Source organism: Pongo pygmaeus, chromosome 7, assembly GCF_028885625.2.
Source record: "Pongo pygmaeus isolate AG05252 chromosome 7, NHGRI_mPonPyg2-v2.0_pri, whole genome shotgun sequence".
NCBI lineage: Eukaryota > Metazoa > Chordata > Mammalia > Primates > Hominidae > Pongo > Pongo pygmaeus.
In genome coordinates this window covers 21,768,530-21,909,390 of record NC_072380.2, presented here as the reverse complement: position 1 = coordinate 21,909,390, position 140,861 = coordinate 21,768,530, and the positions used below count along the sequence as shown (strand labels likewise).

Below are 140,861 nucleotides of genomic sequence, written 5' to 3'. Positions count from 1 at the left end.
TGGCTGCAACCTTTCTGAATAGTGATTGATTGAAGCAGCGTGGGTCTCATGGAAATAATTAGGGTAACATCATTTCAATTCAATTCAACAAGTATTAAATGGTGACTGTATTAGAGGCCGTAGACACCACAAAATTGTACCGACATCATCTATGTCTGTAAGGGGGTCAGGGTCCTTCCTTTATGTGATGGATACAATTATTTCCCAAAATCCACATATGATGATCATCTGACGTCGTTGTTTGAAGCTTTGTGAACCTCTCGTTTGAACTTTGCATGACAAAGTAGGTGTTTTCTATTCTCCTCCTAACCCTCCTGGGTGGCCTTTTTCCCTCCACTGTGTAATGCACTGTCCATCCTCCAGCCAAACCGAACCTCTCCCAGATCCCAGGCATGGCTGATTGCACATGGCTTATTGCACCTGGCTTCTCCCACTTGGGTTGGTTAGCATTACCTTGGGTTGCGAGTAGACGATACTGGAGTAAGTGGGCTTAAACATATAGGACTTTATATGTCTCACATGATAAGAAAGCAGGCAGTGGCCAAACATTGGCTGTTCAGGAATGCTGCCATAATTCCAAATTCCATCTCCCTTTCCACTCTACTGTCTTTAGCTTGTTGACTTTTTGTCCTCATGCTGAATACCTGATGGTCACGAGATGGCTATAGAGACTTTAGGCATCACATTTGCATTCAAGACAGGAGGAAAGGAAAGGACAGCAGCAAATCCATCTGCTCTTTAGCTCAGGAAAGCAAATGCTGTCACAGAATCCTCCCTGGTAGAACCCCTCTTATTACCTTAAAAAAAAAGAAATCTGGGGTCTTGCTGTGTTGGCTAGGCTGGTCTCAAACTCCTGGCCTCAAGTGATCTTCCTGCCTTGGCCTCCCCAAGTGCTGAGATGAGATCACAGGTGTGAGCCATTGCACCTGACCCCCCTCTTACTACCTTGATTGGCCAGGGCCAGTTGACATGCCCGCTGCCAGGTGCAAGAGAGGCTGGAAAACCAAGACTCTGGCAAATGGGCATAAAGATTTTACAATGGGCGCAGACCAGTCCTGGAGAGGTACCTGGGGCTGAGCACAGTGCACCCTAGGCAGAACTGGGTCAGCTGGGAAGAAAGGGACAATGAAGGTGATGGGCAGGCAAGCAGTCCCCATTGCATCTCTTCTTCCTCTTCTCAGAGGTAACTCCTACTTGGCCTTCAGGATTCAGCCCAGATTTGATCACTTCTAGGAAGTCTTTTTCTTTCTTTTTTTTTTTTTTGAGACGGAGTCTCACTCTGTCACCCAGGCTGGAGTGCAGTGGCGCAATCTCGGCTCACTGCAAGTTCTACCTCCTGGGTTCACACCGTTCTCCTGCCTCAGCCTCCCAAGTAGCTGGGACTACAGGTGCCCGCCACCACGCCCAGCTAATTTTGTGTATTTTTAGTAGAGATGGGGTTTCCCCATGTTAGCTAGGATGGTCTTGATCTCCTGACCTTGTGATCCGCCCATCTCGGCCTCCCAAAGTGCTGGGATTACAGGCATGAGTCACCGCGCCCGGCCGGGAAGTCTTTTTCGATCCTTGGGAGAATCAGCTGCTACCTCCCCTGTGCCTGGACACTTTGTTGCTTCCTCAATTGTAGCATTTTCTCCTTTGCTAATGTTTATTTGTATATCTGTCTCTTTCTTCTCCTGCCTGGTAAGTTCACCTGTGTGGAAGCTGGGGCTGTCAGTTTCCTGCTCATTTCCCTCAGACCTTACCCTTACTGAGAAGTTTGCTGTGGGAACTTCACCTGCCACTGTTTGCATCTCTTTGAAGGAGGGATTTTTCTGGAAGGTTACACCACTCCCCTGAGTGAGTGGAGCAGGCTGGAAGGGCTGGGGCACTGACATCCCTCAGGAGCAGCTTGAATCAATGCTGATGGGGAGCGGGTTGAGAGAGACTTCAGCTTCCTCAACCCTAAAGTGGGGATGATTTTGAGGTGCACTTTACACTATTTTCCAGAGCTTCTCCATGGGATTGAGCTTCAGACATCCACTGAGGTAACAGGCTTAATAAAATGCATCTCCTGGATCACTTTCCTTCGTCTTGCTGGTGTTCTCTGCACTTCCCAGGTTAACCAGGGACACTGTGATCCTCATGAGGCTCAGGATTGCTTCTGGCACCATCCAAACTGGGACAGTGTCTCAGTCACTTCTGTATTCCCAGATATTAGCATAGTGCTTGCTTTACAGCAGACCACCAGAAGTTCTGTGGAATGACTACCTGAGGAGCTGGGGAGGCAAGTTACATACATAGAGTTTTGAGGCAAAACACCTCGGGCAGTGTTACTGTAGAGACATTTGGCTGGGCCCAGGGGCTCACACCTGTTATCCCAGCACTTTGGGAGGCCGGGGAGGCAGGAAGATCACTTAAGCCTAGGAGTTTAAGACCAGCCTGGGCAACAAAGTGAGACCCCATCTCTACAAAAAGATAAAAAAATTAGCCAGGTGTGGTGGTGCATACCTGTGGTCCCAGCCACTTGGGAGGCTGAGATGTGAGGATCACTTGAGTCCAGGAGGTTGAGGCTGAAGTGAGCTGTGATCATGCCACTGCCTGTTGCCCAGGCTGTAGTGCAGTAGTGCAATCTTGGCTCACTGCAACCTCTGCCTCCTGGCCTCAAGCAATTCTCTTGCCTCAGCTTCCCAAGTAGCTGGGACTATAGGTGCCCGCCACTACACTTGTCTAAGTTTGTATTTTTAGTAGAGATGGGGTTTCGCCAAGTTGGCCAGACTTGGCCTGACCTCAGGTGATCCGCCCACCTTGGCCTCCCAAAGTGCTGGGATTACAGGTGTGAGCCACCATGCCCGGCCCTTTGTTTGTTTGTTTGTTTTTTTGAGACAGAGCAACACCCTGTCTCGAAAGAAAAGAGAGAGAGGGAGAGAGAAAGAGAGAGAGAGAGAGAAAGAGAGAAAGAGAGAGAAAGATGAGGAGGAGGGAGGGAGGGAAGACACGAAGTAGGGGAGGGAGGGAGGAAGGAAGGAAGGAGAGAAAGAAAGGGAGATGCTTACTGCTTCTCTGTATTTCCCTTCCTCTTTGCAGTTAGGTGGGGGCTATGAGGCCAGGTCTGGCCAGCAGCTGGGCATAAAAGGGACACAGGTCACCATGGGCAGCCCCTGACTCTCTCTTTCCCTGCTACAGTTATCCATGCATTGATCCAGCAGGTAGGGTGACATGGTGCAAGCAGCCTAGATTTCTGAGCTACTACCTAGGGGACAGCCACCCTGGAGTTGCCAGACCTAGAGTAGACTTGCATAAGTGAGATATCAACCATGTTAAGCTGTGGAAACTTTTTTTTTTTGAGATGGGGGTCTCCCTATGTTGCCCAGGCTGGGCTTGAACTCGAGATCCTCCCACCTCAGCCTTCTGAGTGGGTGGGACTACAGGAATGTGCCACCATGCACAGCTGTTTTTGATTTCTTTTTCTTTTTTTTTTGAGATGGAGTCTTGCTCTTTTGCCCAGGCTGGAGTGCAGTGGTGTGATCTTGGCTCACCACAAGCTCTGCCTCCCGGGTTCACGCCATTGTCCTGCCTCAGCCTCTCAAGTGGCTGGGACTATAGGTGCCCGCCACCATGCCTGGCTAATTTTTTTTTAAATATATATTTTTTATTATACTTTAAGTTCTAGGGTACATGTGCACAACGTGCAGGTTTGTTACATATGTATATATGTGCCATGTTGGTGTGCTGCACCCACTAACTCGTCATTTACATTAGGTATATCTCCTAATGCTATCCCTCCCCCATTCCCCCACCCCAAATTTTTTGTATTTTTAGTAAAGACGGGGTTTCACCATGTTGGCCAGGATGGTCTCGATATACCGACTTCGTGATCTGCCCACCTTGGCCTCCCAAAGTGCTGGGATTACAGGTGTGAGCCACCGCGCCTGGCTTTGATTTCTTTTGTTATCACAGAGTAATCTAGCCTAACTGGTGCTACCCATTCAATGACACTTATTTTTGAGCTCTAGGTGCCCGGGGGAGAGGTAATAGAGAAACCTAGTCCCTGTCCTCATATACTTTCCTCTCCCGTGTCAGAGTGGCTCCAGCCTGGCTGACCCCCTCACTCTCCTCTCTTCTCCCCGACTTCAGTCCTGGTGTCTTTGGAGAAGTTAGGCAGATTTTAGGTGCTTGGTACTATTTAGGATGGAAGGCATTAATATCCATAGTTTTTCAAGAGGTTTTGACTGCAAGAAGCAGTAAGGAACGTTTTTTACATCACATCAGTATGCAACACATACATATGTTCATATGCATGGTGTGATCTTTATCACAGACGATATCTTCTGAATTTTGTATTTTATTTTGTTAAAGAATGCTCATTGCAATGCACTGAATTGATGTCCATTACCTGCTAATGATACACCACCTGCAGTTCGAAAAGACCTCTGGGAGCTAGAAAATGGGGGTAAACACTGGCCTGGGGCTGATCTAGGAGGGCTTCCAGGAGGAAAAGATGCTTGACCAGCCTTGTGGAGGATGGGTAGGGGCTGGATTGGTAAAAGTAAGTCATTCTAGGACAGAAGATTCTAGGAGGAATGGTGGTGAGACTCTCTGTAGGGGAATAGATATCTGGGGAGTAATGGGAAACAGGGATGCAGGCAGAGATGGTGTTCAAAGTAGCTAGCACCTTGAACAGCATGGGCTCTGATCAATCAGAACATGCACCCACGGTGAACTCCCCCCACCCTGCCCCACTCGGGCAATGGTGCTAGTGTAAGACTGACCCTCAGGCTGGAACGGGGCTAGGCAAGGAGAGGGGTTAAAACCTGAACAGCAGTGGAGGAGGGCTGGGTATCAGAAGTCTTGTAAAATGGCAAAACAGCTTTGCAGTATGCTTTTTAAAAAAGAGCAGTCAATCCTCTTTTTGTGCCCTTCCAAACTCCTCAAGGTTGTGAACCTCTCATCCTTGGGTGAGGGTCCTGTCGGGCTGAAGCCTGGCAGAGATGCAGGACTCCACCAACAGCAGGGGTGGGTCACACGTAGGACCCACTGTGAGTGCCAGAGGACAGACACGCAGATCACCTGCCAAGTTACCTGTGCTCCATGTTGCTGGACTGGATGCTGAGAGAGGCATCAGGACCTGGCTGTAGGTCCAGGCCCACAAACGTCCTTTACCTTGAGTTTCAGTATCTAATAAAGGAAGTACAGCAACAGCTACTCCGTCGACCTCAGAATTACACAGTGAGCTTATGATGAGGAGCAGTGAGAAATTGCCTTGAAAGGGAAAAGTGTTTTACAAGTGGAAGCATCGCCTCGGGGTGGCATAGGGAGTACTTTCCTCGCAACTTTCCCGAGAAGGGAAATTTTGTTTAAATAACACAAATGTAATAATAGAACTGTCCAAGGTACATGATTTCAGCAATGAAATTTGTGGAACCTAACTCATGGTTCTCTTAGGTTTATAACAGTGTAAAAATAATACATTTTTCATCAAGATAGAAATAAAAACAACAATAAAAATCTAACATTTATTGTGTGCTGATTATATGCCAGGAACTATAATAGGTACTTTGCATCTCATTTAATTCTCAGAAACATCCTGTGCGGTGCATACTATTATTGTCCTCATTTTGCGAAGAAAAATGATGAGAAAGTTGGTATAACTCAACTGACAATGACACACTAGTTATTTCGTGTTGTGGCGAGAGCTAACGTTATGGTATCTAACATCTTCCTGCAAATGTTTGAGTCCTATGTCCACAAAGGCAAGCCGTTATAGGACTGGTCAGCCCTCTAGCCCGTTCCTGAGCTGTGTAGGACTGGGTCTTCCCCACAAAGCCACTTTCTTCCCCCTTGCCCCCCCGACCCCACTCCTTCTCTGATTTGTCTCTGCTAAAGCCTCTTATCTTTCCAGACCTTGGGTAGGAGTGAGGAGTATAGAGTTTGGGCTCTGGGAGCACAAGAATCCCATCATTTTCTGTGAGGTCTGATCAGTCCTCCTGTTAATTCAGGAGTGGGGTTGGAGTATGTGGGGGGTGGCGAATGGGGTAGACAGACATCTGGAAACTAAATTGGGAGTTTGGGTTTCTTCTTACTCCCACCAGCCTAGCCACAAAAACCCAAGGGAGACCTATGGGTTTTACTAGGTTCTCCTTGACCTTCTGTCAGTTTCAGGGTCCTTAGTTTTCATCTGCCTTTCTACATCCTTCCTGTTGAAGATCAACCTCCAGGCACTTGTACTCAGGGCTTTTTTCCTTCTTGGTACGATGTTTGTTAACTACTGGCCATATGTCGGCCTTGCTGTTGGTGAGTTGAATGTAATCCATGGAAGCCTGTAGCTGGGATATTCCAGCAGGTAGCTTTCAGGACTTCTACCTTTGGGACACCCTCACACATCCCCAAACCCACTCAGACTCGCCTCTCTCTGCCCCTGATGGATATTTATGAGAAAGAACGGGATAATGGACTTGAATTCCTTGCCTGCCACTTTCTATCTATGCGACCTTGGGCAAGTCACTCCATTACCTCAATCCTGAAATGGGGATAATGATACCCCGAAAAGTTGCTGTGAAAATTAGAAATAATTTATGTAAAGCGCTTAACACAACAGCTGGCTTCAACAAATGGCCCTAGGGTAGTGGAATAAACCCGGTGTCAGGAGAATCGAGTTCTCGTTCTGACTCTGAGACTATCTGGCTGAACTTTAGCATGATACTTCTCTCTTCGGAGCCTCTGTTTCTTCGTTTGTGGAATTAGCAGACAGGTCTGGATGGTAGTTGAGTCTCTTCCAGTTCGCATTATTGTCTCTGACCCAATCCCCAGCCCCCGCAGGGCCTGGATGAAATGTTTTCCTGCTGGGAACCAAGCCAGTAAGACTCAACTTGAAATCCCAAGCACTGGAGTTCGAAGGTGCCTGCTTTTCCCCCGGATCTGGTTGGCTGCCTTTTGTGATGGGGGAAGGTTGGGTCCTCGGCTGTTTCAGGCCTGGTATGGAGAGGAGCCAGGGGCAGAAAGGAAAGAGGGAGGAGGTCAGAGTGACCTTGAAGTTGAAGTCCCGTCATCAGCCCAGAAATGACAGGTAAAGGAGGAGTTCTGGCGTGTTGCTCTTCTCAACTTCAATTACTGTAATTCAGAGAAGACTTGCGTGTAAGCCTTAGAATTCCTCCATGGAAAACCATGTCTTTGCAGCGTCCGCAGACAAGGACGTTAGCAAACTGGCAGTCATCGCTTCATCAACTCCCCACGCAGGGAGGGCCGTCGCTGACAGATGGAGGTGTGTTGGCAGCCTGGGTCAGAGCCTGCCCGAGCCCCTCCCGCGTGCCTGGCTCCCCTTTCCCTGCGATCACACGGCTGCTTAGCCACAGTTACAATTACAGAGCTATGAAGATGTCTTTTACCCCTGGGTGGAGGGATGGGGCGGTGGAGAGAGAGGAAGGAGCAATTCTGAGAGAGGTGAAAAGAAGACAGGATGGGAAGAATCAGGGACGTTGGCTTTGGACATCTTTATGTTTGGCGGCACTTCCGTGTCAGTGGAGTGTAGTCTCTGGTGGGTGCCTTCTTGCGTGTGTGTGTGTGTGTGTGTGTGATTCTCATGGTGAGTGAGGGGGAAGGAACAGCTGGCTTCCACACTTAAGAAAGTGCATCAGGCCCAGAGAGCCTGGACCTTCCCTGATTTTGGAAATGATTATTCAGTAATTTCAATGTTGACTCTTGGCAAAATTCCAAAACTGATGACTGAAACTGATGATTTGTGAGTTCTTGGAAAAGAAAGGTGATTGCTGGAAGCCAGTGTGAGTTCACTTAGGACAAAGAGGATCACTCCAACTTTTTCCTCCTTGTGATCACTGTTTGATTAGAAAGTCAGTGTAACAGGGTACTTCTGCTCGGCAGGGGCGGTGGGGGGTGGCGGGTCAGAGGTGGCTCCTCTCCTCATCTTATCCATGTGCACATGGGACTTAAGTGTCACAGAGTGGCCTTGTGGGCTGTGCCTCTCTTATGTCTCTATTTTTATTCTGAACCTATACAGGAACAGAGGGGTCTCCACAGAGACTAGGGAATGGGACCCCTATCCTCACATGGCTGGAGAGAATGGCTGCAGCGAGGTGAGCAGGCAGGAAAGAACAGCATGTTCCCCAAGAGCATGCTCACCACAAGAGAAAGGGAAGCAGGACCGGGGCCAGGCCTCCAGGACCATCAGCAGGGGCAGCTGGCATGGATAGCTGGCTGCTGCCAGAACCCAGGGCCAGTGTAGAACTTTGGGTGGGCCTTGCGAAAAAGCTGCATCCATCTATCTATCTATCTATCTATCTATCTATCTATCTATCTATCTATCTATCTAATCTATCTATCTATCTATCTATCTATCTATCTATCTATCTATCTCTATCTATCCATCCTATGATCTATCTCTATTATCTGTCTGTCTACTATCTATCTATCCATTATCTATATCTATCTATTATCCATCTGTCTGTCATCTATCATCTATCTATCTATATTTAGACAGGGTCTCACTCTGTCGCCCAGGCTAGAGTGCAGTGACACAATCTTGGCTCACTGCAGCCTCTACTTCCTGGGCTCTCAAGCCACCCTCTTACCTGAACCTCCTGAGGAGCTAGGACTACAGGTGCAGGCCACCATGCCTGACTAATAAAAAAAAAATTTTTTTTTGTAGATGTGGGGCCTTGCTCTTTGCCCAGGCTGGTCTTGAACTCCTGGTCTTAAGCAATCCTTCTGCCTTGGCCTCCCAAAATGCTGGGATTACCAGCGTGAGCCACCGCACACAACCTAAAGCTGCATACTTCTGATAAAATGTGTAATACTTAGGTCCCAGACAGATGAAATGTCCTTCTCACCTCACAGAGTCATCATGGCCACCCCCAAAACAAGCAGACATCCATGGCTAGACCAGTCAGCAGAGTGAGTCTTTCTGAGTTTCTGCTTTCTTTGCAGGTAGCAGCCATATAGCCTTAAAAGGCCTGAATTTTAGACAAGTGTATAAAAAGCCTAGGTGTTCTTGGGAACTTTTGGGAATTAGACCCTTGGCTAAGTGGGTGGGGACTCAAGTGGGTTGGTCCGTCTGTGAACAAGCAGTGCAAAATCTTTCCTGGCAGCCTCGTGAATAAATGAAAAAAATAAAGTCTGGTTGGCACCTCACTTGGGTGGATTTAGAGCTGCTGAACAATGGTTTGTAAAAGGGTTGCTGGGATCCCAAATCTCACTCTTTCCCCTCTAGAAGGGGCACCTAGTATTGTACCAGAACACTCTGTTCTAAGCCCTGCTCAATTCGACGATTTTATCTATGACGTGGACGAAGATACAGACAGCAGGATGATTAAATTTCTAGATGACAGAAGGGATAATTGAAGTTCAGAGAGATAGCTGAGGATTTGAAAGCATCCTGAGAAGCTGAAAGGATGCCTGAAACGAACAAGATGAAATTTAACAGGACCAAATATTAAGCCCTATATTTAGGTAATAAAAGTGAATTATGTAGGTACAGTATGGGAGAAGCATGACTTGGGGGAATTTCGAATTAAAATCCTGCGGCCGGGGTGCTCTGAGCGCAGGCTGCCTGTTGGGGGCAGCAGAGAGCAGGGTGAGGGAGGGGCCCGCAGGAGGGGAGTGGAGCCAGCAGCTGAGGTCCCGGCAAGGGCAGCCATGGGTCTGGAGTTGGAACGGGACAATGCGCCAACAGGCCGGCAGAAGCTGGCAGATGAGGGCCGAGTTGCGGCACACAGGTGCCAGGTATGTGAGTTGTCTGCATCCAAGTGAGACTGGGTTCCCTTTGTCCTGGGCCATTTCTGTCCCAGGACTGCCTGCTCTGATCAGCTGGGATCTACCCCGTCTCCAAGGTGGTTTCGGATGGCCACACGCTTCAGTAGGGGCAGAGACTGGAAATGACAAAATGACAGAGAACACAGATGGGTGATAGCCAGGGGCTGGGGGGAGTGCAGGATGACGGGATCTATATGGAGAGGGAAGAGTTGCCAATCTTGATTTTCAGTGTTGGTGAAGTAATCAAAGGGCACAGAACTATAGACACACATTGTAACCAAGTCAGTTTCCTGATGTAGCATAGTTATGTAAATTGTAACTCAGGGAAAATGGGCAAGGGTCTGTGAGATTGCCCTGTACTATTTTTACAACTTCCTGTGAGTCCAGAAGTGTTGTTTTAAGTTAAAAGAAAACAAGAGCCAAGCCTTTCTCTGCAATGAGGGGGCTGGAGGTTGGGGGGTGGGGGGTGGGGGTGCGAGTGCAGATCTCCATTCACTTGCAGGGGAAGCTATCTGTTAGGACAGCCTGTGGGGAAGGTGGGGGGAGGACTTGTATGCAGGAGAAGGCCAGGGTCCCTGGCCTTTGAAAAGCCTGTGACAAAGGGCCCAGGACATTGGGAATGTAAAGCTCAAGCCAAGGCTGTTCCTCTGACCCGAGTGCCCCAGGTGGATGGAGGACCCAGGAGGCACCAGAGTCTTGGGTTCCTGCCTACGAGTTTGGTTACTTGTTGCCCGGGAGAAATGGTTGGGGATTTAATTCTAGGAAGGGCACTTGAAAGGCCCCTGATCCAGCCTGGGAAAACCCATCCCGAGTTCTCTAAGAGCTGGTAAAGTCACATGTTAGGATCTCCTGCTTGGGAACTTAGGAGGGGTTAGAGTCCCAGGGTAGACACTGCCTCTCAATCTCAGTACAGCTCTGGCCGATGCAAAGACCCGCTGTGAGGATGCCTCACCGGGAGGCCGATTCCTGCTTCTGTTCCAGGGGAGGCCCGAGGCAGAAAGTACAGAGGGATGCTGCTGGCTGGGCCTCCACAGGGGCCCTAAAGGCCTCTGAGGAGGTGGCTGCCCATGCCGGCTGTGTCCTGGCCCCTGTTCTCTGCAGGCTGCTCCCCTCCTTGCCTGGGGCCCAGGAGGCGCCAGCCACAGGCCTGCTTTTGAGATCAGTGTGATTTAAAAATCGGTTTTCTGGAGAGGACAAGAGTGTCAAACACTTCTGCGAGGCTGTCAAGAGGCAGCCCCTTCCCCTGATGGGAGGCCAGGTGGCTCTCCAGGTGCTTCTTCTCCTAGAGTTGCTGGGAAACGTGACTTCCCTTATACCCATAGGCTGGTGGCCCTGGGAAACGTGACTTCCCTTATACCCATAGGCTGGTGGCCTGGTTGCTGGGGGTTGCTTGGTTGCTGGGGGCTCCTCTGCAGCCCATCAAGTCTGGTTCCCAGGACAGGAGCCTCACTTATGCTTCAGTGCCCACCTCACTTCATTCCAGAGGCCTCCTTCCCAGAAGCCTGCACCAACTCCTTTTTTTCCCATAAAGTCCCTGAGAATTCAGGCTCTGTACCTGACATCTCTACTGTTACCATTGGCTCCACTGAGTGCCTGCAGCCCCCTCCCACGATGGCATATCCCAGGCCCTTGCTGCCATCACAGCCACTGAGAAGGGGTCTCTGAGTGACAGCTCCTTTGATGCCTCCATTACCCTCAGTGCCAGCCAGGACCTGCCATTTCTCTGCTTCCCTGTGGCCCAGTTCTTTTGTATTCTGAGCATGCCAAGGAGCTGGCACCAAGTGGTCATAGATTTTGATCTCTATTGGCAGCAAAAGCCCAGGAAGGACTCTGTCCATGAGGGGAGGACTTGACGCGATTGTGGGGCTACGGCTCCAGGTCAGTGAGGGGGGTGGGCAGAGGGAGGAGGCTGACCTCCCCCAAGCTGGAGGCGGTGCTAAGGAGGGAGTAGAGAAGGATTGCATGTTGTGGGTCACTTCCACTCCCACAGTCCACTGTTGTGGATGGTATCTGGGGGCAAGTTTGGGTTTGGGGCTCCTGTGTTCATCAGAGAAGAAAGCTGGAAGTGATGCGGTGGTGGCTTAGGTGTGGGAGGGGCTGGATCATCTGCCATGTGCTTTTGCATTTGGCTTTTTATGGAGCCTGTGAGGCTCACAAGTTCTCCTTGAGCTAAGCTGATGAGAGACCAAGGCTTGTTTATTCTGCAGCCTATTTCAGATCATGTGTTGGGAGATGATCTAGGAGGATAAAATATATGTTCCAGTTCTGCCCAGGACTGTAGGAGAAGCAGCATCTGGAGGCTTAAGGTACTGGATCCCATCAGCTGCTGCAAATTTATGTTGCTGGGGGAGGGTGTGGGTGATGTTGCATTTGCTGTTCCCCTATTTCCCTTCCTGGGCCGTGTTCTATAGCTAAAGACCTCTTCCACCCCTGGTGCCATTGGGCTTCCCAAGGAAGTTACCGCAACGCTGTTTTTCAAAGACCAAACAGAGGTTGCAAAATCAAGAGCCATTAGCGGCCAGACAGCAACACAAAAGTGTGGGCAACAAAGTGCGATGATGCAAGGGCCAGGTAGGGAACCGGGGGGTACAGGCCTCAACTAAAATCATTCAGATACAAATTGTTGGCCGGGCACGGTGGCTCACGCCTGTAATCCCAGCACTTTGGGAGGCCGAGGCGGGCGGATCGCGAGGTCAGGAGATTGAGACCATTCTGGCTAACACGGTGAAACCCCTTCTCTACTAAAAATACAAAAAAATTTAGCTGGGCGTGGTGGCAGGCGCCTGTAGTCCCAGCTACTCGGGAGGCTGAGGCAGGAGAATGGCGTGAACCTGGGAGGTGGAGCTTGCAGTGAGCTGAGATTGCGCCACTGCACGCCAGCCTGGGTGACTGAGGGAGACTCCATTTCCAAAAACGAAAACAAACACAGATACAAATTGTTCAAAAACTCTGTCAAAGGAGATACATCTGCAGCGGACATGCATTCCTTTCTCTCCTGCCCTTAGAAGGGCTCTCTCCTGGTCCAGTTCCTCAGGGTTCCTCCCACAGCAGCCAGCGACAAACAGGAAAAAGCATGGAGTGTGGGTCTAGGCCCAGCTTATTCACTTACTCCTTGCATGATGTTGGGCTGACACTTGGCCTCTCTCTGCCTTGCTTTACCCTTCTGCTAAATGGGCACACTACCCTTGTTATCCACTCTGAACCATGGCCCCAAGGAGGAAATGAGATAGTGTATTTTTAAAATTCATACCCTGCTTCATTCCACAATGCATTTGAGGCAGCTTCTAAAAATATCCGTGATAAAAAGAGATAGAAATAAATAATATGTGAAATCACTTTGCAATTGTACCGTAAACTCATTTTCCTTATTGTCACTCGTAGCAGTGCGGAAGTGATAATAGATATATTTCCAGACTCATTTTCAATTCAACCTTGGCTTCAGGGCCTTCACTGAAATGCAGCTCGGGTGTGGGAAGCTCAGACCCTGAAGCGGGCCATCCACGTGGCCCTAGGGCCCAAGGGCTTGTTTTGCTGGAGGGGATTTGGGTGGCTGGGTGGTGGTCAGTCCTGAGACTTCAGCTCCTCTGGATAGAGGCTCTTCTAGCAGCTCTGTTATTATTAATGCCAAACCTCCCTGAGCATACCCATTGTGCCTGGACCTGCGCTGGAGGCTCAGCTGCAGAGAAGAAAATGACCGAGTCCCGTCCTACAGGGGTTCATAAGGAGGATTAATGGAAGTGAAAGGCACATAGTAGGCTTACTCTGACTTGGGAAAGTTGACTAATTCCTTTTTATTTCAATTCCCTGTCCATAAGATGGACATCATAACACCTCTTCCTCCATCATAGCAATGCTGGAAGGATAAAATGAGACTGTGCTCTGATAAGAAAAATTGCTATGCAAATGCAAGAAATCACCATCTCTATTCAGTGCTGCTCTAAAGTGATTTCAAAAATAACAGAGCCATTAGGATTTGGGAGCCGACATGACAAGAGGGTTTGCCTTAAATACTCCACCACGGAGTTTTTCAGGGGTCTGTGCAGGACTAGGAACTCAGGCCACAAAGATGAGCCCTTCCCCCGGAGAAAATGGAATGTCTACCAATTTCGGAGGATGTGTTAAATATTTAATATGTGCCCAGCCCTGAATTTGGCATTGTGGAGTGAGAAGGTGTTATGAGCTGAACTAGTTCCCCTCAAAATTCATATGTGGAAGCCCTGACACACACTACCTCATATGAGTGTATTTGTAGGAAGGGTCTTTAAAGAGATGATTACATTAAAATGAGGTCATTAGGGTGGGCCCTAATCGAATCAGCATCTGCATAGTAATTTTTCTTATCAGAGCACAGTCTCATTTTATGCTTCTAGCATTGGCATGATGGAGAAAGAGGCATTACGATGTCCACGTTACAGGCAGGGAATTGAAATAGGAAGGAATTAGTCAACTTTCCCAAGTCAGTATGTGGCTTTCACTTCCAGTATCCTTTCTTGTAAGCCCCTGTAGGGTGGGACTTGGTCATTTTCTTCTATGTTTTCTCTGGAGTTCTTATAAGAAGAGGAATTTGGGCACATGAAGAGACACAAGGGGTGTGCATGCACAGAGGAAAGGCGATGTGAGGACACAGCAAGAAGGTGGCCATCTGCAAGCCAAGGAGACAGGCCTCAGAGAAGCCTTGATCTCAGAATTCCAGCCTCCAGAACTGTGAGAATGTATATAAATTTCTGCCATTTAAGCTACCCAGTTTACAGTACTTTGTCATGGAAGCTGTCTTGGTTTGTTTTCTGCTGCTATAACAGAATACCGCAGACTGGGTAATTTACAAAGAATAGAAGTTTATTTGGCTTATGGTTCTGGAGGCTGCAATCCAAGAGCATGGTGCTGGCATCTGGTGAGGGCCTTCATGCTGTGTCATCCCATGGAGGAAAGTGGAAGGCAAGAGAGGGTGAGAGTGAGCAAGACAGCAAGAGGTGACCGAACTTACTTATGTAACAAACCCACTCTCGCAATAATGAGCCCACTGTCTCAATAATGACATTAATCCATTCATGTGGGCTCTCAATGATCTCAGTGCTGAATACTGCTATAATGGCAATTACATTTCAATATGAGTTTTGGAGAGGACATTCAAACCATAGCAGCAGGCTGAGCAAAGCAATACAGATTTGTACAGAAAAGTATGAGTAATTTGCTCCTTTAATAAATACTTATAAGGGACTATGGGATTATGTTAGGTACAAGAGATACAAGGATGAATGAGAAAGATGTGGTTTCTGTTTTTAGGAAGCTTGAAGTGACCAATAGGGACATTGTAGCTGCCTTTGAGACAGGAAGATAGAACCAACGCCCTGAGAAAATATGATGACATATCATTATGTGTGGATACAAAAAGTTTACTTTGAGAACAGGTGCCCCTCTATTTACAGTGGAGTTATTTCCCAATAAATCCATTGTGAATTGAAAATATCATAAATCAAAAATACATTTAGGCCAGGAATGGTGGCTTGTACCTGTAATCCCAGTGCTTTGGGAGGCAGAGGTGGGAGCATCACTTGAACCCAGGAGTTCAAGAGCAGCCTAGGCAACACAGCAAGACCCCATCTCTACAAAAGTTAAAAAAAAATTTAGCTAGGTATGTTGGCTTATGCCTGTAGTTCCAGCTACTCAGGAGGCTGAGGCAGGAGGATCGCTTGAGTCCAGGGTCCTGGGCTGCGGTGAGCTATGATCGTGCCTCTGCCTTCCAGTCTGGGTGACAGAGCAAGACACTATCTCAAAAAAAATGCACTTAATATACCTAACCTACCAAAGATCATAGCTTAGTCTAGCCTACCTTAAATGTGTCGAGAACACTTATATTAGCCTACAATTGGGCAAAGTTATCTAACATAAAGCCTATTTTATAACAAAGTATTGAATATTTAATGTAATTTATTGAGTACTCTTCTGGAAGTGAAAAACAGAATGGTTGCATGCATATTGGAAGTAGTTTCTACTGAAAATGTATCTCTTTTGCACCATTGTAAAGTTGAAAAATCGAAAGTTGAACCCTCAGAAGTTTGAGACCCTCCGTAGTTCTGACTTCAAGTGGTGGAAATTCAGAGAAAATAAAAAGAAAAGAAAGCAGAAAGGGGAAGTTTTGTGGAGAGGGGACTTGAATAATTAGGGCAGATGAAGATGTGGGCTGCCTCCACCCTTTGCAGGGCAGTTATAGGACCAGCAAGAGGTGGTTTACCAGAGGCGCCCGTCCCTGGGGACTCAGCTTCAGGTGACTGACCAAGACAGGCTTCTCCCCAAGGGAACTGCCACCCTCTGGGGCCCAAAGCTTCTGCCCTGCAGCCGCTGGGGCTTGGCCGGCCCTTCTGTGGTTATTTGCTGTTGTTTCTCCAGGCAGATGGGAACTGCTGGCTGTTCATCAAGTTAGCAATTAACAAGTAATTCATTAGGCACCTAATTAACAAATTATTAACCTGGCAAGCCATGTCCAGCCACTGATTGAGGAGAGAAATGGCTATTAATAAGGTCTTGGAGTGGCAGCTGCAGTTCAGTGGTTAAGGCACTGGACAGGACCACAGGAGTTGTGGGCTCTGGAAGCTTGGGCCAAATTGCTTTATGTCTCCCAGCCCTAGTTTGACTGTTCATGTAATGGGGGTAACCAGACCCTATTAATGGGGGTAAATGAAATGTCAGAAACTGTAGGAATGCAGAGCATCAGATTGTATAAACTCCAAGGCCCCTTACTTCTGACTCTACCTCCCCAAGCCACTGTAACATATACTGGGGTCATCCCATAACCCCTGTAATTGGTAAGTACTTACTCGCTGCTTCAGCTCTTCCTGGAACTGTGCAGAGGGCTGTGTAGCATAGGGAAAATATGTGTAATATGTCCCCTGCTCTCATGGAGCTTACCATTTGGTTGGGGCTACCAGATATTCATGCCCAGCAAACTAACTAGAGTATAAAGCAATTTATGATAGGGCCAAGAGCTATAGAATTTCACAGAAGAAACAGAATTGTAAACTAGGATGAAGGGGAGGGGCTCACAGGAAGGTAGGAACTTAAAACATGACTTCATTGTGCTTTTTTTTTGATGAGAAAAATATTATGTGCTCATTCCCCCAGATCTCCAAATAGAGGAAATTGGAAAGAAAAAGATAAAGATAATCTGTAATTTCATCACCTGGAGACAACTGCTGTTGACATTGCCTTGTGCATCTAAGGAGGACTTTGACAGGTGAGGTGGTGGGAGGATATTCTAGATGGGAGGCATGCCTTGAGTGAAGGCTCTGGGTTTGGGGAGAATGTTTGGTGGACACTTTTGGGGATGGATGTGTGGACCAGGCATGCTCAAATAGTGGTCCTGATGCAGAATGGAATTGGAGGCTGGAGCAGGGGAGAAAGGGCTGGAAAGGGCAGTAGGGGCCATTCACCAATGAGGCCGGGGTGAAAGAAGGTCGGGAGAGCTTATGAGCCCAGAAGCCCCAGCCAGCAGGCCAGACACTCTGCTTTTCAATAACACTCATGACACAATGGAACTTATTGATGTCGCTGCCCCACTTAGCAGAAATCCTGCAAAAACCTCTGCAGGAAAAGCAGACAAATCTGAGGCTGTGCTTGAGCTGCCAAACAGAGCATGGGGACAGGGGAAGAGACAGGGTGGGCCCACCTCTGGTTGTTGTTAGGGGCTGCTTCAGGGGTGTCAGGAAGACTCCTCAGAGTAAGGCATCTGTCCTATTTTGTTCCCTTCCCAGGAGTTGTGACCTCCCTTCAGAACTTTGCATCATCCCTAGGGCATATCTAATGTACCAGTTTTTTTTTTTTTTTTTTTTTTTAGCAGAGAAGTTTATAGTTGACAAAACTCTTTTCTATAAGATAATTAAGTAGATAATAGATATTTCTATTATTCCTGTTTTGCAGATGAGGAAATTGAAGTTCAGAGAGGTGAAGGGACTTACCTAAGTTTATGTAGCTATTGACAGAACCAGGCTGAGAATCCAGATCTTGGAACTGCAAATTGTACGCATGTGTGTGTGTGTGTGTGTGTGTGTGTATGTGTGTGTATGTATGTATGTAAAATTAGTGACTCCATTACACTATAAGGAGTAGTATAGATTCGTGGTAAAGTGAATGGTTTTTGGAGACAGGGCACTGACTTCTGCATTCAATTTCCTGCTCTGATATGTTATGAATTGAAGAATATGAAGAACCTTTGACTTGTTCTTTATTATCTTCATATATCAAATGGGGCTATTAGTACTGTTTATCTTCCTGGGTTATTGTGAGGCTTAAATAATATAATACAGGTGATGTGGACTCAGCACACAGTAAGTGTTCACTTAATGTTAGCTATGGGCCATGCACAGTGGTTCACTTCTGTAATCCCAGTGCTTTGGGTCGCTGGGAGTTTGAGACTAGCCAGGACAATATGGCAAGACCCTGTCTCTAAAAAAATAAATAAAATAAATTAACCAGATGTGGTGGTTTGTGCCTGTATTCCCAGCTACTTGGGAGGCTGAAGTGGGAGGATCACTTGCACATAGGAGTTGGAGATTACAGTGAGCTATGATTGTGCCATTGCACTCCAGCGTGTGTGACAGAGTGAGATCCTGTCTCTTCAAAAGAAAAAGTTAGCTATGATCATTATTGTGTTAAGTCTGTGCTCATCTGAGTCATAGAAATAACTTGAGTCTTGTTGTTCCTCAGTTCTCTGCCATTGCCAGTCACTTTGTAGTTAGGAAGAATACATTTCCATTCCTGTACCCCAGGAATTGCTTGGCTCTCAGGGGACCAGACTCAGAGTTCCCTAAAGGACTCTCTGATTAGCCAGACACCCTAGTTCAGCAAAATACAGACAGTTCTTTGTTCTCTGTGGCAGAGGTCTTGATGCTCACCAGACATTCCATGTTTCCTCATATCTTCTAGTCCCACTGTTATTAGACAGGAGCATGTAATTGGTTCTGGCCAATGGGATGTGGGTGAAAGTGGCATGTATTCTGGCCAGCTCTCTGCCCTTCAATTGTCTCTCCTCTTGCCTCAATGACTGAAGAAGGCTTGTGTTCTAGGTGTAGCAGCTGCAGGATGATAATGCATGAGTCAGCCTGGATCCCTGAGTGACTGTGTGGAGCAGAGGCCCCTGCCAAAGTACATCGAACATGTTGCATGAGGAATAAGTAAACCTCTGTGGTGTTAACCCTCTGAGACTTTGCAGTGGTTTGTTGCTGCAGCAATAAACTTAGCTTAACCTAGCTTAAATAATTCAACCTATTTTTGTTGACCGAAGTCTGATATTTTACATGAATGCTTTACACTGTACAACTCCCTACAGCCTATTATAGAGTAGGTTCACACCCATCTTCCTTTTTCATATCTAGAACAATTATGTATATGGAAGTACCTCCTGGGAAGAGCTTAGCAAGTGTTATTTCCTTATGAAATGATTTCTCTAAAACCTCCATTTCTATGTATATGCATTATTCAGTCAGTCCTTCTCCCCACTATACCATAATTCTACCACCATAGCTTCCGAACATTATTGCACCTATTGATTTGTACATCTGCCTCCCCCTACTAGGCTGTACGCTTTTTTGATCCTGTCTTATTGAAGACAGAAGGCCAGGCATGGGGGCTCACACCTGTAATCCCAGCACTTTGAGAAGCCAAAGTGGGAGGATCGCTTGAGCCCAGGAGTTCTAGGCCATCCTGGGCAACATAGAGAAACCTCATCCCTATAAAAAATTAAAAAATTAGCCGGACATGGTGGTACACATCTGTAGTCCCAGCTACTTGGGAAGCTGAGGTGGGAGGATCACTTGAGCCTGGGAGGTCAAGGCTATAGTGACCCGTGATTTAGCCACTGCACTCCAGCCTGGACAACAGAGTGAGACCCTTTCTCAAAAGAAGAGGAAGAAGAAGAAGACAGAGGCAATGTGTCTATGTCAGTGCCTGGAACATAGTAGGTGCTTTAAGCCTGGTGGAATGAGTCACCAGTCATGTGAAATAGGCAGTGCAGGTGTTATTGTCCCTGTTTTACCAAGGTACAGCCAGATTTAGGGACTTTCCCAAAGCCAGGCAGCTAGAAAGTGGCAGAACCAGGGGTGAGCCCCATCTCCTGACTAAAGAGCCTCATGTGACAATCATCAGCTGTTCACTGAGCAGGTGGTTTTGAGCATCAGATGAGACGCGATGTGCGAGGGCACTTTGTACAGGGTGAGGAGTGAGAAGGGTGAGACATTCTGGTTCCTTTTACATTTCCAGTCTGCAAACTGCCAGTCAGGAGTTCCGTGTGGTGGTGTCAGAAACGGAAGGACCTGACTAGAGCAAGGCAGCATGCTGAAGAGCCAACGGGATGGAAGTTCCCTGGGGGAGGAGGCCTTGCCTGCCACACCCTCATCTGCAGGACAGAAAGGATGCCTTTCTCATTCTCCAGCACCCAAGTCCCATTCATGCTTCTGGGTCCTATCCAGGGGGCATGGTGGATGGAGCACTGGGCGTGGACAGTTTGGCAAGGGCTGCGGGCAGCACCTTGTGAAGGGATGCCGCCTTCCTCAGGGCTGATGAGATGTGGAGGCCCTTCTGTAGCAGGGATTTGTTTTAATGAGTTGTCAGATTCCAGCAGGGGCTGACGGTTTTTCTTGGCAGGATAAGTCTCTAAAAACCCACTTCCTTTACCCACTCTGCCTGGAGCACAGTAGGTGTCTAATGCCTTGTTCTATCGAACCAAGGGGAAGCAGGAAAGAAGGCTTTCACTCGATCTCAAAAGGTCCAGGCCTGTGAAAGGGGTGGGTGGGGTGGGTAGGGTGAGGAACCTGCTGGACTCCCTTCCTGCTCTCCCTCTGGCTGCATGAATTTCCTGGGCCCATAACGGTGTCTGTCTCAGGCCACTTGCTAACAGCAGCAGGGCTGTGTTGACTGCTGAGCAGATGACATTGCGTATGACTGGCTATTGGTTGCTCCTGTGCAGCCCATTTCAATGCTCCCAGAAGGCTCATTAGCAAGCACAACATTAGCCCTGCCCTCCTGCCTCCCAGTCCTGCAGCCACTGTGTTGGGAGGCCTGAGGGGTGACTCTCATTGAGAAATGAGACCATGAGTCCCATTCATATTCCTGGGTCTGATCCAAGGGGTGTGATCGATGGAGCATCAGGTGTGGACAGTTTGGCGAGGGCTGTGGGCAGCACCTTGGGATGTCCCCCTTCCTCAGGGCTGATGGGATGTGGAGGCCCTTCTGTAGCAGGGATTTGTTTTAATGAGTTGTCAGATTCCAGCAGGGGCTGATTGTTTTCCTTGGCACGATAGGTCTCCTCCACAAATCTCCTTCCCTGTTCTCCTTAGGGAAGTGGGATGGTATCTGTCTTCTGAAAAGTCTTGTGGTTGCCCTCACTGGACTTTTTTTTTTTTTTTTTTTTTTCTTGACACCAGGTCTTACTCTGTGACCCAGGCTGGAGTGCAGGGGTGCAATCATAGCTCACTGCAGCCTGGAATTTTTGGGCTCAAGCCATCCTCTTGCTTCAGCCTCCCAAGTAGCTGGGACTACAGATGTACAACACTACGCCTGGCTAATTATTTTTTATTTATGTAGAGATGGGGTCTCACTGTGTTGCCTGGGCTGGCCTCCATCTCCTGGGCTCAAGCCATCCTCCTGCCTTGGCCTCCCAAAATACTGGGATTACAGGTGTGAGCCACCATGCCTGGCCCCTTGTTGAACTCTTATAGTATGGCTGGGCATAACACAAGTCATCCATGGTGTGAAGGATAGAGGGCTTCTCAGTCACCTCACAGAAGCCTAGATCCTACAAGTGGAGGGGACTCAGAATTCATGGAACTAGGACTTGCAGATGGGTTAGATAAACTTGTGTGCCACTCCAAGTGACTGGTTGTGGTGCCTAGAGCATTGCATCCAGAAGCCTTACAATATCTGCCACGATTAGGAGAGGGAGTGGCGTGTGAATGCTGCAGATTCACCTTCTCGGATCTCATTCGAATCCCTTTTTCATGGTGTGGGAGTTCTAAAGTTAGAGATCTATTATTTTGCATTAGGGCCTTGTCTTTCTGTTAACATTTCTTTAAAATGCATATGCCTCAGAGAGGAGTAACAAGAAGGTATTGAAGAATTCAGTGATTGATTGAGATTGATTGCAAAAAAGGGCCATTATCAGTTTTGCTGGTTCTGGAAAAGAGTTTACTGCACCAGTAACTCTTAAAATAAATAGATGATCGCTTCCCTTAGGATCCGTTTTCAAGACTGTCTTCCAAGGTGGCAGCTGGCTGAAAGGAAATGGGAGAGCAGACTTGTTTGGTGGAAGGTGAGGTTGGAAGCTGGAGGTGTCCCCTAGCCAAAGTGCATCCTGCAATGGGAACACCAGGGGGCCAGAGGTACGGAGGCTCTGACTACCTGTGGGAGGGTACGAGGCCAGGTCTACCTTTTCCTCTATTTAGAAGCCACCAGCTCTTGATCTCCCACCCTGAGAGCCTTGCTTGGTTTGTCTGCACAGGACACAGGCTTCTTGTTGGGGGAGCCCTGTATTTCCAGGACTGTTGCCAGCTCTTTATGGGCCATGCCTTCATCGCCCACTTCAGGGGGATTGGCCTGAGGACTGCAACCCCTTTGTTTCTTCAGACTAACAAGTGACTTGGTTCACTAGGCTGGAGGGTGGTGGGCAGGGGTCACACTGCTAACAGGTGAGAATGAGGCAGTTTATTGTGTGGACTGGGAATTCTAATGAGTCTGGCTCCCATGAATGCACTGAGTCTTTATAGAATTAGACTTTAAAGCCAAGAGCATAAGTCAATCTAGCTTGAATTAAAAGAACTTAAATGGTTAAAAAATCCTCTGGTCAGGGCTGGGTGCAGTTGCTCACGCCTGTAATCCCAGCACTTTGGTAGGCCGACGGAGATCGAGACCATCCTGGCTAACATGTGAATCCCTATCTCTACTAAAAACACAAAAAATTTAGCTGGGCGTGGTGGTGGGCACCTGTAGTCCCAGCTACTCAGGAGGCTGAGACAGGAGAATGGTGTGAACCCAGGAGGCGGAGCTTGCAGTGAGCCGTGATCACGCCACTGCACTCCAGCCTGGGTGACAGAGCAAGACTCCGTCTCAAAAAAAAAAAAAAAAAAAAAAATCCTGTGGTCAGATATATCAATTTTCCCTAAAGAGAACGGACGGGGAGGAAACAGAAGCATTCATTATGTGGGTCAGTTAGACCCTAGTGAGTCCCAAACAAGTAGATAAGTGGTTTGAACCAGGCTAGTGATCCTGGGCCTCAGCCCCTGTGCTAAGGTTATATTGGGTTAGAGGCATCATTTGCCCATTCATTCATTCTACACTCACTGGGCAGTTATCATGGGCCAGCCCCTAAGGCTATGGTGATGAAAAGGATGTAGGTCGTGTTCGAACAGAGCTTTGAGTTGAGTGAAGAGTACAGATAAGAATGGGAGATTTCAACAGAGTGCAAGAAGAGCTAAGAGAAGCATACACAGCAGGACCTGGAGGCCTCAGTATTCTCACTTGTGAAAAGGGAAGTTCCTTTTTACAAAGGAGCACCAAGTCACTGGAGTAGCAAAAGCTGTCCCAAGTAGTGCAGTGGGCAGGGGGTACTCATCCTGAAACAGATAGCGAAGGGTGGTCCCCAGAACTCACCATGGGATGTGGGCTGCCTGGAAAAGTCATCAGGTTCTTACGTCTGCAGGGCATTGCTTACATTTCAAAGCGTAGTCATATTCAGTGTCTCATTTGATCATCCTTGTCCCTTGTGACAAGGGCAGGGTAGAGAACTGTTATCCTAGAGGAACTAAGGTCACATGGTCAGCTGGTGGCGAGCTGGTGGCTGAATCCAAGTGTACCTTGCTGGCTCATTCCATGAGGTGAACTGGATGGAAGATGAATTTTGGGAGTTAGGTTGGAGCAGAGATGAGAAGAGCATCGAGATTCAACAGTACACACATCCCTCCCTCCCTCTCTCCCTCCCTCTCTTGCTTCCTTTTTCTTTCTTTCCACTAGGAAATCCTTCCTGAGGGCTGACCATGGGCACTGCACTACCCCAGAGTGTGCTGAACTCTTTTCTGGGCTGGCAGCAAGTCTGGGGTCAAAGCTAGAGCTAAAACCCTTGTCCAAGCCTCTTTCCATAGTGCTGGGTGGGATGTTCTCCCAGGAGTCAGGTAGGAAGAATATGAAAGGCTGGGCCCATCCCAGGGCAGGAGAAGACTGCAGAATCCTGGGCTTCATTGCTTGGGGGAGTGCAGAGTGCCTAGCCCAGCCTGCCTCTCCCCTCCTGGGGAGAAGGGACTCACCCATTTTGTAGTGGGGAGGCAGCAGGTGCCTGTACCCCTGGGAATGTCCCATCCTGGAGCCCACTGTGTGGACTGGATGTGATGCTGACTATGGTGACTTTTGCTGGGGAGTAGGAGGGGGAATTGTAGCTGCTTGCTGTGGCACGGAGCAGCCTGCTGCCGTTGAAAGCAAACAGCATCCACAATAGCCAGCACTTCAGGGGCAGACATCTGCTTTCTGCCCAAAGGCCACTGTAGTCTGAGGGACTTCCAGGATCCTCCCCATTACTGGATCCTTGTGGACATGGGAGTTATGGAAAGGCAAATTCCATATTGGCATAAGGAAAAACCACTCACCAGCCTGGGCAACATGGTGAAACCCCATCTCTACAAAAGATACAAAAATTAGTTGGGCATGGAGGTGCACACCTGCAGTAGACAAAGATGGAGATCCCATAGCCCATGGAGACCACTGTAAAGTGAGAGGCACAGGTGGCAAAGGCTTTATGTTGACTTTGGCCTGAGGGTATCTTCAGAATGGTGGAGATGATGTAAACATAGGTGACCACTGTGAGTGAGAGGGAGCTGATGAGTAGGACCAGGGAGCTGAGAAAGTCCAACAGCTCAATGGCATGAATGTCAACACAGGCCAGGTGTGCACCTCCACGCTCAACTAATTTTTGTATCTTTTGTAGAGATGGGAGGCTGAGGTGGGAGGATCACCTGAGCCTGGGGAGGTTGAAGCTGCAGTGAGCTATGATGGCACCATTGCAATCCAGCCTGGGTGACAAAGTGAGACCATGTCAAAAAAAAAAAAAAAAAAAAAAGCAAATAAAGGAAAAAAAAAAGAAAGAAAGGCCACTCAATTGTCCAAGTTAACTGTGACTGTAGAATGCGGCCCCTGAGTCAAAGAAGATCCTGTCACTGGAGATGTTTATAAGAAATTGTCTTTGTCCTTAAAATTAAAAAGTATTTTACTTTATTTTACCGAAGCATTTAAGCAAAAGCTAACTCATAAATAGGGAATTTGGGGTTAGTTAGGACACCTTGGTCCAGTCCTAGATCAGCAACTTCCTGACTGTGTGATCGCTGTCACGTAGTGGGACAGATCACTTGATGCCTGGACTATACGTCTTCCCGTGTGAGAGACACTGATTTCAGAGAGCTCTTGGGAGGCCCAAGGGAGGCAAACTTGCAGAAAAAAGCACCGAAGGCTGTTGAGGGCTGTGCACTTGCTGGTAGTTCATTATTGTTGTCATGGAGGGCTCCTTCCAACCTACAGCAGGTGATGACTAAAATTCTACCATTAGCAATTCATTCTTTGAGGTTAAACATTGCTCTGCCACCCAGGGTTTCCTATTCTGGAAAGAGAGATAGGATACCAGGAAAGCAGGAGTGCATGGGGACAGTGGGGGGAAGGAGAGAAAGTTCTAGATGATGGGAAAAGAAGTTTCCAGAATGAAAGGTCAAGGTGAGAGGGTAGGCATACAGGTAAATGTGCTCATCTGGCCAAACTCTGGGTTGGGCCCAGGGAAGGCATGTGTCCTCAGAGAGAGAGACGCTAGTCTCTGTTTTCTGGCCACAGCCCCTTGGGAGGTGCCCTCTGGGTCCTGCAGTCAGACCTGGGCCTTTTGAGTGACAGTCCAGCTCAGACCTAGCCCTTGGCTAAATAGATACTGCCTGTGGAGCTGTTGGGACTGAGAGCTCTCTGCGGGGGGCATCAGGCAGCAGGAGCCGGCTCCCCAAGGCTTGGCAGGAGGAGTCATTGTCCCTCTTCCTTGATTCTGCCTTGACCTTGGGTAACCTGGCAGATGGCCAGTGTCTTAAGAGATGAGGTGGGTGTGTGCGCCCAGAAGAGAAGCTGTGAGGTTTCTCCAGGCAGCTTTCATCTGAAAACACAGCACCAACTTCAGGACAAGGCTGGGGTGTAGCTAGTATGGTGCCAACTACAGAGGGAGTGCAGTGTCTCTGGGGCAGCAGGGGCAGACCAGACACCCAGCTAGAATATTTTAGGCTTAGGATAGCTCAACAGAAGGGTGGTTTACTAGCTCAGCTCCTGCTGCCATCGGGCAGCTGTGAAGGGGGAAGGCGAGGAATGAGGTTTCACAGTTTTCTCGAGAAGTCTGGGATTTCTGGTGAAACAGGAATTCAGAGAAACAGCCCTTCCTAGGTCTGTCTTGGATGACACAAAGACGATGCCAGATGACTTGAGTGCTTTTTCCCTGCCCTCCATGAGCCCCTGTTGTGGGACAAAGCAGCAGAGAAGCCCAGGCCTGTAGTAGGTGGATGCCTGATTTCTGGTCTGTGAGAGAGGCCAGGTTGGAATTGGAAAGCCCACTGGATGAGTCCTTAGCTCTGCCACTTGCTGGCTATGTTGTAACCTTGGCCATGTCATGAGTGGTCTTCAAGAGTGAGTTTGTTCCCTGAGGCCAGGTGTGATGGCTCATGCCTGTACTCCCAGCACTTTGGGAGGCCGAGGTGGGTGGATCACCTGAGGTTGAGAGTTCGAGACCAGCCTAGCCAACATGGTGAAACCCAGTCTCTACTAAAAATACAAAAATTAGCCAGGAAAGGGGGCACACACCTGTAATTCCACCTACTCGGGATGCTGAGGCATGAGAATCACTTGAACCTGGGAGGTGGAGCTTGCAGTGAATTGAGATCATGCCACAGCACTCCAGCCTAGGTGACAGACTGAGACTCCATCTCAAATAAAAAAAAAATAAATAAATAAAAGGAAAAAGAAAAAAGAAAACAAAAAGACAGTGTGTTTGAGTTTGTTGTCTGAGAAGGGAAATTAATTCTCTCACGCCTTCCTCCCAGGGATGTTGTAAGTACTTCGAGATCATGGATGCGGAAGATGCTTTGTACAGCCGGGAAGTACAATAGTCACATAAGGTGGTCTTGATGGCTTCCTGTCAGAGCAACTTCCCATCTGCTTCCACCGTCTACCCACTCTGTCCAACCCCCATGGGAGCTGCAGCAGCTGCAGGTTCCTCCCTCTCTAATGGGCTACCCTGGGGCTTGCAGGACTCCCTGGGATGGGTGGGGCTGCACAGAGGTCTGCGAGGCCCTGGGGAGAGGCTGGGTAAAACCAGAGCTCCACCTCCTGCCAGTGCCTACCTCTAAAGAGAATGATGAAGCACTGAGAACATTGACCGAAATCAATTAGAGAAATCAATGGCCCTGAGTGCAGTGTGCATTTCTTCCCTCCTAGCCCAGTCCCACCCAGCCTGCCCCAGCATCCCTGTTCATTCTTTGGGATCAGATGGTTTATTTAAATTCCTACGGGTCTCCATTGCCAGACTAGTGTGCTCCTTCCAGGCTGGGACTCTGGAATCTGGAGTGTGGAGGGAATGTTGGCGAGGGGTCAACCTGCCAGTAGGAGGGAGGTAGGGGCTGGAAAAGCCAATGCATGACCCAGGCCCAAGGCACTTAGCTGGGCACCAAGCTGGGCACCTGACAGAATCCTTTCTAGGCTCTAGACTTGAGCTCCAAAGCTTACACCAGACAAGGTCCACAGTAAATATTTTATTTATTTATTTTTTAAATAAAAAATAAAGTGGTTAGCTGGGTATGGTGGCTCACGCCTGTAATCCCAGCACTTTGGGAGTCCAAGGCAGGTGGATCACCTGAGGTCAAGAGTTTGAGACCAGCCTGGCCAACATGGTGAAACCTTGTCTCTACTAAAAATACAAAAATTAGCTGGGTGTGGTGGTGGGCGCCTGTAATCTCAGCTACTTGGGAGGCTGAAGTAGGCGAATCACTTGAACCTGGGAGGCGGAGATTGTGGTAAGCTGAGATCGCACCACTGCACTCTAGCACTGCAGCCTGGGCGACAGAATGAGACTCCGTTTCAAAAACAAAACAAGTCACTCTCAGGATAAGCTTAATTTTTTTAGAATAAAAAATAAAACAAGGTCTACAGTAAAGATTTTAAAAGTAATTTCAGGCTGGGCACAGTGGCTCAGGCCTGTAATCCCAGCACTTTGGAAGGCTGAGGCAGGAGGATCGCTTGAGGCTAGGAGTTCAAGACCAGCCTGGGTAACATATGGAGACCTCATCTCTGCCAAGTAAATACATAAGCCAGGTGCAGGCCTATAGTCTCAGCAACTAGTGAGGCTGAGGGGCGAGGATGACTTGAGCCTAGGAAGTCAAGGCCACAGTGAGCTATGATTGCACCACTGAACTCCAACCTGGGTGACAGAGCGAGACCGTCTCAAAAAAAAAAAGTAACTTTGATTCTCATGATTTTTTCACACTGTTTGTGGATAGGGAAGGGAGGAAGAGGGTATCTCAGGTGTTGTGAAGGGGAATATGAACCTGTGTGGGCCTGGAGAGCCGCCACTTTTCTTGTTGATACAAGGCACAGAATTGACCAGTTGGGGGTGCTGGATCCTGACTGCCCGAGTTTGAATCCAGATTCTGCCACTTAAAATATGACCTTGGGGAGTTGAATCACTTCTCTTGCCTCTCCTCTCTCACTTGAAAATGAGGCTATTAATAGTACCTAATAATAGCCATCGAGTTATTATAGGAATTTGAAGGAGTATTAACTTGTATCTAGCCATAAAGTTGGCTACTTTAATTATTATTTTTCCAAGGACAAAGGCTGAGCCGCTAGGCTGGTCACTTTGTCTTGGCCTGGCGACTCTCCCTGTGCTCCAGCATCATGCCAATTCATCCTTACACTGCCTCTGACAACCCTCTCCCTCTGTCCACGCCCACTGCCACTCCCTGTTGGGCCCTCATTACCTCTGCCTGGGACTGTTATAATCGCCTCCTAATTGGTCCCTGGTCTCCATCCCTCACACAGTCATCAGATCAATCTTCCTAAAACATTATTCTCATCATGTCACTTGCCTGCTCAAAAACCTTCAGTGGCTCCTGGTGCATGAATCTGAAGACTGCAAGGCTTGGTTCTTCTCCACTTGAGCACCCCAATTGGACCCTCTAATTCTTCCCCAACCTGTGCACTTGGCTCCTCCCACTCACTGGATTGTTCCTTTCCTGAGAACTTTCTCTTTTTTTTTGAGGCAGGGTCTCGCTCTGTTGCCCAGGCTGCAGTGCAGTGGTGCGATCTCGACTCACTGCACCCTCTCCCTCCCAGGTTCAAGTGATTCTCCTGCCTCAGGCTCTCGAGTAGCTGGGACTACAGGTGTGCGCCACCGCACCTGGATACGTTTTTTGGATTTTTTGCAGAAATGGGGTTTCACCATGTTGGTCAGGCTGGTCTAGAACTCCCGACCTCAGGTGATCTGCCCGCCTCTGCCTCCCAGAGTGCTGGGATTACAGGCATGAGCCACCACACCCAGCCTCCTGAGAACTTTCTAACCACTGTGCTCTTGCGTCTGCTGTTTGCTTGCCTGGAGTGTCCTCCTCTGTGCTCAGCCAAATTCTACCCATCCTTCCAGCTCCAGCTTGAATCCTACCCCTAGCAAGTCATCTCTGATTGCACTCCTGAAATCCAGTGGTACCAACTCTTCCTTTCTCCCACTGTGCCTTTGTTTTTTTCAGTATCTTCTCATAGCTACACGCCTGACTCTATAAATGCTTTCAGGGGAGGGGCAGTCTTGCTGTATTCCCCACAGCCTTTGGCACTGCTGGGGCCAGAGAAGTCGTTCAATAAGTCTGTGCTGATGGATTGATTGTGGGGTGCCCTGGATCAGGCTCTGTCCCATGGCAGAAGACACTTCCACCTTGCCAGTTCTGTGGCTCCTGACAGTATTAGCTGGATGTGAGACACCTTCTTTTCACTCCTGGTCAATTTTTATCTCTGGGGTCAGGGAACCCTCAGCCTTCTTCCCTTCACAAAGGAATGAGACTGTGGTCAGTGAGCAGTATGGCCCAGGCCTAGGTGCGCATGTGTGGGTGTGTTGGGGTGGGGCTGCAACGCTCTCCCCTCCACTGGTCCTTCTTCCCTCTCCTGCTGTCCAGAGAACCCACTCCATAAGCAGAGAGGACTGGAGAGATAAGAGAAAGGGAAGGCATGGAAGGTTTCGGTGTTGCCTTTCCCTCCCCATACAGATTCGGACTCTAGGATCTGTGATGGGGAGGGGCTGTGGGCAGGAGGCTCAGCTGCTGGTGAACTCAGGAGCACTGGAATGAGCCAGGAAGGCTGTGAAAGGACTCAGGCACTACGGAATGTGTGGAAGTGTGTTGGTGAGCCTAGGGCTTGCCTCCTACCTGCTAGAGACTTTGCCTTTTCGTGTGACTACCTCTTACGACATCTGCTTAATAGTCTCTGTTGCCCTTGAACCCCCGTAGCTTTTTGTTTCTGCTTCTCATTTGCCCCTTAGGTTTTATTGCCTTGTCATAGGTCCCTAATTCTTCTTCTAGAACCCAGAGCAAAGCAGTAAACAACTTTATATGGGCCAGGCATTGTACTAGCTGCTTTGTGTAGTATCTCATGTAATTCCCTCAACGTTGGTTTATTATCTTTTTTAATCCCCATTTTATAGATGAGATGACTGAGGTTCAGAAGTCCTCTTATCTATAAGGTGTTATAGTACATGTTCAACTGTGTTTCCTCTGTAGATCCCGGCACAGTGGGGTGGGGGTGGGGGGGTCTTCCTCATGGCAGATGCTCAGGAAATAAGGGATGATGCCATTTCTAACAGCAGTTTGGGTTGAGTGTTAAGGTGGGCAGAGGGTGGGGTGTCATGGGATATGTTTGTATAGGCAGTAGGTAAGAGAGGGTCTAAGGTCAGAGCGCCCTGCAGTCACACGAGCTGAATGCTGGTGGTGACTGATTGGTGTTCTCTACTGTCCTTGGGATGGCTGGGTGGTCTTGGGTCCCAGAAGGGCCATTTACCTCCTGCTACCGGAATCCTCTTTCCTACTCCCGTGGGAGCTCAGTGAGAACCATCCCCAGGGCTTCATTGCTGCTTTCTCAGCCCCATTTTCTGGATAGGTGGGAGGGGAGAACTACATATATGATTCAGAGAGTTTCCCTCATTATGCTCAAATGAAGTTAAAAGAAAGTGAAATTCTTTTTTTGTGGGGAAGGGGAAAGGGATATGCTGAGCAGAAATTCTGGAGTTTGGAGCAGGGTCCTTGGAAGAGGGAAGGCCTGCGTGAGATTCCGAAATGGGTGGTGGTGGGGAGTATTTGACAACCAGAAGACCCTGGAAGTTGGGGAGCTGAGATGGGGGAGAACATTCATTTAGGCCAGGCTCCCAGCCTCGGGCCTCCAGACCAAGACTGTCTGGCAGAGTAATTCCTGTCAAGTTTTATCTTTTAACCTACACTTATCCGAAGCCGGTTCCTTATGCTCCCCAATTTTTGGAAAAAAGCCAAGAGACCTTGTCAGATGCGAAGTCACTTCCTAGAACAGGAGAAGCTTGGAGGAATGACAGGGAGGGCAGGCCTGAAGAAGGCTTTCCCCAACTCCAATCCCTAAGCCCTCTGTCCCAGACTCTGTCACCACCCAGCTAGCGCCTAGGTTCGAAGCAGGCACAACTGGATGGCTGTGGGAGAAGATGGAGGGAGGAAGGTCGATGCCCCAGGACGGACCACAGGAAAGAGGCCTTCACAGGAGACTTGCTCTCTATGCTTCCAAGGCCGGGAGCAGCCGCCTTCCCGCCTAAATCCGCAAGATGGAAGTTGCTCCCTCTAGCTTTCCCAATAGCTAAGGCTGCTGGTTTTGTGAGTGACCCCTCCCTTCTCGTCCAAATCGATTTCTAGCATTTACTGGATTTCAGAGTCTTGTTATTTAAGAGCGTCTTAAACGGTACTACCAAATTCATGTTACGTGCAGCCCAGATTGTTTTGGGCAGCACGAAAAGTTTCTGAGGCGCTGAGTGTACCCCACCCCAGGACACCGTGTGTGCGCGCCGAGCTGAGTGCGAGGAACGTGGCGCGAGGGCCGGGGGATGCCGGGCAGCTCCCCGGCATCCCAGGTGCCCGGCTGCGTGGGTGTGAGCCCTCGCGCGACCGCGAGCCCGCGCCTCTCCCGCTCTCGCCGGAACGTGACCGCAGCTGCACCTCTCCTCCAGCCCTTTCCCAGCCAGACGCCTCCTTTTTGGTTAGTCTGGGCGTTTATTGTAAATTCTGTGACTAAAACACGCCGGTGAGCCCGGCCCACCGACAGATGGATCAATCGCCCCCTTCCCGGCTAGGAGAGGAGGAACTCCCCCACCCCGGAGCCTCGGGAGCCGGGAGCTGCCTCGGGACGAGCTCCTCGGAGCCCAACCGGCTGCGGAGCCCCGGCTCGGGTCGGTCTAGGGGCGCTCCTGCCGGGGTGGGGTGCGAGCCCCTGCCCGATCCCTCTGGGGCGGTTCAGGCAGGTTTGCCGGCCTCCGAGGAGGTGGTCAGGGCGCCCTGGCCCAGCAGGCTTCTTCCCGAGCCGGGGGAGGGGAGACGGACTGGGGAAGGGGCGTCTAGAAAGGGGTGGAGGCCGGGGCGGGCGGGAGGCGAGCGCGCCGCGGGCGTGAGGGCAAAGTTCCCGAGGTCCGCGCGGAGAGCACACGTGTATGTGCGCGCGGGGCTAGGCCGGGGCCGGCAGGCTGCTTTGGGGTCGGGGGCGCGCGGGGCCGGCGCCGGAGGGGATAATTCCTTTCCCTGGCACCATCGGGGAGACGCTCTGTCGGCCTGGGCTCCTGGGCGCAGGGACGCCTCAGCCCACGGAGGGTGGAGCCCCCCCTCAGACCCGGGCCACCGGCTGGGGTTTTTCTATCGCCGTGCCCCCCGCGCCCCCGGATGGCTCGGGAGCCACGGACTCCGCGCCCTCCAGTCTCAGCTCAGCTCCCCAGGCTTCCCAGACCCGGCGGCGCAGGGGGCGGGGGCAGGGGCAGTGGGGGTTGGAGGGCGCAGCCCGTCCCCAGGGTGAGGGGCGCTGCGGGGGAAGGAGGAGGAGGGTGCCCACGCTTGAGTGGGTTCGAGCCCGAGCCGTAGCCAGGGCAGCCAGTCAGTTTCCGGCCAAGGCAGCAAGTCAGTCCCAGGAAGGGCGGGAGATTGAGCCGAGGGAGCCGGCGGCTGGGCTCTCCTCTCGGCCCGCGATCCCCGGCGCCGCCGCCGCCGCCGCCGCCGCCGCCGCCGCCGCCGCCACCGTCACCGCTACCGCCTTGTCGCCGCTGCTGCTGCAGAGCATCGTAGCTCCGCCGCGCTCCCGCGCCCCGCGCCGCCAGCCGCCTGGGAGCCCGAGCGCCGAGCCCGGGGCGGAGGAGAGGGGCGCTGCCGCGAGAGCCGCGGCGAGGGAGCCGCGAAGGGAGAAGGGGGCGGGCGGAGGGAGGAGCAGGGAGAGTGGGAGAAGGGAGAGGGAGAGAGGAGAGCGAGGGAGAGCTGGAGAGAGCGAGAGCAAAGAGCGAGCGAGGGAGAGGAGAGAGAGAGAGGAGAGAGAAAGACACACGCACGCAGAGACACACGGTCACTGGAATTCCATTAGAAAAAAGTGAGCCGAGCAAGGGTTAGCGGGAGAAGATTTTTTTTGAATCTTGTCTTCGTCTTGGTGCGAAAGAAGCGACTCCAGTCTCTCGTCCTCGAAGCTCCGACTGGATTGTTCCTGGGCGCTGACACCCGTCTGTGGATTTCTTTTCTATTTGCATTTTATTCCGACCCCCTCCCTCGCCGCTTCCTTCCAGCCCTTCACTCGCAAATCGCCTCTCTCCCCACCTCCCCAGGCCCCTCCTGGGAAGCGCAGGGGAATTGGACCCGCGGGGACTCACGCCTTCCCGGACGATTGGAGGGGAGGGCTGACCCCAGGACTGGGCTGTTGGCTTAGAAAGCCGATACACAGATACGCGTATATTTGATTGTAGCGGGCAAGGGGGGCGTCGAGAGGCAGCCCACCGCCCGCCTCTCACCCCACCCCCTCCAGCCAGAGGCGAGAATCGCAGGACTCGGGAGCTTCATCGGGTGGACTAGCTGGGATCTCCGCATTGGATTTGGGGCTGATTACCACTGCTTGGCTATTATTATTGTTGTTATTATTATTATTTTTTTTTACCCAAGGGAGAAAGGCAAAAAAACGGTGGGATTTATTTAACATGATCTTGGCAAACGTCTTCTGCCTCTTCTTCTTTCTAGGTGAGTACCTGCGGGCGGCGAGCTTGGGGCGGGGCGGGGGGGAGGCGAGAAGCCGGGGAGGCGGGGGGCGAGCGGAGCGCCGGTGGGGGGCTGGCGGGAGGCCGGCAGGGAGAGCACGCCGCGGAGCTAGCCGGGCCCGGCGCTGGCGAACCGAGCGGGGCCGGGCGGCAGGGACGTGGACGAGGGACCGGAGCCGCAGCTGGCTGGCGACACTGGGGGATCGGGAGGGAGACTCAACATCCGAACCAGCCCCGCAGACACTGTGCACGCACACACACACTCGCGCTCGCTCACACGCCAGTATAGCGCGTCTCCCCCGAAATAATGGGTTCGAATTGCGGCAACTTAAGGAAAAAAAATATCCAACTCTTGATCTGCAAGAAGGGAGGGAGAGAGGCGCTCCTAGGCGGGGAGAGAACAGTCCTGCCGGGTCCTCCTTTCCTGGTCTGCTCCCCGAGTCGGTCGTGGTGGAGGGCGCGGGTTTCTCCGGCGGCTCCTGCTTGAACATCGCGCGGGGAGCGCTGGCAGTCACTCCTACCTGCCAGCTGCGCCTGGCAAACGCAGCCCGCGTCCCCCCGCCCTGAGCCCCTAATCGGCGGCTCCACTCCCCGGAACACTTTTCGAGTTTCTCCCCACCGAGCCCCGAGCCAGATGGGTGGGCGGGAGCGGAGGGTTGTGAGCAGCCGTTCCCGGCCTTCCCTCCTCCACCTCTGGGGGCCGCGGACCCCCGTGGCTGGTGGGAAGAGGCCGGAGGGAGGCCAAAGTTTGCTTCCTCCGTTGAAGAGGGTGGGAGGCGAGGGAGGAAAAACGGGTCTGAACAAAGACCACTGCTCCTTCTGTAAGCCCCCCCCCACCCCCCCACCTCCAGGACAGGGAGGAGAGGCTGCCTGGTGCCCCTGAGCCCCACGCAGTTTCTTTTCCACACAGAATTCCCAGCTCCTCGCTCCCTTTTAAGCTAGGTGAAATCGCAGCTGCTTGGGAAATGGCAATCTCCGGAGGGAGGTGAGGAAAGGCGGTTGTTTGCAAAGCTGTGCACCACCGGGAGTCCCAGGCAGGGCTGCTGCCAGGGAGTAGATGCTCCCATAGAGGGAGCCGGGTAACTACTGTGTGTGTGTGTGTGTGTGTGTGTGTTTGTAAGGAGCACACGTCTGCTTCAGTGAGGGTGCAGTTCTACCACCTGGGCTTGCTGTGTAGCCAGTGTTGAGCCAGGCTGCCCAGCAGGGTCATGATCACACCCTCTCCCTCCTGCAGCAGGGGATCCGGGAAGGCCCCGAGTGGGGAGGTAGGAGCTGATTACAGGAGGATGTGCGTGGCCTAAGAAGTGCCCACCAGACTAGGATAGGGGACCGGAGTCATTGGGTGTCCACACAGGCTCTGGACTCTCTGCCTGTCCCCTCTGCTTCCCGCCAGGTGCAAGTCCCCAAGGGGGCAAGGCCTTGCTCTAGGGTGTGGCCTCAGAGGTCCTACCTCCCTCAGCCAGAGGCAGCTTCTCTCTGGGGTGGGAGGGGCTCATCGAGGAAGCTGGAAGGTGCTCTGGGCCAGCTGTGATCCCGAAGCCCTTCCTGGCAACCCTGGCAAGTGAACTCTTGTTCTGAAGGGGCTACTATAAAATCTGACCTTTTTCTCCCACCGCTGGCTTGAAAACCCAGCCTTCTGGGTCCAAGCATGATCAGGGTCAAGGTGAAAAAAAATTGTATTTCAGGCAAAACAGCCAGATTGCCTACTGCTGAGCTGTACACCCCAGCATGGGCAGGACTCCCAGGTGTGGGCACCATCTGTGGTCGGGGGCTGGAGAAGAGCAGTGTGGGCCCCTGGTCATTGCAGGCAGGCTTTCTCCAGCTGGGCAGGCTAAGGAGTCCACCTTTCTCCTCCTCAGAAGTGGCTGGGGTTCCTGCTGGTGGTGGGTGTGTATGTGTGTGCATGGGAGATGATCAGAAAGGCCCAACCCAATGTCTGCAACCCTGGAGGCTGAGTGTTGAGAGGCGGGGGTGAGAGCAGAAGAACAGCAGGCTCAGCATCCCCTTGGGCCACAGCCCTTCAGTTTCCTTCCCTCGAGAAGTCCCCTTCTAAAGCTGGGCTGAGTGGAGTGACCACAGATATTGAAAGGCTTTGGGTTAGGCCAGTGGAAAGGAAAGGAAGGGATGGGTTGGTGTTTAGGAAACTTCAGCCCTGGGGCCCTTTTCCTGGCAGGAAGCTGGTTGAAAATCCCACCGGGTGGGTGGGTAGAGGGTCGGGGGAGGTTTTTCTGGGGCTTGAGACTTGGTGGGCAATTTCAGCTGGGGGCAGAGGCCTTTGGTGTGCCCCTACTGAGATTCTGAGTGAGGTCTGGGCTGGATAACCCATGGTGGAGAGAGAGGCCTTTCTTGCCCAGTATCTTGATCTCCAGTGCTGACCCAGGGAGAGAAGGAGATGGGGAAGGTGACTCGGGTGGGGGTGTTGGGCTGGCCAGAGGGGGCTGCTTCCAACTGGCTTTCTAGCACACATTCTAGCTCTTGTGGGATGTTGGATGCAGTAGGGCAATTGTAGCTCTGTGTCGCTTCTCCACCCCCGTCTACCCCTGTGTCTCTAGCAGCTACTCCCTGTGTCTTGATGGATCAAAGTTTTCCCCTAATTTAGGATTTGGAAACATCACCAGGACACCCCCTGCCCTTCACTCTCTTAGGATTCTTAGCTAAAGGCTGCAGGCTGCAGGGATTCCTTTCTCTGGCTGGGCTTGATTGGTTCTGGGGGTCATGGAATGAACTAGAAGAGTCAAGGATGGCTTGGTGAATGGATGCCCTGGCCCTTCACAGAGTGTGTCCCTTGCCTGGTCACACGTGCCAGGTGGCAGGATGGGGGAAGCCCTCACTTCTGGCACAGGAGCCTCCCTAAGATTGTGTAAGGATCATCCTGTGGGGCTCTAGGCCCAACTGTAGGACAAGCAAAAAAAGCGTCCTTATGCCCTGAATCCCCTGGGCTAATCTCCTGACCTTTGAGCATGCGGTGAATTCTGTGCCTACAGAAGGCTAAGGAAGCCAGGAAGTTCCATTTCCAGGCCTCCATGACAGTGCAGCCTTCAGTTCAGTCAAGGTGGGAGGGCATTAGCCTATGGGGAGGAGGGGTGTTAAGTCAGTGGAGGGCCCAGGGCTATACTCTTCCAGAGGCTCCCACAGGCTGGCTGGGGGCCGCAGGTACAGGCGGGGCCGTGTCAGCTCAGCTGCTCTTGAGGGGCCCAGCTGTACCCGGGTCCTGCTCAGGGAGGTAGGAATCTGCTGAAGCCGGGAAAGAAAGATGCTGCCTCAGCTTGTGTGGAGGACAGCTCTCCAGCCGGTGCCGGGCCTCAAACTCCGCGCTGATTTCTTCTCTGGTCTTGTCTCAGCCTGGCCACATCCATCAGCCTTCTTTTCTGGGGCAGAGGTCTGGTCAGTGGGAGAAGGGCACATCTTTTGCTCTGGGCTCCGAAGAAGCCTTCTGTACCCCAGGCCCACCCCTGCTATTCTTCTCTGTTTTCTCCTGGGGGTGGGTTTCCTGCCTGGTCCCACCAGGAGTGGATGGATTCCTGCTCTCTGCGGGCTCTCGGAAGCGAAGGCCCGCTGTGCAGCGTGCTGCCTCTAGGTGTCGCTGTCTCCCTGCGGTAGTGCCCCCCTGAGCAGGGCCTCCCGGGGGATGGCCTGAGAGTGGCTGTTCTGGGTAGGGATGGGGAATTCTGCGGTATTGAGGAGGGGACTTCTGGCCTAGGATTTTATTATGTTCTGGGGCGAGATGGATTCGAGGAAGCCTCCCAAATTACTCTTTCGGTCCAGGAAAGGGCAGTCATGGCTCTGGGCCATGGTGCGGGCTTTTCCTGGGGGCAGGATCTCGAGTTAGGGGCTTATCAGAGGACAGGGGGACTGGGAAGACGATGTCTGTGTCTGGAGGAAACCATTTTAGGAGCTTGGCTTTGAAAGGATCAGGCGAGCCTGTCCCTGCCGTTCACCTACCTCTCTTTTTCCCTGTCCCCTCCCTCCTGAGGCACTGTGGGTGTGGACATGGGGGCCAGGATGGGAAGGTGGCCTGATGGGGGATTGCACATTGGTGGAGGAGCAAGGTTCCATTTGCAAGGCTGGGGTCCGAGGAGGGGAGCTTTTCCCTTTTGCAATTATTTGGCTTTTGGAAGGAAGAACAAAATAAGAGATAGAGGGGAAGGGAGTTTCAGAGGAGGGTGGAGAGGAAAGAAAGAGAGGAGCTGAGAGAGAAAAAACAAGGCTATTCAAAGACAAGAGGTAAAAAGTGATGAAGAAACAGACCTCTTGGGAGGCCATCAGCAAGAGAAGCGTAAGATATAGGCAGGCGCAAGCAGAGCTAGAGTGGGGAGGAGAGAACAGGGGGCGTGGGGGGCATGGATGCTCCCCAGGCTTTCCAAAAGCATTTTCTACTGGAGGGCGCCGGGGTGGAACTTCTCTCGCGGAAGGTGAGGGTTCAGGTCTCCGTCTGGTGTGAAGTTGGACTAGAAGGTGTGGAGGGGTGAGGCGGGAAAGGGGTAGCTCCTCCTTCCTGGGCTGGCCTGGACGGTAGAGTTAGGCTCATCTCTCCCTGTCTTGTCTTAAAGTCAGAATGAGAATCAGAGTGAGTACCCTGGGAATCGGAGGGGGCGTTTCCACCCCTATGTGTGACCTTGAGTTGTCATCACCCTTCTTTGGGCCTCAGTTTCCCTAGGGTAGAATGTGGGGTTGGTCTCTATGGTGTCTATAAGGTCCTAACAGGCAATGACAACGAAATGACTTTGCACTGCATCCAAGGTTTAGTGCAGCGCCATGGATGGGCCTCTGGCTGGAGCTGGGGCTTATAGGGGGCCTGGGTGGTATGAAAGTGAGATCTTCCCCACTCCCTGCACCCCCCAGCAAGCCGTGCAGCCCCCAGCAAGCCGTGTAGCCCCCAGCTCTCTGCTGAGGCTGTGACATTCTCCTCTGGGCTCCTGACGTCTTAGACCGTGGTCTTGAGCCGGGACCTTCCTGGTTTTATTGTGCTGTGCTCCTAGGCCCAGGGCCGCTGCTGAGGAGGAATGGAGTGCAAACGGAGAAAACTTGCTTCTACATCCAGGGGAGGATGACGCCTGAGTTCTCCCTCGGGTGTGAGGAGGGCTGTCCCACAGAGTCGCCTTGGTGTGCTTTGGCGAAGTGGCTGTGACGTTCCCAGCAGGGCCCAAGCCCCCAGGCCTGCATCTTGGGTGGGAGATTGTGGCGGCCATCATTCATGCTTGTCTTCCCTCCCTACCACCCAGACGAGACCCTCCGCTCTTTGGCCAGCCCTTCCTCCCTGCAGGGCCCCGAGCTCCACGGCTGGCGCCCCCCAGTGGACTGTGTCCGGGCCAATGAGCTGTGTGCCGCCGAATCCAACTGCAGCTCCCGCTACCGCACTCTGCGGCAGTGCCTGGCAGGCCGCGACCGCAACACCATGCTGGCCAACAAGGAGTGCCAGGCGGCCCTGGAGGTCTTGCAGGAGAGCCCGCTCTACGACTGCCGCTGCAAGCGGGGCATGAAGAAGGAGCTGCAGTGTCTGCAGATCTACTGGAGCATCCACCTGGGGCTGACCGAGGGTAAGCCTGGGCGGGGCTTGCCCAAGGGGAGGGGGTGTGGTGCAGGCGGAGAGGAAGTGTGGCGGGCCAGGGGTTCAGGAGGGAGGACTAGGTGATGGGGCAAACTGGCCAGCTCTCTATGTCTACCTGCTAGGGGAACCTAGAACCCAGAGAAGTCGCCGCCCCACCTAGGAGGGTGGCATTGTTGGAAAAGGCCAGGAGAGACAAAGAGGAGGCAGAAGCGACAGCTGGAGGAGGAGAGAGGGAGGTGGTGGGAGGAGGAGAACACGGGCTGGAGGAAGGGGGGTGAGTCGGGTGGGGGAGGTGAGCAGGGGTTGGGTAGGAGCAAGACCATGTGATTCAAGCAAGGACGGTGTGAAGTGGTTCCAAGAGAAGGTGAGGCAAGAGTGACCAGGCAGATGGAGAAGTGAGAACTAGGAGAGAGAAGGGGCAGGCTGGGTGCAGGCTGAGAAACCAGCCACTTCCGCTGCCACGGCTGCTGCCCTGCCGCGGCTGCTGCCCTGCCCCAGGGCTTATCCCAGAGCTGGCTGCCCCTACTCTGTCCTTCTGGCTCCTGCCTCCCTGCTTCCAGGACACCAGCCCTTCATGTGGCTTCTGGATCACATGGCTAACCTGTCACCTTCTACAGGGCTTGGGGCAGTGTGCAGGCAGCAGGCCCCACATCCCTTGGCAAACCTGCGTCGAGTCACAAAGTGGAACCTATTAAGTCCCTCCGCCAAGAACACACCCTTACATCCCCTCCCCCCTCCAGACCTGGGTGTGGAGGATTTGCATCTGTTTAGGAGGTGGGCCACTGTAACCAGACGTTCATTTATTAATTGAACGCATGTTTATTGAGAGCGTACCGTCTGCTACACTCTAGGTGTTGCAGGAACAGTTGAGGGCAAGCTGGTGCAGCCTCTGCCCTCCTGGAGTGGCGTCTGGGTGGGGTGCAGATAAATAAGGGGGCTTCTGTCATTTGATGGCGTAAGTGCTGTGAGAGGGAAGACAAGGGGTGCGATGGTAGCAGCTTGGAGGGGGCGTCCACGTCCTTACTGTAAAATCTAAAGCGTCTTCCTGGAAGAGGCAGGCTCCAAGCTGGGGCTGAAGAGTGAGTCAGAGTCACGAAATGGAACATAGGTGAAGGGAGGCAGGAAGAGTGTGGGAGGTGGAGGGAACAGCATGGAAAGGCCCATTGTGAGAATGGAACCTGTTTACAGAGCTGCGAGTGGCTTAGAATGGTGGTGGGTGGCAGGTGGTGGGTGGTGGGTGGCAGGTGGTGTGTGGTGGGTGGTGGTGGAAGTGGGGAGGAGAATTAGGGGCACAGGGAGGGACCCCTGAAGTGTTTTAAGGGCGATGATCAGATCTGTGCTTCAGCAAGATGCTTCTGTGGTTCCAGTGGAGAGAGTAGATTAGAGGACTGTCCAGAAGCTGCTGCTGTGATACAGGCCAGGAACAGTTGTGGCAGAACCAGGACAGTGGCAAGGAAGGAAAAATGGGTCTAAGAGCTATTTATTTGTGTATTTATTATTTTTATTGGGGTCTCACTATGTTGCCCAGGCTGGTCCCAAACTCCTGGGCTCAAGCCGTCTGCCCGCCTCGGCCTCCCTAAGTGTTGGGATTACGGGTGTGAGCTACCACACCCAGCTAATTTTTAAATATTTTTTTGTAGAGATGGGGTCTCATTATGTTGCACAGGCCTATCTCAAACTCCTAGGCTCAAGCGGTACTCCCACCTTGGTTTCCCAAAGTTCTGAGCTTACAGGTATGAGCCACTGCCCCCGGCCCTCTGAGAGCTATTTAGAAGAGAGAATCCACAGGTCTTGGTGACTGATGGGAGAGGAGAAGATGAGGGGAGGGAGGAGTCAAGAAGGGCACCCAGTTTCCTGTCTTAGGCAGCTGGGCAGATGATGGTGGCCTCAGAAGAATCAGGCCAGTCTTTGAGTGGAGAGGGGAGGGCAGGGAGATGGGGAATCTGTTTTGGGGCCCATGGCTCTCATTGACCACACCCTGCAGATGTGCAGGTCTAGAGTTGAGGGAGGAAGTGGGTCTGAGCGAGACTGAGGAATGGACATGAGCCTGCGGGTGGAAACCAGGGCCAAGAGAGTATGCATGACAACAGTGAGAGGAGGGCGGCAACAGACCCTGGAGACCACGGCATTTAAGGATGTGGGGAAGGGAGCCTGCAGGTGGGAAGAGCAGCAGGAAAACAAGGTGGGGCTCATCCCAGAAGAGAGGACCCTCAGCAGGGTCAGATGCCTTAGGGTAAGCTAAGGCTGAGGCTCTTAGCTTCTTAGGCACCTGCTGTGTGACTCAGAGGGGGACACACTGGAGTAGCCATGCTCCCCGTGCTGGCCATCGTATGGGGCAGGAGACCTTTCCCCGGGCCCTCCTGCTGGAGGGAGGAGCTGGTTAGGGAGTGGACAGGAACAGGGGGATTGGGAATGATGAATGCAGATGACTCTTTCCAGAATTTTGGTGTAAAGAGGAGAGAACAAAGGATGCTTTAAAAAAAGAAAAAAGATGGGAGAGGATCAAGCAGTTTAAAATCTAAGGTCGGACAGTAGTGATGGTGATGTCGCCATGAAGAAGACAGAAGAGTCTTCTGTGGAATGGTGCCTTTGGGAAGGGGAGGGGCTGGGTCCAGGGCACAAAGTGGGCTAGGGGATGAGCCTTAGAACAGGGGAGCAATGCTCCCTTCAGGTGCTGAGAGGGAGGGAGGAAGTGGCTGCAGGTGTGAAGCCAGATAGAGAGGGATCCCTGACCAGTCAGAGGTGGCTCGAATATGTTCTAAATATGGGAATAAGAAATGCATATAATTACTACCATCATTAACAGCAAAGTATTCCTCATGAATCACGCGGTGCCTTCTCCCTAGCAACCTGGATTCCTAGAACTAGCATGAGCAAAGGGAGGAATACTGTCCTGAGGGTACTGCACTCTATTCTTCAGGAGATAAGGTGCTGTCTTCACCCAGAGCCGGACTCTGTAGCGTACAAATAATTAAAGCGCTCGATGCCTGAGCTGAGTAGTTTTGTTTCTTGTCTTCTTTCTGGCAGCCTTCGGTTTCCATCCAAGGGAGACTGGGCAGCAGGTTTGGGTGGGCTGCAGAGTGGACGGGGAGAGAACAGGACAGAACTGTCGGACAGAACTGTCAGCCAGAACAGCAGGGTGGGCACTTGGGCCTTTTAGCACCAACAGCCCTTCCCATGTCACTGGCTCCCTCTGTATCACTGCATCAGGCCATGGGAGGACTGTGCTGATGGGATCCCAGGGAAATGAGCATGATGCTGTGTGCGTTTAGCTGCACGCTGCTGTGTGGTTTTCAAGGCCCCTTGACCGGGAGTGCCTGACTGCAGATGGCTTCTCTGGTTCCAAATCTTGTTTTTTGAGACAGGGTCTCACTCTGTTGCCTAGGCTAGAGTGCAGTGGCATGATCACAGCTCACTGCAGCCTCTACCTCCTGGGCTCAAATGATTCTCCCACCTCAGCCTCCTGTGTAGCTGGACCACTGGAGCCTGCTACTATGACTGGCTATTTTTTTTTTAAAGTAGAGATGAGGTCTTACTATGTTGCTTAGGCTGATCTTGAACTCTGGAGCTCAAGCAATCCTTGTGTCTCGGCCTACCAAAGTGCTGGGATGATAGGCATGGGCCGCTGTGCCTGGCCTTGAGTCTTTTTATTTATTTATTTTTTAAAGAGACAGAGTCTTGCTCTGTTACGCAGGCTAGAGTGCAGTGGCAAGATCATAGCTCACTGCAGTCTCAAGTTTCTGGGTTCAAGTGACCCTTCTGCCTCAGCCTCCCGAGAAGCTAGGACTACAGGCACGTGCCACCATGCTTGGCTAATTTATTTTTTATGGAGGTGGGATCTTGCTATATTGCCCAGGCTATCCTCAAACTTCTGGCCTCAAGCAATCTCTTCCCACTATGGCCTCCAAAAGTGTTGGAATTATAGGCATAAGCCACTGTGTCCTGCCTGGTTCTAAGTCTTGAGATGGTTTATTCATTCATTTATTCAACAACCATCTGTTAAGCACCTACTGTGTGCCTCAGAAGGTAACAGCATTGTAGGAACCATGTTGCCTGTGTTGGCCAGCAGACAGGTCGGGAGACCTTTCCTCTGGGCCCTGCCTAGAAAATACACCCTTACTTTTTTCCTTCCATAGAAGACTGCATCTTTTCTCCGTAGGGGAATTCCACCTTCTCCTGGGTCTTGGGAGCCCAGAGGTAGTTTCTGCCCAGGGCTGACCAGGGGAAGCCAGGAGGCCTCCGGGTAGTGTTCTTTTGAGTGGCGGGGTCTACCTGAGAGGTAAGCATCCATGGCCTGTGGAGCAGTCTCCCTGAGGGAGGCTGCGAGTCCTTCCTCCCTGTTCCTTGATAACATTTAATAACCTGACGCAGGCCTGGGGCTGCGGAGAGGGCAAGAATCACTGAGAGGCGCGATGTGTGTAGGTTTGGATTTTCCTTCTGATTCTCAGCCTCTCCTTGGCTCCTGCTGGTGGGTGTGATTCACCATGGGGCTCTGCTCCGCCTTCCTGGGACTTAGGTCTCAGTATGCAGTTGAGGCGCACAGCAGGTGCAGAGAGCCCATGGCGGCAGTGGGGAGGATGGAGAGTGGACTGGGGTAGGAATGTGACTGCAAGATGTGGCTGCTGAGCTCCTAGAGTCTGAACTGCAGAGGATCTGGCAATCATTCGGGCTCACTCCTACCATCTGGCAGGGAAACTGAGGCATAGATGGGTGAGATGGCCTCCCAGGGCACACAGCAAGCTCATGGCAGGACCCAGAGTGGGTCCCAGGGCCCCGACTCCTTATCCAGGTCTCTTTTCGCTGCCTTGGGGGAGATCCCACGGCCTGGGCCCCATTTTCCTCCACTGCCATTACCACCACCAGTATTTACACAGGGGGCTGCCACTGTTGGCTGCATGGGGGCTTTGAGACCAGGTTTCTTGCCTTCCGCAAAGGTGACAGTGAAATTCAGGGTTCTTTGGTCCAAAAGTGAAGAACAAAGGCTTCTTCCGTTCTCAGAATGTGACATTCTGGCTCTGGTTTTAGTGGCTCACGCCTCGGGATTTGTCACTGGTGAATTCTGTGGCAGAAACAGGCTATACAAGTTGACTTAAAGAGGCTGGGCCCCTCCAAATCAGTTCCTGAAGAGGCTCTTCCCACCCCGCCACCCCCACCCCATTAATCAGACTGGCCTAGCTATACCTAGGCCCATGGCTGCGCTAGATGCAGTAGGGAAGGACAGGTCCCCCCACCACCCCGGGGGACCAACTAGTGGACAGAAGACTGATCTTGGGAAAAGGGGAACAACAGTACTTATTTAGGAATGATTTGGTTCCGATAACACTCTGCATTTTGGTAGACAGTATTCACAGCAGTGAAGCACTTGGGCTTTGCCTGAGTGTGAACCCTGGCTCTGTCGCTTGTTAGCTGTGTGACCTTGGTCGAGCTACTTAATGTCTCTGTGCTCCTTGTTCCTCCTTATCAGTCAAACAGGGAGAAAAACAGTGCCTATTTCATAGAGTAGTTAAGAGGATGAAATGAACTATATCTAAAGCACTTTCAGTGCTGGCAACTGGAAAACGCAGTCTAACATTATTTTTATTGTAAAAGTGATTTCCTAAGTTCCTATATTGTTTGGCCTCAATAAATAGCAATGGCTGGTAACCCCACCTCAAGGAGTTTCTCAAGAGAGTCTAAAGTGCCAGTGGGTGGGGTGGAGGACATTGAGATCATCCAGGCTGGTCAGGGGCTCAAAGGCCCCAAGGAGAAGGTGGGATCAAATACGGGACCATAAACGATGCGTCTTGGCTGGGTGCGGTGGCTCACGCCTGTAATCCCAGCACTTTAGGAGGCTGAGGTGCACGGATCGCTTGAGGTCAGGAGTTTGAGACCAGCCTGGCCAATATGGTGAAACCCCATTCTACTAAAAATACAAAAAGTAGCTGGGCATGGTGGCACGCACCTGTAATCCCAGCTACTTGGGAGGCTGAGGTGGGAGGATCGCTTGAACTCAGGAGACAGAGTTTGCAGCAGTGAGCCAAGATCGTGCCACTGTACTCCAGCCTGGGTGAGAGTGAGACTCTGTCTCAAAAAAAAAAAAAAAAAAAAAAAGAGTCTCGTTTGGATGAGGCTGTTGGCAAATTCCAGCTGGGCACCTGCTGTGTGTTCTGGGTGTTGCGGGGCATGAGGGTTGCTCTTAGGAGGTGACATGAAAGGTGGAGGCTGTTCCTCATGCAGGGAATGTGCTTCCTCCTTGTCCTCTGGGGCTGTCCCCTCCTTGCTTAGTGAGCCTGCAGGGGGCTAGTTGAGTCTCCAATTCCAGCCTCTGGGTGACCACATGCAGTGGGGTTGCAAAGCCCCTCTTCCAGGTGCATGATACCTTGCTGCAGGTAGCCCTGAAGAGGCTGTCCCACATGTGCTCCCTCTTAGGCAGAGGGTGCCTGCCTGGGCACCGGGCCCTGCCTGGATGGGAGATGAGTCTGTGAGGCTGTGCCCTGCTTTTCACTACACACACACACACACACACGCACACGCAGGATGAGTGATCAGCCATCAATTTCCCCTCACCGATAATGTCTCAAGAGGCTACTTCCTTTCCCGGTGAGGCCTCAGCAGAGGAGGGTGGGATTCCTGACACTGGTGGGGTCTTCAAGGGAGCCCTGGGCCATCCATCTCCTGTTACTCACTTGCTTTTCCATTCCTGAGCCCCTGAGGCACCCAAAGCCTCGAGGAAAGGTCCAAGGAGCCTCCCCACCAAGCTGGTGGGGAGAACAGGAGGGCCCTGCGGGAGAGGGGCCACGCAGATGGAAGCTGGGGATCAGCCCACCCACTGAGCAGACCTTTAGCCCCTCCAGCAAGATTCTCCTGGCAACACAATGGGAGGCAAAGAGGAAATTCTGTCCTCCTCAGTGACCTGAGCGGAGCTGGCGTGGTGTGATGGGAAAGGATGCTGGTGGGAGGGCCAGGACAGCAGAGTCTAGCTCTGGCCCTTCCAGGAGTAGCTGCGTGATTTCAGGCAGGTTTCTTCACCTCTCTGGGCCACCTCAGAGCCCTCTCTTGTGAAATGGGGAATGATTGTGGAGAGCATTCTGGCTTCAAATCCTGCGATTGATACCTGGCCTTACGTGGGCCAGCATTGCTCCACTTCCCCCAGACGCACCTGCAAGTCCTTCCAAGGGGGCTGGCCATGCAGGGTGGTCACGAGAGAGAAGCGTCAGGCAGTTCTGAGCTGCTGTCAGGGAGCTTCTCCTCTAGTTGGGGAGACAGACCTGCCCAGATGAAATGCTAAACATTTCATTGCTAATGTGCTCTGGTCCTGCACTCTTCACTTTGGGAAGGGCTGCCCTGTCTCTTATCCCTTGGGTGGCACGAGCTTTCCCCTGGTAGAGAGCTTTCCTCCGGCAGATTTGCTCAGTGCTGGCAGCGCTCTGGCCCGGAGGAGCCTGCGTCTGATGCCTGTTCTGTCTTCCAGGTGAGGAGTTTTACGAAGCCTCCCCCTATGAGCCGGTGACCTCCCGCCTCTCGGACATCTTCAGGCTTGCTTCAATCTTCTCAGGTAAGTGAGCTCGCACTGGGACTTGGCCCATTCTCCTCATCCCTGTGGCATGGCAGATGGAGCTCTGGGCTTGGACAGGCGTCCTGGCATCCGATGATGGCCCTGCTGCCCATCAGCTCGTCCGTTAACGGTTCTGAGCCTTAGTTCCTCTTCTGTAAAGAACACGACGCCCACCTCCCTGGGTGCTTGTATGGAGCAAGGCGTTGGTGGAAATTGCCTGGCCAGGTGGCTGTCATGGAGTACGGCTTGAATCTGGAACCTGGTGTCACCCTTCTATCTTACCCTTGTTCCCTCTTTCCAGTTCTCTGGCTCTCCTGCTTTGGAGCTTTTCCACTTGGTCATGTTGCTTAACCTGTCTGGGCCTCAGTTTCCTCAGCTGTGATAAGAGAGTACCGTACCAACCTCATTGGATTGCCGTGAGGTCTAAGTGGGTCAGTGGGTGGTAAAATGCGCAGCACGCCGTATCAGTCAGCATCAGGTGTGGCTTGGTGTTACTGGTCCTGTGACGACCTGTTCTGCCCTGGGTTTTCCCTCTCTCTTGAGGGCTCTGCTTCTTGAAGCACATGAAGGGAGGTGTCTGCAGGAGCTACTCTGGTCAGGCCACCCCCTGTGCCATCCTTCCTGGGGAGTGATACCATCTGCATTGGGTTCTAGCTTTGTCTGCCAGGCTCCACATGTAGGGGCCAGGTGAGCTCCGGGGGGTCTTTCTTCTTGGCTTTGTTTTCTCTGGCATCTAGGAGATGCTGGGCCCAGGGCAGCCCACCCTACCTGGGCACTGGGGAGGGGGTTCCGGTCTTGGGAGTGCTCTGTGGGGGTGGGGGGTGAGCTCCTCTAGGGGATTGCTGGAGATTGATGCTCCAGGGGTGGCCAGAGTGGGGCTTGTTCTCAGGGATTTTTGAGCACAGGAAATCTGGTTTACATTCAGTTTTGTGGCAGTCTTTGAAATCTTCTGGAGTTTCTATGGCTCTAAAGCAGGGTTTTCAACAGCAGCGCTGTTGACATTTTGGCCTGGTTAATTCTTTCTTGTGGGAGGAGCCGTCCTGTGAGTCTGAGGATGTTCAGCAACGTCCCCGGCCCCACTGGATGCCAGCCGCGCTCTTGCAAACTGTGACAACAAAGATGTCCCCAGACAGGGCTAGATGTCCCCTGGGGGGCACAGTCACTGCCAGTTGAGAAGCACTGCTGTAAACTGTGAACTGAAAGCATTTCCAGTGAGATCCTAAGCCTTTTCACATAAAGAACTCTCTAGGGCCATGCTTCTGAACCATTCTTTTTTTTTTCATTATTGTTTTCCAAGGAGAAAAAATAATTCTTCCTAACTAGATAAATTAAATACCAAGGAATAACATTTTGTCTTGAAGGTCTGAGTTTTGGAGGACCATTAACCATTGTAAGATCTCCTTTTTCTTTTTCTTTTTGTCCACCCAAGAACCAGCTTTTGCTCCTTTGAGGTGACGCCCTTCCCTCCCGTGGAGAAAGCACGCTCTAGGAGATTGAAACAGGGATGATACACGTGTCCCTAGTGGGAGAAATCTTGGATGCCCAGGAAGGGAGGCATTGGACAGGGATTGGCCGTCTGGGGATGGCCTTGGGTGCCGGCAGTGGTTGGGGTGGTGGTGAATGGAGTGGAGACCTCAAAGTCAGCTGTGTTGAGCACCTTGCCCTGGGCTGTCGGCATCATAACCCCCAGTGGGGTCATAACAGAGGCTCTGGGCTCAGAGCAGCTCCCATGCTGGCGCTGCCTGTGGGCACCATGGCAGCTCTATGGTAAGTCTTGGCCAAGGGCTGGACTGGATGGGGCTGCCTGAGAGTCCTTCCCGCACAGGCATTCTGATTCTTACATTTCCTGATGAGTTTTGCATAGAAATCCACTTTGGACCATTCCTTCTGAGACAGTGCTCTGGGGCTCAGAAGCAGGTTGAGGATGCCATTGGCCTGTGGATGCTATGGTGGGCACACCCTGGTGGCCCCCAGATGCACCCACATTCTACTCTGTGTGAAGCTTAGGTACTGGCAGATTACTACTGCATGCACAGGTGACACTGGGCTGCCCTCCAGTAATAAATAGCTTTGACTTGCTCCTGGATGTTGAAGCGCAGGGATCCTCGCCTTAGCCCAAGCCCCTGCTGCTCCCTGGACTCACGCTTAAGTATCTTCCTAGCAGAAAATCTTTACATAATGGACTTGACACTCTGTGGGACAGGATGTTGACAAGACAAATGAGGAAATTACTAGGTCTGCGGCTCACCGAATCAGCCCCCTTTTACCTGCTGCCCAGAGATAACTGGGCGCCACGCAACTCTGGGTTTCTGTGCTCCAGGGACCACTCCCTGCCATGAGGGCTGGGCTTTGGGGACTGTGCTGGTCCCTCCTCATTGCCTCTGTTGACTCTGCTCCACCCAGAGAAGCCTTAGGGTTAGGTAAGTAGGCAGCTCTGGCTGGGGAGACTTGGGCACATAGTTGAGAAGGGAGGCCCCGGCCCTGCTACCAAGAAACCAAGCTGGGGCTGGGCACAGTGGCTCACGCCTGCCTGGAATTTCAGCACTTTTGGAGGCCAAGGTGGGAGGATTGCTTGAGCCCAAGAGTTCGAAGCTGCAGTGAGCCATGATGACACCACTGCACTCCAGCCTGATCGATAAGAGTGAGACCCTGTCTCAAAACAACCTCCCAAAACAAAGAAAAGAAACCAAGCTGGCCATGGTGAGGAGCTCAGCAGAAAGAAGGCGAGAACGGGAGCTGGGAGGTGGTTCCAGTGCAGTCCCCACCACAGATCACCTGTAGGATTTCGGGCAGGCTCATTTCATGTGCCAGATCTTGTGTCTGAATGAGGACATGAGCTTGGAGCAGTGCTTCCCAACCTTGGTCCCATCAAGGCACACAGAAAATGGTGATGCGGCAGGGTGAGCAGACCAGCTTAGTGCTCAGGCCATCACGAGCCTCTTGCTTGTCAAAATCCAGGCACACGTATCCCCCACCTGTGTGTGGCACGCTGGCTGCAAAGTCTTGTGAATAGCCCAAGAACCTGCACTAGAGCTTTGGCATTAAAAGGCTGCCACCCCGTAGGACTGCATGAAATCCTGTGGGAAGCCCCTCCCCACCCCCACTCATATTGCCTGCATGCTGCCCCCTCCACTTCTCTGTGGGGAAAGACTGTGGGTAGGGAGGGAGACATGGAATCTTGGTGGCCGCTTCTGGGCTGTACTACCTCCAGGTGGGACACCAGGGAGGATGCTCCTGTGTTTTTGGGACTCAGTTGCTACTATCTGTTTACCAGCTCCTGTCTGAGAATTCAGGGCCCTGTTATAGGGGCCTCCTGGAACATGTATTCTTCTTCATCGCTTTCTGTTGGGGTTCTTGGAACGTCGTACTGGGATTCTGTTGCAAAGAAGCTGCCAGGATTCCTGCAACACCCTCCAATGTCCAGAAGCCTTGGGGAAGGGCAGCTTCTTCCCTCCTCTCTGCCCGGTGCTGCCTGACAAGCCCTGGGCTCAGCAGTGGGTCAGCGAGTCCTGAGTCCAGGGCGAAGGAGGGAGCAGCGTGGCTATGTCCTGAGTCACAGTGACAGTGATGTTGGATGTGTCCACATGTCCTTCCCTCCCCTTCTATGTGGGAAGAGATTTCATGGAGAAGAAGTGAGTTTTGTCCTGTTGCTAGCAATTCAAACTGCCCTTGAAAGTGTGAGACAGTATTTAGGGAGGTGCCTGGAAGAGCGAGGACCTTGAGCCAGACAGTCCTGAGTTCGAATCCTGACTCGGCCTTTTAGGGGTGTATGATCTTGGGGCTCACTGTGGCTTTTTTGAGCTGTGGTGCCTACGTGTGTAAGATGGACATGTGATGCCCTAAGAGGGTTCAGTAGGAATGGATGTTGGCACAGTGCCCACGGCGCATCAGGGACTGAGCCAGCCTTGGGGCAGTGGGTCATCCTCTGTCTGCCTGGGGTGCTCAGTGGAGGCAGGAGGCTGTTTAGGTGGATGCAGGGGTTGAGGAGCTGAAGTGGAGCATCCTCCTCATCCCCAGGCTCCATGACCCTGTGAATGCTGAATCCCAGCTGGTTTCACCTGGGGAGGCAGGAGAGGGTGAAACCAAGGTGGAGAAGAGAGATTGAGGAGGGAGGGAGGACCTGGAAGGGTGGTGTGGAGCCAGCAGGGGTGTGGACCTGTGGAACTAGAGAGAAGTGGGTGGACATCAAAGTGGTGATGAAGAGGACTGGGCGGGTTGGGCAGAGGCATCGTTACCGCCACTGGGGCCATGCCTAAAGGACAGGGAGAAGTGGTGGGCAGATGGCCTTGGCTGTCATCAGGCGCTGTGTCTGCATTCTGGGTGAGGGGCAGGGGCTCTGGGGTCTGGCCATGCCGTGCAAGTGTGGCTAGAGGCTTGGGCATGGGGCATCCTTTCTGAAGCTGGAAGGGAACCTAGGGATCATGGAGGCCCACCCCTTCACCTGACGGAAGGGGAAACTGAGGCCCAGAGGGAAGGCACACATGTTGATGGGATTCCAATCCCCATCCCACCTCTGAAGCGCTTCTCCTCTAAGCCCGAGTCCTATCCTCTTGCCCAACCTGGCGCCAATGGCAACACCTACCTCTGAGGATTTTTGTTAGGACTAAATGAGATAGCGCAGGTGAGTGCTTGGCCTGAGCCTGGCGTGCTGCACTAAGCTAGGTTAGCTTTTAAAACATTCCTATGGACTGAGTTCTCCAAGGTTCGATGGCAGGTTGTGGCTGGGCCAGCCTAGAAGCCGCCATTCTAGAAACTGTGTGTGCCTTTGCTGATGCGAAGCCACCTTTCACGCTGGAATAGTGCTTGGTGGTGACTGGAGTAGAGGTGATCAGGTGACTTCCAGAGAGCAGTGGGTCCCTGAGGCTCAGAGGGAGTCTTGGGTGGGGACGGCCATCATGTGCTGTGCTGTGACAGGGACAGATAGAGGCTGGTGAGCGGCCTTGGCTCAGTGGCCTTTGTGGACTGAAGGTAGAAGAGATGGCAGTGTCTACCATGGTTGGCCAGCATGCATCTGGGGTGGGCCATCTTGCTTGGTTGGAGCCTGGAGAGGGCCAGTGATGTTCTTGTTGGATGCTCCTGTGGTCCTTCTTGGAGGGTGGGCTCAGGAGAGGAGGGAACTAGCACTCAAACGCTACCCCTTGCCAAGAAGCGTTGCATACAGCTTCTGAGAGGTGACCGCCACTGGCCCCTGGTGCCACAGCACTTTGTCCTTCATCATGGTGCTCACTGCCACGTGTTGGGGGCATGTGTGCGATTGTACATGTTGGTCTGTGTGTCCTGTGTGGCCATCACCCTCTGCGTCCTCTGCGTGTGTGACACTGTGCTTTGTATCTAATATATGGCCCCCGAGGATCCTGGCATCATGGCTGGAATGTGGACTTTGAGGCCGGCTAGTCCTCGTTTTGAATCCTGGCCTTACCCTACTGTGAGAGCTCAGGGTCACTGGACCCCCTGAACCTCATGCTTCTTATCTGTAAGGTGGAGCAGTCCAGCTGCCCTGCAAGCACTGGCATGCAGCGTGCCAGGGCACAGGAGCACCCTAGGTGCTGGTGAAGGGTATCACCGTTTGCTGACTGGAGGGAGCTGATGGCTTTGCAGGAGGTGCTAAGCAATTGCGAGGTGTCACATGTGTGTGACATCTTAGGAGTGTCTGGGGCATTGAGAAGGGGCGGATCCTGGCAGCGGTGTGCAGGAATTGATCATGGAAGGGGCAGGGCAGGGGCGGGGCTGGGGCAGGGCTGGGGCCAGACCTCGGAGGAATACGTTTTGTTCAGTAAATATTGAGTGCTCCGTGTGTTCCGGAGACGGTCAACCACTGCTGTAAGAGAATCAGACCTGTGTCCTCACTGTGTGGTGCAACAGGCAGATACTCACTTAGGCACTCCCTAAGTGGCTTGTTTTCAGTAGCAGTGTAGACCAAGTGCTGCCCCAAGAGTTCAGGGGAGGCAGCAACCAGCAATGCCTGGGGAAATGGAGGAAGTGAGATGTGGGAATGATGTTCCTGGCGGCATCATGGCTGGGAGGCCTGGCTAAGCCTGGGGTGATAAAGGAACTCCAAGTCTTTTGAGCCTGGGGGCTCAGAGGATGGTGAACAGGGATCATTGTGGCAGACAGGACAGTGGCCTCTCTGGGGTGCTCCAGCCCAGGACTTCTCTGTGACAGAGCTCAGGATGACTGCCTGATTAGGGGTCTCGGGTCCCTAGGGAGGAGCTGGTCTGCCCTTGGTGTGGGGAGACACTTATCCCTGGGCTCAAAAGTCAGTCCCCAGGAAGACACCCCTGTGGCCTTGGTGGGGGCTGGGGGAGGATTGGGCCCGGCTTTGCTCGGCCGGGTGTCTAGGGAAGCCCCTTGCCTTCCCTGGGTCGGCTCCCTCTGTGCACCCCAGGCCTGGGGGCAGGAGACCCAGCCTTTGTGCAGGCACCCCCTCCTCTCCTTGGGCTGCTGAGCAAAAGAATAGACAGTGAGGCTTTAATGTTTCAGCAGGTCATGCTGGTGCCTCTCAGAGACCCCCTTCCGAGGCCGCCCTGTGATGAGGTGGGGGCACAGGGGGCTGAGGGCAGGGAAGAACCGGAAGAACAGCGGCAGCTCTCCCTGCCCCCTTCGTGGTGGCTTGGGCGATAAACTGCTTATCCTCAGGTTGTCTCCCTGAGCCGAATGCAGAAGCGTGTTATTTAAATTTCAAAATCACATTCTTCTTCTAACAGCTGTCAGAGACTCTGAGTGTCAACGAAAATTGGGCTTTAGCTGCAGCTTTGTCACCTCCGACACCTCCCCTTTCAGGGAGAATTCATCTGATGGCCAAGGAGCGGGTGTGGGGTGCAAGAGAGCGGGGGCTGTGGAGACAGGGAGAGGTGGACTGTCAGGAGGTGGAGATAGGTGACCGAGTGACTCTCACGGTGCTTGGGGCCGCCAGGAGGAAGGCAGCTTCCCTTTCCGCGGGTGCCAGAGCTGGAGGGATCGACATTTTCCCTCTTCTGTTTTCATCTGCTCTCTCTCTGTCAACACCAGTGACCTCAGGCTCTTGTCAGTCGGTAGAAGGATTTGCTGGCACTAAGGTGTGAGCAGGGTGTTGGAGACTTCATCTGTGGTTGCCTTTGTGTCCAAGGAAGAAATTGCTATGAAAAAGACCAGGAGGGAACAAAATTTAGTGCCCCCTCCCACAACCAAAGCCTCCTTCATGGTGGTATTTCAGGTGCTGTGGTTGAAGTGAGATTTTTTTGGATGAAGGTATTTTCTGGTACCCTCCAAATAACATCTTTCAGGGAGCCACCTGCCTGCTTCTCCTTCCGTGTGTGAGGCAGGCTCTGCCAGTGGCTGGGGTGCGGGATGGCTCTTGGCCAGACGCCCCTGCTCTGTGCTGCTCTTGAGATGGTGCTGGTGGGGCTCCGCGCTCCCTGAGCACGCCCTGGCTTCGCCATCAACTGCAATCACTCCGGCTCAGAAAACAGGATGTGAGCGCCTGCACTGGGCATTCCCCTCCCACCCATGCCTGCACGCTCCTGTAACCCCCGTGCATGGTGAGGAACAGCGGGAGAGGGGTCATTGTGTGATGGGAACACGTGTGTGTGTCTGGTGTGTGGAGAGTGTAAGTATGCATGGCATGTGCATGGTGGGGTGTGTGTGTGAGAGAGAGGTGGGGCGTGTGTGTGGAGGCGGTAGATATGTATAGGCAGTGGTGTGTGTGTATGTGGTGGTGGTGTGTGTATGTGATGTGTGTGAGGTGGTGTGTGTGTGTGTGGGCATGGTGGATATGTGTAGGCGGTGATGTGTGGGTGTTTGTGGTGGTGTGTGTATATGTGATGCGTGTGTGTGATGGTGTGAGGTGGTGTGTGTGAATGTGATGTATGTGGTGGTGTGTGTGGGGTGTGTGTCAGATAGTGTATGGGGTGCCTGTGATGTGTGTGTGGTGGTTTTGTGCATGGCAATGTGTGTGTAATGTATGTGCTGGTGTATGTAGGTTGTGTGTGGTATATAGTATGTGTATGAGGTAATGTATGTGTGTCAGTGGTGGAGTGTGTGTAGGTGTTGTGTGTGTGTGGATGTGGGGTGATGTATGTGTGCTGGTGTGTGTGATGTGTATGTGGGACAGGGTGTACATAGGTATGATGTGCATGAGGTGTGTGTGGAGTGTGTGGGTGGGCGGTTTGTGTGTGTAGGGGTGTGTGTGAAGTAATATGGGGTGGTGTGTGTGTATGGTGGTGTGTGTAGGTGAGTGTAATGTAGTGTATGGGGTGTTGTGTGTGTAGTGTGTATGTGTGAAGTGTATGTGTAGGTGTGTATGAGGTAGTGTATGGGGTGTTGTGTGTGGGTGTGTGTGGGGTGGTGTATGTGTGGGGTAATGTGTTGTGTAGGTGTTTATGAGGTAGTGTATGGGGTGTTGTGTGTGGTGTGTGTATGTAGGTTTGTGTGGGGTGGTATATGTGTAGGATGGTGTGTGTGCATAGGTGTGTATAGGTGTGTATGGGCTCTTGTGTATGTGGTGTGTATGTGTAGTGTGTGTGTAGGTGTGTGTGGGGTGGTTGTGTGTGGGGGTGTGTGTGAGGTAGTTTGTAGAGTGTTGTGTGTGGTGTGTGTATGGCGTGTACATAGGTGTGTGTGGGGTGGTTGTGTAGGTTGTGTGTATGTAGGTGTGTGTGTATGTAGGTGTGGGGGGGTGGTGTATGTGTTGGGTGATGTGTGTGTAGGTGTGTGGTGTGTGTAGGGGTGTGTATAGGTGTGTATAGGGTAATGTATGAGGTGTTAATGTGTGGTGTGTGGGGTGGTGTATTTGTGGGGTGTTGTGTGTGTGTTTTGTGTGTAGGTGTGTATAGGGTAATGTATAGGGTGTTGTGTGTGTAGGGGGTGTGTGTAGGTGTGTTTATGGTAGTGTATGGGCTGTTTGTATGGTATGTATGTGTAATATGTGTGTGTAGGTGTGTGGGGGGTGGTGTGTGTGAGGTAGCATATGGGGTGTTGTGTGTGTGTTTGTGGTATTGTCTGTATGGTATGTAGGTGTGTGGGGTAGTTTATGTGTGAGGTGGGGTGTTTACAAGTGTGTGTGGTGTGTGTAGGTGTGTATGGGGTAGTGTATGGGGTGTGTATGGCATGTGTAGGTGTGTATGGGGTGCGGGTGTATGTGGGGTAGTTTATGGGATGTGTGTGGTGTTGTATGGTGTGTATGTAGGTGTGTGTAGGGTGATGTATATGTGGAGTGTGTGTGTAGGTGTGTGGTGTGGTACGTGTGGTGTGTGTGTGAGGTAGTGTATGGGGTGTTGTGTGTGGTGTGTGTAGGTGTGTGAGGTAGTGTATGGGGTGTTGTGTGTGGTATGTGTAGGTGTGTGTGAGGTAGTGTATGGGGTGTTGTGTGGTGTGTTTATGTAGGTGTATGTGTGTAGGTGTGTTTGGGGTAGTGTATGGGGTATGGTGTGTGTGGTATATGTGGTGTGTGTGTGTAGGAGTGTATGGGGTAGTGTATGGGGTGTTGTGTGTGTATTGTGTGTGTAGGTGTGTATGGGGTAGTGTATGGGGTATGGTGTATGTATAGGTGTGTGTGTACGTGTGTATGGGGTAGTGTATGGTGTATTTGTGTGTAGGTGTGTATGGGATAGTGTATATAGTGTGTGTGTAGTGTGTGGTGTGTGTAGGAGTGTATGGGGTAGTGTATGGGGTGTTGTGTGTGTGGTGTGTGTGTAGGTGTGTATGGGGTAGCATATGGGGTGTGGTGTGTGTATAGGTGTGTGTGTACGTGTGTACGGGATAGTGTATGGTGTGTTGTGTGTGTGTAGGTGTGTATGGGGTAGTGTATATCGTGTGTGCGGTGTGTGTGTAGGAGTGTATGGGGTAGTGTATGGTGTGTTTTGTGTGTGGTGTGTGGTGTGTATGGGGTAGTGTGTGGGGTGTTGTGTGTGTGGTGTGTTTGTAGGTGTGTATGGGGTAGCATATGGAGTGTGGTGTGTGTAGTATGTGTATAGATGTGTGTACGTGTGTATGAGGTAGTGTATGGTGTGTTGTGTGTGTAGGTGTGTATGGGGTTGTGTATATAGTGTATGTGTGGTGTGTGTGGTGTGTGTGTAGGTGTGTATGGGGTAGGGTATGGGGTGTGGTGTGTGATGTGTGTGTATACGTGTGTGGGGTAGTGTATGGTGTGTTGTGTGCATGGTATGTGTGTACATGTGTATGGGGTAGTATATGGTGTGTGTGGGGTGTGTGTACATGTGTATGGGGTAGTGTATATAGTGTGTGTGGTGTGTGTAGGGGTGTGTGTGTGTACGTGTGTATGGGGTAGTATATGGTGTGTGGGGTGTGTGTACATGTGTATGGGGTAGTGTATATAGTGTGTGTGGTGTGTGTAGGTGTGTGTGTGTACGTGTGTATGGGGTAGTATATGGTGTGTGGGGTGTGTGTACATGTGTATGGGGTAGTGTATATAGTGTGTGTGTTGGTGTGTGTGTAGGTGTGTATGGGGTAATGTATGGGTTGTTGTGTGTGTGGTGTGGTGTGTGTTTGCGTGTCAGTGTGTGTGTGTGGGAGTGGCTGTGGGTCTTTGGCAGTGGCCTTCTGTCTGAAGGGATAGGGAAGGAGGGACAGGCAGGGAGGGGCCAGAGCGGCTCAGAACAGTCTCAGCTCCGACCATCAGGGGAATGACCCCCCAGGCCCCTGTTCATCCTCTTAGGGTAGCCATGGAAAGAGGGGCTCAAGGGTGAACAGGGAGGGGCATTAGAAAAAGGGAGGCCGTCTTTGCCTGATCAGTAACAGGAATGTGTAGACTGCACTTGGTTCGTGTGTTTGGGGCGTCCTGCGTCTGGAGGCTTCCGCGCTAACTCGGGGAGCTTAGGCTCAGAAAGAAGGTGTGTGAATTTATCCCCAGATATTCACTGAGCACCCCCTGCGGGCCTTGCCTTGTTCGAGGTGCTGAGGATACATCAGTGAACAACACGGGCGGGTGCTGCTCGTATGGAGTTTATGTTCTTCTATTAGCTGGAGACAGAGAAAAATAGAAAACAAGCCAACAAACAAATTAACAAGACATGTGAGATAGTGATGAACGCCAAGCTGAGAATTAAAACAGGATGATGGGACAGAGGTGACTGGGAACGCCAGAATCTGACTCACAGGAAGGATCCAGCCATGGGAAGATCAGGGAAATGGCAGAGGGAACAGCTAACGAAAGGCCTGGGTGGGGTCCCGCATGTGGAGGGTGGGACCCAGGGAAGCACATGTGGCTGGAACCTTTTATTTTAAGACTGATGAGAAACCATTGGAGGCATTGAGGCAGTTGACTAGCACAGTATGATCTGCAGTTGACTAGCACAGTATGATCTATGTGTTTGAAAAGATGACTCTTGCACTGTGGAGGATGGATCATGGGGCTGGGCACAGAGCAGAGTGGAGCCAGGGAGATTAGTTAGGAGGTTGCTGCAGACAGTCATAGGTGAGATGGAGAGGATGCATGGACTCGGAATATATTTTGGAGGTGGAGTTGAAAGGAAGTGAGATGAATTTATGGATAACTTTATATTTTGGACTTGAACAACAGTGAAGCTGCTTGTGCCATTTACTAGGATGGAGAAGATGAGAGGAGGAACAGATTGGGAAGTTCAGTGGGCAGAAATTGAGAGTTCTGTATTGGCCATTTTAGGGTGGAGATGCCGATTAGATCTCCCCCTGGAAGTGCCAAGGACGCAGTTAGATGTAGGCCTGGAGTTCTGGGGAGAGGTCAGGGTTGATACGTGGATTGAGAGTGATTAGCATATAGATAGTGTTTAAAGCCACGGAACCATGAGGTCATGGAGGGAGGGTGTATAGTCAGGAGAGAGCGAGGCTGGGTCTTACCGAGTAGGAAGAGCTAGCAAAGGCAGCTGAGCTAGGGCCAGAGAGGGAGGGAGAAATCAGTCAGCTGTGTCAGGGAAGCCAAGACAAGTAGAAGTGTCAAGAAAGGGGAAGTGGGCCAGGTGTAGTGGCTCACACCTATCATCCCAGCACTTTGGAAGGCTGAGGCAGGTGGATCTCTTGAGTCCAGGAGTTCGAGACTAGCCTGAGCAACATAGCAAAACCCCACCTCTACAAAATACACAAAAACTGGCAGGCATGGTGGCACATGCGGGTGGTCCTGGCTACCCGGGAGGCTGAGGTGGGAGGATTGCTTGAGCCCGTGAGGTCAAGGTGGCAGTGAGCTGTGATCATGCCACTGCACTCCAGTGTGGGTGACAGAGTAAGACTATGTCTCAAAAAAAAAAATAAAAAGAAAGAAAAAGAAAGAAAGAGGAAGTGGTTAGCCTGGTCAGATGCAGCCCAGAAGTCAAGCCAGTGAAGTTTAGAGAAGTGACTTTCTGATTCAGTGACATGGAGGTCACCCATGATCTTGCCAGAATATCCTTCTTGGAGGGTGAGGCGGGAATGTTGATGTGGGGAGGATGGAGGAGAAAATGCGAAGGGAGAAGGTAAAATCAGCAACCAGAAATCTACTCTTTCAAGCTTTGCTAGGAAGGGGAGGAGTGAAATAGGGGGCTGGGTGGTGGTCAAAGGAAGGCTTTGCTTTTGGTTTTGTTCTGTCTTGAGAAAGGCAGTGATGGTGGCACATTTGTACCTGTTGGGAAAGATCCCGAGAGAGGGTGGAATTGAAGGATGTAAGCAGGAAGGGGCGATTTCAGGAGTGATGTCTTCAATAAGTGAGGAGGGATGGGGTCCGTGTGGCGTGCACCAGCACGCATGGCAGGGCAGCCTTTGGCGAGGCTGGAGCTGGGTCCTTCTAACAGAGAGAAAGCAGAGCTGGGTGTCCAGGTGAGACAGATTGGTCACTGGTGGGTGACAAGGCGAGGGCATTTCTGTCCAAATCTATTTTCTTATCAAATAATAAGTTAAGGTGCTATGGTCTCAATATTTGGTCCTGCTGCCCAACGAATTTATAGGTTGAAATCCTAAGCCTCACTTGCCCCTTCTGACAAGTGAGGACACAGCCAGAAGATGGCTGTCTGTGAACAAGCAAGTGAATCCTCACCAGACACCAAATCCACCAGCACCTCCCTCGATCTTGGACTTTTCAGCCTTGAGAACCATGAGAAATAAATTTCTGTGATTTATTTATAAGCCACTCAGTCTATGGTATTTGTTATAGCAGCCCGAACAGACCAAGACACAAGGTAATCAGCTTAAGCAGGGGAAGGTGAGAAATGGCTGCTTTAAGGCATTTGGAGCTTGAGATTGGGACTTCAAAGTGAGACCAGTCAGCCTGTGTGTGTGTGTGTGTGTGTGTGTGTGTGTGTGTGCGTGTTACCTAGTGACCTTTGGCTGCTCAGGAGCCAGCATGGAGTGGGGGTGGTTGGGTTTCACTGGGGTTATTGGTTTGTGACTATGATGGAGGAAGAGAGGAGGAGAGGGGCTGAGGAGCTCAGGGTGTTGCATGCAGGCTGGGAAGTGTAGGCTGGGTAAGGAGGAACTGAGGACAGGGTAGGGGATGGATGAGGGAGAGCAAGTGGGCCAGTCAGTGGGTCAGGGTCTGGGAGAGGTTGAGTGTTTGCTGCAGTGGGAATTCCAGAGAGGGAGCTGGAAGGTGAGGAGAGGGTGGCCTGAGGTTGGGATGTGTGATGTCTGCCTTTCAGCAGGGATTTGGATGTTGATGAAGGTTAAGGTCAAGGATATGACTGTGGCAATGGGGAGCTAAGGGTAGGAGGAGATCACTGGAGGCAGATAGAGTGTTGTGCAGACAGACTGTCCCTGTTGAGTGGAAGCCTCTAGGAATGGTGCCCGGGAAGGGGTGAACCGGAGATGGTGAGCCAGGTGTGAGGTCATTCCTGAGAGAGAGGAATGGCAGGGTTGGTGAGTGACAGCCTCCAGAGGAGTAGGGGCAGCTGATGACATGAACTTCCCAGGAGGACAGATGGGGCAGAAATGATGAGGAGGAGAAAGGAGGCCCCCAGCCATCCATGAGCTACCCAATGGCCACTTCTTTCAAAATTAGGATGCGAAATAACAAAGTCACTGATTTTACAAAATGCATTGATTTACCCAAACTAAGTCTTTGAATTATTTTTCATGGTTTTAGAAATTCACATTTAATTGTTTTCATGGATTTGAAGATTTCTGCAAATGGTCTTCATAGCTGTATTTTAAGATACATTCAGTTTTTGGGAAGCTAAGGGTCATGAGTTGATGTGGACTTCTTATGGTGGGAAAAGTATATGTCACAATCAGTAAACAAAAGTTTAGCTTATGATGGGTGCTTCAAATCCTATATCCATTCTCTACACCATCAAATAAAAAATGCTGAGGAAAGATTTAGGTTAATCACATCAATATGAAATGCCTCAAATTTGGTTTTTAATGGTTACAAATACAAAATTAAACCCAACTCATCATTGTGGGAATTGGTATGAGAATGGTAAAAACCCCAGATATTTAAAAAAACCCCAAATACCAAAACTATATTTAAACGAAATAGGTCACTCAAAGGCAGTTGAAAAAAATTCCTTTGAATGTGAAAGAATAGAACTTAAATTTTTAATTGTCAGAACCACAAAATTAAGACTAACCTGAAATTTGAGGACTTGGAGAAAGAATTTTAAGTGTGGTTAAAATTTGACAAAATATAAAATACAATTTGAAAGGTTCCAAATTGATTTTATTTCAAATTGATGTTCAGTGTATTTGCCATTCGTCAAATTGATTTTTGGCGGGTTAGCCTGCTTCTAAAAATGCAGCTTCACCTGGAGAGTGCTGGGTGTTCCCGGTGTCATGGTAGGGCTGGGAATGAGGGGAAAATTCAGAAAGAAAGTTGAGATTATAAAGAAGCTTGGACTAAGACTTCCAGGACTGATTTGAGGAGGGTGAGCACCCTGACCTACAGAGCAGTAGGGAACAAGGGTTCAGGTCCCATTGGATCCTTGGGCTTTGATTGACAACTGAGAGGACTGGGAGGCAAGACTCTTGGATTGGTCTTGCCAGCTCCTGGGGATGGGGACACTGATGTATTGCTTCCAGCTAGATGGTACGGTGCTCCTGGGCCCCACTCCTGGTGGTGAGGGGGCCCAGAAGGGAGGAAGATGCCCCGAGATCTTGCTTGGGATGGAGCAGAGGAAGTCTTGAAGATCTTTTGCTTATAGAAGGGAAGACTGGGGACCGTTTTATCTTTTGCTGCATAGTATATAGAGGCTGGAGCACAAGGGACTGGCTTCTTTTCCTAGCAGGGCAGTGTAATGTGAAGGTAGCCAGAGAGGTGAGATGGGAGGGAGGACCTTTCCAGCCAGGAGACACTTTTTTTTATTTTTTTAGACAGAGTCTCGCTCTGTCACACAGGCTGGAGTACCGTGGTAAGAGCTCTCAGCTCACTGCAACTTCCACCTCCCTGGTTCAAGCAGTTCTCGTGCCTCAGCCTCCTGAGTAGCTGGGATTACAGGTGCACACCATCACGCCCAGCTAATTTCCATATCTTTAGTAGAGACGGGGTTTCACCATGTTGGCCAGGCTGGTCTCGAACTCCTGGCCTCAAGCGATCCACCCACCTGGGCCTCCCAAAGTGCTGGGATTACAGGTGTGAGCCACTGCGCCCAGCCAGGTGACACCTTTTTAAACAATCATTTATTGCCTGTGCACTATGGGTTGGAAACTGCAAGGGGTATTTTCATCCACATTGTCCCTTTTTCTCTTAGTGTAGTCCTCTGTGTAGGCAGGTAGGTGTTCTATCCCAGTTTTGCAGGTGAGGAAAGTGAGGCTCAAAGAGGTTACATAACCTGTGCACACTTGCTCTGATAGTGGCCCAGCCAGGTCTTCCATCTTCCCCACAAGCCACTGCTGGACCAGGGTCTCTTGCTTTTTCTGGGACTCCACACCCAAAGGGGAAAGTTTCTATTTGTTTACTTGTGATCTCTCACCTGACCTGGAATGTGAGCCCCAAGATGGCAGGTGACTTGGTGGTTTTATTCATCAATCCAGCCTTTCTTTACACACAGTGGGTTGTCAGTAAGTGTTTGTTGCAAAAAATAAATGAATCTTGAGGGCAGGCTGGGGTTGGATGCCCCATGAGGAGATCCAACATGAAGTGTGGAGGTGATGCACATCCAGCATGAGGTGTGGAGATGACAGTCATCCAGCATGAGGTGTGGAGGTGATGGTCGTGGTGGCTTTAACCCTACAGGGAGGGCTGGGATTAGGGGCAACTCCCTGGAGTCTCTGCTCCTGGACCCTCCCTTTCTCTGCCTGCCCTTCCTGTCTTCCTTCCAGCCCCGCTGAGAGTTTATTTATTCTACATCTCATTGTGAGTTGCTCCTCCGCTCACCCTTATGCCCCTAATTATTTGGGGGTGTCAGTTGACCATCCTCCTTTTTGAAACTCCTGCCTTCCATGAAATCAGCATCTCTTGATTTTTCCACCAGTTCAAGGTCCTCTCCTTTCTGGCCTCCACTGAACATAAGGCAACCCAGAGCTCTGGCCTGACTTATTTCCTCTTCTTTGTTTTCATCCCCAACCTAGGGAGCCTCACTGAGTTATGTGGCTTTCCACGGCCTCCAGTGTCAACCATGCCAAGTTTTGTGTCTTTAGCCCAGACCTCTTTCTTGAACTCCAGGCTTGTGGACCTGTCTGCCTATTCAACATCCCCGCTTCGACATGTAATAGATATCTCAAACTTAAGTCAAAAACAGAATAGTCCATTTCATTCTGCCTCTCTTCTTTCCTTCCAAGTCTTTCCTTTTGTGTGAAATGATATCTCCATCTACTTGGTGCTCAGGCCAAAAACCCAAGAGGTTTTCTTGATTTCTCTCTCTCCTCCCACTCAAAATATAAGCAATCCTTGGCTTTATCTCTAAATTGTATGCAGAATGGGTTCACATTTTGCCCTCTCTGCAGTCACCACCCGACCCCAGCCTCCACTAGCTTCCTGCTACTGCAACAGCCTGTGACTGGTCTCCTTTTCTGCTTCCCACCCTCAGATATACCCTCAGTTCCATGTGTCAGTGAATGAGGTCATGTGCCTTCCTCCTTAATGCTCTCCAGCGCTTTGCATTTTAGAATAAAATCTGAAGTTCTTACCTGCCCCGCAAGGTCTCTCCTAACTGTTCCTCTGACTTCTACTTCCTCTAACTTCTGCCTCCTCCAGGAAGCTCTGGCAGCCTTACCCTTCCTTTTGACTAGGAACGTGCCAAGCTCATAGCTGTCTCAGGACCTTTGTGCTTGCTCCTCCTTTGCTTGGAATTCTCTTACCTTGTTTTTGTTTTTGTGTGTGTGGTCCATTCCTGCCCATTTTAGTCATTCTACCTCAACTTGATGTCACCTCCTCGGAAAGGCCCTCCCTTATTTGCTGGTCATTCTTTTTTTTTTTTTTGAGACTCAGTCTTGCTCTGTTGCCCAGGATGGAGTGCAGTGGCGCTATCTTGACTCACAGCAACCTCTGCCTCCCAGCTTCAAGCGATTCTCCTGCCTCAGCCTCCTGAGTAGCTGGGATTACAGGCACATGCCACCACACTTGGCTCATTTTTGTGTTTTTAGTAGAGATGGGGTTTCACTCTGTTGGCCAGGCTGGTCTTGAACTCCTGGCCTCCACTGATCCACCTACCTCAGACCCCCCAAAGTACTGGGGTTACAAGCGTGAAGCACTGCACCCAGCTGGTCATTCTCTTTTAAATTCCCTTATTTTCCTTTCTTTAAATTTCCTTCCTTCCTTCCTTCCTTCTTTCCTTCCTTTCTTCCTTCCTTCTTTCCTTCTTTCCCTCTCTCCCTCTCTCCCTCCCTCTTTTCCTCTCTCCCTCTCTCTCTTTCTTTCTTTCTTTTTTGAGCCAGATCCTCACTCTGTCGCCCAGGTTGGAGTGCAATGGTGCGATCTTGCCTCTCTGCAACCTCTGCCTCCTGGGTTCAAGCCATTCTCCTGCCTCAGCCTCCCTAGTAGCTGGGATTACAGGTGCACACCACCACTCCCAACTCATTTTTGTGTTTTTAGTAGAGACGGGTTTTGCCATGTTGGCCAGGCTGTAACTCCTGGCCTCCAGTGATCTGCCTGCCTCAGCCTCCCAAAGCGTTGGGGCTACAGGTGTGAGAAACTGCGGCCGACCTTGTTTATGTATTTATGTGTTTACTATCAGTCTTTCTCTTACTAGAGTGAAAGATGCAGGAGAGGGAAGATTCTTTCTTTCCTGCACACAGCTGGATTTTAGGGCCTGGCATGTAGTTGGTGTATGAAAATATTTGTTGACCGGCTACTAATGCAGGGACTCCGGTTCTGCTCCTGGAGGGGTGGGTATGGTTGGGTGTCTTTGTGTGTGTGTATGTGTGTGCATCTCGGTTTGCACACATGCTGTTGAGTTTGCACAGTACCAGACTGGGCTCCTTTTAGCCTGCCACGGTGGACCTGTGGCTCTGGCTCAAAGGAATGAGGTGAGACAGCAGGGCTTTCCCTGGCCCTCCATCCCTGAGAGTCTTGCACTGGTGCATTGGGTGGGTAAGTGGGAGAGGCACAAAATGTAAGGGATTAGGCAGTTCAAAACCCATCATTATTCAGGCAAAGAAATGAGACTGAGAAAGGCACAAAGATTTACCTGGGGTCTTCTTCAGCTTGGAGAAGCAGAGACAGAATTAGGACCCATGTTCTTTAACCCCTATTTAAGTAGTAGAGCTCCACATCTTGGTCCAGGGACCGAGGGTGGGCTCAGGGACAGACACTGCAGCTGCAAATGGGATGAGGGGCAGTTTCCTGGGAGGCAGGAAGGGTGGTTAAAACGCCTGGGTCCCCATTGGTTGGGAAGCTTTACAGGATGGGAAGCCTCTCCTTTCTGCCCACAGGCACATTTGCGATTGGAAAGTCTACCTTAAAGATCCTCTCTGTTGGGAGGTGGCAGAGGGGGATGAAACAGTTGGGGGGCGTGCTTAGGTGACAATAGCTGGCCACAGACCACCGTCTGTGAAGGGTGGGCTTGCTAAATTGTGTGCTGGGTGAGGTGTGTGTGTGTGTATGTGTGTTTGGGGAGTGGGCCAAGGGCAGCCCTGCTCCTCCCCTAAGCTTTGGTTCTCAGTCTTTGGAAGGTGGCCTCAGAATCACAGGGAGCTTGTGAAATCCAGATGCCCGGGTGCCAGCCACAGAGCTCCTGACTCGGTGGGGCCTGTGAGTCACAAATGCACCAGAGGTCAAGTGCCTTTTCCTTAAACCAGTGACTTCCCCCTCTGAGTGCATTGCATACCACTGCTAGAATGGGAGATGGGGCCGACGAATACGTATTTTTATCTTTATTGCATTCTAATGTGTTAGAAAAATTCAGAACCAATATAGGTGTTATCATTTAGGATAAATCTAGATAGGTATTGAAAAACGTAAAAGGTGAGTCAATAAGGAGTTAAACAGATTCATTATTTAAGAATTAAGAGATTTAGGTCCAGTGCGGTGGCTCATGCCTGTAATCCCAGCACTTTGGGAGGCCAAAGCGGGCGGATCACCTGAGGCCAGGAGTTTGAGACCATCTGGCCAACGTGGCAAAACCCCGTCTCTACTAAAAAAAATACAAAAAATAATTAGCCGGGTATGGTGGCAGGCGCCTGTAATCCCAGCTACTCTGAGGAGGCTGAGGCAGGAGAATCGCCTGAACCTGGGAGGCAGAGGCTGCAGTGAGCCGAGATCATGCCACTGCACTCCAGCGTGCGACAGAGCGAAACTCCATCTAAAAAAAAAAAAGGCATTAAGGAATTTAAAGAAAAAATCAATTAAACATTAGTAGAGGTGGTACTGTTAATATGACCAAAACGAGATAGGGAAATGAAATTTGGTAAACCCAGCTCAATATAAAAACCAAATGAATATTTAAAGAATGTGAGTTTAAAGAGCACTCATATGCCTGCCTGCTGGGGGTGGGGGCTTCCAGTGTCTGGAACCATAGCTTAGTGGTGCAGATGGGCTCTTGGCTCAGGGCAGCACTCCAGGAATTAACAGGAGAGGTTGGGCTGGGTGTGGCTGGGGCAGGGCAGTTGGGGAGGCTGAGCTGCAGCCTCTGGTTGTGCATTCCCCAGCTGCCCTGCCCCTCTGCTGCTGGCTGTGCTCCGCAGCTGGCTGCACTCCCCGGGCCTGGCCCTCATCCAGGGAGGAGGAGGGGAGGAGATGAAGAAGCCAGAGTGTCCCCTAGGGCCAGGAGCTGGGCGGTGGGAGGATGACTTAACTGAGGTTTTGGAGAAGGCCAAGTGTTAAATCCCGCCTCCCTCTCTCTTGGGCAGCTGTTTACCATTTACTCCTTGGCCATCAAGGCTGCTCTCAGCCGGCCTGGGAGACCCACCAGGGCTGGCGCTGGAGCACGTGTTGAGTTCAGGCTCTCCAGAGCCAGCCCAGGACTGGGATCAATTTCTAGCTCCCGAATCTCTCTCAGGTCTTGTTTGGTCTCAGCTCTCAGTGCAGGGGATTGGGGCAGGGAGATGGAGGGGGCTGGGTTTCGTGAATCCCCATTTCCTGCCCTTTGTACATTTTAGCTCAGGGGCTGTAGCCCCAGTGCCAGGCAAGGACTGTGAGGGGTCTTGGTAGGTGAGGTTTGTATTTAGAATCCCCCACCTCCTTCTTCCCAATGGGGACTCACCTTCCTGAAAGGAGGGACAGGAGCCTTAGGGTAGATGGCAGGGCAGTGGCTGTCTCAGAAGGAGTGTGTGTCCAGTTTTTCTGCTGCAGATGGCAGTGGCTGGCCCTGTGCCCAGCCCTGACCCCACCATCTCCCTCATAATGAAAACGCAGTGCAGGCTGCCTCCTTGGCGAGGTGCTTGGCAGAGCCTCAGAGCCCAGGCCCGCTCCTGGGGTCCTTTCTCCCATCATCCAGCCCACTCGAACCTGGCTCCTGCCGGGAGGATCACGGGGCATCTTCCTGGTAACCAGGTAGGAGCTGCATTTCTTGATTTTTTTTGTTTCCTAGGAAATTTACCAAGTTTTGGCCCAGGAGTTTACATGTTCTGCCCCCTAGCAAAAGCTTTCACTATTCAAGCTCCAAATGGAAGCCACGGAGGCTATAATTACACCAGCACTAGCTCAGGAACCTGCTGAGAGGAGTGGGAACGGAGCACCTGGGGAACCTGGGGGCAGCCGCAGCCCTAAATTAGCTGCTGTTCCGCTTGCAGTTGCTAACCTCCTCTCTGGGGTCCCTCCTGTTGTCTCTGCTTCACCTTGGCGCCCGGCTGCTCCACTCCTCCAGCCAGCAGCCAGCCAGCCTCTGACAGGCGCGTCCTACGACTGGCCTGGGAGAGAACCTGTCCCTTAGAGGTACAACATAATAGCCCTTGTGTCGACAGGCATCCTGGGGTCCTTCTGTCCTGGGCAGAATGGTTTGGTAGCAGCTCAAGGAATTGCCTGAGAGGTCACATGACCCAGCGTGGCTGAAGGCCCTTGTCTTGGTGGTCCTTGCCTTGGTTTCCATGTTCAGTCGTATTGAATTGCTTGCAGTTCCTCCCAGCGATTGCCCCCGCTCCCCTCTGTGCCTGGGATCCTTTTTCTGCTGTCTTCACTTCCTCTGAGTTCTCCTGTAGGTTTCAGCAGTGATGTCACTGCTTCCAGGACCCCTCCCCCAGCGCCTGCCAAGGTCTGGACGGATGCTTTTCTCTCTGCACCTGACTTCCCTGACACAGAACTCACATTGGCATGGGCTGCTCCTCCGTCTCTAGCTGTGTCTCTGGCAGGGTTACAGCCTCAGTTTCTGGGGAAGTGTCTGGCACGTAGTAGGTCCTCATTAAAGATATATTAATGGATTGATTGGGAAAACAAACCTTGATTCTCTTTCTGCCTTAATTTCCCCCAGCCTCCATTTTTTTAGTAAAAGCCTTATTTTTTTTAAGAGTGGTTTTAGGTTCATAGCAAAATTGAGAGGAACAGAGAGTTCCCATCTACCCCATACTCCTCCCCAGGCACAGCCTCTTCAACTATCAGCATCCCTCTACAGAGGGATGCATTTGTTACAATTCTTGAACCTACATTGACACATCATTATGAGGCAAAGCCTAGAGTTTACATTAGAGTTCACTCCTGGTGTTGTACGTTATGTGGGTTTGGACAAACGTCTAATGGCATGCATCCTCCATTACAGTATCATACAGAGTGGTTTCATTGCCCTAAAAATGCTTCATGCTCTGCCTCTTCCTCCCACACTCCCCACTGACTCCTGGCAGCCACTGATCTCACTGTCTCTGTTTTCCCTTTTTCAGAGTGTCATACCTTTACAATCATAGGGTGTGATACATGTCTCCTTTCATGTAGGTTTCTTCCATGTCCTTTCATGATTTGATAGCTCATCTCCTTTTATCACAGAATAAGATTCTTTTGTCTGGATGTACCCTCCCCTCTTTTATTTTTATAACAAGAAGAGAGGGCACTTTTCTCTTTCTGCCTTTAAAGGGCTATTGTTGGCCAGGCACAGTGACTCATGCCTGTAATCCCAGCACTTTGGGAGGCCGAGGCGGGCGGATCACCTGAGGTCGTGAGTTTGAGACCAGCCTGGCCAACATGGTGAAACCCCGTCTTTTCTAAAAATACAAAAATTAGCCGGGCATAGTGGCAGGTCCGTGTAATCCAAGCTACTCAGGAGGCTGAGGCAGGAGAATCTCTTGAACCTAGGAGGCAGAGGTTGCAGTGAGCCGTGATCGCGCCATTGCACTCCAGCCTGGGCGACAAGAGCAAAACTCCGACTCAAAAAAAAAGAAAAGAAAAGAAAAGAAAAAAAGACCATTGTTGGCCAGACAAAGTGTTGGGGTGAATGGCTTAGTCTTCGTTGATCATCCCCCAAGTTTCAGGTCTGGGCTGGGCCCCACATGGTCCTGTGTTGATCACTGTTGCCTACTCTATACCATTTTGCTTGCTTGATAATATTAGTCAACATTTTTTGAGCACTTACTGTAAAATAGACACTGGCCTAAATACATTTATTCCATCACCCCTTAAATACCTATTGCATAGCACCCGCCTGTCAAACACAGGGTACTAGGGACACAGCACTGAGCACAGCCCTGCCTTCCTGGAGCTTGTATTTGAGGCAAACAAATGAGTAAGTAAGTACATACCATGACAGATAGTGATGAGTGCTGTGGGAAAAATAGGTCGGAGTAGGGGGTACATGGAATGTGCATGGGGTGTTGTTACTATCTGTGGGGTGGTCAGGAAGGACTCACATATTAGGTAACATTTGAACAGAGTCTTGAAGTAGATGAGGAGAGTGGTTGTATGGCTGTGGTGGGGAGGGAGAGACTTCTAGGCCGAGGGGACAGTAAATGCAAAGGCCCTGTGGCCACGCCATGATGGGTGTGTTCCAGGAAGATCCAGGAGGCTGGGGTGGCTGGAATGGAGTGAAATGAGCCTGGAGAAAGGAATAGGAGGTGAGGCCATATACAGCCTTGCTGGCTGATGGAAATATAATATGCATCACATATATAATTCTACATTTGCTTGTAATCACAAAAAAGAAACAGGTGAAGTTATTTTTATTACTACATTTGTTTAACATCATAGATCAAAAATACCCCTTCGATGTGTAATCAAAGTAAAAATTTATGAGATACTTTACATTATTTTTTTCTTTTCTTTCTTTCTTTTTTTCTTTTTTTTTGAGACAGAGTCTCCCTTTGTTGCCCACTCTGGAGTGTAGTGGTGTGATCTTGGCTTACTGCAACCTCTGCCTCCCGGGTTCAAGCGATTCAAGTGATTCTCCTGCCTTAGTCTCCCGTGTAGCTGGGTGTAGTCCATCACATGTCACCACGCCGAGCTAATTTTTGTATTTTTAGTAGAGACGGGGTTTTGCCATGTCGGCCAGGCTGGCCTCGAACTCCTGACCTCAGATGATCTGCCTGCCTCGGCCTCCCAAAGTGCTGGGATTATAGGCGTGAACCACCGTGCCCAGCCTACATTATTTTTTTCTTATTACATTTTCAAAATCTGGTGTGTGTTTCAAGGCCTTGTGTGAACATGTGAAATGCCCTAGCCATATTTCAGGTTCAGCAGCTGTGTGTGGTGAGCGGACAGCATTTCAGAAAGCACAAATTGTTCTGTCACAGCAAATCAGACAGCACACATATAGAGGTGTGTAGGCCATGCTGAAGTCCCCGAATGAGCTGGGGAATCCAAGGGGGGCTTTGGAGCCTAGGAGTGATGGCTCTGCTGTAGGTTCTAGAAGGTTCTTTCCAGCTGCTGTGATGAGAGAAGATTGTCATGGGGTGGGGTATGGGGGCACAGGGCAAAGCAGGAGGCTGGGAGAAGGAGGCTCTTAACAGGCACAGTGTCGGTGGCTCAAATCCAGGTGGCAGCAGTGGCAGTGGTGAGAAGTGTCTGGATTCTGGCTGTATTTTGAAGGTGGAGCTGCCAGGGTTTGGCGGTGTGTGAATGAGAGTCAAGGAAGCGCCGGGAGTTTTGGCATGGGCTACTGGAAGGATGCAGTTGTTTCCAGCAGGATGAGGAAGACTGTCAGAGGTGGAGGGAAGCCCCAGGTTTTGGGGGGAAATACGGGGTTGGGTTTGGATGTGTTTAAGTGTGAGATTTGGGTATTAGGCTTGCAGCTAGAGGTGCTGAGTTGGCAGGTAGACAGATACGTCTGGGGCTCAGGGCAGAGGTCTCGTCCGGGGGTATAAATCTGGGGGTTGGAAGCACAGTGATGGTGTTTCAGGCCATGAGATGAGTCCCAGGGAGCAGGTGCATGTAGAGAAGAGGAGGCTGAGCCCTGGGTGTGGAAGATGGGACCAACAAAGCAGGCTGAGCAGGAGACTGTGGGGAGGTGGCAGGGAGCCCGGCAGAGAGTGGAAGGAGGCAGAAGGGAGGAATTGGCTGTGTCCAGTGCTGCTGATGGGCTGAGGGAGATGAGGCCTGTGGATTCCTGAGCATCCATCAGACAGGTGGGGCCAAACACCAGGCTGAAGCAGGTCCAAGAGAGAATGGGAGGAGAGCAAGGGACAGCTGGTGTAGACAACTCGATTGAGGGATTTTGCTTTCAAGGGGAGCAGAAAAATGGAGTGGTAGCTTAAGAGGGGTGTGTGGTCACGAGGAGGTCTTTTTTTAATTGAAGATGGGTGATGTAATAGCTGATGGGAATGGTCTAGAAGACAGCAAAATCATGGTGTAGGGGAGAGAGAAAAAAATGAGCTGTCTCATTCATGCTTACAAAGGCCCTATGTGGTAGATACCAATTTGCAGACAAGGAAACTGAGGCAAAGGTTCAGCCATTTGTCCCAGGTTGCAGAGCCAGTAAGTATCAGGGCCAGGAGTTGAACGCCGATGGCTAAGCTCTAGAATGCCCAGCCTTGGCCATTGTGCTGTTCTCCTCTTGGTTTTCTGGCTGGAGTTGTGAGCTCTTCCAGAGTGGGCCCTCCTCTTGCACTTTTATATCTAACACGGCACCCTGCAGAGGGCTCTGCAGAGGTAGGACCTGATCAATCTTTAATGGGCAAGTGATTAGAACACCAGGAACTGTGTGCTGGAAGTGCTCAGTCAGTCACCTGGCCCACGTGAGAGGGACGTGTGGCCTCAGCCTACCTCACCCCGAGTCCTTCCCACCACCTTGCGGGGCCTTGTGTGGAGATAGTGGTGCACAGGAAATACTGGAAAGCATTTGTAGGGTGGATGAAGAATGGATGAAGAGCTTAGACCGACGGTTCTTGCTGGCATAACTGCACTACTGGGTGTGACTTGGGTTCCTGTGCTGGGCAACCTTGGGCAGGCCCCTTGCCCATACAGTGCTTCAGTTTCCTTATCTGTAAAACAACAACGTTGGGTGAGGTGATCTCCCATCTGGCTCTCACCAGAATTCCTCAGGAGGGCATGTGTGTGCTGTCTGCACCCAGGCTGCTGACAATCCCATCATGAGCGTTGTCTGACCCCAAATGCCAGTGTCCTGCTGGTGGGTGCATGGGGGCCCCCTCGTTGTATGACGCTGAGCCAGTCACTTTATTTCCCATATTTGTAAACAGGGCCATACACACCTAGTTGCTTGCCTTTTAGGCTTGTGATGAATTTTAAGTCCACTATTGTCCTAGATTGCCATGGTACAGCTCACCCTGCACCAGGCGCTTCCTAAGCACTCCCTCAACCTGTATATTAACTCCTTTACTCCTCACCACAGCTTTAGGAGGTAGGTCCTGTAAAGTGATCCCCATTTCATAAAGGGGGAAACTGAGACACAGAGCGGGCACATGGAGGCATATTGAGTACTGGGAGACATCTCCCAGCGAGGGGGCAGCTGCGTCCTCCTCATGCTTGTGTGGCCTTTGACCTGCTCTCTTATTCCTCCTCCAGGGACAGGGGCAGACCCGGTGGTCAGCGCCAAGAGCAACCATTGCCTGGATGCTGCCAAGGCCTGCAACCTGAATGACAACTGCAAGAAGCTGCGCTCCTCCTACATCTCCATCTGCAACCGTGAGATCTCGCCCACCGAGCGCTGCAACCGCCGCAAGTGCCACAAGGCCCTGCGCCAGTTCTTCGACCGGGTGCCCAGCGAGTACACCTACCGCATGCTCTTCTGCTCCTGCCAAGACCAGGCGTGCGCCGAACGCCGCCGGCAAACCATCCTGCCCAGCTGCTCCTACGAGGACAAGGAGAAGCCCAACTGCCTGGACCTGCGTGGCGTGTGCCGGACTGACCACCTGTGCCGGTGAGTGCCGCGGCAGCCCTGGGGGTGCTGGCAGGAGGGTGCTCGCATTACCAGGCTGTGTTTTCCTTTCTCTGCATTCCTTGGGGTGCATCGAATTATGACCCTGAGTCCAGCAGAAAGGGTGTCAAAAAGGGTAAAACTGACTTGGACATGTGCAAAATGAATTTTCCATTTCATTCATCCATTCCTCATCCATCTACTTCTTTAGTCATTCATTTGTTCATTCATTCACTCAGAACAGGTTTATCTTTTGCTTACTCTGTGCTCAGCTGGGGAAACCAAAATGAACAACCCAAGGAACTTATAATTTAAAACCATAGCCTCCTTGAGTCTTGGAATAAGAGACCTTTGGGTGCAGTGGCTCATGCCTGTAATCCCAGTGACTCAGGAGGCTGAGGCAGGAAGATCTCTTGAGGCCAGGAGTTTGAGACCATCCTGGGCAACATAGCAAAACTCAGTCTCTACCTATATGTGTGTGTGTGTGTGTGTGTCTGTGTGTGTGTATACACAGACACACACACACATATATACACACGTATATATACTTACATATATTATATAGAGCTAAATTTCAGCTCAGTATAACCATGCATTCCCCCAAAACTAACTTCCTAATAATGAGGCTACACTTGTTAAGCACTTACTGTGTTCCAGGCTCTGTGCTAAGCTTTGGACATACGTTATGTCATCTAACGCTCACAATAACTCTGTGACATGGGTATTTTTACTCCTATTTTATAGGTGAAGGGACAGGTCAGGAAAATTTTGTAAACTTGCTCAAGGTTACATAGCTAATGAGTGGTAAAGTCAGGATGCAAAACTAGGACTGTCCGACTCCAGGACCCATTCCTCACCCTGACACTGGACTGGATCAGACCTGAATACAGAGTGAGCTGGCTTTATATACGTATAAAAGGGACTTTAGACAATTTAGTCCCACTTCTAAAGAAAGTTTCTGCCTAATATCCCAACGTAGGTCACGTGGCTATCAGGAAAGGTGCTCTCATAAAACGAAGAGCCAGCTCACTCTGTATTGAGATATGATCCAGTCTCAATGATCATATGAGTGAGGAATGGGTCGGGGTGAGGAATGGGTACTAGAGTCGGACAGTCGTAGTTTTGAATCATGTCTTTACCAGTCATCAGCTGTGTAACCTTGAGCAAGTTTACAAAATTTTCCTGACCTTCTGTCCCTTCACCTATAAAATAGGAGTAAAAATACCCACATCACAGGGTTATTGTGAGCGTTAGATGACATAACGTATGTCCAAAGCTTAGCACAGAGCCTGGAACATAGTAAGTGCTTAACAAGTGTAGCCTCATTATTAGGAAGGTAGTTTTTTTTGGGGGGGTTGGTGGTGGTGCATGTGTACTAAGTTGAAATTTGGCTCTATATAATTCTCATGTTTGTCCTTTTTGTTTGCTAAGTATTTATTGAGACTCTGTTGTGTGCAGTTCTTGGTCCTAAGGCGTGAGGATACAGGGGAAACAGACAAAGGGAGTGGTGATCCCAATTCAGTGGGATGAGGCTGTGGGCTCCCAGAGGAGAGAGCACAGGAGAGGGGCATCTGCCACATCCTGCGTGTCCAGGGGAGGAGGAAGCCTTGAGCTGAGCCTTGGGAAACCAGGAGGAGAAAGCCAGGGAAGAAGCCTGTTGGAAAAGCATGGCACAGGCTGGAAGTGGGAGAGGGCCTGGGTTCTGGGGAGCTGCAGGTGTTGGGCACATGTAGAGTGGGCCATGATGGGAGGCTGCTTGAGAAATGGGGATTGTAATGGGTGCAGGTGTTTATAGATTGCCTGTTGTGTTCTGGACACTGTTCTAGAGGCTTTCTGTCTCATTTAATCCTTGCAACAAAACTGAGGTAGGTGCTATTATCTTTACCTGTCAATGAGGAAACATCTGGCAAGTTACAGAGGAAGTAACTTGCTGAAGGTCACACAACCATACATTTCAGAGTCGGATTCCAGCTAAACTGCTTCTTTCCAGTGTTATTGAGTGCTCCAGACTAAGATAGTGAGTGTGGGTATGGAGAAAACTGGATTATTTCAGAGGAGATTGGGAAGTGGCCTTGATGGGACCAGGTGACTGGCTGAAAGACACCTGGAGATAGAACCCTGGTGGCAAGAACTATTTCTGTTTTGTTTACTCCACACCCTGTCCTGCATGTAGAGCCTGGAACATGATGAGCATTCCATAAGGTTACTTGAATGGATAAATGAATGATGTTTGCCATGTTTCCTAGTTGAGTAATTCTGGGGAGATGGAGCCATTCAGTGGGGGAGGTATTGGACATGCAGCATTTGAGGGGCCTGGGGGACGATTGCCACCTTCATGGCAACACGTAGGGGGCACTTGGACTTGTGGGTCTCGACCTCAGTAATGAGGCTGGAAAGAAGAGATGGGTTTGGAAGTTATTGAGTACTTTGCTGGTGATTAAAGCCACAGCAGTAAATGAGATGGCCTAGGAGGGGTTGCTAGAGCTCAGGAGGGAGTCTGGGCTGGAGATGCCCGAAGATTTAGGCATCCTCAGTGTTTAAGTGATAAGGCTTGGAGCGAATGGTGGAGGCAGAAATCTACTGGAAACACCAGTGCTTAAGGGAGGGGCAAAGGAAGTAGGATGTGAGACTGGAAGGGAAGGGGGTTTCAGAGGGAGGAGGTGACTGAGCTGTGGTGTCTCACAGAGTGTGTATACGTGTGTGTGCATGTGTGCATGTGTATGTATGCCTGTGTGCATGTGCATGTTTGTGTGCATGCATGTGTGTGTGTGTGTGTGTGTGTGTGTGTGTGTGTGTGGTGGAAGATGGACCGCAGTGGGCCCGGCCTGGCAGGGAGGCAGAAGTAGAGGCAGTGGGCACAAACCACCTTCTTCAGAAGGAACCAGGGCCAGGGCCAGGGACCGCAGAGAGATGGGAGATGGGGAGGGAGAGCTGGGGCCCTGTGCACACTGAAGGGGAAGCGCTACTTTGTTTGGTTTGCAGAACAAGCTCTCCTGGGGTTCGGAGAGAGGCCAGATCCCAAAGCTAGCTGCAGGGCTTAGGGAAAGCTCTGTGAAGAAGGTGGGTTTTTCTCTTTTGCTTACTTAAAAAAATATATCTTATTGCCTACGCAAACCGATTGAGGCGATAGAAGATGAAACTATGCATACCACAATGAGGAGGGCCAGCCTTAGAGAGGAGGAGGAAGCAGATATGGCCACGCTGCCATTTGCCATAGTGACTGAACTTGAGCTCTGAGCTTCCTGGTTGCTGGGATAAAGGGGAGGCTTGATGGGCCACATAACCCCCCAAACAGGATAGATGGGAGTGTGATTTGAGACACATTTGCTTCTTCTTCTGAATGCTAAAATGACCTTGGGGGCTGCATCCTACACAGCTGCGTGGAATGATGGAGCAGACGGGAACTGGGCCTTGAAGGAACTGGAAAAGACCAGCATGAATCCAAGCCCAGGACCCAAGCATAGGAGTGGGCCAGGTGTACTCAAAAGCTGGAGGACTGCAGGGGGCCTGGCAATGGGGCCTGGAATCAAGCCGCTCAGGTGTCTGAACTAGGCATCTCAGGCAGAGGAGTGGCTGGGACACTGCACCCATTTTATTAGTATTGCTTTAAGGAAGGATGGATAATTCGACAGCTCCTACCAGGTCTGCAGCCCTGAGATGGGGGAATTTGGAGCAGGGTAACTTGTGGCTTGGAGAATGTCTGTGTCAGTTTAAAGAACTAGAAGCATTTTTTCTTTTCTTTTTTTTGCTTTTCTGGAGGTGGGGGAAGCTAGGAAACAGGAGAATCAAGTGATACACTTCACACAGTGGAACGAGAAAGGGCGTTTAAACAGGGCTAAGTATTGGGAGGGTCAGGACTGAGGAATCCCGGGAGCTGAGGGCTGACAGTTTCTGAGGTGTGCTGAGCCAAGCAGATGAGCTTCTTGCACTGGGAAATAAATTTAAACAATGGCGACTCCAGGGCCCACAGACAGTGCTATGCTGGATTATTGAATTAGGTACACAGCTCACTTTAGGAGGCCTGGGATCCTGAGTAGGAAATTCTGATTGCTCCAGGATGTGGCTGGGTGAGCTCCTGATCTTGAAGCAGGGCGTTCTTCCAGTCCGTCTTTCCGTATCTCCCACCAACACACCCATCTGCATGCAAATTTCAATGTGGTCCCGAAGAGGCAGGGAAGGAATGAGGGCGGAACCTGCATTAGGAAGAGTCTGGCAGGAGCATGGAGAAGTGTCCTTTAGGGAACCTTGCGCATGATGGAGAGTTGAGGTTTGGGGTGGGGTGCATTGAGACATGCAACCGGAGCAACAAACTGAGACACACAGACACTGCAGGTGGTGGATGGAGGTTGCTGTGGTGGTGCCCCAGAGTCAGGGGACCTACCTTTACTCTTCACCTGCCTGGGGCCTCCTGCATGGTCCTCGGTGGGCTGTTTTACTCCTCATGCCCTGGGGAGGGTCTTCATCTATCAAATGAGGGTGCTGAACCAAGTCATCTGTAGGGACCCTGAGGTCTTACAAGTCTATGGTTCTGATTCTATTGAAGCAGTTTTCCTGTCTGCCTTCTCCCTCTGCTCCTGCCCTCTCCACTGGAGGTTATTTTACTGGAGAGATGAGCTCTTGGTATAAGGGGAAATGACTCAGCCAGCCTCATCAGGGTAGATGGTGTGGGAGCAGGTATTTGAAGGGCCCTTCTCACCAGGCTCTTCCCTGGGCTGGGCCTGGAAGGAGAGGAGTGGCTTCTTTCTACACTCTTGCAGGCCTGACTTGCTGACCCAAGTGTCGCTGTCCCCAGAATCCATAAAAGTGCTCAGTTGTCCTATGATGCCCGTTGTTAGCATCAGAGGTGACAGGTGGCTCAAGAGGGGCACCTGGAGAGCAGGAAGCCAGGTCATGGCTCTCAACTGTGCCTGGGAAGGGGTGCACTTCTTCCTTTCCCTGGTTTGACTTCCTCCAGGTTTCTGACCGCAGGTGGAAATCTTCATTCTGAAAATGGGAGAGCCCAATGCCAGGGTGTTTGCAGCAGGAACTGCAGAACCCCCAACCTGCCTTTGTTGGTACTTTAATGAATGAAGCTGGCCTTGATGGGTGTCCTGGGAAAGCCTCTCTGGGCTTGCGACTCTGGAAGTAAGGCTCCAGCCCTTGGCATCTCCTAGGAACATGCCCATGCTGCAGTGCTATGGCACCCAGCCCTGATGCAGCCAGGCCTGCTTGGCCCCTGTGGTCCCTCCTCCTGCTGAGGGAGTTGGCCTAGAGATGCCCAGGCCTCCTGCGGGGGGAATCTTGGTGGAGGATTCTTGGGGGAAGCTCTTCCAGGGCCGACCTCACCTGGCACTACATGAAAGTAAGCGCATCGATTCGCCGTGCGGCACACTGCGTGGCAGGCCTCGTCCATCACCCGTGTGAGATTTAGCAGGCTCTGCATGCTGTCTTATTAAATGTCACCAACGATAAAGTGTTAGAGGTTTCCTTTGATCTAGGGTTTAAAGATGCCTTGGTTAAACAAGGATATCTGCTTGCTGGGCCTCGGGGTTTTGGGAAGCACTTCGGAATCCTCCCATCATCCTTTGAACTCAGAGCAGTTTGGGGTCAGTGGCTGAGGATGGAGCCTCTGGGAGTGGAAGCTTTGGGCTCTACCGACAGTTCCACCTGGCTTTGAAGTTGCATCTCAGGAACCTTGGCTCATGTCTTTGGCCTTTGGTTCATATCCCACGAGCCTTAGGGCTGTGGACTTAAGCTAAGTGAGCATCTAGGGATAGATCAGGAGAGACGTTTCCTTTAAAATACTTCTGATAAGGAGCCTGGAAAGCCTGGAGAACTTCTTGGAATGCATCCATGGCATTTGGCTGGATTCACTCCAACCCCCACAGTGGGCCAAGATCTACATTTTAAAAACACAGTCTTTCAGTTTTTACCCTCTCAGCTTACAGCCATTGCAAAGATGGTCTCAGAGTGTGTGTGTGTGTGTGTGTGTGTGTGTGTGTGTGTGTGTGTGTGTGTGTGTGTGTGTGTGTGTGTGTGTGTGTGTGTGTGTGTGTGTGTGTGTGTGTGTGTGTGTGTGGTTGGGGTGTCGTGGGAGGATGATTCTGTTGTTCTCTAAACTGTGTCCCTACCAGGCCTCATTTGGAAGCGGTCCTCTGAAATGCCCTGTTCCTCTTAGTCTGCCAAGAGAACATAAATAACTCCTTGCTGGCTCCGTGCCATCTCCTGGGCTGTAATTTAACCTCTGGGTGCTGAGGATGTGTATAAATAGTTTCCAGCCTGGAGCTACCCTGGCAACCTGGGCCCTTTCCTGCAGTGGACACTGCCCTCATCAGAGAGGCTTGTTGGGAAGCAGAGGAAGCTGGGCTCACCTCCCTCAAGGCTGTCCTCAGGGGTTGGGAAGGAGTCTCTTCCACACACTCTCCTTCTTGCCCAGCATGGGGGGTGTTCAGTATCTTCAGGCAGTGTGGATGGACAGGTTTGGGTTTGATTCTTGGCTCCTTGGGACTGTCCCTCAGCTTAATGGCTTTCCATAGGATCTGTTGGCTGATGTTTTTAGCAGACCATGTCTAAATGGCAGCAAATGATTACTTGCACGGGGTAGGTGGGCTGTGGTGCTTCCAAGCCTTCATTCCCTTTAAAGTAGAGGTCCTTGAATATCTTGAAATTATACAGAAAGTTTTGTGTGTATTTTCTAGAAAGAAATTTGTTGCATTCATTAGATTCTCTAAGGGTTCCTTGATCTCCCAAAGCATAAGAACCTCTTCCTTCTCTAGATGACCAACTTGGATTGGCTCCCTAGAGAAGGATTTTGAGTCTGGCTCCTGGCTCAGTAGCAAAGAGGGCTGTGATTGATTAGTGATGCCTGCAACAGGCATAGGAGGGGCAGCATGGATGTTCCACGGAACCCAGCCAGTCCTCCCTGGGGCCAGCAGATTACCTATAGCAGGAGGAGTGGGGGTCCTGCGACTATTTCTTTATTAATTTCATTACTCTTTATTGGTCATCCACTTTGGGCTAGGCATTGTGTTCGATTGGGAGAGTTAATGAAGTAGGTAGAGCTCCTTGTCCTTGTGGTACTTAGAGCCTAAGGAGGGGGCTCTGTGTCAATCGTGTCTGTGGTGGGAGAGGAGCCCCACTACCATTGTAGCTACAATTGTGTAGATGATAGCTTTTCACTCAGGTTCTCTTGAAATCCCAATTCTACTAGGTCTTCCCTGGGTAACCCTGCTGGCATTGCAGAGCAGCCCTTACTTAGGGGAGATGAGTCATAGAAAAGTAAAATCTTGCCCAGGGGCCCACCAGGCCTTGAGCAGTGCCCAGAGTCCAACAGCCACATCCAGCCCCAGAGCAAAGCTGTGCAGAGGAGTGTGGGGGGGAAAAGGCCACCCACTTCCTGAAGAACCTAACTGCAAGGAGCCGAGACTCTAAGATCTAGCTTCCCCTTGGGGATCCCATGTGGCTGCTGTTGCTGGTCTCAGTAGGGGCTCTGCTCACTCTTTAACTCTGGGCCAAGGGTCCCCGAGTGACCCTTCCTGGAATTTCCTGCGACATGTTGAGACAAGGCTGGAATGCTGGATATTACTTTGCTAAAGGCTCTGGGGAAATAAACACAGAGAGAAGCTCCAAACCAGAGCTCTAGTTTACAAGATAGGATTCATGCTTCGCCCTGCTGTGGCTGCTACTGCTTGGCAGCGCTGCACAGAGCCTTGACCTTACCTTTACAGGCTTCTCTCAAGGCATTTGGGCTCCAGAGGCTCACACCCCAGGTGGATGAGATGCGGATCCTGTTTGGCTAAGGCTCCCACTTGTGGAGTTGTGCTTGAGGACCTAGGCATCTCTGAGTGGTTGGGGAGGAGTGACCCATTCGTGACAGGTCACTTACGCAGGGAGAATCCGAATGCAAGCCAGCATAGTTTGTTCATACCAGAGGCCTCACCTACAATTGGGCGTGTGTTTGTTCACACAGGGGCAGACATACTTTCAGCCACCCTGGTCTTGTATTGTTCACACTGGCTCCTTGAGTGTTTCTGCTTTCACTCACTGGCATGGACTATCTCCTTGCCTAGTATCTTAGTCAGTACAGGCTGCTGTAACGGAATATCATAGATTGGGTTGCTTCAACAGCAAACATTTACTTCTCATAGTTCCAGAGGCTGGAGATCTGAGATCCTGGCTGGGTTCTTGATGGCACCTTGATCTATAAAGGCCCCGTGGTGAGGGCCTTTTTCCTGGTTGTGTCCTCGTATGGTCTTTGTTGATGTGTGCATGCAGAGGCAGAGGAGAGAAAGAGAGAGATCAATCTGTTGTCTGTTCCTCTTCTTATAAGGCCACTAATCCCATCATGAGGGCCCCACCCCCATGACCTCATCTAACCCTAATCACCTCCCAAAGGCCCCATCTCCAAATACCATCATGCTGGAGATTAGGGGTTTAACATATGAATTTTGGGGAGACACAAACACTACATTTATAACATCTAGACTTCCCCTCCATCAAGCCTGGTTGGCTCCCATCCTATATTTTCCCCTGGCCCCTGCTTTTCCAGACATTCTCTAGAACTTGTCTGTATCCTTCCTGTGACATCACGTGGCTTTTCTTTAATATTTTTCTTCCCAATCAGGCCTCTGTTTTTTAATATTCTAATTTTATATTACTACCTCATTGGCGTCTTTCTTTTTTTGTTTGTTTGTTTTTGAGATAGAGTCTTGCTCTGTCACCCAGGCTGGAGTGCAGTGGCATGATCTTGGCTCACTGTAACTTCCACCTCCCGGGTTCAAGCGATTCTCCTGCCTCAGCCTCCTGAGTAGCTGGGACTACAGGTACGCACCACCACACCTGGCTAATTTTTATATTTTTAGGAGAGATGGGCTTTCACCATGTTGGCCATGCTGGTCTCAAACTCCTGACCTTGTGATCTGCCCGCCTCAGCCTCCCAGAGTGCTGGGATTACAGGTGTGAGCCATTGGGCTTGGCCAGCTTATTTCTTTAACAGCTATTTGTTGTGTGCCCATTCTGTGCCAGGCACCATGCTAGACACTGGCTACCCCCTGCAGAACACAGTATCAGTGGTCTCTGCTCCCTTGGAGCTGACAGTCTGATGGAGGAGGCAGATGGTGAGCAAGCCCACAGACAAGCATCTAGATAATGTTGCTGAAATGAGCAGGATGCGGAAATAGAGAATAACAGGGGCAGAGAGGGGGAATCTGCTTGGCCAGGAAACGTTTATCTGCAAGATGACATTTAAACTGAGACCTGAGGAATGGGGAGCCTGGTGTCAGACCTAGGGAGAAGGAGCGTCACATGCAGAGGGCATAGCATGTGCAGAAGTTTGCAGGAGGGAAAGAGGGGAAAGGTGTGGCTGGGGCAGCGGGGCTCGGAGAGAGAGGCACAGGTTGAGGTTGGGAGGCAGGCAGGGGCCAGATCACTCGGGGCCTCGCAGGCCACAGCAAGGAGTTTGGACTTCTGAGTACAGTTGGAAAGGAGCTTCTGAAGCCAAGCAGTGCATTGTGAAAAATTGTGATAAGAAAGTTTACTCTGGCTGCTGTGTGGAGAATTAAGGGAGGAGGTGAGAACAATTGCAGAGAGGCCAGGGAGGAGGTTATTTTAGAATCAGTGGATCAGAGATGATGGCCACTCGGCCCAGGGTGGTGGCCAGGTGGAGAGAGATAAGTGGATAAATTGGAGATATTTCGCAGGTAGGAATGATATACCTGGTCTGTGGCCTGAGGGTGTTGGAGGAGCTTGAGGATGACTCACAGGCTTCTGGCTTGAGCAGCTTGGTGGTGATCACGGTGCCACTTTCTGAGATGCCGAAGGCCTAGGGGGAGATAAATCAGGCATTCCATTTGGGCATGTTAATTTCGAGATGCCTTTGAGACATTCATATCTGGCGCTTGACTGGGGTTGTAAATTCTGGGGGTCATTAGCATATTTATGGCATTTAAAGCTAGAGGAATGGGTAGGATTCTCCTAGGGAGAGTCTGGGTGGAGAGGAGGCACTGGGAACCTGCCTGGCACCCTGTCAGTGCCCAGTAGTGCTGGGTGCTGTTATTATGGTGTTGTAGGAGTCAAAAGAACATGTTCTGAAAAAGAGGGAATGGATAGCTGTACCGTGTGCTGTAGAGAGGTCTGGAAGGATGAGGACACCTGGGTCACCATTGGATTTGGGGACATGGAGGGCCTTGGTGACTCTTACACAGAAGTTTTGATGGATTGGTGATTACAGAAACCTGATCGGGGCTAGAGAAATGTTGGCCAGTTGGTTGGTTAGAGCTTCCTGGGAAAGACGTTAGTGGAAAGGGAAGATGTCTGCCCCTTGGGTGGAGACATGGCTGAGGAGAGCTCAATAGTGGTTTGGCTTTGATGGCTGAGGAGAGCTCATCGTAGTTTGGCTTTGGGAAGTGTGGAGTGAGGAAGGCAGGAGAGTGAGAGTGACCCTGCCATTGCAGAGAAGCCAATCCCAGCTGCTCTGTCATCACACTGGGCAAGTCTCAGCCTTGGGACCGTCTCTAGTGTGGGGAGCACACCGCTGTTGGTCTTTGATACTGACTGTCCACTGCACTGTGCTTAGGACCCTAGAATGACCCACCCGCCATGTCCTCCCCGGGCTCGGAGGGGCCATGGTATGGCTGCCACCAACTCAGCTTCTCCTACTATGGCTAAAAGAGTCCTTCAGGTGTGGGAAGAGACTCTTCCCCACACCACTGTGCTCTTGTGAGCAACCTGGATGGCCCAGCCCCTTAGAGAAGCCAGCTCTCGGGCTGCCCAGAGGAGCCTTGCTTTTCAGCTTTCAATCTTCCTCCTCAAGGAGGCATTGGAACGGTGCAGGGGCTGTTGGAGAGGTACCCCTGGCTCCTGCAGTGGAAGTCCTGCCCAGGGTGTTTTGAGGACGTGGCCTTTCCCGTGACAGCCTTGGGATGTGCTCTGCCTTCCGTGTGGGCATTCCCAGGGGGAGGCAACCCTGCTCTCCTTCTTGTGAAGTGGCTTGTGGCACCTGGGTGTCCTGGATCCAGCTCTCAGCTTCAGGGCCCTTTTGGGGTCTCTCATGGAAGACTCAGAGGCCTCATGCAGGTAGCCCTGTTATCTCAGGGTTCTCTAAATGTGTTACTTAATAAGAGGACAAAGTCAAGTCGGGGGGAAGGGGTCCTGGATTAGGAGTTATACTAAATCCTCACACTACCCCTGCAGATAACTAACTCTCTGATCTTGATGGAAATTAGGGTGAGTTGCTTTGTTAGGTAGTGAGTTCCCCATCCTCAGGTGCAGAGGCTGGAGGTCCTCTTGCCAGCATTAGAGGAGTGTCAGGGAAGGGGTCTTGGAGGTGAGTGGGCACATCAGATCACTACTGGCATCCTCCTGCTTAGAGCCGAATGAGGACATTGACTTATGAGCAAAGGAGCAGTGAGCTATTTGCTCTTCATATAGAGGGAGAGGGAAATTTGGAGATCACTGTCCCTACTCTCCCTGGCCCAAGACACATTCTCTGAGTCCAGGAGGAGCCCTCCGGAGCATGTGACCCTTCTTCCCTCTATCCATGGGGGTGCACTGTGATCTCTGGGACGTGCCCAGTAGAAGAATCCTGATGAGCTGGGGTCAAGCAGATGCTCACTCAGCAGCTGCAGGAGCTGGGCATGTTCTTCAAAGCATGGAGCTCCTGTTTTCCTTGTCAAAAAAGGACAGTAGCACCTCCATGGAAGCTCTGGAGTCCATTCAGGAGGCCTTTCGTGGAGCTCTGTGTCTGGGAGCCTTGCACCTGGGATGGTGGAGTGAACCGCAGACCTTCCCTAAGGCGCCCACAGGCTCGCCCTGGCTGTGACATGCGGGGCCAGCCCCCACAGGCTTGGTGGGGCTGTTGAGAAGGCCTCTTGGAGGTGGTGTCTAAGCTGGGTTTGAAGGAGGAGTAGGCCTGTACTAGGAGGAGGCCGTTCTCTCTGTTCCTTGCAGAGGGCACATGTGTGTAAAACTGAGGTACCCCAGAGGAAAGAGGGACCCAGCTCACAAAGCCCTGGACGTTGGGCCAGGGAGTCTGATTTTCCCCAGAAGACAGTGGGGAGCCATGAAGTATTTTAAGCAAGAGATAGACATGATTCAACTAGTGTTTTAGAAAGATCCCTTTGGCCGCTGTGTGCAGATGAATTGGAGGAGAGAAAGGCTGGAGACAGAGAGTCCCTTAAAGAAGCTGAAATGTGATGGAGTCTGAGATAGGACCAAGGCAGAGGGCAGAGGGCAGAGGGCAGAGGTTATGTGGTCAGAGACCTTCAGAGGTCAGCTCCCAGGGCCTCACTGGATGCAGACAGTGAACGGGGGAGTTTGGGATGGTGCTAAGGTCTGTGGCCTGGTGGCCAGCTGGCTGGTGATGTTGTCACCTGAGAAAAGGGGGTGGGGAGGAGGGGAGGAGGAGGAGGGGGAGGAGGAGGAACAGGGGGAGGGGGATGAGGAGGGGGAGGGGGATGAAAAGGGGGAGGGGGATGAGGGGGAAATGGTGGTCCTTGTCTGGCATGGAGGGACAATGGGTTTCAGACTTATTTGAAAGCCTTCGGAACATGCAAGAGGAAATGTCAAATCCAAAAAGTGTTTGTGTATCTGGGAGTTCGGGAGAAAGGCTGGGGCTTGGGATGGAGATTATGGGATTAAGGAAAATAATGCATGAAAAGCAGCAAGCATCCGGCCCGGCACACAGGCACATGGTAAACATCATTCCTTCAAAGAGTGTTTAAGCTCATTTGGGGAGACAGGGCTCACCCATGTGAACCACTGTTAACTATGAAGAGGAGGCCCTGTTTAATTAGGTGTTGTAAGGATTAAAGTGCTCGCTGTAGGCATTCTGAGAAGGGAAGCCGTGAGGCTGGGAGAGCCAGGGAGAGTGGTGTGGAGACAGGGTCCTGCGGCGGGGGCCAGACGGAGGGAGGCTGTCTTGGGCGGAGGCTTCTGGGAGAGGAGGATAGGAGGGGGAGGCAGGACTGAGCCTCCTGGACGGCGGGACTGTCCTGCTCAGGGCTGAAGGTGCCAGCTGAGGGAGGAGAGTCTGTGCATGTAAGGTTGGAGCTTTGGGACGTCCTGGAAGACACTGAACAGGCAGGGGCTCCCCTGTTCCTCCCAGGCCCCGCACCTACCAGTCCTCAATTCCAGCCAGCTCAGGGTTCTCTAAAGGTGTTGCTTGATAAGAGCACGAAGTAGAGTCAGGTGAAAGGGGTCCTAGATTAGGAGTTACACTAAATCCTCACACCACCCCTTTTTTTTTTTGAGACGGAGTCTCACTCTGTCGTCCAGGCTGGACTGCAATGGCGCGATCTTGGCTGACTGCAACCTCCACCTCCCAGGTTCAAGCGATTCTCCAGCCTCAGCCTCCTAAGTAGCTGAGACTACAGGCGGGCACTACCATGCCTGATTAATTTTTGTATTTTTAGTAGAGATGGGGTTTCGCCATGTTGGCCAGGCTGGTCTTGAACTAATTCTATGATCGTGTTGGAAATTAGGGTGAGTTGCTTTGTTAGGTAGTGAGTTCCCCACCCTCAGAGGGACAGAGGCTGCAGGCCCCCTTGCCAGCATCAGAGGAGTACTGGGGAAGGGGGCTCTTTTAGGTCCCTGCTGAGCATGTGTAACTTGGACCTGCTGTTTCTTGGGACAGGTGAAAGGAATAGATGATGTGCTCTTGGAGGCCTCCCCTCCCCTCCCCTCCCCTCCCCTCCCCTCCCCTCCCCTCCCCTCCCCTCCCCTCCCCTCCCCTCCCCTCCCCTCCCCTCCCCTCCCCTCCCCTTCCCTTCCCTTCCCTTCCCTTATTTCTTCCTTTCCTTCTTTTCTCTTACTTTTTCTCCCTAATTCTCAAAATGAAATTCACTTTACTGCTTTGTTGATTATAAAAGCCCTATGTGCTCATTATAAACATAATTTCAGGACAGAGCACAGTGGCTCATGCCCGTAATGCCAGCACTTTGGCAGGAGGATTGCTTGAGGCCAGGAGATTGAGACCAGCCTGGGCAACATAGTGAGACACTGTCTCTATTAAAAATACAAAGGAAAAAATTAGCGAGATATGGTGGTGCCTGCCTCTAGTCCCAGCCACTTGAGAGGCTGAGATGGAAGGATCGCTTGGGCCCAGGAGTTCGAGGCTGCTGTGAGCTATGATCTTGCCACTGCATTGCAGCCCGGCAACAGAGTGAGACCCTGTCCCTAAAAAATTAAAAAAAAAAATCAGACAAGACAGAAAGGTATACCTAAAGAAACTAGAAATTATCTTCAATCCTAACACCCCAAAATAAGCCATGGCTAACATTTTGGAGAATGTAACTTGCAGCTATTTTTTTAGGTGCATATACATATTTGAACAAAAATGATGTCACACAGTATGTGTTGTTTTGTAGGCTATTTTTTTTTCTCTCTAAATACATTGTTAACATTTTCCCACTGGCTTTTTATGAGAGTCTGTTTTTTCCTGATGGGTGTGTGTCCCTGTGGATGCTTGAACAGCTTGGCTTTTGCACACTTGTCCATCCACTCTCATTGAAGAAATGCGTGTCTGGACCCGAGCCTGCCAGATGGTAGGGAACAGCCGTGTGCTAGGCTTTCCAGGGGGAGGGGATGCACAGGCAGTAAGACCCTCAGAGAGCTCTTGGATCCCCGACGTGGGACTTCCCAAGGTAAAGGGAAGAGAGGGAGCCCGAATGAACCAGTGGTCTTCACAGCAGGTGGGGAGTGTTTCTGGGCAGTTTCCTTTTCTTGAAAGCAACAAGAATGTGGCCAGGTGCTTTAGCTTACACCTGGAATCCAAGTACTTTGAAGACGGAGGCAGGAGTTCAAGAGCAGCCCTGGGTAACATAGTGAGAGCCCATCTCTACAATTTTTTTTTTTTTTTTTTAATTAGCTGGGTGTGGTGGCATGGGCCCGTAGTCCCGGCTACTCGGGAGGCTGAGATGGGAGGACCGCTTGAGTCCTGGAGGTCAGGCAAGGCTGCAGTGAGCTGTGATCATGCCATGACACTCCAGCCTGGGTGACGGAGTACAGACCCTGTCTCAAAGAAAAATGAAAACAACACAACAATGAGCACCCGGCCATATTCTTGTTTCTTTCATTTGGGCTTATGAAACCTCGCCTTTAAGGGGGTTGGGCAAGTAGGGGGTCCTCAGAGAGACCAGACTCAGCACCAGCAGTGGGTGGGGAAGGGTGCATCTCCGCATAGCGGCTCTCTGTGCCCTGGACCACCTTGCCTACTGGCCCGAGCACTCTGCCTCATCTCCTGTGTGTGTGCGAAGGAGAAGTGGGATAGAGGTGATCGCTGGTATTATGGTGCATAGCAAGAGGCCTGGCAGGGGTGGATGGGGGGGGGGCCTTGGTTTCCACATCTTTCTACACATTCACGATGGGATAGATGTGTGCTATCTAGAAAGGCAATGGCCGTGGGGCCTTGGAAGACATCGTTGTGCCTGAAAACATGGTTGATGGACTCCACGGGATTTGAGACTTCACCTTTGTGAACCCTGAAAACTTGAGACAGATCTCAGTCAATTTAGAAAGTTTATTTTGCCAAGACTGAGGATGTGAGCCCGTGACACAGCCTTAGGAGGTCCTGATGACGTGTGCCCGAGGTGTTCAGGGCACAGCTTGGTTTTATACGTTTTAGGGAGACATGAGACATCAATCAGTATATGTAAGATGAACATTGGTTTGGTCCGGAAGGCGGGACAAGGCAGGACAACTCGAAGCGGGGAGGGGGCTTCCAAAAGGTGAGAGACAGAGGGTTGCATTCTTTGGAGCTTCTGTTCTCAGTGAGCAGAGGGATGACTCTGAATAGAATGGGAGACAGGTTTGCCCTGGGCAGTTCCCAGCTTGAATTTTCCCTTTAGCTTAGTGATTTTGGAGGCCAAGATATTTTCCTTTGACACCTTGAAACAGAGGAGATATAAAAGATTATCACAGCAGAATTTCATCTGATAGACGAAAGAAGCTGAAGTCCAGAGAGGTAAAGTTATTTGCCCAATGTCACCCAGCTAAGGAGTGACAGGACCCAGACAAAAGGTCAGGTCTCGCCTCCCTGGGCAGGTGCCCTGTTCTTCGAGGCAGCTTCCATGGCACAGGGCGAACTGGACAGTGAGTCAAAAACCTGGGTCCCAGACTTGGGAGATAACCCATCTTTGACCTTTAGTTTCCTTATTAAAAAGAATGGACAGAATCAAATCTGTCCAGAACACCTCACTAGGCTGTTGCAGAAAAAAAGAGAACTGCTGTGAAGGTAGTTGGAATGCTGCAAAGTTAAAAAATGTGATGTTTCCTGGTGCCACTGCTGGCCTGCAGACCTGGTCTGTTTCCAGCGGGAGAAAGGTCTGGCTGTTGGGTAGACCCCCGGAAGGCAGCAGGGGCAGAGTGGCAAGGAAGGCTGGGTGCTTGGATACTTGCGGAGTCCTGGCAGTGGCTTCTGGCTTCTAGCTGCGGGTAGAAGGTCTAACACCAGCTGGATTTCAGGCTAGCCTAATCTTGGAAAAAGGGAAACTGCCTCTGCTTCCTTCCCTTTTCTTCCAGCTCTTTCCCAGGGAGCCCAACAGACTGCCCCGAGCCCCTCCGCTCCTTCCAGAAGCCAGGCCGGACCACCGCACGCTGCAGGCTTGGTAGGAAGGGGTTGGGGTGTTGGGGAGCCCATTGGTGGTGGCCCCCAATTCAGAGAGCACGGTCCCCTTTCTCCATGAGCACTCAGGCCTACATCGCTTTGGTCCCCCGCCCTCCGTCCCCTGTGGATCCACCTCCCAGAGGTCAATGGCAGAAAGGAGGGGGGAGAAACAGAAATGATGATGACTGATTTTTTTTTCTTTTGTCGGAGCCTGGGGAGGGTGGTTGTTTTGCTTCCTGGACCTCAGCGGAGGATTCTCTGCCAGACAATCATCTCGGCGCTTTCATTGCTTTCTGATGCTCCTCTAACTGCGCGGGGTCGGCTATTAAATGGTCATCAAACCTCAGCCACTATCCCATCAATAGTCATAAAGTTGGGGAGATAAAAGCCATCAGTTTTCCATTATAGCTGAAAGCAATACTGTAGATAGCTATTTTCTGAATTCTGCAGAGAGATGTATTTTAACTAGAGCAGGGTATCCAGTGGGCCCCGGCTCAGCCGCGGGTCCTGTTCGGCCTGGTATAACCTGCCAGGTGTTTAAAATGGGGGAGGGGCTGGGACTTTCTCTCCCTTCGCCCTCTCTCTCCTCAAAGAATGGAATGGGCAGATCATCAGGCTTGGGGTGCAGGATGACGCCTCCATGGTGGGACTATGGGTTTTTCTACCTTTCATTCTAAGCCGATGCTGGGGAAGAATGCAGTGAGTTGTCATCTGCTTATTCTCACGAGAAAGGATCCTCCTCTCCCTGATCTTGGGCTTCAGGCAGGCCAGGGCCTGGGTGTGGGGTAGGTGTCTGCTCATCAGATGATCTTCGGGGAGCTTGGGAAAGGCAGGGGAGGTCGGTGCCTGCAGGGTGGGTCTGTGTAGATCAGGAGCGGCTGCAGCCAGAGGAAGGTGGGTACCTGGGATGCGGAACATTTCAGGGGGTGGCGTCTCCTGATAAACAGTTCCCTGTAGCTTCTCACAAACGAGCAGGCCATTTGGAAATGGATTTTGCTATCAAACAGCCCGGCAGCCGGCAGCCAGCAGATAAGTCCTCAGAATGAGCTTTTCATCGCACTCACAGCCCAAGGCTCTCCTGACTCTGTCTCAGAAGAACCTGGGTGCCAAGACCTCCTGCCTCGGTTTCCACATCTGTGGTGGCCTTTCCTGGCACCCCTGGCCTCCCTGAATGGGTGACTTGCCTCTGACTTTCCTGCCTCTGGAGTCTTGCAGGAACAGGTTCCCCTGCCTTAGAAGTGCCCATTCCTCAGCTCTTTGAAGCCTGGCCATCTTTTCCCTTTCAGAGCGATTCTTATGTGTTGAAGTGGTTAAGTGTGTGGATTTAGCTCCACAATACTCTAGGGGGTGTTTACATTTCCTAATTTTTTGAATTCCTTCAAGTTCCTCCTCCCTAGCCTGGCTAGCAGGAAATGTAGCTGCAGTGAACTGAGCCGCCCTTGTCTGTGGCCTGCAGGACCCTCGGGCTGGGCTCACGGGACTCAGACGAGGCTGATCTGTGCTCTTGCATCTCCTCCTGCTGGTCTCATGGGGGGCTCCCTGGTGGATCCTTCAGCATCTGCTGGGGGCTCTGCCCTGGGTGGACCCATGTGCCCCCGTGGCCGTAAACTCCAATGACCCTGAATTTGCCCAGAGAGATGCCCCCCTCCCCTCTCTGCAGACTCATCCCTCACAGCCATGGGGCTCACTGTTCTGTAGCTACCAGTGCCTTGCATCTGGGCCATAGGACAGTGGCCTTTCCCACCTGCTGGGCATCTTCAGCTCTTGACCTTCCTTCTTAAGGCCTCTGAAAATGAGGCCTCTTCTTAGTGACAGAGACAACCAGACTTCCTGACCTCAAAGTCCTGCTTGTCCCCTGGAAGGGACACAAGAAGGCGAAGGGAAAACGCATCTCATTTATTTTCCATCTCCCCTGCTGTGTCTCTAGGAAGGTAAGAGCCAGCTTCCTTCTCTACCATGTTCTATGCAGTGACGCCAGGAGCTCCTGGCCCGCTGTCATGTTCACTCACCCCTGCATTGGGCCCAGGGCCTGGCCCGACTCAGGGCCCATATATACTTGTGAAGTTCTTAAATGCTCTTTGTCTCCTTAAACAGAGATAGTGGAAGACACCTTCACCTTTTCTTGGTGACACAGTGTTATTCTTGACTCTGGGTGAACTTGCACAGATGGTGTACGCCATGCCTTCAGGTGCTACTGACTTACAGAGAACTGTTGGCCCCCATGTTAATGAGCGGCAGATACTGTGACTTTTGAGTCATTGTCGTTTGCTTTTCTAGTATTTCTGTCTCCTTCGCTGTTTGCTGTCACTTCTTGCTGCAGGTTCTGTCTGCCTCTCGGAGCTTTCTTCCATCACCCTTTCTCCTTCGCGGGTTTTCTGTGGCACAGAAAACCAGATAACTGAACATGTTGGAATTATGTATGCACGAGGAGCCGTTAGACTTTAATGGGGGCATAAAGGATTTTCTTAGGAGTACATGATCTGTTTTGGTGAACAAACCTTATACTGTCTGTTCAGGGGACTTCCTCATTCCTGGCAGGCTGCCAGATTAGTGACCTACAAATGTGCCATTTTGGCGGAGCCCTTTTAGATTAAAAAAAAAATTTTAAGATGACTTTGGAAAATAGAGAAGGGGCATATTAAGGCCTTTTGGAGTTAGAGTTGGCCATTGAGATGGCTATGCATGATGGACCTCCCAAGATTCCTCTCTGTTTCTTTGCTAAATGACATGGCCACATCCTCATCATTCTCAGCTCTCCTTGGTGACCTAACATATTTTCACCCTGTGTTTTTGTCACAGACTGTGGGTCCCAGGGTTTGATGAGGACGGTTTGGTCTCAGTGGGTGGGGTTATGGCACCAGCATAGAACATTGACTCAGAAGACGAGGCTCTCATGCTAAAGCTGTCATTGCCTCGCCACGTGATGCTGGGCGAGTTGGTGGTGGTGACAGTAACACTTGTTCTAGATGGGGGTGCTGGGAGGATCAAGCAGAAAGAGGGCATCACACGGCAGGCCCCTTTCAAACGAGGGGACATGCAAGCCGAGTTAGTGTCTGCAGCACGAGGAAGGGAAGGAGCCCAGGGTCAGAATTCCCGGGTCCCAGCCCTGAATCTACCCCGTCTCGCTGTGGAAACCTCGGGGTACGCATGGAACCTCTCTGGGCCTGCTCCTTTATCTTGATAATTAATACTTATCTCAAATTCTGTGCTTCCTATACTATGATTTACCTTATTTCTGAAACGTGGGGAAAGGAAGGAGGGAAGATACGATTTGAGGAGAACCATGGGCTCAGGGCATTAATAAAGCACGTGCCGCCCTGGGAGGTAGGACTGTGAGGTCTGTGCGTTCTGTGGCCGTTCTGCCAGCGCTGTGCTTCTGCAAGTTTGAGTGAGCTTGTGTGGACTGTGTGTTTCCGAGTGTAGTACCTGTGTGCGTTTGTATGTGTGAGAGATACAGAGGGCGATGGTGCTGGAGAGGCACCTGGAGAATTAGGAGCCACTGGGAGAATTAGGAGAGAGTCTCTCCTTCTGCATTGCCATGGAAGGCTCAAACCCTTGCTCCCTCTGTGGTACATATAGGGGCCGAGGAGGGACCTTGGGTAACCCACGTCCCCCCTCTGGCTGCAGCTCCTTCATTTCTGTTGCGAGAGGATGGGTAACCTGTTTTTTTTTTTTTTTTTGAGACAGAGTTTTGCTCTTGTTGCCCAGGCTGGAGTGCAATGGCACTATCTCGGCTCACTGCATCCTCCGCCTCCTGGGTTCAAATGATTATCCTGCTTCAGCCTCCCAAGTAGCTGCACTACAGGCATGTGCCACCATGCCTGGCTTATTTTGTATTTTTAGTAGAGATGGGGTCTTACCATGTTGCCCAGGCTGGCCTCAAACTCCTGATCTCAGATGATCCACCCACCTCAGCCTCCCAAAGTTCTGGGATTACAAGTGTGAGCCACCGCGCCTGGCCAGGCGACCTGGTTTCTAAGGTCCCTTCTCGTGCCATAACACTGAGAACCCAGGAAACACCTTTATGAGGCCACCCCTCCCACCAAGAAAGGCCCTCGAGGTCCACCCTGCAGCTTCTCCTCCTCCTGCCTGGATTCCCCAGAGTGTGGTGGGATCTCTGCCTCTCTAATTCCAGGCTTGCTGGGTCTGGGAGCAGGCCTTTGGGCCCACCAGCTGTTCGGTTTAGTATTTGGGCTTCTTAGGCCCAGAAACAGGAGTTCCAGGCAGGTCAGGGCGGGATGTGGTCTCTTAATTCTTATGGTCTGGAAGAGTGGAGAGGAGAGTCGTTCTCTGGTGACTCTGAGAAGCCCGTTGGGGGTGGCACTGGGAGGGAGGGGAGACTCAGTGTGCGGATTCTTTGGGCTGTGAATGTGGGTTTGTACCAGGCTGTGTGAGCGAACAAGTGTGTGTGGGCTTGAGAAAGGGATTTCCCTGCGAGCTTGTCTGTGTGTGTCTGTGGATTTTGACAACATTGTAGGTGCTCCTTCTGTAAGGAAACTGCCATCTTCTTTAATGACAGTGAAGCCCAGTTTCTCTGCAGATGTGAAGAGGGGAAATCTGTAAGTGCAAGGAAGGGCAGGGGGGTCTCCCAGGCCCAGCTCTCACACTCTGAGACCTTCTTTCCCTTGGGGATCTTTTGGAGAGGACCTCAGCCACTCCCTGTGGGCCTGGAGGAGAGGAGCAGCCCTGCTCCCCTTTAATACTCAGGTCCCAGTGGGAATGCCTATCTACTTTTAAAGAAAATTTATAGAGACAGGGTCTCACTCTGTTGCCCAGGCTGGAGTGCAGTGGTGTGATCACGGCTCACTGCAGCCTCAAGCTCCTGGGCTCAAGTGATCCTCCCACCTCAGCCTCCCGAGTAGCTGGGATTACAGCGTGACCCAATGCACCTGGCTCCTGTCAACTTTCTAATGCCCCACAGCTCAGCCAGAACCAGGCTGAGTGGTTTATGACTGCTAAGTAAAGGCCCAGGGAGACAGAGATGAGCAGAGAGTCACCTGGGCTGCCTTGTTTTCCAGGCCTGGGTTGGCCCCATCCTGCTCTGGTCTTGAACTACCCCATGTGGTGGATACCACTGTGGAATCTGCCACTCGGACACAGGCCTAAATGCCCGATTCTGCTGTCCAGACCCCAGCCAGCAAGGCTGCAGAGGAGAACTGCCCCCTCCATCCAGTAGTACTAAGGTGACCTTGTGTGTTAGCCACTGTGTCACCATTTTAGGAATTTCCGTGTCAAACCATGCATATGTACTCTTTATAACCCTTTGAGGTCCCCACTCTTAGAATTTCTTTGTGTTCAGATAAGGACACAGGATTAGAGATTTTAAGGGACTTGCCCAAGGTCACATTGCTTATGATAAGGTCGAGCAGAAACTTGAAGCAGGGCCTATTCTGAGGGTTGCGTTTTCCATGCATCCTGCACTTTCTTTCCAGATGTGGTCCGTGGACGCCACATCTCCATCCATCATGGTACTTATGAAAATGCTAGTTCTTGGCCGGGTGCCATGGCTCATACATATACTCGGCAGCACTTTGGGAGGCCAAGGCGGGTGGATTACCTGAGGTCAGGAGTTGGAGACCAGCCTGGCCAACATGGTGAAACCACATCTCTACTAAAAATACAAAAAATAGCCGGGCGTGATGGTGTGTGCCTGTAATTCCAGCTACTTGGGAGGCTAAGGCAGGAGAATTGCTTGAACCCGGGAGGCAGAGGTTGCAGTGAGCTAAGATCACACCACTGCACCCCAGCCTGGGCAACAGAGCGAGACTCCATCTCAAAAAAAAAAAAAAAAAAAAAAGCTAATTCCTGGAGTCTGTGGAAACAGAATCCTTGGATGTAGGGCCCAGGAATCCAGTGTGTCCTGGGCTCCCTGGGGGATTTTGTTCATGGTGAGGGCTGAGAACAACAGTAGGCGGGCACACCCTATGACACTGGGGCCCGTACCTGGAATCAGTGCTGTGTGGTGGCCTGTGGACAGGGAGTCCAACAAACTAAATTACTTTCTACCATCTATTAACATGTGCCTGATGTGTGTGATGAGGAGTTTATTTTCTGATGTTGCCCCTGCCTGTGCATTTTCTAGAATTCTTCCTATGGTAGAAGGAGTGTGCCTGGGCTGAAGGGCAGCCCACACTCATCTGCATGGTGCATCTGCACACTTTTGTTTTAATATCCAGCTGGCATTTTTACTATGAAAATAACCCCCGTTTGTTTATCCTCTGGAAAATAATCAAAGTATTTTCCGTGAATCCAGACAGTCCCTGGACATGGGCTGTCATTGCAGAGAGACTGCGGTGGTAAGGAGAGGACAGACGATTGGCCTGGCCCTCAAATACCGAGGGAGGCCCAGCAGGGACGCTGCTGTCTGCGGGCAGACGAGGAGCAGCAGTGTCCACCCCGCTGTTCTGGCTGACTGTGGCCTGTCTAACCCTGGTCCGGAGCACGCCTGGCCTTGGGGAAAGGGCAATGGGAATCTGGGAACCCCAACCATGCCTTTGGTCATCCAGCCGGCCTCCTGCGGGGGCCGTGATGGGGAGGTGGTGTCCAGGCGTGGTGCGCTGAGGCTCAAGCCCCACAGACTTCTGCCCTGGCAGAGCGCCTGGAGGAGCACACTGGGATCTGTGCCCCAGTGGGTCACGCAGGGCCCAAGGCCTGGGGACTGCACCTGGAGGGACCCCCCCATCCTCTGTTCTTACACAGAGGAGCCCATAGCAGAGGCAAGGGAGGCCCTGTCCCTGGCTCCCATGGGAGGTAGGGCCCAGCCCCAGGTGGCAACAGAGCCTGTGACCCTGGAGAGCGAAAGCCTGTCCTTGGAGGAGTGACCACTCAGTCTGGACACACAGAGGGTTCAGCCTGCATCTGAATCAAACTGGGGTGAGGGAAGTGAGAACAAACACCTCGTGGAAACAGAAGGGGAATGATGAATGTAGTGGGTTGAATAATGTCTCCCAACATTCATGTCCACCTGGAACTTCAGAATGTCGCCTTTGTTTGAAAATAGGGACTTTAGGGCCGGGCACAGTGGCTCATGCCTGTAATCCCAGCACTTTGGGAGGCCGAGGCAGGTGGATCACGAGGTCAGAAGATTGAGACCATCCTGGCCAACATGGTGAAATTCAGTCTGTACTAAAAATACAAAATTAGCCGGGTGTGGTGGTGCACACCTGTAGTCCCAGCTACTTGGGAGGCTGAGGCAGGAGAATTGCTTGAACTGGGGAAGTGGAGCTTGCAGTGAGCCGAGGTCAGGCCGCTACACTCCAGCCTGGGCGACAGAGTGAAACTCTGTTTCAAAAAAAAAAAAAAAAAAATAGGGTCTTTGCAGATGTAATTAAGATAAGATCATACCACATTAGGGTGGGCCCTAAATCCAGTGGCTGGTGTCCTTATAAGACGGGAGGACACACAGAGACACAGGGAAGAAGACGGTGAGATGATGGACACAGACGCTGAAGTGGTGCAGCCACAAGCCACGGGATGCTGGGCGCCACCAGAAGCTGGAAGAGGCAAGGAAGGGCCCCTCCTTGGAGCCTTCAGAGGAGGCAAGGCCCTGCCAACACCTTGATCTTGGAGTTCTGGCCTCCAGAACTGTGAGAGAACAAACTTGTGTTATTTTAAGCCACTGAGTTTGTGGTAATTTGTTACAGCCGCCCTAGGAAGCTAGTTGGCGGGGGGGGGGGGGGGGGGGTCTCCCATGCTTCTCCAGGGGCTGTCACCAGCCAGAGAAGGACTGTCTTGTTCATGTTGCTGTGATCCCTAAGGTGGGTGGTACCTGGCTGCCTTCATGACAATTAATATCCCCTGAGAGCGGGGCAGCAGGGGCTCGGATGTGCAGGTGCAGCTTAAGGAAGACCTGGAAATGGGAAGGGGGATTTCTGAGGAAAGGGAGAGGAAATGGGTGGGTGCCAGAGCTCTGGTTGGAGAGGGTGGCTGGAGTCCACCCCGCGTGAGGGATGACTGTGGTGTTCTTCGCAGAGGGAGGTGCTGGAGATAGAGCATTGTTTTGGGGGCAGAGGCCAAGAATAAGGGGGCTGCCTCCTTGTAAGGGCCTGGCTTTCCTCTTGGCAGCAAAACCCAGCTCCTAGCTCAGGGGGACACTCAGGAGAGAGCCACAGATTCAAGAGAGGCAGCTCTGGCTCTGCCCTTGTGACTGTCACCCCCATCCTGGGGTCTCTTTTGGATTCTGCTGCCATTTCCACACCCAACCCCAGAGAGTGATGCTGGATGCATGTTGGAACAGCAGCCCCAACGCATTCATGCCTCTGAAAGGACTGGTGGGCCTTGGGCTTGCACTGCAGAGAGACCTGGGTTCAAGTCCAGGCCCCACACTTCCCAGCTGTGCCACAAGTCATTTAATTGTTCTAAGCCTCGGCTTCCTTCTCTGTAAAGTGGGGAATTTTGCACTACCTGTGTGTCTCAGGGTGTTCATGAGGATTAAATGCACTAATGCTTTCAGAGTGCTTAGCAAACACCTAGTAAACACTCAAAATTGTTAGTTATTATTATTTATTTTGAGTTTGGTTGGTCTGTTAGTAAATGTAAAGGCAGGACTAAAAGGAAATAATTATAGAAAACATAAACAGCATAAAAATACAGGTTTCTAAAGTACAGGTTTCAGCCTGAGTGTCTGGGCTGGCTCAGCGTACTGGTGGCTGTCCCCCCGCCCCAGGCTGGGCATTCACTGGGCTTCTGTGAAGGGCTTCTGCCCTGGCCTCTTGCCCTCTTGAAGCCACCGAGGCCCTTCAGCGTCCTGTTGCTGACCACAGCTGCCGATCGCTTTGTAGTAGGGTCTGGTCTGCAGGTCTCACTCTTTGTCAGGAGCTTGATCAGAACAACCCAGCCTTGAGGTCTCTGCTTCAGGAGGAAGTCAGGAATCTTCTTGGGATGAACTGGTATTGGTTTTGGCTCCTCAGCCTCTCCAGACTGGCTGGCTCTGCTTTGAAGATGGAAGCTTGGGTGACATCCTACGCTCATGTCTGCTGCTGCCCTCTGCAAATCCCCTTTAAATCAGAGTCAGTCAAGCAGGATGAGTTTGGGGAAGGTTTGCAGTGTGAGGGTGAGTAGGAGGAAGGCCTAGCTGGGAAGGCCAGTGTCCAAGGATTGTGCTGGTGTCCAGGGACTGTGCCAGTGTCCAGGAACTAGAGGATGGGTCCCCATTGCTGCTGGCCATTGTAGCCTAGGCAAGACATCGTATGTGTCCCACAGAGACCTCCACCATCAAGGGCTCTGTATGATGCCATTCCATGTGCTACCTGTATTTGAGTCTAGGGGTGGGCCTTTGTGGGGGAGATGGCAAGGGGGCTAACACTTCCCCTGCCACCTCCTGAATGCTCCTGGGATGGGATTGCTCTTGGTTTCTTTTATGTTGTTTCCATGTACATGGCCTTGCCATTGTCTCAGGGCCCTGAGTACCTTCATTAAAATGTCAGAATTCACCCCCTGCAGACCCTTTGCTTGCAGATCACAGCCATCTGGTCTCGAATTGCCATTCCCAGTTTGCCTCCTGGTTTACAGGGCTTTGTCTAAGGCCTTCCAGCAGTGTTTTTATCAGTCCATTACTTGCAGACCTAGTACTGCAGAGGAGGCTATCAAATGGCCATTCAAGGAATAGTCCTCCTATTAGCTATGCCACTGGTTGACTTTCCTCACTGCCACAGATTGGCATGTATCAGAACTCACGGTGCTCCGTTCCAGCGTGGCGATACTGGGAATCTGCTTGCTCTTCTCAACTCCCCCTCACCGACCCCCCAGCAATATCTGGATGAAAGTCTGCCTGTAAGGACATCTAGTATACTTCCAGTAGGCCAAGGGGCAACGAGATGGAACACTAAGAAACACCAGGCCCCCCACACAAGACCATCTGCAGGGAGATACTGTCAGGCTCTGCTGCTGAGACACGTTACCTATCTGTGCAGGAAGTGGAGGATTGTTCTCTAGAGCCTGGGGTCAGAGGTAGTCATCCTGGTTCACTCTTCTCCCTACAGATCCTGTGGCTCTGAGGGTATTTTCCCCTCTGTGGGCAGATGGCCTCTCTTGTTTCCTAGTGAGCCTGGGCCATGGTCTCTGGCTTTCCATACACTCTGCTCTGCCAGCCTCCATTTCTTCTGCCCCGTTTGACTTCTTTCCCTGGGGCTTGTCTGTTGAGTCAGCCTCTGTCTTCTGCCACCTGCTGTGGGGACTCCCCTTGGCTGACACACCAAGATTGCCTTTGACCTAGCACCCCAGATGCCCGCTGTACAAGGGGGATGAAGGAACTGGAGTTTGTTCTGCAGGAGGTGCTGCATGGCCAATGGTCTTATGGCCAGCCCACTTTCTAGCCTATTGAGAAGAGGACTGAGCGAGTGGTCTTGGCGACCTCCCTCTTGCTGCCAAATTTCCCAGGGGTGTCCAAAAGTCTTCCCAGTGTACCCTGGGGGGTACACTGGAGGGGGGCTGTTCCTTCCACCCACTGGAGAGAATCAGAGGGTGGTGGTGGAACCCTCAGGGGCCTCCTTCTGCTCTGTGCTGGGGTCCTGGTGCCTGGCAAGGCTTCTGTTCTTGCATCCAGGCTCTCTGGGGAATGTGTAGGTTCCAGCTCCAGAAAGCTTTCCTGTGGCTGGGATCTATTTCCTGCTCTCTGCAGTCCCATTGGCCTTGCTGGCCTTCCTTCTCTTCCTGGGTCTGCCTTTCCTTGTGTCTGGATTTAGACTCAGATTTTTCTTCCTTTGGTACTTCTATATCCTGTCTCCTGGCAGAGCCCTGAAGGGTGGTGAGAGAAACCCCAGTAGAAGACGTGAAGAACCTTGCCAGATGCCTGAACCTGCTTGTTCTAAGATAAATCCATTCAAACTCTTGATGAGCTAAGAGTCTCCTCATTCCTTCTTGCTTGGTGTTAGAACTTTACATAGAAGTCCCATCCTTTTTCTGCCCCATGGGAAGAGTCTACCTGGATGCTTTATCTTCTTCTTGGATGAAGCCAGAGGCTGCAGTTCAAATTCTCAGAAGCACCTGGGTCCTGATACTCAATTTCTTTACAGCAGAGGTTTTGAGAGGGTTGGTAACGAATCCAGAGGGACCCAGTGACTGCCTGCTCTCCCTGGCCTGAGTGGTCTGCTGTGTCCCCTCTGATGTTTATCCAGCCCACTCCACGTGGGGAGGCACTGGTGGCAGGTGATTCATTGCAAGACTGTAGCTGCGTGTAACCAGCGCTGGTGCATGCACTGCCTACATGGGGAGGCCTTGGCTTCCGGGCCATGGGCATGGCTCCCAGTCCTCTGATGTCAAAGGGGCATCTAACGTTGTCACCTGTTGTGGAGTTGGAGGGTAGAAGGAGAGAGGACCCAGGATTCAGGGCTCAGGGAGAGGGCCTCTGATTGGGGGGAAAAGGGGACTCTTTCACTGAGGGTGTGTGGCCACGCATGCATCGGTTGGAGCGGCAGGGCCTTCGTGTGGGTCTGCGTGTGGGGACACGTGGGAGAGCTCACTGCATGCGGGCGAGACCAAGGGCCCACGTTCTCTCCTCCCTGGATGCCGTATTCTGTGCACCTGACCTTAAGCTGACAGGTTAGAACCCCACCGTTCATAGATTTTATTTTTTGTAAAGCCCGTTTTGTAAAACACTAACCTCAGCTAAGAGGAAAGAAGGAAGATAAAGAAAAACAGCTGAGTTCAGCAGCTGCAGTTTGCTGTATTTTTTCATCTTGCATCAGCAAGTTGGGACCACAAATAATCTGGTCTTATATGCTCCAGTGATGCTGCTGTTAAGACTTCACCCTCCTCCTAAGGCGCTATGTTCCTGGGAGCCTGCATGGCTCCCTTCCCTGGCTCCTGGCTCAGGTGGCCAGGAGGTGGGCAGACAGGGCAGGGAGTCCAAGTAGGAGGAAGGGCACAGAGGGGGAAAAGCGCTGGCTAGCATGGGGGTGTGTAACTAATTTCTGAATGGTTTCTGGGATCAGCTAAACATTTCCTTTTAACCGGTTCCCCCCAGCCTCACATCCTTTGTTAGTTCAGGAAAAATGTCATTTATAATGGATGTTGCGTTGATAAATTGCTCCAGAGAAGCACAGCGTTCTCATTAGTCTATATAATAAGAAAGACTCCTAGTGGTGGCATAGCTGCCCAGATATTTGCCTGATAGGAAAAATATTTGTCTACGCAGTTTTCTCTAGAAGGCTTGGAATGGAGGGCACAACGCCGCCTGAAGCCTGTGGCTCCGAGAATATATTTGCCCTGTACTTTTTTAGAGCAGACCCCAGCCATGCCTGGTCCTCCCTGCTTCCTGGTGGGTCTGGGATGTGGTGGGCAGGCTCCAGCCCACGGTACTCACTTGAGTCTCTTTCTCCCTGCTTTGCCTCCTGTGCTGAAAGCTGAAGAGGATTTGGGTGCAGTTAGACTGCCTTTTTCTTATTATCCCCAAGAAGAAAGATCATAAAGAGGTCTACAGTGAATTCTATTTTTCAGAGCTAGTTTTGCATAGGGTGGTTTGGTTTCATCTCCCAAACACTCTTTTGTGTGGGTATCACAGCCACTTAGGCATGGAGAGGTGCAGCGGGCGTTTTGACCGGAATCCTCCGCCTCATCTCTGACTTCCTTTGCCCTTCTGCGTGTTTGAGAATGGACACTCTACCCAGCCTTCCTCCACAGGGACCCATTGGATTCTCCTCTGTAGGTCCCCAAGGCACTTCTTCATGTTAAGAGTGGTGCTTAAGGATGTGTGTTAATTCTCGCAGGCCACTAGGGCCTCCTTTAGTGAATGGCTGTTATCAGAGAAAGCAGAGACACTTTTCCAGGTTTCTAACTACCACCAGGCAGGATAAGAGGAAGCGGGAAAGGCAGACACACTGGAGGGCATTTTTGGGAGCTGAACTATCTTGGTGCTCAAGTTAATGAAACATTGATACATTTTGCTTTGCTGCTAGCTGAAGATCTGCCTATAATTTTACTTTTCAAGGGGAGGTGTTAAGAGAGTTCTTAGATCTCCTGCTGCTTAGAGAAAGTCCTCCATGCCTCCAGACACAGTCCCAATCAATCAATCCCTTCCCTTCCCTCCCCTCCCTTCCTTTCCCCTCCCCTCCCCTCCATTTTTTTTTTTTCTTACTAATTCTCTTCCTCCCTCCATCCGGTGGTAACTGAGTCCCTTTTGAGTGTCAGGCACTTCTTCGGGCACTGAAAGTTTAAACATGAATAAGATGGTTTCTATTCTGAAGGAACTCGTAGCTTAATAGGAGAAACAGATATGAAAAATGTAAGTTATGATACAGTGATGCCAGTGCAATAATTGAAGTTTGTGAAACATGATTAGAGTTGGGACAAGGCATTCAGAGAAGGTTTTCTGGAAGACCTGGTAGCTGAGCTGGGTTTGGAAGGGTGAACTGGAGAAAGTTTAAGGAGAAGGCTTTCTCAGCAAGGGAAGCAACACAGGACCAAGGCGTATGAAACATCACGGCTGGGGAACGTGTGTGTTTGAAGTTGCTGTAGGGTTGGGATGGCAAAGAGGAGAGATGAGATGGGAGAGATCAGTACATCCTGATCATGGATGGGGATCAGGGTGGCAAAGATGGGTTGTGGAAGCCCAGGGACTTCTCCTTCAGGGACTTAGACTAGAAATACACAGGGCTCCTCATAACAGCCAAGGCTGGCATGCCAGGCATGGTCCCTGGTACTTCTTGGGAATCTCGGTTATTCTTCCCAGAAACTCCTTGCCCCCTTTTATGGATGAGGAGCTCAGTCACAGAAAGGTGAGTTGGCCTAGGCTATACCCTTTGTGACGGGCAGAGCTGGAGCTTGAACCCAGGGGATTTGGTGCCTGGAGTTTTGCTTTCAGCCACCGTGCTTCCTGCCTCTCAGAAGAAGTTCATGCTCAGCTTAAAATGCCACTCAGTTTAGGCTGAGCATTCATCTCTGACTTTTCTCCATATGTTATGTTTCAGGAAATGTGATTTGATGCAAGAATCTATCTGAATCTTTGTAACAATATGCCATGGAATAATAGGGTTTGCATGGATTGCGAGGCTGAGAAACACATTCTGCGAAAGTTGAAGGGAGAGGCAATGTTGGGAGTAACAGAATTGGGGAGGGGGTCTGGGTCTTTGAGTAGGAGGTCTTCAGAATTGGGAATGGGAAGAATGAAGGCTGGAGCTGCTAGAACTAAGAGCAGAAGAACTTGGCTAATGAGACTTCAGTTGTCAGCGTCTTCGGACAAATTACCGGTCTAGGAAGAGCATTTGAGAGAGTGACCACTGCAGGGGCACCTGCCACCCCCTTCTCAAGGGAGTAAACCTGGTGCTTTCTACTCATGAGCAGGAGGGAGGGGAGGGGTGGGGAGGGAGAAAGGGAAGAAATCCATCCTCGTACCACCAGCGAGAACCATATCAGCATTCAGAGAAAGTTGAAAGAAATCTAGGTAGCTGGCTGGCTACCTAGCTCAAGGCTAACCACACTCTTAACACAATAATAAGTCATCCTCACTGAATAATTAAATAGAGAGCCTTCATAAGTATTGACTTAATGTGACAGCAAGTCTATAGTGACTCGGGGTTTGCTTATGTAAACACAATCTCTTGTTCAGCTTACTTAGCAGTTCAATGAAATAGAACAGTCCTTCAATTAAAATCAAATGATGCATACGTTTAATTCTTTCTCCTCTTTCCGAGTAATAAGAGGTTTGGAACATAGGTGAAGGGATTGGGGAGAGAAGTGGAGAGAAGGGGATCTGCCCATCTGCTTGTGTTTTTGGAGGACGTGAAGGAGTGTATCCAATGGTGGTCTCATGGGGAAGGATGTGGCCTTGGCTCCCATCTCTGGGCCCTGTGGGAAGATCCATGTGGACTTGGGTTAGCCTCTGTCCCATCTAGGCCCTCCTGACCCTCTTCCAGAGCAGACTTGGACCCCCTGCTGTGGTTGGCATATTGGTCTCTTGCTGGTGGCTGGGGTCTGATTGATTGCTTCTGGTCAGCTGGGGTTCAGTGCTCCAGCCACAGCCCTCTTAGGTCGTTTCCCATGGTCACCTTCATGGCTCCCCCAGAGGAGAGAGGGGACATTGGGTGAGCTCCAGGCTGGATGGCAAGGGGGGGCCAAGGAGGCAGGTGGCACCACAGTGACTCCCTTGGATGGCTGCAGGAGAGAAAGAAACCTTTATTCTGTGGCTTCAGAACACTGGGAGAGGGGGATGGGTAGGGGGCTGGGCAGAGTTGGGGGCTGGGGAGAGCACGGCAGAAGGGAAAAACCAGAAAACCCACTGGCTTTGGGGCTAGGATTTGAATCTGAGTCTTCTGGCCTTGCTGCTGTGTTGTGAGTTAATTAACCTCTCTAGGGCTCTATTTCCTTAGCAAAATGGAGCAATGATACCAATGTCAGAGAACTGTTCGATTACCAGTCAGTGATGGTAATGAACCCTTGTTGCGTGGCCCTATGCTAACAGAGGAGGTGCTTGTTAATAGATGAGAGAGAACATGGCCCTTTGGCTTGAAGGGACATAGCTCCTGCCTTCTACATGGTGTCTCATGCTAAGGATTGGGTGGTGGAGCCTCCTAATGTTAATCACAACATCAGTGAGCATTGAGGGAGTGCCCACTGTGTTGCAGGCACTGTTCACACACATATGCACATTTGTTCACTGGATATTTCATTTAACCCTTGTAAGGACTATCTATTAGTCTGTTTTCACACTGCTGATAAGGACATACTGGGAAATTCACAAAAGAAAGAGGTTTAACTGGACTTACAGTTCCATGTGGCTGGAGAAGCCTCACAATTATGGTGGAAGGCAAGGACGAGCAAGTCACGTCTTACATGAATAGCAGCAGGCAAAGAGAGACAGTTTGTGGAGAAAAACTGCCCCTTATAATAACCATCAGATCTTGTGAGACTTACTCACTATCACGACAACAGCATGGGAAAGACCTGCCTCCATGATTCAGTTATCTCCTACTGGGTCCCTCCCACAGCATATGGGAATTCAAGATGAGATTTGGGTGGGGACACAGCCAAACCATATCAGACAATATGCAGTTAAGTAGCATTATTACCTCCATTTTGCAGATGAGGAAACTGAGGCCTCCTTTAATTACCTGCTCAAGATCACACAGCTAAGAGGAGCTGAGGCAAGGTTCAAACACAGTCGATGTGACTTTAGAAATTGGATCTCATGACTGGGCGTGGTTCTGTGCAGGGTCTAGGTAGAGGGGTTCTTGAAGAAGTCAGGACCTCTTGTGGGAGGAGATCAAAGATTTCTACTTCCAGCAGCCCCCCTGAGGTCTTGGTTGTGTCCTGAAGGGTTTGGTGGCCATTTCCCAGGATAGCCCTAGGATCCTGGGAAAGTTCCTGCAAGTTCCTAGGATCTGGAGCAGCCCAGGAAAGAGTAGCCAGGTCTTCTCTGAGATGGTGGCTTTTGTCTCAGCCGCTTTGTCTTAGGATAGAGAGTCAGTTGAATTTGCTGAGGCTTCCAGAACCCGTAACATTTTCTCTAACGGAAGGCTTAGAGAAATCATTGTTTATAATAACTCTGGATTCCTGAGGCCTAGTTCAATTAAAGTTAAAGAAGTAATTACAATCATAAGGCAAGTTTATTAAAAATGAACATAATGAACAGTGTCTTCTATTAGCATCTTTTGAAATATACTTCTGAATCTTGTTGGTTCATAACTTAACATTTTCTCCATTTGTAACCGGGGGGCATAAACTCTATTGTCTCCTGCTTTTTAACCACATAACATGATTTCATGTTTAAATTTTCATACATTGACACGATCTACGTCCTTGCCATTTTGATAGCAATGTAGCTTTCCCTGGTGTTAATGTCTATCTGAGCCGTTCCTTTCAAGTTAAGATGGAGAAAGAATCCAAGGCCAGCTCTGTCTTCTTTCATGAATTTGATCATCATCCATCTTCAAAGTTGCTCTCCTTGAAGTGCTCCTGTTACTGGGAAATATGGGAATTCTTGATTCTTGTCTAACTTGGGAGAAAGAATTCAGCCAAGTGACGCACAGTGAGGGTTAAGCAGCAGAGTTTCCTGAAGGAAGATAAAGTAAGCTCCAAGAGAGGAGCCGGCTGACCTGGCTGGAAAAATAGCAGTAGCGGTGTTTATTTAAAGAGACGATACACTTTGAAGGACAAGACAGAGCAGGCTGCTCAGAAGAATGAGCCAGCAGCAGCTAGTGCTGGGGGACTCTCTTAATGAGAATCTTACCTGATTATTCATGAAGGGGCGTGAGGTGTTGTTACTTGCAAGCATGTTTCGGGAGGTCCCTTTGGGCTAGGGTTGTGCTTGCTAGTCCACATGTTACATGTCTCATTGGCATTGAAAATCTCCATGCAGGGCTGTGTTTTTTACTATTATAATGAGCAAAAGTTTCCTCGGGGGTGAGTTGTTGGAGGCATATGCATGCTTGTCAGTGGGGAAAGTCCCACCATGTTTATCTCTGGCTATGGCATGATAAGTCCCCTTTAGTGTTGGAGGAGCCCAGTCACAAGGCCAGAAGTAGACAGTGTAGCCATTGTCTTTTCTGCTGAGTATCAGTGGGCAGCATCTCTGGGACTTCATTTCCCAGGGGCCCCCTTGCCTGCCTACTTCTGGCCATCTGCCTACTCCAACACTCCTGTAATCCTGGCTCTTTTGCTTGGGCTGGACAGATCCTTTGTGGGTTTTGTTTTTGGCCCGTATGGCCTTTCTAGTGTGTGCTTCTTCCGATCGCTTAGGACCTGGACAAAGGAGGTCATGCAGAATTAGAGAGTGAAGCTAAATAGTAGTCAAGAATGTTTCTGTCTTTTTTTTTTTTTGAGATGGAGTCTCACTCTGTTTCCCAGGCTGGAGCGCAGTAGCGTGATGTTGGCTCACTGCAACCTCTGCCTCCCAGATTGAAGTGGTTCTCCTGCTTCAGCCTCCCGAGGAGCTGGGATTACAGGTGTGTGCTACCATGCCTGGCTAATTTTTAGATTTTCAGTAGAGACAGAGTTTTGCCATGTTGGCCAGGCTGGTCTTGAACTCTTGACCTCAAGTAATCCACCTGCCTCTGCTTCCCAAAGTGCTAGAATTACAGGCGTGAGCCACCGTGCCTGGCCGAATGTTTCTGTTCCAAGTGACAGAGACCCAACTACCTTAAGAAAAATACAAACAGAATCAATTGGCTTACATAATAAAATATAGGAAGGGCAGAGGAGAATCCCAGGGACTCTCATGCAGATAGGTCTTGGTCTCTCTCTCTCTCATTCTCTCTCTCCCTCTCTTGCTTTTCTTGTACCTTGTTTCTGCTTCTCCCTCCGGTTAGCTGCGTGTGTATTCTTATTAGGATTATGAGGCTAGAATTGTGGTTCACATCTGTGGTATCTTAGAACCAAAAAGAAAAGCATGTTTTTCCTTGCCTGCCCCATTAGGAAAACTTTAGACAAGGATCCTGTTGGGCCCAGCTGACATTATTTCCTTATCTCTAGGCCAGTGTAGCCAGGAGAAAGGGGTGCTGTGGCTTCCCAGCCCAGGTCATGTTTCCGCCTGGGCCCAGGAGGTGGCATACAGCCTTTAATAGAACCACCTGGCCCTTGGGAGGCCGAGGCAGGTGGATCATGAGGTCAGAAGTTAGAGACCAGCCTGGCCAATATGGTAAAACCCCGTCTCTACTAAAAATACAAAAATTAGCCATGCATGGTGGTGCGTGCCTGTAGCCCCGACTGCTCGGGAGGCTGAGTCAGAAGAATCGCCTGAACCTGGGAAGCGGAGGTTGCAGTGAGCCCAGATCATGCCATTGCACTCTAGCCTGGGTGACAGAGCGAGACTTCATCTCAAAAACAAAAAACACACAAAAAAACAAAACTATCTGGCCCAAGGAGCAAGTCTTCTTCCCCAGCCCACCCCAGGGGAGCTGCTGTTCTGGGTAGAAAGAATAATAAGTATCAACTGTACAGTTAAAGAATAAACAGGAAGTTGGTCCTTGACTTCATGAAACCAGTGGTGGCGGGAGGACACAGGACAGGATGGAAGATCAGGTTGTCCACAGTGAGCCCTGGAGGTGTCGGAAAGCAGCCATGTGGGTGACATTCATTTTCCCTTTTCTCAGTGTCACATCACATTGAACCCACTTAACCAAGGCCTGCACTGCCAGAGGGGACGTTAGAAAGCCATTCCAGAGGCACTTGGGTCTATTAAGGCCATTTTCTCAGCGTTTTCATAAATTGTCTATGAAACCTATCCTGAGTAATTTGCACTTCTTGGAAACCCTTTTTTCCCTCCATGAAATATTCAAGTGCCCCATTCCTTTGTGTCAGGCAGTGCTGGTGGCCGCCCTTGTTTGTGTCAGCCGCTGTACCTGGCCTGGTGTGCTGGCTGCAGGGTGTGTGACTGTGCGATCCAGCCTTTCTGAGCTTCTGTGTCCTCATTGTGAAATATGCTACTTCGTGGGATTGTTCAGAAAATTAAATGAGATAATAGCGCCTGACACATAGTAGGTCCTCAGTAAATGTCAACTCCCTTTCTTCCCCCTCCTCTTCCACTTCTGCAACCAGGACAAACCTAGTTTCCATGGCAGTAACATAACAGGTATCACCTGATAAACGAGAACTTCACTCAGGCCTGGAATTCTAGCACTTTGGGAGGCTGAGGTGGGTGGATCACTTGAAGCCAGGAGTTTGAGACCAGCTTGGGCAACATGGCGAAACCCTATCTCTACTAAAAATACAAAAAAAAATTAGCCAGGCATGGTGGTGCATACCTATAATTCCAGCTGCTCCTGTGGCTGAGGCACAGGAATTGTTTGAACCTGGGAGGTGAAGGTTGCAGTGAGCCAAGATTGTGCCACTGCCCAGACTTGGCGACAGAGTGAGACCCTGTCTCAAAAAAAAAAAAAAAAAAAGAACTTCAGACCAGTATATATTGGTCAGCACTGGAAAGTTTTGGGGTTCCCCAGTATTATTCTACGTCAGACAAATTTGGGAAAGTATGCTCTTGGGAAGGTGTTTACAACCTGGACCAGGGGAGGTTTCATTGATAACAATTTCCTGTATACTTCCTGTTGGTGAAGACCAAAGCATAGTGCTGGGAAGTATGTATCCAAGTGTAACTGTGTGTCTCCATGGTGATAGGAGTGTGTGTGTGTGTGCGTTTGTACACAAACACGTGCACTCTTTGCCACGTAACTGTGAGCTTTCTTCGGCTGTGGCCCCAAGCACTGCTTTTTTTTATGGGTAGGCCATAAAGTGTGGATATTTAAAGCTGAGACTAGGAGGTGAGGTCTGAAAGGTACCCACAAGCCCAGCTCTGAAACCTGTGCAGGTGGCCACATTCTCAAACTTCGATCTGCCTCAGAATCACTGGAAGGGCTTGTTAAGGTGCAGATTGCTGGACTTTGCTCCTGGAATTACAGATATTGCTTGTCCGGGACCAGACAGGGAAACAGGGTGGAGCTAGAGAATCTTCTGTATTTCTAAGAAGTTCCCAGCTGACATGATGCTGTTGGTCTGCGGACCACACTTTGAGAACCAGTGACCTATAGAAAGCCCACCTGTACCCCCACAAATCTGGATGACTTCTGCCTATGTGGTTTGATCTTTGCACACTCAGCCCTGCTCTCTTCCCCTTTGCTGGAGGCTTATGTACTCATCAAGTAGTGTTGCCAGGCTGGGTGTGGTGGCTCACACCTATAATCCCAGCACCTTGGGAGGCCAAGGTGGATGGATCACTTGAGGTCAGGAGTTTGAGACCAGCTTGGCCAACAAGGTGAAACCCCATCTCTATTAAAAATACAAAAACGAGCCAGGCATGGTGGCGCACACCTGTAATCCCAGCTACAGTGGGTGGGGCGGAGGTGCTGAGAATCACTTGAAACCGGGAGGTGGAGGCTGCAGTGAGCCGAGATTGAGCCACTGCACTCCAGCATGGGCAACAGAGAAAGACTCCATCTCAAAAACCAAACCAAACCAAACCAAAACAAACAGTGTTGCCAGATCCAACAAACAAAAATATTGGATGCCCAGTTAAATAAGTACTCTGGATAAAAAAGAAAAACTGTTTAGTATAAGTATTTCCCAGATATTATGTGGGACATACTTATGCTAAAAAAAGATATTCATTGTCTTAAATTCAAATGAACCTACATGTTCTTCGTTTAATATGGCAACCTTTTCATCCAACTGGGAGTCAAGTGTCTCTCTCTCTCTGTCTCCCTGTCTCCTGCTGCTGCTTTCCTGCAACTGAACAGGCTACAGCTGCCAAGGAAACACGCCCAGAGAGGGTTTGTGTTTTCCGGACAGATCCACTTGCTGCCCTGAGCTCACTTGGCAGACTTGGCTTGGTCTCAGCCAAGATGGACTTGGCTCCTCTTCATTTTGGTTCTCTTGCTGGCTCTCTGTTTTTTCCTATCTGTTCCTCTTTCTCTTTCTCTCTCTCTCTCATGCCTTCTTCTATGCCATCTCTCTTACAAGGGATTTAGAAGGCAGGAATCTGCAAAGTGATGGGGCTGATCCAGGAAAAGTCTGTTCTCAGCAGCAAGACCAGAGTCCAGGAGTGACCTCCTGGTGTTGGAGGGAAGAGTGATGTTTGGTCTAGAGAGGGCACAGAGATCACCTGCAGCCTTTTATTATGAAAAGCATAACATTTGCCTTGGAGAAGTTTGCCTAGCAGTGCTGGGGCAAGGGGTCATGGCTGGAGAGGGACAGTGTCCAGGGCTTGAAGGAAATTATACCACGTGGTCTCTGATGCTGGCAGAGGGAGCCCACTACTGTGGACTTGATCACACATGGAGGGGCAGAGAGAAACTTTAGCAATCAAAGGCCTCCTGGAGCCTTGGGCTTGGACTCTGTGTCCTCCTAAATAGCTCCATTTGTCACTTTATCTTGCCAAGGCTGCTGGACGCTGAGGATGGAGCGATGGAAGAACAGAAGGCTTAGTTGCTTCTCTTCACTTTGCTGTACCCTTTGCTGTCTGCCGGACTCAGGCCTGTGTTCTCCCCCTCCCTTTGCTATGAATAGCTCTCCAAGGCCCTGGCACCAGCAATCAGGCCTGCTTTGAAAGAAGTAGGTCATAACCTCAGAGGAGTGAGGGGGTGCTCTTGTCAGTGGTCACCTGGGGGCCTAGCCAAGGGGCCCTGAGTGCCTTGCCCTGCTTTGAGGGCTGTGTTCCTCTTCCTGTGTCCCCAGCATGGCGTGGAGAAGGACAGTGGGGTCAGGAGGTCCTGGTTTCCAGCAGGCTGGGGTATGGTAGAACGGGAGAGCGAGAGGGAGCCCCGTCTCCTTGATGTGCCCACTTGCCCTGTGTGGGACCCAGATCCACCTTGCAGGATAAGTGGGTCTGTTTTTCCTTCTGTATCAGACACCAGGAAAAGCTGTTCCTGCTGTGCACTTGCAGTGGCAGGCACAGCGCTAGGCAGAGAAGGAAGATGGGGATGATGTCTCTTGTCTCCATCGGGCGCCTGCCATTCCAAGCGCCCTCACGCATTGTCTCCTTAGCTCTCTGTCACAGCCCAAGGTGGGAGGTTGGCAGGCGTGACTCTCCCTGTTTGTTCACTGGGGACACTGAGCCCCAGAGACATGACAGGCCAGCCCAAGGTCACACAGCCAGCGAGCGAGGGATGGAGTGTGGCCATGCGACAGATAACCCACTCCTCTCCCAGTGGCTGGGTCTGCCCCTCCCCTCTTCCCTGAGGAGTCCTTCTGGCCAGCCCCACCTGGGTCTGGATGCTTTCACCTTCTGTTTCCTGGCTGGTTTCCTCTACTTCCGCCTCTCTCCCTATGGCCCTGCTCTCCTTGTGGCCCGTCGGGGAAATATTTGGGATTTCCCAAAGGGCAAAGGAACAGGAAGCCATGTACTCCCCATTCATGCTGCTGTTCCTTCTCCAGCATGTGGGGCTGGAGGCGTTTGAGAAGCTGCATGGATGGTGAGGCCAGTCGAGGTCCTGAGGGTTCCCAATGTCAGGGATGGGAGAACTGGCCTTGCGGGAGGGAAGCAAGGCTCCCTGTGCACTGGGTGGGAACTGGCATTGCCTGGGAGGCTCCCAGTACCTGCAGAGAGTGTGTGGGCCCTCTGGTCTGCTGTAGTGGGCAGTGTGCTCCCCGAGGGAGATAAGCAAGCAATGATCTCCCACTGCCCCAGTCCCTGGCCTGCCAGGCACTCTACCCCGGCTCCTTAGCTGGGGTTTCCTTTCTGATGTTGCATCCATGCTTGCCATTCCCATCTTTTGTCTGTTAGCCACGCGGCAGGGCTCGATGTGTATTTGGAGAAAGGATGCATGGCTATCTACACCTGCCCAGAGGAGCAGCTGTGGAGGATATGGATGAGGAAATCAATGGAATCTGCCACTCTGGGAATATGTGTTCTAGTTGGAAAAACCCAGCAGGGCGAAATCAGGAACTCCTCATGCAATGAATCTTTCAGTTGCCTGGTCCAGGGTATGTGTGTGTAGCTAGAATATGGAAATGGAAGAAATCCACACAGCTAGGTGGGAAGGGCCTCATGGGGAGGGACTGGTGGGGCAGGAGAGAGCTGGGCCTGATGTGCGATGGCCTGGCATTAGAATGGACTCCTGCATTAGAGCTAAGGCCTGGTGCTTGGATGCCCTTTGGTGGGGAGAGGATGGGAACCAGCGGCTTTGCTCATTATCCAGTGGCCTCCTTGTCCCACACCCTGAAGGACCTAGGTCCTGCCTTTATCTTCTTGCCCACCTCCAGCCCACTCCGGTGTTGGGACCTGATCATATCCCCTTAGCTTCTTCTGGAGGGAGACATTTGGCCAAAGCAAACAGTGAAGTCTTTGAAAGGGCTGCATTCGTTTCCTGGGGCCGCTGTAGCAAAGTACCACAAGCTGAGTGGCTTACAACAGAAGTTGATTCTTTCACTGTTCTGGATGCCAGAAGTCTGAAATCAAGGTGTTGGCAGGGCCATGCTCTCTCTGAAGGCCGAAAGGGAGTCTGTTGCATGCCTTTCTCTTTCTCTTAGTTTCAGGCACTGCTGCAGCCCTGGGCATTCCTTGGCTTCTGGCTTCATCACTCCTATCTCTGCCTCTGCTGCTGTCTCATGGCATTCTTCCTGTGTGTCTTTCTCTTTTCTTCTGAGGAGGACACCAGTCATTGGATTTAGGGCCCACCCTAATCCACTGTGACCTCATCTTAACTTGATTACATCTGCAAAGATCTTATTTCCAAATAAGATCATGTTTATAGGTCCTGGGGATTAAAATTGCAACTTTTTTTGTGGGGGGCATATAATTCAACTCAACAATTTTGTCTGTAAATCCCATCTACCTGTTAGAGTCTCTGTCCCCTCTCAAGCCACCTCTTGGGTCTCTGGATGTTTGGGACATGAATGGAGGCTCCCACCTTCCCCTCTCATAGCACTCTCTCTCATTTGCTGGGTGCGGAGGGGGATGGATGTGGGTTTTGACATTTAAGATGGAGTCGTCTCCTGCAGGGGTGAAGGATTGCTTGGAAATGCTGCTGCTGCTTGTTTTGAGGAAGCAGAAGGTGCATTTATGGGCAGAAGAGAAGGCAGAGACAACTGCAGATTTCCTCCTCTTTTCCTGTGGAAGACATTGCTTTCCTGAGGTGCAGAATGATGGCTCTGGAAGGGCTTTCAAGTGCTGCAGACCCTCCTCCCACACAGGAGCACTGGGGCCTGCCAGAAATGGCGCCCACCTTTTTGGAGCTCTAGACTTGAGTCTTGGCTCCACTACTCAGTGACTCTGTGATCTTGGGGGCAAAGTTGTTTGTCTTCTCTGAGGCTCAGCTTCTTCATCTATAAAATGGGATAATAATAACTGCTTGTCAGATATCATGGAGCATTTGTGAGGGTTAAATGATAAAAGATGGATATGAAAGTACCTTTTAAACCATCATTGTGGTAAAATACACATAACAGAAAATGCACCATGTAAGTGTATAAGTCAGTGGCATTAAGTATATTCACATGGTTCTAGAACCTTCACTGCCATCCATCTCCAGAACTTTTTAATCATCCCAAACTGTTAAAGTGCCGCTTAAAGTGCTAATTAGAGTACTTTTTATTCATTTGATACATAAGAAACTACAGTCCCGGAGAAGCAGGGAACTTGGGCATGGTCACCCAGTGAGTTGGGGCAGAGCTGAACTGACTCTTGGTTTGGTGCCCATGGCCTTCTCTCAGCCTGCAGGGGCCTGGGACACATCCCAGGAGGGTTTCCTCCTTCTCTCAGACCCATCCCTCAGGATCACGGGGGCCTCCAGAGAAACGAATTTGTCCAGTGATGGGACATACTCAGCCCATGTCTGCATGGTGGGGGCCTCCTCAGCAGGCACCAGCACCTTCTCATGGAAAGCCTGCATTCTCTCCTGGCTCAGGCTGGCTCAGTCCCTCTCAGCCTCCTGTCTCTCTCTCCCTCTACCTGTTCCTTTCTCAAATGGGACAGGGTTCCAGTGGAGAACCAGGGGGGCTGAACCTGGGGTGAACTTGGAGATGGCTTCATGAGGTTCCATATGTGCAAAGGGTGTGGGCAAGGGATTTGGGTGACCGGGTTCTGGTCCATCCTGCAGCTAGCTTGTTGAGTCACTGTAGAATTCTCATGGAGTGCATGGTGACTGAAGTCCTACTGAGTGCCCATCATTGGGAAATGCCCGTGAACAGACCTTATTACTAGCTACTTGGAGCTGCTGTGAGACATAGTTGATATGACACATGAGGGCTGTGTGTGTGGCAAAGGACACTCACCTGTAGAAGGTGATGATTGTCACTTGAATGGCAGAGGGGGAGCATCCTCCCCCAGCCCAGGCTGATGGTAACATTCCTGGCCAGCGCCCAGGGCAGGAGGAAGAGGAAGGAATGGAGATGGCCATGCATATTAGACTGGGATGCCCCGTGCTCCATGGAACCTTCCACATCTAGGTCTGGAGCTGAGGGCTGGGGACAGACCCAGCTCAGACACTGTCTGCCTTCAAATGGCTCATGGCCCAGTGGGGAACATAGAGCTGTGCACAAGGAGTTTTGATGCAGTGTCATCGATGCTGACAGAGGGGAATGGGTGACGGCATGTTATGGTCACCAGGGGAAGGGAAGGCCGCTTCTGCCTGCTGGGACTGGGGTAGGGGTGGAGGGGTGGCAGAGGAGCCTTTGCTCTGGCTTAACGCAGAAGAGACTAGTGGAGGATGCCCGTGGCTTATCTCACCCAGGGAGACTCTTTTGCCTCCCCGGCCACTGGCTTCCTTGATCCTCAGACAGGTCCTATGAAGCATCTAGGGAAGGGACTAGTCACCCGTTTTGCTGGTGGGATTTTGCAGTGCCGGGTTGAAGGACTTGGGCAGGCTCATCCTGGACTGCAGCCCCTCAGAAGGTGGACCCAGCTTTCCTGCCTGGGGTCCAGGCATTCTCCACGAACCCACCCAGCTCCAGCCTAAAATAGCCATTTAGAGCAGGCTGTTTCTGTGCCTTGTGGGGTCCTTTTTGTCAACCAATGACTGGGTTTTTCTTAAGCCGCACTATGTGCCTGTCTCTCCAGGAAGTCTCTGTCCTCAAGGAGCTCACAGCTTGAGCCCCTGCAAAGACTTGGTTCCCCCAACTTTTCTCCCCTCCCTCTTCGTGGCTTCTTCCACCGTGGGAAGCTGCAGGGAGGAGATGCCACTGGCAGGACAGAGGAGACAGAAGGCAGCCAGGCTGAACCCCTGTTTTCTCTATTGCGTCTTCTACCCGCCACCAGGTCCCGGCTGGCCGACTTCCATGCCAATTGTCGAGCCTCCTACCAGACGGTCACCAGCTGCCCTGCAGACAATTACCAGGCGTGTCTGGGCTCTTATGCTGGCATGATTGGTAAGCTCTTCCTGCACACCTGGGCTCTGTGGGTCCTTGCTGCCCCCATCTCAGCAGGGCAGGGGCTGCAGCCCAGCTCAGGGCCAGCCGGGGTAGACAGCCTGAGTCCGGCCTTCTCTGCAGCAGATTCAGAGAGAACTGCGAGGGGAAACCAGGGGAAAGGCAGTTCTGTAACAAGGAGGAGGACCCAGCTCTTTATCATGGGAGGAGGAGGGCCCCAGGGGCCTCCTAAAGCTTTTGAAAAGAGAAGCAAAGGTAACATTTATTGCACAGTTCTGACATTCCAGGCTCTGCACTGAGCAGTTTACATGGACTGTCTTACTGAATTCTCCCAACAGCTCTTGCTAGCGGGGTGGTGATATCTCCATTTTATAGATGAGGAAACTGAGGCTGTAGAGAAGTTGAGTGACTTGCACAGGTTCACCTCGCTGATAAATGTTGGCACTGGGGTCCAAACCCAGGACATGAGCCTCATTCACCCTGATTCTAGAACATTGGCTGCTTGTTGGTGAAGGAGAAAGCAAGGGCCCACACTCTGAGAGGGGCTCCAGGGCATCTTCTCTGCCTTCCTGGTGGTGAGGAGCCCAGTGTCCTCTATGCTGCTGGCCCCTCTGCCCCTGCTGACCATGGTCCCTGGGATAGTCATGCTCAGAGTTAGGAGTATGATTGGGATGGATGTGTGTTTTGGGGCCAGGTCAGAGGATGGGTACAAGGCCTCTGCCCTGCTGTGCCTGGGGTTGGTCTGTGGGCCCAAGGGGAAGGCCCCACCATACCTCTCTCCTCTCCCCCACCTTTCTCCCTGCCCAGGGTTTGACATGACACCCAACTATGTGGACTCCAGCCCCACTGGCATCGTGGTGTCCCCCTGGTGCAGCTGTCGTGGCAGCGGGAACATGGAGGAGGAGTGTGAGAAGTTCCTCAGGGACTTCACCGAGAACCCATGCCTCCGTAAGTTCTGGATGTTCTCCCTAACCCCAGCAGCCCCTCCCACCCCTCCTGGAGTCTGTCCTAGCCATTCCCATCTCCTTCTGTGGGCGTGGCTGGTGGTGTAGATGAGGCTTCTGCACCATGGGTGTTGCCCGTGGGGACCTTGGGTTTTGAGCTCTTGGAGATTCACACCAGAACTGTTAGTAGGCCAGCCTCAGTTTACCACCAGAGGCCTTGAACCTATGTCAAGCCTGTTATTTGGTCTGGTCTGTTATTGGGACAGCTTCAGCCAGGTTCATTTGGAGACTGAGCCTTCTCATGAGGATCTCTGGCATCTGTCGTGTCTCTCTTTAACAAGTTTGTTTCCCTCTGGAATCGACTTCCTTTTCACATCATCAAACTCCTAACCCAAAAGCTAGAGAGAGGGTTAGCCACAGTCTAGCTCGGTCTGCCTTTGATCTTTCCAGCCCAATACCCATTGCCATCCATGCCCACCTGAAGATTTCTTCCCTCTTTCCTTCCCTCCATTATTTATTCTGTCCATGTCTCCATCCTTCTGTTCCTCCCTCTCTGTGTGGCACTGGAGATTCAGGGATCCAAGTCATCGAGGAGGTGCCTGACGGAGGTAGACTGAGAGGGGTCACTTATGATCACAGTGCAAGTGAGCTGCTCTAGGGGAGGGGTCTGCACAGGGTTCCTGAGGAGCTCAGGGTGGGGATGCACAAGTCAGCCAGGAAGAGGGAGGCCCTGAAGGCTTCTTGGAGAATGTACCTGTGGATGGTTAGCTGGGCATCGGTCAGTTGAAGAGGCAGGGGGTGCCTGCCAGTCCACCCTGGGCAGAGGTCCTGGGCTCCACAGAAGACCATGGCGGGCGGAGGGAACTGCCAATCACGTAGCCTTGCTACATAGCACTGAAGATGACCAGAGTGGCAAGAATTATCTGGACAGGTAGACAGCATCCTTGTCATGCAGGGCCTTGCAGGCCTGAGGCATTTAGATCTTCTTGTCCTGCAGGAGTGACAGTGGTGCTGTGGGTGTTTGAAGGAATGTCAGCAAGGGTGTGAGATCAGATCAGCGTTCCAGAAAGCGAATCTTCCTGTGTTGTGAGGCAGCGGGGGTCAGAGTGAATCAATTCCGACAGGTGACCCGACACAGAGAGGCTCATCAGAAGGCCACAGTAGCTACTCACAGGGGCACACAGTGGTGGCTGTGAACCAGAGCAGTGGGAGGGGAACAGTGATGGGAGATGGGGTGGAGGGATCTTTAGGAGGTGGGCTCAGCGGGCTGCCAATGGGTGTGCCGGGAGGCACCATGGGTGACCCTCAGGATTCTGACATGGGGGACCTGGGTAGATAAGAGATGATACCTTCAAGGCTGCAATATGAGGGGTCAGAGGGAAAGGAGCGTTGACAAGGGTAGGAGGAGACGCCTAGCCCAGGCTTAGACATAACGAGTTTGAGATGTGTGTGGCTCATGGAGGCGGAGATTTTCTGGGCACCTCTCTGGATGGTGTGGGAGGAGCGGAGGCCACCCAGGGGAGAGCCTATGGTGTGGAGTGGGCAGAGGGCTGAATGTGGGGCCCCTGCATGCCAGGGTGGGGACCTGGGAATGTCCGAGGAGGCACAGGGGTCGGAAGAGCCTGTGACTAGGGAGCTGTGGGTGAGGAGCTTTGGGAGGTGTGGCTGGTGGCACCATGCAGAGGAGGTGGCCCCCTCCTCCCCTAGGCTCCCCTGCATCCCACTCCCTTCTTTTTCTCCTTTTTTCTTCTGTGTTCCCCGTCATGTACACTTCTTGCTATTCTGGCTTCTGTGTTTTTTAACCTCTCTCTTGCTATATTCTGTAGCTGTGAGACCTTTGTAGGTATCTGAAAAAGAGGTTCAGCAGAGGGAATCTGGCTGTGCTATGCCCTGTCCTGGCTTCTGGACTATTCCAGGGAAGGGGGTGGTCAGCGTGAGGAGGGTGGGGAGCAGGGACAGGAGTGACAGACGTGGGTTCTGACTTCTCTGCATCTACCGTCACCCCCATCCCAGGGAACGCCATCCAGGCCTTTGGCAATGGAACGGATGTGAACGTGTCCCCAAAAGGCCCCTTGTTCCAGGCCACCCAGGCCCCTCGGGCGGAGAAGACGCCTTCTTTGCCAGATGACCTCAGTGACAGCACCAGCCTGGGGACCAGTGTCATCACCACCTGCACGTCTGTCCAGGTGAGGGGGTGTGGCTGAGGCACGGGGGGAGCACCATGGCACCGGAAGTGGCGTGGGAAATGACTCAGCTGAGGCCAGGGAGGGAGGGTCCTCCCTTTCGATCAGGGACCCAAGAGGCAGGGAGGAGCTGCCAGGGGTCATTCTTCACCAGTTCCTTCATTTGGGCATTCATCTTGCAAGTGTTAAACCCATTTTACATCACAGTATTATACCTGCCCTGCAGGCTGTGGGGTCTGAAGAGCAGGCAGTGGGGCACAGCCTCGGCGCAGGTGCAGGGGGAACAAGTCCTGGCTGTGTGTGGGGCAGTGAGGCACCCGTCTGAGTGGGGCAGCAGGCTCGTAGGGTCAACAATGCACATCCACAGTGCCAGGATGCAGGCTTGAGCAGGGACCCAGCCTGGCAGGGGTTCAAGTCCCTCCTGGGCACCCATTGCAGAAGTGCATGTGCCTGTTCTGGTTATGGAAGCCCTCGCCTTCTCTTTCCGCCTCCTTCCCCTTCCCTTGTGGGCTCTCCTGCTCAGGAGCAGCTGACCTCCAAGTGCCCTCCTGGCGACTGGGTGGGGAGCGCTTCCATGTCCTGCTCCCTCCACTTCGCTCCCATCCTGATTGGAGCTGAGGTGCTTTTGTCACCCTTGGGCAGCTTCTAATAACACTGGGCGTGCTTGAGTGGCTGCGAGCAGGGGGCTCAGGGTCCTGCTCCGCAGACAATTGCTCAATTTCATGCTAGAGTGGCGGGCAGCTCAGCCAGTCGGGGCTGTGCCACCTGTCAGGTCCTCCAGACCCTACTAGCCTCCTGCATGCACTCTTCATCCTGAGCCTCTTGGACCGGCCCATCTGGGGAGAGGCTGACTTGGCAGGGTGCTGGCAACCTTCCCAGGACTCCCACTGTGGTTCCTTGTGGTCATAAAGTCCAAAGCCCTGGCTTTGGGACCCCCACCCATCCCCCTTCACCATCAGCCCTGATGATTCTGAGGCCCATTTAATTCTTTTTCTTCTGCAGTTTGCCAAGCCATCGGTTGCTTGGTTTCTTGTAGCCCCAGCCTGGTTTTCTGTGGTCTCACCATCGGGGGGCCTGCTTAAATCTTGGTTTGATCTCAGTGGAGATATGGGTGATCTGTATGTGAGATGATATATGCAAAAGTGCTTGGTCAATGGAAGAATGCTGCACAAATGTTAGGCGTTACAAATCCGGGGGCTGGGGAGGCTGCCTGGCAGGTGGCTGGAGGCCTACGGACTAAGTCAGTCTGGGCAGGACAGCTGAGAGAGCCTCCCAGGAGGAAAGGAGGAGAAATAGACCCTCCAAAGGGGTCCAGCCTCCACCACTCTCCAGGCTTCTTCTCAGAGAAATGGAAGAGGAAGGGCCTCTGATTCAGTTTTAATTACAATGTTTTTATTTATTTATTTATTTTTTTGAGACGGAGTCTCGCAGTCTCGCCCAGGCTGGAGTGCAGTGGCGCGATCTCGGCTCACTGCAAGCTCCGCCCCACAGGTTCACGCCATTCTCCTGCCTCAGCCTCCCGAGTAGCTGGGACTACAGGCACCCGCCAACATGCCCAGCTAATTTTTTTTATTTTTAGTAGAGACGGGGTTTCACTGCGTTAGATAGGATGGTCTCGATCTCCTGACCTTGTGATCCTCCCACCTTGGCCTCCCGAAGTACTGGGATTACAGGTGTGAGCCCCCGTGCCCAGCACAATGTTTTTAATGAGCACCTGCTATCCCATGCTGGGAGCTGGAAGTGTCGAGTTAATAAACCCTTGCCCCTGCCTTGGCTTGCCTGGGGCTGGCGTGGGTGCCTCCCCTCCTTCCCAGCCCATATCTGCCCCCTGTCTCTCAGCTCCCCTAGCCTGGACCATCTCTGATTGAGTGGCTTTGTGATGGCCCTTGTGGGGCCCTAGGGTGTTAAGGGCACCCACAGCTATAGAAGGGAGTCCCTGAGTGATCGCAGGGACAGAGAACTGAGCCTGGATGGCAGGAAGGGTGGGGGGAGCCTGTACACCCTAGATACACCCTAGAGAGAGAGGTAAGGTTATTTTGCTGATCTCTGTCCTCCTCTGTCCTTCCTTCTTCCTTGGGGGAAGGCTTAGGGAACCCCAGAGATGGTAGCCAGTTGGGTCCCTACATGGGTATCTGTATGTCAGGACTTGAAGGACCCTCCAAGATCTTCCCAAACCCAAGCCACCAGAGGCCTGGTGATGACAGCAGCGTGTCCACAGCCCCACAGCCAGTTGGCAGTCGAGAAGGGCCAGGAACCCTACCTCCTGGCCACCTTCTGGTTCCTCCTCCTCCAAATCTGCTCCCCACAAAGGACTTTCCCACGGTGGAGTGGGGCTGTTCAGTGGGGCTGTGGGAGTCTTGGACGCCACCATAGTAGAGCCAGGAGCCCCCTCCCAGTTGGCCCTGTGGCCAGTGTCTTAGGTCCTACTCTCAGAAGTGTCTCCTTCAGGCTTTGGCCCCCTCTCTGGGCAGCCCTGCCTGGGGCTCTGTGGACCTTGGAGAGGCCTGATAGGGTCTGCAGAATGGTCTCTCCTGGGGCCTTCTGGCCCGGCCCATGTATATTAAATATATACCTTGTCTGAATTCCCTTGCGCTTCTCTCCATCCCACTGGGCTTCTAGAGCAGGGAACCTGAGTGTCAGGTCAGTCTTGGACACCTGCAGGATGGGTGAGCCAGCTGCTGGCCTGCACTTGGCCGTTCCTCTGAGTAAGACATCTCTCCTTGTCCTCTTCCACTCGTCTCCACCTGGTGCGTCCTACCCTGATGTCACCTCTTGGGAATGCCTTCTCCGATTCCGTCCACACCAGGTTGCCTTCCGCCTGCTCTGGGCTCCCGCTTTGCGTGTTCATGGCCTCATCATGATGTGTTCTCCTCTCCCCTGCTAAGCCAGGGCCCCCAGAGGTCAGAGTGGCATCTCACCCTCCTGTGTCACCCTGCGTAGCTGGGTGCATAGTGCCTGGCATGGAGCTGGTGCTCTGTTCAGGTGGAAGGAGAGACCCCGGTGTCCCCAGTTGATTTGATTCATTGAAACTCCCTGCTGTCCTAGAGGATGGGGTCCGTGTGTTTCAGTGCCTGCAGCTCTCTTCCTTCTCCTAGGTGCCCTCTGTGTGTGCAGGACTGGGCAGCTGCAGAGGTGAAGATGCTTTTCTATTGAAGATGTAGGAAGGTTTGTTAGAGACTCTTGGTCTTATTATGAGGCCTGGACCAGGGCAGTGCAGTGAGGGCTGGGGAGAGACGGGAGATGGTTGGTGCTTTCCTGGCCATGGGCTGCTGTTCTCCCCGACACTCTGTTGGGGCTGCTCTGGGCCCAGAATGCCAATTTGCAGGACCCCATCAGATCAGCTGGAGTCCCACCTTTCCCAGCACCAGGGAGCCCTACAGCATACCATCTCCTTTACCTCCCCGTCTCCACCTGTCCACCTGTGATTTGGACTGCCAGTCACATCTTGGGAAAATTAAAAATGAGTTTTGAGAGATTGCCCCAAGGCCCCCTCACCGCATGCCTGCAGCCGACTCTGCAGCCCGTGGCCACCTCTCTCTCCTCCCTCCTCCTGCCTGCTCCTGGATGGGTCTCATACCCAGCACACAGGACTGTGGACCTCAGAGCATGGGACTGAGAGACCTGTCAGTGCATTCATTCATTGACTCAACAGAAATTCTTATTGCACGTCACTACATCCCAGGCACCGAGGCTAACAAGCCTCATGGGCCAGGACCGTGGTCCCGGTGCTGGAGGACTGACAGGATGAAGCTCAGATGGCTATGAGGGAGAAGGTGATTGGTGCACCTGCTGCGTGCGGGACTGGTAGAGGGTGATGGGGTACAGAGGACGGAGAGAGTGCATTGACTGGGAGTGGAGGTCAAGGACCCATGGGCATAACAACGCCTGCTGCTAGGCCTGAAAAGAATCGGGAGAATGGGTGTGGGGTTGCAGTAGACGGGCTGCCCCACATGAACGAGCAGCGGAGCCGAGCGAGGCACAGAGTCAGGATAGCACAGAGTGCTGAGTGGGGGTCTGCTGTGCTGAGTGGGGGTCTGCTGTGCTGAGCGGGCACCTACTATGCTGAGTGGGGGTCTGCTGTGCTGAGTGGGGGTCTACTATGCTGAGTGGGGGTCTGCTGTGCTGAGCGGGTGCCTACTATGCTGAGTGGGGGTCTGCTGTGCTGAGGGGGTTCTACTATGCTGAGTGGGGGTCTGCTGTGCTGAGCGGGGGTCTGCTGTGCTGAGCAGGGGTCTGCTGTGCCTGGTTTTACAAATGAAGTGTTACACACTTCGCAACCACACCCTGTCTGCATTGTCTTCTGTCACAGGCAGCATTGAGTTGTTGTGATGGAGACAATGTGAGAGGTGTGAGTTACTGGGGATGGGCCAGGTCAGGGAGGAAGGCCAGGGGCACTGAGATTTAGGGACGGGGCCAGGGCCAGAAGCAGGGAGTGCAGGAGAGCCACGGCTGCAGCCAGCAGGACAACACTAGACTAGCGACTGGGCCAGACCAGCGAGGCTCTGGGACTGCCGGCCCGCGCTTTGTGGGTAGACAAGAGGTGGGAAGGAAGAGGAGGAAGACAATAATTTCCTTCTCACTTCCTGGGCAACAGAGCATCCCTGGGAGAAAGCTATGGAAGGATGAAGCATGCCTTTCCCACTGTCCTTCCTCTGTCTGTGTCCTTCCCCCAGTGCCATCTGCAAGGGCCAGTTCTTTGATGCTTCTGGTGGCACCCACAGCGCAGCCCTCGGGGGTCAGCTCTTCCCACAGTCCCTGTGCTGCCTCCATGGTGGAGGATTTGCTGTTAGCAGCCTTGTGTCCTGCCATCCTTGCAGCCTCGGCCTGTGCGCTTTCGGACTGGAGCCACAGATGCCTCTAGGGAATGAGAAGCTCTGGGTAGGGATGGAGTAAGCCCCAGGCTATTTCCCTAGACCCACAGGCAGCTTCTCTCCCCTCTGTGTATTCGTCTGCTGTGTAGGTGGTTGTATTAGTCTATTCTCACGCTGCTAATAAAGACATACCTGAGACTGGGTAATTCATAAAGGAAAGAGGTTTAGTGGACTCACAGTTCCACATGGCCGGGGAGGCCTCACAATCATGGCAGAAGATGAAGAGCAAAGGGACATCTTACATGGTGACTGACAAAGAGACAGCATGTGCAGGGGAATTCCCATCTATAAAACCATCAGATCTCACGGGACTTACTCCCTACCACGAGAACAGCATGGAAGAGACCCACGCCCATGATTCAGTTACCTCCCACCGGTTCCCTCCCATGACACATGGGAATCATAGGAGCTGCAGTTCAAGATGAGATTTGGGTGGGGACACAGCCAAACCATATCAGTGGTTATGTGCAAGTTTATTTCTCTATTAGAATACGAGCCCCTGGAGGGCAGGGAGGCACTGAATTTGAGACACTGGTGGTTTTGACATCAGAGGTGGTCTCTCTTTCTCTCTGCCCCTGCCCCCACTAGGTGCCACCTTCAGGAAAGGTCAGCTGCTGGGCAACACTCCCACTCCTACCTGTCGCCCCTGGCAGAGACCCCAGCTTGGGGCAGATGTCCCTTGGGGCTGGCCCAGGGAGGTGTTTCACTGTCCCCCGATAATCATCAGATGAGAGGGTACAGTGGTTGTCCTCAGCCCCCTTGCCTTCCCCTTTATTCTCTCCCCCGCCCTCTGTTGCCTCCTTCCTCTATTTCTTCCCTCTGTCTTCGGTTCCTCTCTCCCCTCCCCTCCTGCTCTCTTTCTCCCTCAGCTTCTTCCCCTTACCATGCCCTCCCCTCCCCTCTCGTCTGTCCCCTCTCCCTCTCGTCTGTCCCCTCCCCCTCTCGTCTGTCCCCTCCCCCTCTCGTCTGTCCCCTCCCCCTCTCGTCTGTCCCCTCCCTCTCGTCTGTCCCCTCCCCCTCTCGTCTGTCCCCTCCCCTCTCGTCTGTCCCCTCCCCCCTCGTCTGTCCCCTCCCCCCTCGTCTGTCCCCTCCCCTCTCGTCTGTCCCCTCCCCTCTCGTCTGTCCCCTCCCCCTCTCGTCTGTCCCCTCCCCCTCTCGTCTGTCCCCTCCCCCTCTCGTCTGTCCCCTCCCCCTCTCGTCTGTCCCCTCCCCCTCTCGTCTGTCCCCTCCCCTCTCCTCTGTCCCCTCCCCTTTCCCTTTGTCCTCTCCCCCTCTCGTCTGTCCCCTCCCCCTCTCGTCTGTCCCCTCCCCCTCTCGTCTGTCCCCTCCCCCTCTCGTCTGTCCCCTCCCCCTCTCATCTGTCCCCTCCCCTTTCCCTTTGTCCCCTCTCCCTCTCGTCTGTCCCCTCCCCTCTCCTCTGTCCCCTCCCCCTCTCGTCTGTCCCCTCCCCCTCTCGTCTGTCCCCTCCCCTCTCCTCTGTCCCCTCCCCTTTCCCTTTGTCCCCTCTCCCTCTTGTCTGCCCCCTCCCCCTCTCGTCTGTCTCCTCCTCTCTCCTCCGTCCCCTCCCCTTTCCCTTTGTCCCCTCTCCCTCTCGTCTGTCCCCTCCCCCTCTCGTCTGTCCCCTCCCCCTCTCGTCTGTCCCCTCCCCTCTCCTCTGTCCCTTACCCCTCTCGTCTGTCCCCTCCCCCTCTCGTCTGTCCCCTCCCCCTCTCCTGTCCCCTCCTCCTTCTCTCCCCTCCCCTCTCCTCTGTCCCTTCCCCTTTCCTCTGGCCCCTCCCCTCTCCTGTGTCCCCTCCCCTCTCGTCTGTCCCTTCCCCTCCCCTCTGTCCCCTCCGCCCTCCTCTGTCCCCTCCCCTCTCTGTTCTCTCCCCCTGTCCTCTGTCCCCTCCCCTCTCCTGTGTCCCCTCCCCCATCTGTCCCCTTACCCTCTGTCCCCTCCCCCTCCTCTTTCCTCTGTCCCCTCCCCCTCCTCTGTCCCCTCCCCCTCCTCTTTCCTCTGTCCCTTCCCCTCTCCCTCTGTCCCCTCCACCTTCTCTGCTCTCCCCCTCCTCTCTCCCCTCCCCCTCCTCTGTCGCTTCCCCTCTCCTCTGTCCCTTTGCCTCTCCCTCTGTCCCCTCTCTCTTCTCTCCGCTCCCTTCTCCTTTGTCCCTTCCCCTCTCCCTCTGTCCCCTCCCCTCTACTGTGTCCCCTCTCCTCTCCCTCTGTCCCCTCCGCCTCTCCCTCTTTCCTGTTTCCCTTTCTCTGCTTCTCCCTTCACCTGGTTTCCTCTCTTCCTTCCACCCCTTTCTTCACTCTCCTCTTCTCTGTCATTTTTCCTGTGTAATACTTGCCAGCGTCCCCTCCCCTCTAACCTATTTAAGAGGAATTTGTCAAGTTCTGCTCACTCCGAGGAGCAAAATCCAGTTGCAGGCCCCCTTCACTCTCTGGAGCGTCAGCCTTTAGGTCCTCTCTCTCCACACCTGGCCAAGCCCCCAGGCCAGGGAAAATGCGCTTGGTGGGTGCTGGGTGCCGGGTGCTTTGCCAGCTGCTCTGCATGGGCTGACCTTGGGTGTAACCCTGCAGAGTGTCTGGGTCCGGGGCTCCCCTGAGAGCAGCACCCACAGCCACAGCACATTGTGCAGGCCCCACCCTGGAGCCCTTCTTGTCGGTTGTTTTCTCAAGCCTTATTTTGTTAAGCGGTAGACTGTTATCCAAACAATTTTATGCATACCTCCAATATACAAATAAGCTAAGACTCCAATATACAAAACAGCTAAGACTCCAATATACAAAACAAATAAAAATTGAGCTGTTTTGGTGGACGGGGGTGAGGATCTCGAGTGCAAGGGGCTTCTGCCTCTGTGATGCCGCGTGGGCTCCACTGGTTTAGTGAGGAAAGGGGAGGGGACAGAGGAGAGGGGAGAGGAGAGAGGGAGAGGGAGAGGGGAGGGGAGAAAGAGGGGGAGGGGACAGAGGGAGGGAGAGGGGACAGGAAAGGAGGAGGGGACAGAGGAGAGGGGAGAGGAGAGAGGGGGGAGGGGACACAGGAGATGGGGAGGGGACGAAGGAGAGGGCTCCCAATGGTTTAGCGAGCTCTGTGGGGGGTAGGGACGTAGGGATAAGACAGGGACTCCCAGAAAGGGTGGGGACTGGCCTGCCACACCTGAAACAATGAGAGTAGGAAGTGACGCTAGGCGTCTGTAGGTGTCAGGCCACAGGCACAGACTCCAACAAGCCATAGGATGTCACAAGTGGGGACTGAGGTGACTGAGCAAGGATTGGCCAAGGGACTCGGGAGGGCAGATGTGAGGCCATGATGACAGCACAGCCTCTGAGGGGGTGGGCGTGTTCCTTTTCCCCAACACCCTTCCCCGTGGCCTCACACAGTCTTAGCTGGAGCAGCACCAAGTCCTGGGGAGTGGAGTCCAGGCCTTGGGTCTGGAAGGGTTGTCGAGCACATGCCCTTCTGCAGAGGGCAACAGCTGGGGAGTTGGCTGGGCATCACCTTGGCACCTGGGGACACTCCTGGTTCCATTCTCACTGTACTAATCATCACCATGGTCCTATCTCCACCATTGGCAGTGACTCTACTCTTGGCCAGGGTCTCCATGTGACATCTGGGGTCTTGTTTAGCTGACCAGATGCCCTGGGTGGTAGATTGCCTGTGATGTCCAAGGGGTTGTTGATACTGCTGGCCAAGAGCAGTGATTGCGGCATAATTTCTTGGGCTTCCCAGTTGCTTTTGGTGGCCAGAGCTTCCCTGGAAGTGCCCTGGGAGCAAGCCATTTGAATCCTGGATGGAAGCGCTGCGTCCCCAGCTGGTGCCCATGGATCTCCATTACAGTGATGATAACAGAGAGCTGTTCATCATGTGCGCTCTCTGGCCCTGCATCCAGGTGGCCACACCAGGATAGAGAATCTTGGAATCATCACCAAGCCAGCCTTTCTCGTCCCTCACCTTGTCCACAGTGCTCCCAGGTGTGCACATCCGTGTAGGACAGAAATAGGCTGGTGCGGTTGCCAGATATCCACCTAATGGACCAGTGGCAGACATCACTAATCAATCATGCCTCTCTTCCCCTCAAGCCCAGATGAACGCTCATCATCTTTTTATATAGAGCCCTCCATCAGCCATGGCAAATTAACAGGAGTTGGCCCTTGGAGGCCATTTCTGATCTGTGGCATTCATTCATTCATTCATGGATGCAGGCATCTAGTGAAACATTTGTTGAGTTGTTGTTATGAACCAGACACTTCTCAGTGTAAGAAAAGAAGACATGGTCCCTGCCCAAGAGTTGCTCTGAGTATGTGGACAGTCATGCAAATGACTGATGACTATATAATGCCGCTAGTTGGGAGCAGAGTTAGAACTCTGTTCTCCAGGAGCCAGAGGAGTCGGGTCCTAATTGCTGAGGGTGTCAGAGAAGGACAGGAGCATTTTGTGCTGGGTGGAATTGAGCCACCCCTCTTCACTGTGTGCGCTGGCTGTGCTTAGTGGAGCCAACAGTGCATGGCGGGGCCTCATCTAAGTCTCTGGATAAAGCCCAGCCGGGAACAGCCTGGTGACTTGTCCTGACTGGCGCCTTCTCTCTTGCAGGAACAGGGGCTGAAGGCCAACAACTCCAAAGAGTTAAGCATGTGCTTCACAGAGGTGAGTTGGGGGCAGAGTGGGGATGGGTGCAGGAGACTGGGCCGGGAGGGGCGGCATTTCCCTGGCAAGCCTCAGATCCAGCGCCCTCAAATCTCATCGCATGGGCTGGGCCAGCTGAGCTTCTGGACCAGGGTGGGCACTTACTCTGCTGGGGTGGGGTGGGGGAGTGTGAAGGCTGCATCCAGGGCCCCTGGCTCTCTCCTTGGGGAGAGACAAATGACTGCTCTGAGCAGAGGCCCTCCCATACCTTCCTTACTCTCTAAGACGATTGTGTCGACTACCTGCTCGGCACTGTTGCTGTGATATTTAGGAGGCACAGAAGTGGAAACAGACACAGTTCTTTCCTTGAAGAAATCCCCAGCATAAGAATATATATATATATCTCTCATACATGTATATATATATATCTCATATATATATATCTCTCATATGTGTATGTATATGTATATCTCATATATATATATATGACTTATAGACCCAAGATAGTAACTTAGATGAGAAGAAAAGGCAGTGTGAGACCTCACAGAAGAAAGAGAAACTCAGACAAAGATGTTCAGGGAGGGCTTCGTGGAGGAGGGGGGATTTGAAGAAATTGAGAAACAGGGAGAATGTGGGCTCCCTCGTCTCCCCTCCCCTCCCCTTCCCTTCCTCTCTCCTTCCCCTCCCCTTCCTCTCTCCTTCCCTTCCCCTTCCTCTCTCCTTCCCTTCCCCTTCCTCTCTCCTTCCCTTCCCCTTCCTCTCTCCTTCCCCTCCCCTTCCTCTCTCCTTCCCCTCCCCTTCCTCTGCCCTTCCCCTTCCTCTCTCCTTCCCCTCCCCTTCCTCTCTCCTTCCTCTCTCCTTCCCCTCTCCTTCCTCTCTCCTCTCCTTCTTCTTCTCTCCTCCTTCTCCTTCAGCTCTTTATACCATCTGCCTCCTCACTGGGATGCAGGTCCTCAGCCCTGATGCAGGGAGGAGTAGCCTGTTTTCCTGGTGACCACTGCCCTCCTCTTTGAACCCCAGGGCTTGCAACCAGAAGGGACAGAGCGTTTCCTTTTACTCCTGCCTGGACCAGCTCCAGGAGAGTCAGCACTCCCTTCAGAGTGCAAAGGAGGGTCCCTGTGGGTGGAAGAGAGGACAGGGGCTTGAGGTGTCCAGTTCCTGAGTCCATTTGTCTGCCTGGTCCCAGGCCTCCTGACTGTTTGCTTTGTTTTCATTCTCTTTGTTCCTGATTCTTCTCCTGCTGTGGACTCAGCTCACGACAAATATCATCCCAGGGAGTAACAAGGTGATCAAACCTAACTCAGGCCCCAGCAGAGCCAGACCATCGGCTGCCTTGACCGTGCTGTCTGTCCTGATGCTGAAACTGGCCTTGTAGGCTGTGGGAACCGAGTCAGAAGATTTTTGAAAGCTACGCAGACAAGAACAGCCACCTGATGAAATGGAAACACACACAGACACACACACACCTTGCAAAAAAAAATTGTTTTTCCCACCTTGTCTCTGAACCTGTCTCCTCCCAGGTTTCTTCTCTGGAGAAGTTTTTGTAAACCAAACAGACAAGCAGGCAGGCAGCCTGAGAGCTGGCCCAGGGGTCCCCTGGCAAGGGAAACTCTGGTGCCGAGGAGGGCACGAGGCTCTAGAAATGCCCTTCACTTTCTCCTGGTGTTTTTCTCTCTGGACCCTTCTGAAGCAGAGACCGGACAAGAGCCTGCAGCGGAAGGGACTGTGGGCTGTGCCTGAGGCTGGCTGGGGGCAGGACAACACAGCTGCTTCCCCAGGCTGCCCACTCTGGGGACCTGCTGGGGGCTGGCAGAGGGCATCGGTCAGCGGGGCAGCGGGGCTGGCCATGGGGGTCCACCTTCAGCCCTTTGGCTTCAAAGATGGAAATGGTTTTGCCCTCCCTCTCTGCCCTTGGGTGGGGCTGGTGGGTCTGCAGCTGGTGTGAGAACTTCCCCACGGATGGCGGTGGAGGGGGTTAGCACTGCGCTGGGCTCCCCATGACTATAGCACAGAGTGGTGGGGCTGGGGGCCAGCTCCAGGAGGGCTTGAGAGCTCAGCCTGCCTGGGAGAGCCCCTTGTGGCCGAGGCAGCAAAACTCGGGCACCAGCTTCTTTCTTGGTGGCAGAAATTTTGAAGTCAGAGAGAAATGGTCCTTTGTTGGCTTTTTTGATTTCTCGTGGGTCCTTTGGCAGGTCTCCCTTTGAGGAGAGGGAGAGGAGAGACCACAGCTGGGTGTGTATCTGCAGCACTGTGGTCCCTCAAGCTCTCCTGCTGTCTTCTCCCTCCTCCTCCTTTTCACTTTCTCTTTCCTAATTTCCTAGACATACGTCAACTGTATGTACATACCGGGGCTCCTCTCCCAACATATATGTATATACACATCCATATACATATATTGTGTGGTTTCCCCTTTCTTTCCTTTTTTTAAGCAACAAAACTATGGAAATAATACCCCAACAGATGAGCGAAAATGTATTATTGTAAAGTTTATTTTTTTTAATACTGTTGTCTATAATGGGGAAAAAGGACATTGGCCCCGCAGTGCCCTGCTCCAGTCAGCCTGGCTGGGCTCTGGCGGGGGCTCCTGATCCGCATCCACGCTTAACCAAGGCTCCAATAAACGTGCTAGGAAGCAAGCCACCTCTGCCTTGGTCCTGTGGGGTTTTGCCCCCATTTTGTTCTTGGTCCAGTGTTACCTGCGTAAGTGGAGCTCCCAGTGGGCTGGGGAAATGTGTGTCTGTGTGTGTGCCTGTGTGCATGTGTGTGCATCCATGTGTCTCACCCGTGTGTCCACATTGTGTGTAGATGGAGCTCTGTTAGGAGCTGGTTTGACACTGGGGACGGGATCTGAGGGTCCCCGCTGTGCTAAGCCTGGTGGGCTGTTCTGTTCCCTCCTTGCTCACTTCTCCAGTTGGCACAAATGCCTGTGGCTCCCAGACTGGAAGAGAATGCAGTGGACATGGGCGTGGTGGGGAGCGACAGCTTGGCATCACACGTTGGGAATGTTTTATTGTCAGGCTGTCTGGGTTGCCCTGTTAGTCTTACATAGAGCAAAGTGGTATGTCCCTCTGGGACTCCTGGCTTATTTGAGATGTGTGATTGTGAGTGCAGTGACCTGGTCTTTTGGGTCCCACCAGAGAAGAAGGAGATGATTGTGAATGTTCTGGGGTCATGGTCTGAAAGCATAAGTATTTTTTGGGTCTCCCTCTATTCCTTCCTTTCCTGTTTCTCCATTTGCTACCCAGGCCCCACTTGGACACTAGGCCTGCCATAGTCTCCAAGAGAGATTCTCCCCAGAGGACCAGGAGGATGCCTGCTGGCCAAGTGTGTGTGTGTGCATGTATGTGAGCATATGTACGTGTGTGCGGTTGTGTGCAGGCTCGCACATGTTCATGTGCACGTGTGAATATATACCCATGGCAGGAGGGAGAATGGAAGACTGGCAGGCAAGAAGATGTTTCTACTGTCAGCCTGGCCTTCAGGGCTGCATGTGAGTCCATCCCATTTCAGTTGGACAACAGGATGCAGTTTTCCCATCTCCCAATCGCAGGTCCCCTCATTGGCTTTTGCTTCTGGTTGTATATGTGTGAGCAGCATCTGTTCACGGCATTTATCACTGTGGTGTATTGCCTTCCAGCCTCTGCATGGAAGGGGTACAGTGAGCCAGCCAGGTCTGTGTCCAGCCATTGCGGGTAGACGTGGTCATGGCATCCACTTAGGAATCTGTGTTCTTTGCAAACAGCAAAGATCATTTAACTTAAAAAGTACTTTACTGGAAGGCTATGGGAGAAGGTGGCTCACAGAATTTGTGGGAGGTGGGGGGACCAGGGCAGGTGAGGGCAGGGACTAGAGGGCATCTGAGGGGCTGAAAGGCAGGATCTACAGGGTCAGCATTCTGCTGCCAACCATTGCCTATCTGGCTGAACTGGGCCTTGTGCCTGCCCTCTGCCATACTTGAGTGTGAGAGAGAGGATATATATGTCATGTCTGGTATCCCTAATAGGAGGTAAGCCCTTAGGCTACATCATGGGGGACAGAAAATTTCCCAAGAGGAAATTAAGGTACCATTTTGAAGGAGGAATGGATACTAGCTAGCTTTACTCTGCCCTCAAATGTCTCCCTATACAAGTATCACATGGCTGAAATTTTACCATTAGGTATTCATTCCTTTGGTTGAGATGATTACTATTTGTGATTCTCTCAAAATATGCAAATAGAACTGGAAGAATAAATTGTTGCTATCTTAATGTTAGTTAATTTAATGGTGTGAATGAATTCTAGTAACATTAAGACATTTGAGTCTAGATATTGAAATTGGGGTTGAGAGACCAAAAATAGGAAGTGCATCATGGAAAGTTTGGTAGGGACCACCAGAGATAGATTTTTTTTTTTGAGATAGTCACACTCTCATCCAGGTTGGAGTGCAGTGGCGCGATCTCGGCTCACTGCAGCCTCTGTCTGCTAGGTTCGAGCGATTCTCGTGCCTCAGCCTCCCAAGTAGCTGGGTTTACAGGTGTGTGCCACTATGCTTGGCTAATTTTTTTTTTTTTTTTGTATTTTTAGTAGAGACAAGGTTTCGCCATGTTGGCCCAGCTGGTATCGAACTCCTGACCTCAAGTAATCTGCCTGCCTCGGCCTCCCAAAGTTCTGGAATTATAGGCGTGAGCCCCGACGCTGGGCCACTAGAGACGGATTTTTAGATTTTCTTAGAGTTGCTGTGGGAAACTGCAGCCACATGCAATCCAGGGCCCTTGCCTTTACCCCCGAGTCAGCAAAGTATATAAAATTGGCTTTTTTTGCCACCAGCCCCCTGAGGATTCCTGATCAGGGGCATGCCTCTATCTGCAAGTCTGGCTTACTCTGTTTTCTAGGCTCTGATACCTTGTCAAGTGTGAAGTCATATAGGTGGCCAATTCAGAAGCTCAGGATTGAGTGAGCAGTGCCGCAGGTCCCATGTTGACCCACGATGGTCTTCACAGCAGGGTGCCTACCTGGTATCAAGACCAAACACAGGGTCGTCACCTTAGTTCCTGGCACGCCAGGCCTTGCCTTTGCAATTGGCTTGGCACACAGATTTCCCAGAACTGGGCTCAGCACTGCTTTTGCTGGTCCTGCCCTGACGGGGATGCTTAGGCCGTGGAGGTGCCCTGCTGTTTCCCACAGACCTTCCTGATGGTGGTCCCAGGCCTGCCAGGATGGACACCTTTGGCCAATCCGGACTTTCGCCCATGACTCGCCTGCTCACTGAGGAGCCCACTGGGTCTCTGGTTTAGCCTCCCAGTGTCGGCTGCCTGCTGGTTCCTGCCTCTGAGGGTCTCATAGCCCATCTGCTATGGCTTCACTTCTGCCAAAGGGGCTTTGTGTGAATGTGTGTGTGTGCATGCACCGATGGCTTCACTTCATACTGAAGGGGTGTGTGTGTGTGTGTGTGTGTGTGTGTGCATCCATACATATGCACCTGTCTCTAGTTCCCAGCCACAGACCGTCGAATGCCTAAGATGAAGACTTTCCTTTGCTCATGAAGATTGAAGCCCCAGTGTTCCCTGCCAGCTGGAGAAATTCTTTACCAGCATTTTCTAATCTGTGAAGTGAGTTTAAATTGGGCTGCCCCTCCCAAGTACGCTGAGACTGGTCACTTACTGCGTATTTTTAAAAATTTATGTATTTATTTAAATATTTTTATTATTATTTTTTGAGACAGTGTCTCATTCTCTTGCCCAGTCTGGAGTGTGGTGGTGTGATCATAGCTCACTGCAACCTCAAGCTCCTGGGTTCAAGCGATCCTCTTACCCTAGACTCCTAAGTAGTCGGAACTACAGGTGTGTGCCACCACTCCCTATTCATTTTATTACTTGGTAGAGATGGAATCTCACTATGTTGCCCAAGCTGATCCTAATTGTCTGGCCTCAAGGGATCCCCTGCTTCAGTCTCCCAAAGTCTGAAATTACAGGTGTGACCCACCCATGCTCCTGGCCCATACTGTGTTAATACAAGTAAACAGATTCATCGCCTGTTTGTTGCTCATTTTTTTAGAATCTTAGTAGGGGTAGATAATCTTTTTTTTTTTTTTTTTTTTTTGGCTGGAGTGCAGTGGCGCGATCTTGCCTCACTGCAACCTCTGCCTCCCAGGTTCAAGCGATTCTCCTGCCTCAGCCTCCCGAGTAGCTGGGATTACAGGCACCTGCCACCACACCAGGCTAATTTTTGTAAATTTTTTTTTTTTTTTTTTTTAGTAGAGATGGGGTTTCGTCATATTGGCCAGGCTGGTCTTGAACTCCTGACCTCAGGTGATCCACCGACCTCCGCTCTCAAAGTGCTGGGATTACAGGCATGAGCCACCACGCCTGGCCCATTCACCTTTTAAAAATGGATTAAATTTTTTAGGAAAATCCAAAGTCATTTAGAAGCCAAACTGGTAAATAAGGTTGATGACATTCCCTGTGGTGGGTTTACATGGTGCCTTCTAGTCATTTATGGTGACTTTCAGGCAATCTTGTTCAATCTTGGTTGCCTCACCTACAAAATTGTATTAGATGATTCAAGTCCTTCTCACCTCTAAACGAGCTCTGGAAGAGAGGAGAGAGACTGAGACAGAGATGGACAGAGGCTGCTGAGGCTGACTAAGCAGTCAGCTGGGGTTTTCCGGCCCAGCGCATCCCCTCCCCTGCAAGGAGTACCTCCAACGTCATGAGCGATGGGGGTGATCCCAGCCTGCCGAGGTGACCACATTGAATCTTTAAGGTCTGATGTGTTTTCTAAAAACTCAGCAGTATGGCTTCATCACTCTACCTCCTACGTTCAAGCAAGTGAGTAAATAGAAAGGGCTCTGAAAACCTCGCAAAGATGTTGTTTACACAATCAAGGCCACACAGAGCGTCAATTAACCAGACATATTTGCCACATTCCTCTTTTAGTGTGAAGTGGAGTTTTTGTGCTGTACCTTCCAGAGTGGAAAAATGGTATCAAACATTTTAGGAGGATTTTAATAGCACTACTGCAAACCAAACCAAAACCAAATGTAGATACTTAAAAATATATATATTTAAGAATTAACTCATGCTTACATAGCCCTTGCCATGTGCCAGACATCATTCCAAAACTGTATGACTGTTACCTCGTTTCATCCCCATTAGGATGTAGTGAGGCTGGTGCTGCAGCCTATTCTACAGACAAGCACATTGAGGTGTGGGGAGGTTACTATCTTCCCCGAGATGTTATGGGGTGTGGCAGTGCTCAGACACAAACTTAGCAGGCTGGCTCAGGGCCCTGTGCTGTAGCTGTCATGCCAGGCTGCCACCCTGAAATGAGTCACAGATGCCACCTGTGTGCTCTGCCTGTGCTGACCACGGGGTGCTACACTTAACTGGACTTTATCATTGCTCCCTCTCCTCCCTCTCCAGCAGCCTTGAGCTTGTGCAGGTCGGCGGTAACAAACCATCCACAGATGCAGGGCTGGGTGTACCTTTGTGGCCTTCACAGGGGAGCCCACAGGGCAATGAGGGGGGAGTTCTATAAGCGACTTCATAAAATCAAGTGCGGTGTGGACTTGAAAGGAGGAAGGAGGGAGTGGGGAGGAAGATGCTGCCCAAGGACACAGGCCCCTGCTCAGAGCCTTCCCGGTGGGGTAGGGGGATGGGGGTGGCATTCCACTTCAGGGCTTGCCATCCTGATTTTGCTGGGATCGATAATGACCTTGCTGGGAATGGCTTTACTGGAAGGTGGCTTTTCCGGGAAAGAGACCGACCAGCTAGGATCTTGCTCGCTTGGACCTGCCTGGACAGCTCTTACCTTGGGGGCACCATGGTTAAGAGGATAGTGTGTAAGTTTTGGAATCAGGCAGACCTGGGTTTGAGTTCCAGATTAGCCACTGACCAAGGGGATGACCACGTCCAGTCTGAGTTTCAGTTTGCTCATCTGTGAAATGGAGACGGTGGTCCCTGCCTCCAAGGAGTGGTGTCAGGATTCAGTGCAGTACTCTGCCACATGCCCGGGCACGCAGCGGTGCTCAGCCACTCCCTCGGCCCAGTGGCCACCCTGCCCCAGCCTCCAGGACTCTTCAGCACCTGCTGGCCACCAGGCTCCTTTTGGCAGTGAGAGAAGCTGCACTGGGACCTGTGCTTGGATCTTCTTCCTTCCTCCTCCTCTCTGTGGCCTAAGAAGCTTTCACGGATTCCCTGTGGCAGACGAAAACATGACTGTGATCAGGCCCCCGGGCTGTGTTCTTGCAAGCATTGCCAGGTGGAATTGAGAGGGCAAGAAGAGAGAAGAGAGAGAGAGAGAAAAAAGAAACTTCCTTGTGTTGGTAAATAGAGTTGATGTGATCTCTGAGCCACTGGGGTCAGTGGCTACAGAAGATGCAAATGTCACGTTCTTTGGAGTCCCTTTGACTGGCTGCCCCCTCTCCACGCATGCAGGCAGAGGATGTGCTGCCGGAGCAAGTGCACCAGCTCAAAATGGTGAATAAATATTGATCAGATGTGGAGCTGAGCTGAGGGGAATGTCAACACCGATGGGAGGTGGGCTGGCGTGGGGTTGCCCTGTCAGGTCTGATGCAAAAGTGGAGTGGGCTTTGCTACCTCGGGCTCCTAGGAGATTCCTGCAGGGAGAACCCCAGGAGGGTATGAGTTCTGAGCCACCTCGATGTTTTCTAAGTAGAGCCACTTCTCCTTTGTGTGCTTTTCTGTATAGAAAAAAGGCTGGCAGGGGCTGGGCCTGGTGGTTCAAGCCTGTAATCCCAGCACTTTGGGAGGCCTAGGCGGGCAGATCACCTGAGGTCATGAGTTCAAGAGCAGCCTGGCCAACATGGCGAAATCCCATCTCTACTAAAAATACAAAATATCAGCTGGGCGTGGTGGTGTGTGCCTGTAATCCCAGCTACTCAGGAGGCTAAGGCAGAAGAATCACTTGTACCCAGGAGGCAGAGATTACAATGAGCTGAGATCTTGCCACTGCACTCTAGCCTGAGACTCCGTCTCAAAACAACAACAACAAAAAGTTGGCAATGGGGTGACAGTCTGATGACATAGTAAAGTCATTTCTTTTCTCAAGGAGTCTGGAATATACCAGAAGGAGTATCAGGGGATCCAGGTTCAAATGCTGGCTTTGCCATCCAGTAGCTGGTGACATCAGCTAGGTCACTAAACTTCTCTGAGCCTTGGAAAGTTTGCTCTAGGTCAGGGATGGGCACACTTTCTCTGTAAAGGGCCAGATGGTGAAAATGACAGGCCTCGTGTGCTATGCCATTTCCATTGCAACTAGCAACTGTTCTGCTGTAGTTCCAAAGCAGTCATAGGCAATGTCAATGACTAGGCATGGCTGTGTTCCAACAAAACTTTATTTACAGAAACAGGCACAGGCCAGATTTGGCTCATGGGCTGTAGTTTGCCAACCCCTGCTCTAGATGACCTCTGAGACCAAGCTGTCCATCCCAGGCAGTTGGAACTCTGAGGGTTTGCAGCGGGGAGTGACTGATGGGTGACAGGGCTGAAATCATCCTTAAGTTGGAGGAAGAGAGAGGGCACGCTGGCCCATTGTGCAAAGGAGGTGAACTCACATGGGAGTGGGTGGAGGAGAAAGCTGGGAGGAACCATCCTGCACACGGTCCAGGGGTGCAAGGAGAGAAGCCAGGTAGCCTGTGGACCAGGAACACATAGGTGTGGGCTGGAATGTGGGGGCTTTGTGTGCCACTGTGAGATTGTACTCTGCTTAGGGGCATCTGGTAAGCAGGGCGAATGGGGCTGAAAGCCAGCCACCCTCAACTCACCTATCTGTGCACCCAACCTGGGCCTCAGCCCTGAGGAGGGGGCATCATTCTCTAATTTGCACCAAGGTTTCTCTGTGTGCCTGCAGAGAACTTGTGGCCAAGAGCAAATGGAGCTGCCACCCCAGTGGCTGGGGAGGGGACAAGGGTCCTGAGTGCACAGAGAAGTCCCTGAGAGCACTGCATGGCTGTGGGCAAGTCACTTACCCTCCCTGGACTCTCCTGCCCTCATCTTCAAAGGGAAGGGAGAGGTCAGAGGGGCCGCTCCCCAACCTTCCCTCGGCAATGAGATTCTGTGATTCTGTGACTGGCAGCCATTCCTGAACTCACCGGCCTGGGGCAAAATGACTTGAAAGGAGGCAGAATTCATCTCCCTTTCAGCAAACACCACCACACGCTTGGTTGCTTCAGTTTTTCTCTGAGCCTCTAGTCCAGAGCTGTGGACTGCCACCTTAGAGCTTGCTCTGTGCGTGGCACCTTACACGCTGGCCTGTTCCCACTCCTTCAAGACAGCATTTCTTGGGAAGCCAACCTCTGGGGCCATGTGAAGCAATGACTCAACCACCGCCTGGCCTCCCTCCCTGGAGGAGGGCACACTTGAGTCACCACCTTGACCTGGACACTGCCCAGCATCAGAGGTCATGAAGTCTCCTACGCATGGGCCACCCTGGCAGAAAGTGACTAATCTCATCAAACATCTCTATGGGAGGTTTGCACAGCCACTGTGGTGAGCGTGACTCCGTGTTGAAGCTCTTGCAGCCAGAAGAGAGGCTTCCAGGAAAGACTCTTTGATTTTTTCCAGCCCAGCACAGTGGACTGACCCCGCCTCTCTCCTTCCCTGCCCACCAACACACAGGAAGCTCACAATGTAAGATGAGGTTGCTGCTCTCACCCTACTCCATTTAATAGTCAGGGTCCAACCTCGTTGGTCAAACAAATCCTTGTGGAATGACCCCGCCTGGCCCAGTGTATCATTCACTTTTATCCTCAGTGGAAGATAAAAGGCCTTTTTCAGGGGCCCCAGCAACCTGAAATTACTCTTAATTCTCGTTTTGCTAGAAAGCTGGCTGAGTGGGAGGCTGCAGTGACATGAGGGATCTGTACTAAAATATCTTATTCTGGGAAATGTATTTCTGGTATTTCTACCTGGAGTGCGTGGTGGTGATGGGGGCTGCTGGAATAACCTTCTCTTCCAAATGGAGGAGACATGATTTTCTTCACAACTGGAAATGGTCCAGGGGTGCTGTGGTCCCAGGTGATGACAGTGATGCCCTAGCGCGACCCCTCAAACTCACCCTCCTGCATCTTGATATGGAGTCCCAGGGCAGCCTTGGAGAGGACAGGTCTAGAAAGAGCGCTGGGCAGTCTGAGAAGTGTTTGCGGAGGTAGCCACACTGTTGGGTCCCTGCTGTGGGTGGGAAGTTGGGCTGAGCTGGCCCTGTGAGCCTCCTTCCTTTTTGGGCATTGGTTGGCAGGACTAGGAAGTCCACACCACCCAGGATCTGCCTCGCTGCGTCTGCACCT

General features: G+C 51.7%; 1 protein-coding gene across 3 annotated transcripts; it reads left to right on the top strand.

Annotated features, from left to right (window-relative positions):
* Positions 1–33,277: 33,277 nt before the first annotated feature.
* On the top strand, positions 33,278–133,829 carry GFRA2 (GDNF family receptor alpha 2). 3 transcript variants are annotated; one of them, XM_054499193.2, is made up of 9 exons: positions 33,278–34,031; positions 39,271–39,585; positions 47,047–47,130; positions 73,316–73,670; positions 116,861–116,970; positions 117,778–117,918; positions 119,928–120,100; positions 129,545–129,598; positions 130,830–133,829. In XM_054499193.2, the coding sequence occupies exons 1-9, from the start codon at positions 33,992–33,994 to the stop codon at positions 130,950–130,952; spliced, it is 1,395 nt and encodes a 464-aa protein (XP_054355168.1). In that variant the 5' UTR covers positions 33,278–33,991; the 3' UTR covers positions 130,953–133,829. The 3 variants fall into 3 exon arrangements, with proteins under 3 accessions (XP_054355168.1, XP_054355171.1, XP_054355170.1); XM_054499196.2 differs by lacking the exons at positions 39,271–39,585; positions 47,047–47,130 and having other exon boundaries at positions 33,282–34,031; XM_054499195.2 differs by lacking the exons at positions 33,278–34,031; positions 39,271–39,585; positions 47,047–47,130 and adding an exon at positions 59,401–59,494 and having other exon boundaries at positions 130,830–132,212.
* Positions 133,830–140,861: the final 7,032 nt, after the last annotated feature.

Coding starts and splice junctions, on each gene's coding strand:
- GFRA2 (XM_054499193.2), top strand. CDS start 33,992: ATGATCTTGGCAAACGTCTTCTGCCTCTTCTTCTTTCTAG. Junction 39,586..47,046: donor CCACCTGGGGCTGACCGAGG/GTAAGCCTGGGC, acceptor TCTGTCTTCCAG/GTGAGGAGTTTTACGAAGCC. Junction 129,599..130,829: donor TAAGCATGTGCTTCACAGAG/GTGAGTTGGGGG, acceptor CTGTGGACTCAG/CTCACGACAAATATCATCCC.